Source organism: Stegodyphus dumicola, chromosome 7, assembly GCF_044657685.1.
Source record: "Stegodyphus dumicola isolate Sdum_Otavi_A_Nest chromosome 7, ASM4465768v1".
NCBI lineage: Eukaryota > Metazoa > Arthropoda > Arachnida > Araneae > Eresidae > Stegodyphus > Stegodyphus dumicola.
In genome coordinates, this window is record NC_140774.1 from 94,338,159 (window position 1) to 94,454,109 (window position 115,951).

General features: G+C 33.4%; 3 protein-coding genes across 3 annotated transcripts; 1 reads left to right on the plus strand and 2 right to left on the minus strand.

The window, feature by feature from the left end:
- Window positions 1-10,855: 10,855 nt before the first annotated feature.
- Window positions 10,856-36,167, minus strand: EMC8-9 (ER membrane protein complex subunit 8/9). Its single transcript, XM_035370260.2, has 5 exons — window positions 35,942-36,167; window positions 31,289-31,365; window positions 30,147-30,216; window positions 21,895-21,989; window positions 10,856-11,246 (listed from the first exon to the last, which is right to left on the minus strand). The coding sequence occupies exons 1-5, from the start codon at window positions 36,149-36,151 to the stop codon at window positions 11,087-11,089; spliced, it is 612 nt and encodes a 203-aa protein (XP_035226151.1). The 5' UTR covers window positions 36,152-36,167; the 3' UTR covers window positions 10,856-11,086.
- A 6,964-nt stretch (window positions 36,168-43,131) lies between these two features.
- Window positions 43,132-70,719, plus strand: LOC118198562 (uncharacterized). Its single transcript, XM_035370261.2, has 3 exons — window positions 43,132-43,522; window positions 64,376-64,522; window positions 70,361-70,719. The coding sequence occupies exons 1-3, from the start codon at window positions 43,343-43,345 to the stop codon at window positions 70,508-70,510; spliced, it is 477 nt and encodes a 158-aa protein (XP_035226152.1). The 5' UTR covers window positions 43,132-43,342; the 3' UTR covers window positions 70,511-70,719.
- A 39,122-nt stretch (window positions 70,720-109,841) lies between these two features.
- Window positions 109,842-114,652, minus strand: LOC118188000 (adult-specific rigid cuticular protein 15.7-like). The gene is made up of 3 exons (XM_035358328.2): window positions 114,596-114,652; window positions 111,506-111,607; window positions 109,842-110,381 (listed from the first exon to the last, which is right to left on the minus strand). Exons 1-3 carry the CDS (start codon window positions 114,605-114,607, stop codon window positions 109,947-109,949), a joined length of 549 nt encoding a protein of 182 aa, XP_035214219.2. The 5' UTR covers window positions 114,608-114,652; the 3' UTR covers window positions 109,842-109,946.
- Between the last annotated feature and the right edge of the window lie 1,299 nt (window positions 114,653-115,951).

A 115,951-nucleotide genomic window follows, 5' to 3' on the forward strand; every position in this document is an offset into this window, starting at 1 on the left:
AAGCAGCCTAAAATGAGGATCGACCTTTCCTGGCAAGCTTCCAACAACTCTCGAGTGAACTCAAGATTGTGATTGGGAACAATAACAATCCAGGGGAATGAGGGTTCAAATGTCTGTTCATTTAAGAAATTTTCATGAAGTAACAAACACCACAATGATTCTAAAATTTGAAATGAAGACGAAGCTTTACTGACAGATAAAAAGCAACTATCCACTGTAAAGATGTTATCACATATAGCGACGGTTCCTGCTAGACAGGACTTTTCTGAGAAACAAGATTCTGGTAGCACTGGTTTAAACGGAAAGTTTCCTAGAAAAAAAGAGCACTGCTGGAAGCGAGGTCCCGCCTAGCTATGGAAACGATGTACCGGCTAAGTGGGATTTTTTGACACCTCACCAAAAATGTTTCGGCTGGAGCTCTGTCCTGCATAGAGATCAACCAATCAGATGAAAGTTCTGCTTCTGAAGGGTCACGTGATCACAATCTGAGCGATAATCGATTGCTGTTTGGCGTTCAAGTCTTTGTAGTAAGTGAAAATGGTAACCTAGCTATGTGGGTTTCCTAGAAATATGCGGGTTCTGAGAATTATCCCTTTTGACGTCCAATCCTTCGTAGCGGAAACATAATGTGATTGGGACTTAATTGGCTCACACAGGAAAAATTCAGAAAGGTAACATCGTTAGAGTTAGTATGTGTTCTATGACAGCAGTTCTTCAGGCACTTTACTGCAGCAAAGTCTTTTCACTTAAGTCGAAAAAATTTTAATAAGACTTTGAACAGACTTTTTAGCATACTAAACAACTTTAAAAAGTTAGCCCTTTACTGTATAGAAAATAAATAAAACAGTCATATATCCTGAAGTAAATTTAAACTAGCAATTACTAAATTTCAGATATATACTTATGGGAAAAAAACACAATATTTTTACTGATATAATTTATTCTGGAATTCATGAAATGTAATATACATTATAGGGAAAAGTATCTAAAGGTGCAATCTATTAAAAACAACTTTAACATTATTTTGTAGTGAAAGAAAAAATAAATGTTTCTTATAGATATAAAAGCATATCAACAAGTCAAACATTCTTTTCAAACTTATATAAAATATTCTACTAAAACAACTTCATACAGCATTCATTTAATATAAATAAATTAACTACTGAAAATATTTTCACTTTCTAAATTATGCACAGAACACTTATAAGAAGTATTTGATATACTGAATCAAATGCACTCAATTAGATTACCGATGTTAGAAATACACAAGTACATGAATAAATTATTCAGCTGAAAATTAAATTTTCAAGCACCAAATTTTAAAATAAAACTGATATAGTAGTCAAAACTCTCCAAGATCATTTCACTTTGAAAACCAAAAGAATCATCTGTTAAAAGTAAAATCTGAGCTACTTTAAAACTTCCAATTAACAATTTCACTCTCATTTCAATATACTTTACAAATTAATATTTAATGTATTTAACCAATAACTAAGCAATAAATTTTAATTCTCGTAATTTCCATCTACTGATCACTCTACTGAATTAAAAAAATTTCATGTCATAATTTGGGGGAATTCTTCAACTACATTCTGTGCAAAACAATCTACTTTTCAACTTTAAATGGACATATGATGAGAAATGACACAATATTTTAAATACATTGCATATTTTGTCATCGTTGATATTTTGTAAAAGTTAAATGGCCATTTCATTCTTACCAAGATGATTTATTTTATACACATTTCATATTGCTTTCAAGATGTAAAGAAGAAATTTGTACACATATTTGAATACAGTTATAAAAAGTAAAAGAAACATGGATTTATCAAAAAAAAAAAAAAAAACAGTGAAAATGTATTAACAGTAATATGAGTTTGCAAAAAGTTTGCTTCCATTCCAAAATCATCACTTTTTTTAGCAATTTAAATTATTTTTGTTAAAAATCTTTCATTATTAAAAAAAAAGGTTATGTAAAATATTGGATAATTCATATGTTAAATATCACAACTGTGACCAAAACATAAAATGGATCAAACTTTGCATTTGTAATAAGCATACAAATATTGAAATGTAAGGATATTTAGTATATTAAAACTGCCTCAATAATAATATTTTAAATGAACATACTTGCAAAAGCTTAATCACCAATTTTCTAATTCACACAGTTTAATTTTCCATTCATCATATTTTTTGTCTAAGAGTAACTTCAAGGAATATACTTTATTTTAATGCAATAACAAACAAAATAATAATAACCATCTAATAAAATTTCAAAAATACCCATTTTTCTACAAAACAACAAATAAAATTATCATTTTCTTTTAGATTATTAAAAAAACAGGTATTTGGGGTAAAAAAAAAAGCTTCAAATTCTTAACTTTAATACAAACAAAATATATTCAGCAATTGAGCAAAATTCTAGTTTCTTCGTATATGACTATAGAACAATCAATAAAATGCACTTCAGTTTAACAAAGATTCTCATTTTTTTTGTAGTTTTCATAGAAAATATAGCTTTTTCTGCACACAAACAAAATATATAACTCTAAAATTTATACAAAGAAATATATATCGCATAAGATAAGAGATGTCTCAAATCAGATATGTCTTCAAGACACCCTTATTAGACACTCACACAGAATGTAAAAAATTACGAGGTCTCATTTGGAAATTTTTTCTTATTACACGCATTGTATCTTGCACACAGAGACACACAACATTTAGATTATTTATAAACAGATACTTTATAATAAAAATATATATTGCCTTAGAAACGGGAACTTAGAAAACTATAATCAACTTGCATAGTTTAAAACTGGTTTTGTTGTAAGATGAAATTTACATGAATATATGACAAGTTATGTAAATTTAGTTTCAACATTTTTTTTCCCTTTTAATTAGCAATAAACTTTGAGACAAATACATTAACAGCAACAAGAAAAAATATTAACATAGATAATTATTCAAAGCTACACTTACATTAATTAATTTTTTTATTACCAAGAATATCATTGCCATTTAAATATGCATTATCTTTTCACTTATAACTTAAAAGTTTTAACCTCACAGGTATTGTAGAAACAGTAGAATCAAGTTATCAAATGAGAGAAGCATGAGATTAGGAAACATTCTACATTCTAAATAAGCATAAACAAAAATTACCACGCACAAGAAGTTTCCTAACTCAAGGTATTTTTTAAGCATGCTAACAAATACTATCAGAATCACCTAGCTGATAACAGAACTTGTTAAAAAAAAAGCTTCAATTTTGAATACTATATCTTCAGTTGAAATTCTCCACATCCAATATTCCTTTTATACAGTACTGCCCTTCTCATGTATAACCATTATCTTTTTAACTACCAAGAGAAATAAAAATATCCTTAATACTGAATAGTTCAATTATTTTTTCAATAATTCATTAATGTTTTTCAAAGAGAAGTAACTACATTTCATAATTTTGATGTTTTGAGAACTCTGTCATAATTTGCATGATACAAAGTTATCCCAAAACATCAATTATATCAGACACATGAGATACATATGCATTTTCTTAGAAGCAGCACTTTCAGAAGCTATTTGAAAAATTCAACCTTCAAAGCACATCAAATGTGGAAACAAGAAAATAACTTTCATGCAAGAAGCCTTTTAAATATATGGTGATACCTCATAAAATAAACTATGTCCTCAGTGATGGCATTCATTACATGGAAAAATATTTTCCATGCATTCGGTTTATTTTGTACATACATTAGGTAACTTGAATATGACAAAGGATGTGAGGGCTATCTTCCTAAAGGGAGGGATGTCTTTATGGATTCTTTAAGGAAAACATGAAAAGGAACCATGCAGCCAGCCAATTTCCCTGCGATTGAAACCAAGTTGAACCTCCAGTATTCAGAAGTCTGAATCACTTGGCAACTGGTGATTTTCAACATTAGCTACAAAAAATATCTACACACATAGTCAGTGTAGCTTTTTAATTCAATTTAGTCTGGCTCTTCCTTCTCTTTCACTGGAGATTGAAGCTGGCTTTTACATTTTTACACATCTGCTTTGGGTTTCATAGAATTTCACAATTATCCAGAAATAATGCATGGCACAGTCACTGAATATTCTCTTCATTTCATTTACTGGGATTATTTGGCTGTGACCTGGATCACTTCCCACTCTTAATCAAATAAATTTTAAGAACTGTGAAATGAGAGTAATTTTTACTTTCTTTGACTGCTTCTGATAACTGCAACTGGCACAGACTCTTTGTGTTCTCCTCCTTCCCAGTAGAAGAAATTTCCCTTCAGTCATCCTGATGTTCCTGGTCAAGGATGACTTCCAAGTCTTCAGCAGTACCAATATCCATATCAAGAATATGTTTATTTACTCACACAGTCATTGTTCTTATTTATGCACAGAATATTTTTTGTATCTGCATACCATTAAAACATAAAGTAAACATAATTCAGCATTTAAATTGTGATGAAATCTGCAATTTGTAATGTATAGCACTTTTTAAACTATGTGCACATTTGCTACATAAGATGTTCTTGTGTGAGGCATTCATTATGCAAGGCACCACCATATTCTTATGCAAGAAAATAATAAAAGTACTTTGCATTTACATACATTTGCTGTAATGATATTTTATCTTATAACCAATATCCTTTTTTCAATTATAACAATTTATGTTTCAAACAACCTAAAACACAGTTTATAGACATCTATTAAATTAAATTAAATGTCAAATCAATTTGCTTGACGAAAGATTTTGAATTTCTTCCATAAAATGAAAAACTAAATTCTGCCATTTAAAAATTAAAAACTTTAAAAAACTATTATTTTTTTTAAAGTATTCACTTTCAATAGAAAAATATTTTTCTTCTGAAGAATAAATTGGCACATATGGTTAAAATAAAGTTAAACCCCCATCTAATTCAAACTGACACAGCGGACAAGTCATCATAAAAAGCTTTTAGTTCTATGTTTGTTTATAAATGTGGTTTCTACATATAAGCTTAAAATATTTCAACCCATTTTCAATATTCTTTTAATTCATATTACTCTACTTGCTGCATGAAACAAGAATTCTCAGCGAATTAATACTCCTAAAAAAGCTCCTTTTATTAGGGTGTTTTTCCATCTAAAACATTTTTCATTTTTGCAGCTTAATAATATTAACTCCCTGGCAGTTTATTTCACAATCTTCACGAGCAATGCAAATCTCCCCAAACTGGCTCATGTGGATGTTGCTTCTAACTAGGGTGAGCTCCAAGCTTATGAGACATGGGTAATCACTAAGACACAAACTAAATCGTTCTCACAAATCTGAATGCAGATATATTTTGCTTCGAATTATTAACATGTTTAGTTTATATAGGTGATAACTGCACTTATCACTTTTACATTTTTATGTATGTTCTATAATACACAAATGAATGTGACAGCCTACATCACCAAAATTAATTTAAAAATAATTTGAGTACAATCATATTCATTTTATGGAAAAGACTGCCAAAATTTTTATTTTAAAATGGATTTTTCTCACAGATTCACTTAAAGAACATAAAATCACATAATGTGCATTACATTTCTATGTAACAGTGCATATCAGCTGAATTTGTTTCAATGCTTGAGCATATTCCATAAAAACAACTCACAATCTAAATGCTCGTGAAATGTTAATTTTCTGAATATTAAACTATTACTGATCAAGACAGTTAATTTTAAATCTTTAATCCATAAACAACACAAGGGATTAAATAAATACAAAGGGTGTGTTTAACGAAATTAATACACGTATGAAAAATATTAGCCTTTTCACTTGCCCTATCACATGTTTAGAACAATACAGTTCTTAAATTCAGTCGCAACACCACATAAAAATAAAATTTTCTTTGTTCTTTAATCCCTGCTTGTATATTTCTACAAACATTTTTAAAATACAAACATCAAGGCTGATTAAAACTAATGTAACAGTAATCAAAAGGTGGGTAAGCACATTAAAAGGGATCGTCTGTACACACACACAAAAGGGGGGATGGGGACTTTAAAATTTCCTTGTTCTATTGACTGCCATTTCTTGCTTCCCATGCTTCTTATGCATTGCCAGCTGCTTTTTAACACTTTTTCTTGTGTAGAAAAAATTAATAGAGTTTTCCTAACTAAAAAAAAAAATATTTATAACATTCTGTATGAATGTTTAATATGTTATTAAACGTTGTATATTTTTTGTCAGAAAAGCTTTAGTAATCTTACAAGTATACTCATTCACAACAGTCAAAAGATTGAAGAAAGATATTCCATAATATTTCTTTGCTTAACCACTTACTGCCTGCTCTCATCAATATAAGCTATGGATTTAATTTTTTTTTGAACCATGATAATGATTACTTTTCTCAAGCAATTTATGTTATTACATCATGTTATTGTCACTGAATAAATAAAACTGTATCACCAATTGTATATTTCATAACTAATAATTATTGGACAATAGTAATTGCAATTACATTCTGGTGCTATGTTTGGCTATCAACCTGGAGTCATGGGAAATTATTCTCTATCAGTTTACTTTGCATCAGTTACTTATGCATTCTTACACAGTGCTTCAGACAGGCCGGAAATGCCTACGATTCCACAAGCTTTCAAGACCTTCCTTGTTTTAGAATTCAAGATATAATCATTGAAACAGCTCTGCGAATTCTGTAATTTTTTACAAAGGTACTCCGTACTCTATACGCCTTAATCCTTGGTCCAGACTTCCGTGATAGTCAAAAACTTTTTGAGGTGCATGAAGGCTCCATTCATATTTCTGACTGTCAAAGACTTGATGATTTTATCAGCTTCTTCTTCCCCATATTAAAAAAAAAAAAAAAAAAAAAAAAAAAAACTGATCAGTCTCCAACTTTTTATAAGTTTAAAAGTTTTTTTTCACCATTAGATTTTTTATATTGGAGAATACCATGATTACCAACATACTGAAAGAAACTCTTAGTTCATTTCTATTAAATTAAATGCATTTAAAATAATCAAACTTTATTCAGTTTACAATGCATTTTCTTTATATAAAAATACGGTGAATGATCTGCACGTCATGAAATTGGTAGGGTCAGTTTTCTTATTTATTTATCATTTTAGACATTAAGTACTAAAAATGGAAAACACGTGATACAAGAACTTTATACTTTTCAACATCATTCACCCCCCTGCACTAGTGCAGCAGGGTATTTTAGCACCTAAACACAACTACTTGTAATTATAAGAACAGATAACTGCTCTATCACAGGGTTACCATTGTGATATCTAGAATAATTGCTCTACCAAAATTTAAAAAAAAAACGTGTACATCTGACAAGAAACTTGTTGAATTACAACCCTTTTCATTGAAAAAAGGGAAAAAAAAAAAAAAAAAAAAAAAAAAAAAGTTCTATTTGTTCCTACAGCCAATTTTATTTCATTTATTCATAAAAATGTAAATGAGAATTTTTCTAACATTTCCCCTTTAAATATAAAATATAATTTAATTATGAAAATTAAATCTAAGAAAACTAATTAATCTAATTAAAAATCTAAGAATTTTCTTAATATCAAAACAAACTAATTTCCTTGCAGGTTAATTCAACATATTTATAAAATACTTGATAAATTTTTACTAGAACATTTTTTTAATCGAAAATCGGGTATGGGATTTTAATGACAAAGTTTGAAAAGTGCTAAATTTTGGATGGGCAAAGATCTTTCACAGTCAAGTTACCTATAATCAGGATAAAAGGAGCTTTAAAAAGAACTGCTGTATTTGCCATATATTGAGATAAGAAATAGTCATTTGCAAATCCTAGCTTTAATCACTGCAGAACAAGAAATGTTGGCAATCAATCAGAAATTTTTATGGCAGATGCTGAGAATAATGTAAGTTACAAGTATATACTTACATGATTTAAAAAAATAAACATATCAGAATTTAACAAAACTGTTGAGTCAAATGAATTAAAAGTAATTTTTTAAAAATAAATCTGATCAATTCAATGAATCAGTTGCCAATATACTATTTTGATTTTGAAGAATAACTGTAAAAATAAACTTAATAATTAAATTGCATAAGTATACTTTAGGCAAGGAAATATAATTTTTCTTTCCAAACAAGGACTTTTATTTTTAAATAAGTATACTGCAACTACTAAGTGAGCAAAAATATTTGTTTAAAATAACAATACATAAAAAAGACAAATTGGAATGTATATGTAGTACAGCATTAAATAACAATAATAAGTGATAAACAAACATTGTGCATGGGAAAGCAACTCAACCGTTAGTTTAATCCCATAATTGGTCCTTGATAGGCAGAAGAGAGCAAGAAATTTTTAGAGAAATTATATAATAAATATTTCTAATAGAATTAAATTTGTAATAACAAATGCTTATTCAGAAACTAATTATCTATGTTATTAAAAAATTTCTATCATATTGTCAAAATAAATACATTCTGATAAATTATAAATATGTAAAATAATAATAATAACTATGCTAAGAGTTTTATTTCAAATATCATATTTTCTGAGGAAAAATTAAAAAAAATAATGATAATCTAAATAAAATAGTTCACGCAATGATAAAAAGTTCTCAAATACTCTGAATGAATTAAGAAAATTAGAAACCTTTCAAAAATCAAAGAAAAACACAAATATAAAATAATAGGGCCTTTAACAACTACTAAACCTTTTAATAAAAAATTAAATTACAGTAAACACAACCATTAAGTTTCAAGTTAATTTGTAACATGTAATTTGCTAATAAGCAGTACTGCTAAAATCACTAACATATTTTAAATAAAATTAACAATACTTAAAATAGGTACAACTAAAAAATATATTTTATTTCACTAGCTTATAACAATTAAAAGAAATAACTGAATTATTTTAAATACAACATACTAAATTATAGGACAATATTTAATTAAGTTAAAAAATTTAATGTTAAATAACATCTATCCAATAAACTTGCTTATTCAACAGCTTAAATTCTGCAAAATCTGATTTATCATACAACATGTAAGCATTTTTTATTGAAAATAATCAATCATTCTTTAACTTAAATAAGAGCCATTTAAATGCTTTTTATTATATTAAATTGGGGTAAAATACTGAAATACTAATTTTATATAGTTAAGCTATTTTAAGAGAAAATTTTTAAAACAACACTTGTAAAGTTTATTTTAATTAAGATGTGATTTTCATACTAATTCCCCCTTTTTTTACCTTGCATTTCTTCCTTTGGCCATTACCAAAATGCAAATTAGGTAGAGTCTGCAAGTGGATTTATAGCGTAGAGAAAAAGAGAGCAGTAGCAATCTAACAGAAAAATTTTTTATTCCTGAGATGCTTGCTCATCAGTAGGCTGATCTGCATTTTGGCGAGTTATCTTTGCATTTTGCTAGTGTGCTAGTTGAAGCCAAATCAGCTGGACACTGAAAGGTAATTTCGATGTTTTACATATTTTAATATTTGAATTTTGAGACCTTCCAAGCAACAGTAACTAATTTTTTTATTACATTTCAATTTTACTACAAGATGTTTTAATAAATCTTTTAGTTTAGTCTTTGTTATTGTCTGTGTTCCTGGAGTTTAGATTTTTAATAAGTCCAAAGATAAAAATTTTTCTAGGCAATGCAAGGTATAGTTTTAAATAGCTAAATAGGCTTAACCTTACATACTTATGGAGACTTAAATAAATCTTGCATGTAATGAGAAAAAAAAAAAAATATGCAGAAATCATCATTTTTAGAATGTCTGTGGTCAGGATTATATGTATAATAAATCTGCACTGATAGCATCAAGTCATATGAATAGAAAAAACATTCAGTCAAGTGGCAAATCCTAAAAGTAAACATGTATAACATACACTATACGAAGCTTATGACTTGCATATCTCTGACTCAATATAGTGCAAAAAGCATATTCTGAATTTTTCTTTCTTTTTTTAATGGCAAAAGTGAACATTTAAGAGATACACAACTCAGTAGTATTAGATGTACAATTTGGGAAATAGAAACATTAAATACCAATTTTTATAATTCAGCTCATACAGATAAATATATGATGTTCATAACTAAACATTTTCCTTGTAATAAATATTTCTCAAAATACCTAGTATTTGATCACTTTAGTCCCCATATAAAAACCACAAGATAAAATTTTATATTTCTATATTTATCACATTCCTAATTATTGATGACACGACAACCTGCAGGTTATCAAAATAAATAATCAATACTCAAGAACTTTTGATCAAAATAGGAACATTTATCACACATAAAAAGTAACTTTCCTTAACAGCATACTAAATAAAAATTTTATAAAGGTTTATAAGGCTCAAATTTGACACACATTTGATCCTTATAAATGTAGTAAGTCCCAAGACTGGTTACATCTGTTCATAAAGTTTGTTTTTACTTTATTATTCAGGTCAAAAAAATATTTGTATCAATAATCTAGAAGGCATTCTGATGGTTTGCAGGTTGTGAAAATAATTAGAAACAGAAAGTACTACACATCAAATTAAGAAACAGATGGATAAACAGAATACTCCATAAGAAGTGCTACAGTACACTGCCATTCTGGAGGTTAATACTTTTTCCAACCAACTTTTTGCTTATTCACATGCACTGTTCATAAAACTTGCCTTTACACTTAGTACCATAATACTCAATATTTGATCACATAATACTTAGACTTGATCATTAAGTTAAAACCAAAGATAATTCATTAATATTAAAAACCTGCATTTTTTTACATTTAAACATTCCATGCTGGAAAATTATTTTATGCAATGAAACAATGGTTAAAAAGGAACAAACACGACAGAAGACTTAATATGTTTTTATATATAAATAACAACGAAATGCATTTTCTGCATAGGATAATTTTATATATTGTCTAGGCATATAACATTTTTGTCTTTGCCACATGAAACCCAGACATCGTTTCATTCTTATCTGGAAATATTCCAATATTCACGATCCTGCATACACCTAATGTACAAGACAGCGAATTTAATGTACATAGTCTTTATTACACGAAATTAAAAAAAGATGCTATAAACATCGATCTATTTCTTCATTAATGACTTGATTGTTCCAGTCTAAGGAAATATCATCCAGGTGATTATCAAAGTCAATAAGTTTTCTGTACATCTTGGAGTGTAATAGAGCAGCAGTAGCACTCAATGCTTTATGACCTTGTTCAAAATGGATACTAAAAAGGGAAAAGTGCATAAGAACATAAAAATGGAATACATAAAATAACTGTTCAAACTATATTTTATTCCTATCATTACAGAAGAATATCATCATGGTCCCTATTTATATATAAATAAACAATGAAATATTTTAAATCTGATATAGAATTGGCAAAAATTTTTAAGGCCTTTACAATAATTTGTAGCCCATTTCTGAAACTGAAATACTTGCTACAATTACAATACCACTGCAGCAAAATGATAAAAGCAAGATAATAATTTGTCGCAACAAATAGAATCAAGAACATTTTCTTTTGGCTCAAGAGTGTGAATTATTGACAATAAATGACTAAAAATAAATTGATTTCAGAATTAAGAACTTAACTTTAGTCCCTTATTATTCAATACACAATGCAAAAAAAAATGTGACAAGAGATTAATTCCTTCTTCAGAAAGACAGCTAGGTTCCCATGTACTGTTGGTTTATCTTGTGGTAAACTCATGTTACATACTCTCTCTTTACATCACCATACGACTTTTATTCAGATCCAGCTTGGCACTAGAAACTGAATCTAATACTACGGCTGAATAAGATCTACACAACAACAGTACAGAAGCTGCAACTGTACTTTGGATGTGGATATAAATAATAATTTTTAACATAAAATATTTTTATTATCTAATAATATGGTGTAATAATATGGTTAAGTGATCTAATAATATGGTTTAATTATACCAAAATTTTAACATTTTTGGACAAGTAGAATGCATGCTTCCATTTACAGTGTAAATAGCAATACTGCTGTAAAACATAGACTGCCTGTAGGGTGAGGATTGATTTTTTTTCACTGCTGATCAGGCATTAAATATAATGGCTATGTATTAGTTTCAGTAATTAACTGGCGTTTTGCATTTTATTTTTTCAGATAAGAAAATTTCTGTTTTGTATTTCTACCAACACATTAACTTTTCATTCCTAACCTTATTTCCAAGTTTTTATTTCTGACATATTCTGGGGTAATTATGCATAATGCATTAATTTTCTACAAACTTACAAATGAATGCAATCAACTGTTACATTTTTGTCTTAAATTTTAAATTTACATACATATTGCAGTTAATGAGGTATTTTAGATATAATATCAAACTCTACTTTTGAAAGAGCTGAAAACTAGTTTGCATCACTCTTTAAGATTAAATGCATAGTATAACCTGTATAATTTAACTACACATGTTACTAAGGGCAACGTTAACACATACTCACAGCTCAACAGCTTAATGCATATTCAATGAATCAACTAGCAGTGTTACCTTGTTGTTAAGCTGAAACTTAAAAGAAAAATATGTTCTTCAATGAAGGGCCTTTAGCTGTGGATAAATTATTTTTACTTCTTCCGTTTATAATACAATGAACTAACATTACATTTGAATTTGCTAGAATATTATTTGCTTTATGATGTCAGATTTGGTTCAAGGCTCAGGTAAATGAGGCACCACTCAGGTTAAGAAACTAGCGAGGATACTAAGTCAATCTATAATCTATGTATTGTATCCAAGGAGCATTTACTTTCCTCCTCAGGTCATGAGTATTTAGTCATGTTTATATTAACAGCATTAAGTTACATACTTCATAGTTTTTTGAGGAAAAAATATTAAATATCCATGTAGTTGTTATTAAAATATAATTTAATCAGTTGGACTTAGAAATTTTGCCCTCCCTTCCTTTTCATTAAAAAAAATACAAACACTTTTAATTTTATCTTTTTCACCTACATTCCACTTTGGTTATCATTATTAATCATCGATTGCCATTTTAAGCAGCAACTATTTTTATTATAGATTCACAGTATGCAAATAAACTTTCATGAAATAAACTGAATCCTTCAGAAGATCTAATAATTTATCAGAATACTGAGAACTTTCTGTAGAAAGCAATATTTTTGCTCTAGATTAGTAATATAATAATAATAATTAAATTTTATCTAATGTAGCTATGTTAAAAAAGGGGGGGAAGAAAAAAAGAAAAACGTAAGTAGTATGGGAAATCTAATCTCAAGGTATAAATAAATAATATGCCCATTTGCAGGTACATTGTTGCTGAGACATCCACCTTAACGATCTCTATCAAGAGTGGCAAATATGCAGGTCTTCACCTATTAAAGCAGACATGGCATATTCACTTGCTACAATGCGTCTCTGCACCAGTGAAGAGAATGATGCAAGTTAGCATCAGAAATGACACTTCTGATTTTACAAGAAAGGTTTTCAGACATTAGGGGATCTTCTTTAGCTCAAAGATGAACATCTAGCATTCCTGCCTTTGCATAGTTTGTATGCCTTTGCATAGTTGTGCAGAAAATTAAAAATTAGTTACATATGAAAATGAATGATTCAAATATATGATTAAAATCAAAATGCATATTTTTATTTCTGTATTATCGTTAAAATCCAGCGTGCATTAATAATGAAGCCCTGCTTAAAAAGATGAATAAACTGTATCATCAATAACTGGATAGCTTGACATTCAACTCTAAATACTGTTTTTCAAACAGGAGAAAAGAATGCACTAGTCTTAAAAACCAAGTTACATTTCTAAAGCATAATCATATACATGTAGCCAGTGGTCAGATTCAGGCAATATGCACTAATACCACAGAACCACTTCCTAAAATGTTTTTAGTTTGGTAAACTTGTTACTGAAACTAAACAGAGAAAATTACTTACACAACTTATTAATATTTAGTTCTGCAACTAATTACTGCTAATTTAAGCAGAAGTGGTTGTTAAATTTTTGAATCTCCTTACTATGCAGAACCTAAGTTTATTTCGCAATTTAGATAGTGTTGGTGTATTTAATTATGGCAAAGCACAAGAGGGCTATCTGCCTAAGGGTAGGGATGCCTTCGTGGAGTACTTTCTAAGGGAAATTGGCTCGTATACACATTGCACATGGGGAAAACCATGAAAATGCCCATGCAGCCAGCCCGTTTGTGGGATTCGAACCTCAGATCAAACTACCAGTGTTCAGCGACTTTACCGCTCAGCTGCTGGTGGGCCTTTCACAATTTTAAAAAACTGAATTTTAGGAATAAGTCTACTATGCATACTGCAAAACAAAGAAGAATATAACTTAAGAGCATAATTTTATGCTTAGCACAACATGCTCTTAAGTTATCTGTCAGAAGCAAATTTAATAGTTCTAAAATAATTACAATATATTAATATTTCAAATGTCATAGCAGCCAATCAACCCTGAAATACAATTAAAAAAACAGAAAGTTCTTGCACCACATGGTGAAATGATTTGAAAAAGATTCCCAAGTGACAAAAATACAATCATGTTCAAATTTACCTTTACATATGCAAATATAATAATATTCCATGAAATATATAACAGATGTAATGCATTTTTTGCAGGGAATGTATGAAAGACATACCTAATTAGCATTATCCAATCAAAAGTGATTGAAGGGTTTCTGATATGCAAATCAAGGCATTATGCAAAGTGAATATCCGAGCAAATTTCTGCAATACAACTGTTTTCAGTGTGTAAGGACTTAAAATGGTTTGCTATTGTTTCAAAGTATCATTTAAAGAATCTGTCAAGTGATGAAATTTAACCCTTTAACTGCCATGGCAAACATACAAGATTTACTCCCCAGTGCCACCATTTTTCACACAGGCACGCATAGTTATGTGATGCATTAGGGGGAAAATAAGTGCTAGTTTTTCTGTCTAAAAACTGTTTACATTCACAAAATAAAGAGTAAAAGGAAAAAATGAAAATGCAAAATTTAATGTTTACAGTAAAAGTATAATTAAAAAGATGTAAATATAATAAAAATGATGTTTGTGTAATAAAAAAGATCCCCCCAAAACTGGAGTTTCGATCAATTTATTTTTAGATCAGTAAAGTGAAATATCACGTTTCAATGTTATACCTAGTAAAATCAGTATACCTAGAAAAACATAAATTTCTTCTGAATTGATTGTATGTTACGATTTTGTTCTCGATTTTTTTTTTTTTTGCAAGATGTTGGTTCATATACTGGTCTGCAAAACAGTTAGTTTCAGGCACAATATGAAGCATGAGCACTTCATCAAAAAATTATTATCACTGTTAGACATAATTGTAAAAAAAGCACATACAGCAGTAAGTGAAAATGGAAGACACAAATAAAAAAATATTTTTTGCTCAACCATGCAGTCATTAGTCATCACTATCAGACATATTCATAAAAAAAAAAAAAAAAAAAAAAAAAAAACACCTACTACAAAAAGTAAACGAAAACGGAAGACAAAGAATTTAAAAAAAAAATTGTTCAAACAAGAAACAAGGGCAATAATTGGACAGTCATAACTTTCACAGTTTCAGAAACATTCCCCTCTCCTATTCCCCCTTTCTCTGAAACAGTATCTTCCTTCGCATACTCTGTCAAGGTCAAGGTGTCGCATTCCAAAGCTTTGCAAATAATTTAACTGGCAACGGCGCAAAGCAAATGATAGTATTTCTGAAAGACATATATGTATGCCTACAATGATAGAAGCAGTGAGATGCATGATATTTTTAAGACTGTCTCTACTGGTTTGAACTAGTTTAGGACAGTCTCTACCAGCTATGGAAACAACTCCAGAATTCTCAAAAGGCTGCCTGGATAACATTGTAAACAAATGACAATTGCTTTTCAAAACCGATATCTGGCAGTAATTGCCCATTGTAACAGGAAGGCTAAGCTCACAGCCACTACTGGAAGTATTGTATCATGGTAAACTGTATACAGAAAGCTTAATGAAACACACCTTTATGCCAGAAAGCCAAGGGTACAAATGAATCTAAATGTGTCTGCATCTGAAGGGAGTCATAAACACAAAATATTTCTTTGAATATTATGGAACATGACTGTTTTGGTAATGCAGGTGTGATAGAATGGAGAGGAATAATGATCGATGGACATACATCATTATGTTTTCAACAGTGGATCTGTGACTGGCCACAAATATCAGGATGAGGTCTTAGAGCCTTATCTAAGTTTTTTTAGAGGTACATATGGATCTGATATTTTTATTGACAGACGATAATACTCGTCTACATTGGGCGAAACGTTTTGATGAATTCCTTTAAAATGAAGACTAAGCAATACCAAGACCAAAAAAATCTCCTGATCTTAACCTGATAGAGAACTAAAAGGACTGCTTTGGAAAGGGAGACGTCCTCCTCTTAGAGATGTAAATGCCCTAAAGACTGCATTGCTGGAAGAGTGGAATTTAATTCCCTAGTTATTAAAAATGTTATTGCCAGCATGAAAACACACAAACACACTGTATATGGGTGTATAGGTCAAGGAAGACCATATTCCATATTAATTTTTTTTAACATGTCATTACCACTTTTACTGTTTTATGTTACAGTTTTACATCATACTTAGTACTCTCATTTTCCCCCCTTTGTATTTATGTACCATTCCACACAAATTCATAAAATTATACTTCACAGCTTTTGAGAAATCCGTGATTTCATGCCTGTACAGAGAATTTTGGATATGAGAGTATAACTTTATAAATATTTTAAATATTTCATTTAATTCTCCAATCTTACACCTCTGCTCTAATTTTATTAAATTTTATCATTTCCTTATAGTTTTAGCCTGAAGAAAAATTCAAGTAGGATAGCCCCCCCCCCAAGTCCTGCTATGCTGCCTCAACGTGGCAGAGGGGGGAAGTGTGTGTCACTGGGTGGAACGGGCTAAGCACGCCAGGAGCATAGCTTCTGGTAGGGCCACCCTAGGCATGAAGGCCGTTCCAACATGCCCAGCTAAAGCATAGCAGGTGAAGATCCTTCAGGGGATTACCGTCTTGGTAATCGGGTGTTACAATCCAGGAGCCCAAGTGATCTCTCTGCCCTTCTGCCGCCTCTCTTCATAACTGCAACTTTCCTCGTTTTCCTTCTCCCTTGTGATTTCCTCTTCTGGGATTCGGGCTCGTCATAAGAAGCTGGAACACCCTTGTCCTTAGTTCTTCAAGTGGCAAGAAAACTGCCCACGTGTTTGCTATGCGTTGAGACCCTTGTCACTGGAAAGGAGGGTCCTGGTAGTTGAGGGGCGAGGTACTGTCCCCAACACACTGCTTTGGCCTCTGCTTCAGTTAAACGGGAGGCACCTTGTCGTCCTCACGGGTGTCAATTGGCTGGTCACTAGTCCTTGTGTCAGTGGCTTGGGGACAAGCTCTCGGGAGTACCTGCTTTTGGGAAAGCCGACTGTGGGATTCAGTTTGTGTACAAGTCTCGCTAGCCCTGGTGTAGGAATCTGCGTCCCCTTTTTGGGCTCCATGGTAGGTTAAGCAGTCGGACCTGAATCTTTCTCCATTTAAATATGAATGCTATGATACCTTCCTGCTCCAACAATATTCCTGATACTCCGATTGTGACCAAAAGTCTGAGAAGCGACACAGAAAGCACTGTATCAGATGTATTTTGTCCAGGTTTCTTAATTATAACCAGCTCTGAAGAATTGAAAAAAATGTCACCCTTTCTAATAAACAAACGTCTTTTGTCTTCTGTAGGAGAACTGAAAAATATTAAGAGACTTCGGTCTAGAGACATTTTGATAGAAACTGTGTCTGAAAAGCAGTCTAATAGTCTTTTGAAATTAACTAAATTAGGACAAGCAAACATTGCAGTTAAGCCACATAACACTTTAAATTTGTCCCGAGGAGTAATTTCTGAAATAGACTTACTGTCAGTAACTAAAGAGGAATTTCTTCAAGAGCTGGCAGATCAAAATGTGTGTGGTGCTCATAAGATCAAAATACGGAAAGAAGGTTAACTCATTCCCACTAAGCATGTCATACTTACTTTCAAGTCTCCTAACCTGCCTAAAAGCATCAAGGCTGGATACCTAAACTGTTCAATCAGGTCGTATACACCGAATCCAATGCATTGCTTTCCATGTCAGTGCTTTGGACATGGAAAGACCTCTTGTTGCGGTAGCCTCACGTGCACTCGATGTTCCATCGTAGGCCATGCCAGTGAAGGCTGCTTTGCTGCCCCTTTATGTATAAATAATAAAGGTGAGCACCCAGCTTTTCAAGGTCATGTCCGAAATGGCAGACAGAAAAACAAATTCAAAGCATTAAAGTCACACAAAACATATTTTCAGAAATCAAAAGACTTGTTCTCTCTAATCAGCCAAGACCTAATAAATCTTATGCATCCACTACAAAATCATTCAGATCAATATCAACTCAAACTACAATAACCACACAGAAAAATAGAGCTAGCAATGACAGAAGATCCTAGAAACCAAAAATCAGGGGAAAAACCTGATGCTGAAAGTAGTACGCCGGTGACTGGGTGCAAAGGAAAACAGGATGTCCAACATAACAAACATAAAGACGTAATCAAAGAGAAAAATAAGCAAAAACCCAGGACCCCCAGTCAAAGTTCTATCGCAAGCATGAGTTCAGGAGGCCTAGACGATTCAGACAAAATGGAGGTTGAACAAGGGTTATCCCTTCCGAAAAACTTAAGCCTCGAAAGTCAAAAAAACAACACCGCCAAAATAAGCATCCATTCCTTAATTTCAAGGAACTGCCAGGGTTTCCGTCAAAACCTGGATAATATCAAGGATTTTATCAACCTGCCTGATTTTCACTTCAGGAGACCTTGTTAAAACCAAGCAGACATGCTAGGATATGGAGATATACCACAGTAAGAAAGGACAACCTGTCTGGGGATCGTGCTTGTTGTGGCGTGGGCCTTACTGCCTTCCACAATCACCCATACACTGCTCTCTCTTTGACAACCTCTCTTCAAGCTGCTGAGGTTCAGATTGATTTATGCTTCTCGATCTTAATATGCACTATTTATTTACCCCCACATGAGCATGTAGATCAGAGAGAGTTGGACATAATAACAACAGCTTCCAGAACTTTTCGTACTTTTAGGTGACTTCAATGCACATAATACCTTATGGAAAAGTAGGAACACTAATTCAAGGGGCCAACAGATCAAACAATTAATGAAAGATCATTCTATTTGTCTGCTTAATAATGGAGAATACACCTACTCTCATCAGCCAACTAGAACATTTCATGCAATTGATCTGGCCTTTTGTTCTCCATCTTTACTTTCCTTTTGCTCTTTCAGTGTAGGGGAGAATCTCTATGATAGTGACCATTTCCCAGTGATTGTAAATATTACATGAAAGTTGGTGGACAATCATGCTTACTTTATGATAAAGCTGATTGGGATCTTTTTGCATCTTGTGCTGTGGTGACTGAAGAAATGGTAAACGATGTGGAGATTAATGTAGCAGTAAAAATGATCTCTGATGCCATTGTACAAGCAGCTAATCTCTGTATTCCGAAGTCCTCGAAGTTCCCAAAGCTCCCTAAACCCAGGTGAAACAATGATTGTCATGAAACTTCGAGAGAGCAAAAGAAAGCTTGGCGTATCTTTCACCGATATCCAACACTGGCAAATCTTCTTGTCTTTAAAAAAGACGAAGGCGAATGTAAGAAAGTGAGATGGCAAAGTCAGAGAAAATCATAGGCAGTCTACGTGTCCACTATTACCTCCGCAATGTCTAGCAAACAGGTTTGAAAAAGAGTCCGCAAAGCCTCTGGACTATAAAATGATTATCCTTTCTCTGTTCTAGAAAAAGATGGAAAGGTGATAAGCACTAGAGAAGAAATAGCCAATGCTTTAGGTGATACGTTTGCTGCTGTATCTGGCAGTAGCAATTACTCAGAAGAGTTTCTGTCCACAAAGATGCGCTTGGAAAGGATTCAAATCGACTTTTCCCATCCTAATGCAGATTCTTGTAATAAAGATCTTACCATGTTTGAATTAAGAAGTGTAATTTCTCGTGCTGATAGGACATGCCCTGGTCCTGATGGCATAAGTTATTTGATGATAAAGCATCTGCCCTATGATTCTCTAGTGGTCCTTCTCGCTCTTTATATAATAAGATATGGAAGGAACAAATTTTTCCTACTGCCTGGTGCAGGGCCTTTGTAATACATATAGCAAGTACAGGCAAGGACCCGAAAAATCCTTCAAATTATTGCACCATCGTGCACACTAGCTGCCTTTGCAAGACCATGGAAAAAATGGTAAATCACCATCTCACCTACTATCTGGAGAATAACCACTGCCTATCACCTTACCAAAGTGGTTTTCGTAAGGAAATATCTTCACTCAACAATGCCCTGTTTTTAGAAACCTGCAGTATGCAATGCATTTGTGAAAAGAAATCATGTGGTTTCAATCTTCTTTGACTTGGAAAAGGCGTACGATAGAACTTGACAGCATGGAACTCTACATGACCTTTACAGCACTGGGCTGAAAGGTAATTTACCCATCTTCATTCAAAACTTTCTGAAGGACCGCACTTTCCAAGTTAAGATTGGTTCGTTACTCTCTAAGGTATTTATACAACAAGAAAGTGTACCCCAAGGTTCAGTGTTCAGTGTCACTCTTTTCAGCCTGAAAATTAATTCCATTTTAAGAGAACTTTCTCCTACAAAGCATGGTTACCTGTATGTTGATAATATGATGAACTACTGTCACGGTCAAGATATGAGATACATTGAGAGACAGCTGCAAATTGCTCTAAACAGAATGATAAAGTGGTCCAACAACAATGGCTTTAAATTTTCTAGCCAGAAGACCGTCTGCGTGCATTTCTGTCGCAAAAGAAATCTACATCCTGATCCAGAGCTGCATTTTGACGGCTCTTTGATCCGCGTTGAGCCAAAAGCAAAATTCCTAGGAGTTATTTTTGACAGAAAGCTCACCTTCCTTCCGCATATCTTAAATTTAAAGAAAAAATGTGCTAAAGCTCTCAAATATACTGAAAGTCCTTGCCAATACTTCATGGGGAGCAGAATGCTGTTCTATGCTCCACATTTATAGAGCTTTAATATTTTTTAGCTTTATATTATTTAATATTTTGAAGTTTTTTTTCTTTTCCTTTTATCCTGCTCTACCTGTTGCTAGAGCATTTCTCCATGCCTTCATCAGCATTTCAGGTTCATTTCATCAATTCACTTGATACAGTGCATTTGTGCATCTTGAATTTTATTCACCATTTGTCTGGCGCATAATAACCCTTGAGGTTTTGTGCCATTAAAAATCAACCAACCAAGTAGGATAAAAAGCTTTTGTTTATCAGTGTTTTCAAGCAAAATAACACAAAAAGTAACAGTTAATATGTTATAATTGAGCAGATGCACTTGGTAATCATTAATTAAAAGTTTAAAGCAACAATTAAACACTAAGATTTATTTATTAAATGTTAGTTAAGTCTGCCTAAAATAATTTAGAAAACTCTATAATAGATTAAAATACATCAAATAAAACAAATATTAACCAGAAAAATTATCCTGTAGATCATGCAAGAAAAGAAAAGCAAGGAAAGGGAATTTACACAGTTTTCAGTTTCATTAAGGAATGACAAAGCTTTTTTTAAGAACCTGCCATCGAAATCTACTTCATGTCACATCCTCTTTTTTTTTTCATATTTAGTAACTAATTATTTTTCTAAAAGTATATTTGAAAAAGATGACTGAAATATTGATAAATGCAATGAAAAATAACAAGTCTACTAGTTTTATCAAGAGGGTTGGCATTTCTAAAACATCAATACAATTTAAATGAAAAATTACCTATTTTTATCTTTCAGCTTCCATCTGTTATCATTAAACTGATATAAATGAAATGCTACATCATCACAGTCTAGAGACATTTTCTGGTTATCTACCTTAAATTTTAAAAATGCATATTAAAGATATAGTAAGGATTTTTATGAAACAGTTACACGAAATGGTAATACAGTTTACCTTTAAAAAAGAAATAAAATAAATAATATATTAATCTAACATTTCTTCATCATAAACTGCTACCATTAATCATTATATGAAGCATTAATTCAGTAACATTTTACAATTAATATAAAATAACAGAGGATGAGAAATATTTATATGAAGAAAAAAACTGTAATAAAAAAATTCCAAAAGTATAATAAGCTTTTCAGCTGATTAGATATATTATGCAACTGCGAATTATTTTCAATACCCAATAAAAATTTAAACAATGTAAAACAAAAAGCATGAACAGGAAATGTATTTTTAGCACCTAGAAACATATACCATTTTCACTAAATAAAATTATATGTTTTTACTTTGTGAAACAAAAATTACATTTTATCATAAGAATCTGTTACTATCAGGAAAATATCAGAACAGGGTGATGGTTTACTACCTAGACCTGAAACTGTGTTAAGAAATAGTGGCCGTAGTATTGATTTCTATGGCTCTGTGTAAGCAGATTTACAAGTAATTAGAAATATAACCATCCTTTACATAGAGGAACAAATAAAACACTACTTCTGCATGGAACTTAAAATATTAGATAAATTCATAGAATTACCAAGGACAAAAGTCAGCTCCAAAAAATGGAAAACTATCCACACTGAGATGAAGTATGTGATTTTATGTTGTATCTTAAACAAGCCATTTTTAAAATGCACTCCTGGATACTACATATTAGCACAATCCCCTTAATGCAGTTTGATGATTTTTTACAGAAGAAAAAGAGCATGACTGAGGGGGGGGATATCATACTTATGTGTCAATACGTGCATATTTTAGTTTTAATTTGGTATTTATTCTCAAAATCAATCAACACAACAACTTAAACAAGCATGTTTTCCTGCCCCTTTTCGTTCTGGCATATATTTCAGAGTGATCGCTTTAAAAGAACAGATCTAAAGCAATTGTTTCCTTTAACAGCATGTTTTGGTGCCACATAATAAAGAGTGTAGGCAGTGACCAGATGTCTCCTCTCACTTCATATTACATAATTTTGCAGATGCCTACATTTTTCTACACTTTCTGAAAACATATCAGTTCTGCAATCACCAAAACTGTATGCATAATTAACTGTTTTGTGCTTTAATTCAGCCTCTAGCTTTAGAGTTTTACATCCAAATCTACAGTCAGAATAAACGATACTTCCTTGCTTAACCTTTTCATTTATTTTCTGCATCAATTTAGCTCCCCTTCTATTAGAAGTTGCAGACAAGAAAATTTCTTTTGTTTTCCAGTAGATCATTCCCAAAATCCACTACAGCAGCAAAATATGTCCAGCACTTTGTTTTTATTTTGAAAATAGACTTTCATATATTTCAATGGCTAGTTTTCCATTCTCTGTTTTTTGGCCTTTTTTTTTTTTTTTTTTTTTTTAAATCAAGCATGCAGATCTCTCAAACATAATTGTTCCAGTCTATCACAATCAGCCATTTTAAACTCCTTATAACAAATTTTAATGCTTGTTAATTTTTTGCTCCAACAATACACAAATCTCACAGCTGTAGCCAAGGGCAGATAATTATTATCAAAGCAATTACCTGTTCGAATACCGACTTGTTTATTAAAATTTTTCACATTGAATTTCCAAAAAAATTGTTTTCTAAAATACTTCACCAAATGTGAATTTGAGCTTAAGGTATAAAATATCTTGATTTATTTGTAGAGTTTATAATATAACAAAACAAGCACATATGAAAATAGCGACATTTCTTATTCCATCTTACTGTTATGTGTCTCACTGCCTAAATTTGGAACCTTTTACTAAAGTGATTGTGCTAATATATAAGTATACACTTCAGTTCATTCAATGTTAATTTTAAAAAAATTAAACCTGAAATTAGTAATGAAAATTTCCTGTTTTGGCATTAAAATCAGTATAAAATAAAATGAAAGTTTTTAAGCCCTTTTAAAATATAATTATAATTTCTGAAGTAACCTTTTCTGATCATATGTTTGCTAGAACCTAATGAGATATGTGCATTAAAATAATAAAAGAAAAGCATGGCCAGTTTTATAGTTAACAATTCTTAGTGCAAATTTATGTCCCCATTTAGCATACTAGTTGCTGTGACAGTGGAATGATGTCCCAATGTTACATTTTCATCACATTACATTTGGGATCATGATACAATGTCACTGTGATGTGGATGGAAATGCTGTCTGGATGTCACATACACATCATAGCAAACATTTAATGTGACAACAAGAAAATTCTCAGTCTTCTCCATTCTGACCTTACTCATATAATTCTTCTACAACCGGAGGTATTCCTGAATTCAGATCTTGCCCTCCCCTGATTTACTGTAATATGTTTCAATAAACTTTCCAAAATCAATTATTTTTTATGCTAATAATCTGTGACTTTAGGTATTTCTTTTTTATTAAAACTATTGACAGTTTATAGCATCTTTTTGCTTGATATGACACTTAAATCGTGGAACTATACTCTGTGAAGAAAGCATACACTTCTACCATATTTAATGTTACCAAGAGAGGCTGACTAGACAGTTAAGTGTAGCATTTATTTGTCTAGAGCAGGGGTTCTCAACCAGTGGTATGCAAAGAAGCAACATATTTTTAACTATTAAATTCAAAAATTAAACCCCAACATCCAGATTGAGTTTTTTCTCTAACACTCATAAATTTATGCGATCTGAGCTTTGTTCAAGAGTGGTGGTGGTGGTATGAAAGGTTTTCAATTTTTATTTAGATGGTAAACATTAGTTAAAAGGTTGAGAACCGCTTGTCTAGAGGATTTTCGTGATCATTTCCTTACATTCGCTCCTTTTGTTAGCTGAATATCTTGCCACTGCTAAATTTTCAGGTAAGGACTGTTTATTGTATATTAATATGAACGATATCAGTAATAATTAATATATATTAATAAAAGCATAATTTAAAAGCTATGAACAAAAATAAATAATGAGTTGAAAATCAATTTATCTTTATTTATATTATGAATAGTACGATAGCAAAGGCATCAGCAAAAGTATACTATCACTTTTGCCTCACTGCTTAAAAATTTTAATTTAGGGATTCGGTTTTATTTGGTAGATATAATTCAACTTCTGTTGTTTTAATATAAAAAGATAATGTGAAAAAGAAATTTATTTTATGCATTTTATTGCAGTATTTTGCAACATGCTCTGCTACTTTTTAAAACTAATTTAACAAATTTATTAATTATTTCTATGTATGGTATATTGCATCACATTAAAAATTATGCCTTACTTCCATAATCAGGCTCTAGTTATATATATAATAAGTTTTTTAAATATAACTTTACAAATGGCATATTACTTTTCAACACGGAACTTTTTTACGTTTCCTTTATGTAAAATTTCTAAGATTGTTTCTAAAATTTATTACATTAGTTCTTTTCTTCATGTAAATTATGTCTTTTTACATATATGTTGCGTTGTTCAAGTAACCAAATTTCTTTATAAAGAGATTTAGTTACAAAAAATATCTTTCAGTTTAGGTTAAGTTATTTGAATGTGGAAAAACACACAATGGCCGCTTGCCTAAGAGAAGGTATGCTTTTGTGGAGCAGTTTTAAAGGAAACTGCCTCGTATTCATACAACATATTCAGAAACACGTGAAAGCCAACCATGCAAAAGTATTTCTTACTTGAAAGATTTAGGGGATTATAATAATGATGCTAAATTTTTAAATACATACATTGATTAGTTAAATGATAATATAAAAATAAGGAAATTACATTTCATTCGTTCTTATACGTGAAGGAAATTAAAATCTCACCTATGACAAAAAAGTGTAAATTAATATTCAGGGTTCGCACACATTTCTTTTCATGAAAATTAAGTACTTTTAAGGACATTTAAAACACCATTAATGGGGAAAAAAAAAAAAAAAAAAATAAGGACCTATGAGCAAATGGGAACTGAATAAATTTAATAAAAAATATTATCTAAGTCTGAACTTCACTCTTGTAATACGATCCTAAAAATAAATAGATCTGTAAGTAGGTTACGTATTATTAAACATAACTTAATTAACATAATTATTGATAAGTTTTAGAATAAAATAAACTTCATGATATTTATTAAGTAGCATTAAATATTTTACACTTGTAATACTTGTACATAAGAAATAAGAAAGATAAGTTCAAAGTGACATTTTATTTATGTTTTACTAACAGTTAGCTTTATGTTGACTTTTTTATGTCTCATTTTTGTCACAAACTTGTTCAGTCTACAGGTTTAGTAAACAGCAGGTAGATTTTATGTCAAGAATACAGTTAAAATGAGAAGTAAAACCATAAACATCATGATTCATAACAAAAGACTGGCTGATGTCACCGCTGCTGCTTGCCTAGAGAGAGATATGCCGATTAGAACAAACCTGAAAGGCCAGACGTAGGGAAGTTTTGAAAATTTTGTTGGCATTTGTCAGACACAGTCAGTATTGTAACTTCATGTACAGTTCCAGGAGTCGTTACCCAGTTAATATACAAGGTGATTATAATTAAAGTTTCAAAACGCTGTAAAAAAAGAACCACTCATGAAAATGACGTCAAATTTGAAAGGAATGTTATTGAAGAAGGCGGAAAGCGTATGGCAGAAGAAAAAATTTAGTTTCAAAAGTTAGCAACAGATGGCGCTGCAAGCGGAAGAATATGTAAATTAAACTGTTAGTTAAATTTCAGTGTTATAAAGCCACCAGGTACCAGGCTGTTCCTCATTTCGCGTCTCAGACGTTCGCCATGGGTGTTTCACTGCAGGACCGCTCTCTGCTGGTAAAGCTGTATTACAAGAATGATGATTGTGCAAGAGCAGCTCTGCAAAAATTCAGGACACTGAAGGGTATAAAAGAAGGCGTTGGTCCAATGAGTGTTGTAGGTCTAAAGAAAATGATGCAAAAATTCGAAACGACAGGTTCGTTTGATGTGCAATCTGGTAGAGGGAGACAACGAGTGCATTCGACGGTAGTTGAAGAAGTGGCCACAGCAGGAGGGGTCGGCCGGTGGTGTGCAACCGTGCAATGCATGAGGAATTGCCCGAACATTGGACAGGCCTACGAGCACAGTGCTGAAAATTGTACGAAACATCCTGCAATGCTATCCGTATAAAATTGGCCATGTGCAGGAGTTACTTCCGTCTGACCTGACAGCTAGGGAGACATTTGCGTTAGAATTCCTGGCTCACATGGAAGTGGATAATGAATGGCCATGAAAATTTTGTGGACAGATGAAGCCCATTTCCATCTGACAGGATACGTGAATACCCAGAATTGTTGAATATGGGCAACAGAAAATCCACTGGCAACGCACCCCGTACCACTTCATCCTGAAAAGGTCACGGTATGGTGTGGCTTTACGGCATCATTCATCCTACAACCATATTTTTTCGAGCAGACGGGTGCTTCCGGTCCTGTTACCGCAACCGTCACTGGTCAGAGGTATGCGTCGCTTTTGCACAACCACGTGATTCCAGCTCTGCAACAGTGTGGATGAAATCATTTTTATGCAAGATGGCGCTCCTCCGCACATTGCACATCCCGTGAAGCAGCTGCTGAGGCGCCATTTCGGAAATGCTCGAATTATCAGCCGTCATTTCCCTACAGCCTGGCCGTCCCGATTGCCTGATCTTACTCCGTGTGATTTCTGGTTGTGGGGATATCTGAAGGATGTTGTGTTCCGTGCTCCAATTGCAAATTTAGGGGAATTAAAGGCACGCATTTCGCAACACATTCTGAACATCACCCCGGAGATACTGCGATCCGTTGTGGAACATGCTGCTTGTTGCTTTCAACTTGTTGCACACAATGGTGGACACCATATTGAACATGTTTTGCGCCAGTCTCGCGACAGTTCCAAACTTCTTTGATGAATCGTTCTTATGCGGTATGTCGCCGCAAAACTCTTGAAACCGATTTGTCCCTTTCGATGTGATATGCACAGTCATGCAAATAAAATTATTCAACAATTCTAATTTGCCAATGCGTTTTAATGTGTAGCTTCCACCTTAGCCGTTGTTTTACTAATCATTTCTCGTTGTGATTCTGCCACTTACAGCGCCATCTGTTGCTAACTTTTGAAACTAAATTTTTTCTTCTGCCATACACTTTCCGCCTTCTTCAATAACATTCCTTTCAAATTTCACATCATTTTCATCAGTGGTTCTTTTTTTATACTGTTTTGAAACTTATACTTTAATTATAATCACCCTGTACTTAAAGGCTCTAATAAGCCAGTGAAGCACCATAGGTGATATGCAGAGATGATTTTTTAGGGTACGCAGTTAGTTAAAAATACTTAAATTAGGCAACACCGCACGGGAAAAAAAAAAAAAAAAAAAAAAAAAAAAAAAAAAAACACATTTTTATCTCCAGCATGCAAGATTGTATTGGAAATTCTAAAGATGCGCTCTTTAAAATATTTTGTCCTATTACTGTTGAACTAAATTTTATGGTTTAAGTGGGAAGAATATGATATTTATTAAATAAAGGTAACACACAAAACATGAAATAAATGCCCCTTTGGGCATAATGTAAAATCTGAAAGCTTTTACCTTTTTGTATTTTTTAATTGTTATATTTTGTACTATCTTCAGTACTTACTATATACGTATTTAAAGTTTAATTCTACATGTTCTTTTGGGCTACTATTTTAAGTAAGAAAGAATTGTAAGGCCCTTCATAAGGATTAAATTATACACTATCATTTAAGCTCCGATTTTCCCTTTCTTTTAATACTTATATATATACATGCAGGAAGTATTATTATACATATATGCGAGAAGTATAATTATACAGTCAAAAGTCTTTAATCTGGATTCGTCCGGACTTCGGTGATTCCGGATTATAGATAATCAATTTAAATCTGGTAAGATGGCATGCAGAAATTATAAAATTAAAAATATGAAACAGTAATTTATGAAATAAAGAGCAATTATGATCTAAAGGGTATCAAAATTTGCAAAAAAAAAAAAAAAAAAGTTTATATTTATTTGTTAACTTTATTAAACATTTCTTTCAACGCGCGCATGCATTAAGCATACATTACACATAGTCTCGAAATTAGAAAATTGCAACCAGAAAACTATTTGATGTGTATCCGTGATATTTATAACAACGAGGAATTTGATTTAAATCATATCAAAGACGGAGTACATTGAGATGAAATACTACATTTAGTAAGGAATTATAAGCTGAATAAAATAAAAACATCTGCCTTGGAGATAAGGATAGTGCTGACAGATCAACTTCCAGTTCATTGCACGCTGCGACATCCCCCCCCCCAAAAAGCAGCGTGAAATTGATAAACAGATTTCGGAATAGTTAGAGAAACAAAGGATATGCCTTTATCCATTTTTTGCAGCAATTCCACTTTTTGTTTTCTGAACATCGAAACATGCTTTCGCTAATTTTAGCTTAGCTTATACCGTCCGTTATACATTAAACGAGCATGCGTAAACGTATTATGCGCATACGTAAACACATTATGCATTAACGCATGCATAGAAAGTTTGTAGCTTTGAGGTCCAGATTATGGACGTCTGGATTAAAGACTTTTCACTGTATATGTGAGTATTATCATATATATATGCATGTGTATGCGAGATAATAACATATGCAACAGTACCTAGAGACCAAATTTTTAATAACATAGTCCTCTACCAAATATGGGCATCTGGAAGCCCTAATTTGGAATTTGTTTTATTATTGACTTATTCTTTTGTAACACTTTAAATGAATTTTTGATTAACAAACTCAATGATTTTAAAGTGAGTAATGGCAACACTGTATGAGGAAAGAAAAAAAAAAAATTATCTCTAGTGCACAAGATTGTGTATCAGAGAACCTAAGATATGCTCTTTTTAAATATTTTATGATACTCCTGTTGAACTGAATTTTATGGTTTTAAGTGTGAAGAACATGATATTTAATAAATAAAGGTAACACACAAAATGTTAAAAAAAGTCCTTTTGGCCATAATATCATATAAAACCTGAAGGCCTTTCAGATTTTTATTTTTAAATAATAACAAATTTTAAAATGAAAACAATGAAAGGAAATTAATTACCATTACAAGACAGGCATCAGAAAAGTTCTCGTATATCTTCTCAGCTATGCGATAAGCAATAAAATCTGGGCTATATGAAAAAAAATATATGATTTTATAATTTTATATTCTTATAGCAAAACATATTTCAAATCATAAGAAAGAAATATTCTATTTCTAATCTGTTGGTAAATTTCTGCTTCTGCAGGCATTGTGTGAGGAAGATTATAATTCTGGTATGTGGCTTGTTTGATGTTGTGCAATGTCATTCGTTACATCATATTTTTCATTTATTATCACTTACTGTATACATGGACTGCATAATTTGTCTCCTATATTTTTTGGCAATAAATTAATTACCATTGTTAAGGGCAGACAATGCAATATACACTGTCTGTAAATAACGAGGTTAGAGTAGAAAATATAGATGAAAAGTGACATCGAGATGATGAAATTGGAGTGATTTCAACCAACAGAGACTATGGAAAAAAAGAGCTTAGTTGCAACCTTGATATATTTCAATTTAATAATTACTGTTGAGATTCTGATTGACATCTATTACTGAAGGAATTTTTTTTCTTTTTAAAAACTCCAATATGGATATTGAAAATTTAAAATAGAAGTACAGGTTATATGACAATATTTAGAATGCTATTTCACAGAATATGCTTGAAATCAACAAATTTTCCTTGCCTGCTCCACTTAAAATAGAGGTGCTACTGGGCACACACATGCTCATATGAAAAAAGCTCATTTGTTCCCATGCTTTTATGAAATCAATAAGATAAACTTTTAACAAGAAATATTATAAGCAATGTTTACAAACTATGTAAATTTATATTTTTACATAGTAAAAAGTATTATTTTTAGTGAATTTATGGATTCAACCTGAAGCATCTGCAACAAGTTTTATATGCAATTAATAAGAATTGATTTTACTATTTAAGGTTAAAATATAACTGCTGGTTTCTTTTCCCTCTAGCACTGATTCATACTTAGTACTTATCCCATATTTAAGGATTGCTGCATTTTCACCTGGCAACATTTTAATGACCAAAAAATGCTGCAGAATGTTACCAACAGATCATAAAGGAAAAATTGAGCAAAAGAAGATCCTGAAACAAATTTATGAACAACGAAGTTTAAACAATATATAAATTTACCTGGAATCTTTGACATGTTCATTGGCTTGATAATAACCAGCAATAACTAAGGAATTATCTTTACAATACTGATCAACCTACAAAATAGGAAAATGGTATTAAAAATATTCAATACAATATATGATTTGTGAATGCAGAATAATAACAATATACAGTACAAAGTCCATAATCCGAACATCCATTATCCGGAATGATCTATAAATCGGACCTCAAAGCCAAACTTACGCATGCGCGTAAAGCGTTTACCAAAAGTTAAAAAAGTCACAGAGAGGTTATTGAAAATGGAAAAATTTTGATTGACAAGTTAGTCGGTATTCCCGACACAGCAATTACAGGACTTGAACAGTGGAACTTTGTAACTGAACAAGAAAATATGTCTGTTTATAGAATTAAAGAGAAAGTATTAGCACAAAAACAAAGCAACTAAAACAACTTACATTGAAAGAAATGTTTAATAAAGTAAACAAATAAATATTAAGCTTTTTTTTTTGTAAATTTTGATATCCTTTAGATCATAATTGCTCTTTATTTCATAAATTATGGTTTCATATTTTTAATTGTATAAATGCATGCCATCTTACTGTATTTAAATTGGTGATCTATAAACCGGAAAAACCCCTAATCCGGAATTACTGAAGTCTCGGTGAGTCCGGATTACGAACTTTGTACAGTCAAAAGTATTTAATCAGGACGTCCATAATCCAAACCTCAAAGCTACAAACTTTCTGCACGTGCGTAAACGCATGCGTTTAATACGTTGTGCATGTGCATAATACGTTTACGCATGCACGTTTAATGTATAACAGATGATATAAGCTAAAATTATCTATTTCAGTTAATGTTGCAGATTGCGTTGTTCCTTAATCTTCTAATTGGATCCGGCTTATTACTTTTCCAGACTGTTAGAGCAATTTTATAAAAGTAAGCTTGAACTTTCGATTATGTCAAAAAGAATTTCTGATTCTGGAGCAGCCAAAGAATCTACAAAGCGAAAGCATGTTTCGATGTCCATCAAACAAAAAGTGGAATTGCTGCAAAAAATGTATAATCCTTTGCTTCTCTAACCATTCCGAAATCTGTTTATCAACATCACGCTGCTCTGCGGGGGGTAGGACGACATCGCGGTGCGCAATGAACTGGAAATTGACCTGTCAGCACTATCCTTATCTTCAGGGCAGATGTTTTTATTTTATTCATCTTATAATTCCTTACTAAATGTAGTATTTCATTTGGACGTATTCCGTCTTTGATATGATTTAAATCAAATTCCTCATCATTATAAATATCGCGAATACACATCAAATAGTTTTCTGATTGCAATTTTCTAATTTCGACTATGCGTAATGTATGTTTTACGCATGCGCGCGTTGAAAGAAATGTTTAATAAAGTAAACAAATAGATATTAAGCTTTTTTTTTGTAAATTTTGATACCCTTTAGATCATATTTGCTTTTTATTTCATAAATTACAGTTTCATATTTTTTATTTTATAATTTCTGCATGCCATCTTACCAGATTTAAACTCATGATCTATAATCCAGAATCACCGAAGTCCCGACGAGTCCGGATTAAAGACTTTTGATTGTACTGTATATATATATATATACACACATGAAAAATGAAATGAAATATAGTTATTTAGGCATGACAGTATATTAATCCTTTAAATAGTGCTCTTGTTAACTAATTGTTACTTGTAACTTGTAACCTAAAAGGATTTAAATTCAGAAAAGGCATAAGGAAAAAAACCATCGGCTTATCTTAGGAATATGGTAATAAATAGTTTGGCGACATTTTGGTAAGGCAATAAAGGTTACTATCTAGGACTTTAGCAGTGTACATGGATAATGTCACGAGTGTGCACAATGCCATTTTTGTGCAATTCTGGGACTTTTTTTTTAAATGAAAGTAGGTCGACGTGTACATGGATACCGTGTATGTGCAATTCTTAAAAACATGGCAAGCAGTGGGCGATTCTGCACTTTCTCCCAATTTCGCACCTAATCTTCGTCATGATTAAGCACTTTTGTTCCATAAAAGTTCTAGCATAAGCGTAATTCGGCTAGCAGATTGTTGGAAAAAAATTTTGAGTAAAAAAAAAAAAACCTTTACTTTGTGAAAACAAAATGGCGTCCAAAGAAAGTCTAGCAGGTTGCTGTAGCACGGTTGGTCGCCAAATTTTCGCCAAGTTACCTTAATCCGAAGATTAACCAAACCATCAAATGTCATCATTTAGCTAAAAATACATCCCTAATATTCTTGCACTAATAACATTAAGTTCTCGTATTTTGCAATAAACAAAAACAAGGCATTGGAGCACTTGATAGCATTCATAAAAACCACAAGTTTATAATACAGTTGAGGTTTAAAAAAATAACATTTATGAAAAAAATTCCTAGTTTGATTTCTGAGTCTGAAGGAGAAAATTAAAGAGAGTGGAAGAAATTTATACAGCATGATCAATCCTTACATACTTGATAGAAACAATTAAATAACAACAGGAATGATTTTCAGGTTAACTAATGTCTGAAAATTATAAGAACTGACAGTACTTTTCTGTTATGCACCTACCATGCTTTTTGGGATGTATGTATGGTAAAAAAAATATTTACGGGTGGGTGCCCTTTGACGATAATTGGCAGTACATGGACACTGGGTTTGTGCAGTTCTTTAACTTGTTATTTTGGCTTTGTGTAGCGGCGATTTTTGACCAAAAATCGACTCTAGCTAAATCAGAAAATTTAGCTAGCAAGACATGTCTTGGAATTTAAGATAACATGCAAGTTTTTTTTTTTTTTTAATGATTATCACCTCAATTCCAATTTAAAATAGTATTATATTTAATAAATAAGTAAACATTTCATTAAATTTCAGTGTTTGCATAAAGCCTAGAATGAAAATTTGGTACTCTTCTGTTATCAGGACCCGATTCAGAAATGTATGTGTAAATGCAAGTATTTATAAATGTATATGCATATTCTGTAGGCGGACATTTATGTGTATACACACGCACACAAAGGAACATACATGCATATACATACATAGATTTCTGAATATGGTGCCGATAACAGAAGAGTATCTAAAAATTTCAGTCTTTCACAAGCAGTTAATTTCTACAGAATTAGAGCTGTTCCCACACTTGGTTACAATACACAATTACCAATTATCAGATGAACAAATTTCCACAACTAAGAACCAAAAATATGAATACAACTTAGCTTATGCTGATTACATCAGTTAATTAGATAATAAAGCTAACATATTGGGTGACGAAAAAATATCTTGTAAAAAATCTAGTCAGGTACAGATAGCTGAAATAAATAGACTGTTGGTGTTTGGTGTTGTTGCCTAATTAAACTCAATGCAGCATTCAGCAAATCAGTATAAAATTAGTTCAGATAAACTTGTATGTTATTCTAAACATTTTTTTTTTAAATATGCAATCATGACCCAACAGGTTTAACTGGTAATATGCCAAACAGTACTCTTATGCTGTAATGTGCAAGTGTTTTAAACAATTATTTTTAATTACCAGCTTTGTTTTTTCATACTCAAATCGAGCAGTCTCTCTTAATGTTACATAAACAGTTACTGGGTAATACAACTTACGCAATTTTATTTTACTCACACTAGCATTATAATACACATCAGATTCTCTAATCCAATGAGTATGTGGCAATGACATGTTAAAAAAGTACAGTGCACCATTAGCTGCACATAAAAGTGCTCTGTTATTTTTAATCATCATTTCCTTAGCCATATTCAGCAGTATGCATCTTTACATGAATACGGAGCTTGCCAACAGACATTTCATTCATGGGGCTGAGCACAGAAATCAGACATCTGCTTAAAGAAAGTATTTGGGAATTAATTCTCCATATCTTTCCACAGCTATTCCATTTTATCCACAGCCCCATAGATAAAATTCTAAAATTGCACACTGCTAAATTCCCACAAGAAACAGCAATTTAATCCAGGAAAATGCTTTTATGTACCATTCAATATGCTTTTTCTACACAAACACTCCATTTGAAAACCTGCTTGTTTGTCCTCTCTACCTGTTTTGATATTTTCCAACTTCCTGTATATATGTTAATAAGCACTACAATCAGTACACATCTGCTGATTTCTGAATTCTATAACATGAAACTCTTTTTGCAGCAGCTAATTTTATATATGCTATGTTGAAGAAGTTTCTTGTATAAAAAGTTATGCAGGTACAGGAAAACCAAAATCGGATTTACTCCACATATTTATCATGGATCATTTCAAAAAATTACAAGACGTTTCTTTAGATCCTCTTAGTAATTCTGAAATAATTCACCTCTCCCCGTGAAAATGTATTCGACAATGTTTTTCTGCGTAACAAATTCCTGTACTTCTGGCCCTAAGAAAACATCGGACGTGGCTGGCTTTTTATAAATAAAAAATACTGAGCTACTAATTTAAATTCATCCGCTTTCTCACCTCAGAGAAGTTGCGAAACTTTTCTTAATGATGTAAGTTTCTAATTTACATAAAATAATTTTTTTTCAAACACAGAAGAAATAATTTCTAAAACATTTAATAAATTTTCTTTCTACTTTTAGCATCAAGTTTAAAAACGAAGCAGAATTTTTGCAAAAAACTAAACACGCATAATAAATACTCAACCTGCATCATCGCAACTTCCAACATTGGGGTCAAACTCAAGCTTAAATGAAAGAGAGGAATGCAATCTATTATATTTACAGTCCCACAACCGTGTTCTTTATTTCTTCTTTTCTCAGCTAAAAATATGCCATTTACAGCATGATGAGGATACTTCATGGCGTGCAAAAGCATTTTACAATACGCTCGCACACCTATTACGATGTCCGCCATTTTTAACAAGAAGAGATGAGTCGTTTTCGAATTTCTGCAGAAATTTAAATAAAAATAATAAACTGAATTCTAGGAGTGGTGTGGGTACTTGTATTTGGGTCGAAAGCCTACCTCATGTAGAACAGTTTATCTTTCCTAATTATTACAACAGAGAACTAAAAAGAGAATGTAAAGTACTAAATTTACAGAGATGTAATTATTAGGTGGGGGTGTGTGTATATAGTATATATATACATATAACGTATGTATTCAGAAGATCGAAGCATTATAAAAGCTTTAAAAGAGAGGGGAAAAAAAAAAAAAAAGAAGAAGAAGAAGAAGAAGAAAGGCGAGAAAGTCCTGGTACAACAGATGAATTCAATTTAGTTTCCTTAGAATAAGTTCAAAGGAATCTGTTAGTTCGTTTTCTTAAATTTTATCAGGAGCGAAAATTATTGAAGTTATTTGGTCTAAAGACTTTGCAATGAGAGTGATAAATTTTCTTTAATTTTGAATCTGTAATAGGCATAATAATAGTTTAATTTTACCAGAAATTTTACTGAAATCAAAATCTTTACATTTAGGTTCATCTAGAATGTTCTGACGTTAAAATGTCAGATCACACTGACTGCGAATTGTATTCATATGATAGTAACCTAATCACCTATGAGTGGATAAATTATTATTTTCATCATCAAAGAAAACACCCATTAACTTCAAAACATAAGCACTAAGGGAATATAAATTATGTTTATTTGTAGATTGTGATGGCTCAGCGAGACCCATTATGTTACGAAGAACACAGAAAATATATAAGTCAAATATATTTAAAACAGTTCGTTCAGTTGCGGGCCTGCCTCTACCCGAGGCTGGGTGCATTATGAATAAAGACAAAAAAATTCTTAATAAATCATTCTTTATTTCCATCAAAACAGTATCACTCTTCCGAGCTCAGCTTTCGTTCGTCCACACGTAAAACATTCGAAAAAAAACTCAGCACGCAGGCTGACGTCACAAGCAGCAGCGCCTCGCGCCGGTTATTACTTCAGTTCATTTCACAACATCCTCCCCCCCCCTTGAGACTCAGGTTGAGTCTCAAACTCATAACAAACATTATTTAAAAGATCAAGTCTTTTTGGAACTTTTACAAGTCGTCCAGAGGAGGAATATTGTTGCATCACCATTTTATCAGGTGCAATACTCTTTTTTAACGTACACCCAGCACTAGAATTAGATTCCTCTGCACCCAGTTTCTTATCAGGAATTATGTTTCTATCATTGGACTGTATCTCCAGAGGAAAGATGCGTTGTATTGGTCGTATAACTATTCCATGCCGGGTCTTAAGTTTAACCGTACGAATCTTTCCATCACGTCCAGGGATCAATTCTGTAATTCGGGCTAAAGGCCAAAATAAACGTTTTCTGTTATCATCCCCCATCAGTACTATTTCTCCTACAACAGATTCCCGAGATCGCTTTTCATTATGCTTTTGAACCAGTTGACTAAGGTATTCTTTTCTAAATCGTTGTCTCAGATCATTTAACAATTTAGTTCTATACTTTAATCTCTTATTAAGACTTGACGAATTTAATTCACCAAGATCTTCAACATTGGAATTTCTGTTCTCGATAAGAAACATGGCGGGTGTCAGAGGTACTAATTCTTGCGGATCTTCAGAAACATAAGTTAAGGGTCTAGAATTAATTATAGTTTCACAATCACAAATAATAGTACAAAGTTCTTCAGATGATAACACTGTTTTACCTAAAGTACGTTTTAACAATTCTTTTACTGTACGAACCAACCTCTCCCACCAGCCACCCCACCAAGCTGCAGTAGGTGGAATAAATTTCCAGATTATACTTTCAGTTCCCGTTTCCTTTACTACTTTAGTCCAATTTAGTTTTGATAAATCATTAGACGCACCCCGAAAATTTGTCCCGTTATCACTATAGATTATTCTAGGGCGTCCGCGCCTAGCAACAAATCGTCGAAGCGCCAGGAGAAACGCATCAGTAGAAAGAGAATTTACGAGTTCAAGGTGAATGGCACGGTACACAGCGCAGGTGAACAGCGCGATCCACACCTTTCCTCCATTTTTTAAAAACAGCGGTCCGGCCAAATCAATCCCTATGATTTCAAATGGCGCACAATCCGTAACTCGGTCTGGCGGCAGAGGTGTCGGTTCGCTTGACATGGCCTTAGTTTTAAATCTTTTACAAACGATACAGTTAAAGAGGACATTTTTAATGGCCTTTCTAGCTCTGACTATCCAAAATCTTTCTCGTAATATGCATTGCATCATCTGAAGACCAGCATGACAGTTCTTATTATGCACATTTCTGATTAATAACTTAGTAAAATCACATTTTTCTGGTAACAGTATTGGATACAGAAAAGATTCATAGTCATCTCTATTTAGTATTCTCGTTTTAACTCTTAGAATACCATCATCATCAATGAGCGTTTCAATAAAATTATAAGATTTCTTATCAGTCAGATAATAATTTTGAACCAAACGAATTAAATTTTTCTCAGAATTTTCAATTTCATACTGTGAAAGTTCAATCTTTCCATTCTTTTCAGAACCACCTTTACAATTATTTACAAATCTAAATATCCATGCAAATACTCTAATCATTTTATCATAATTGGATACACTGATTCGATGCCAAGGGGGTGCGTCTTTTGATAGATCAATATTCACTCTTTTTATCTTTTTCCTCTCCAATTCTACTTCTTCATGCAAATAAATAATCTCACCAGTGGGCCAGTTTTCAGGGCTTTCTCGTAACCACAAGGGGCCTTCCCACCATCTAGACCGAAGCATTTGCTTCGCAAAACATCCGCGCGACAACAAGTCGGCAATATTTAGTTTCCCTGGGATATGTCTCCATGAATGACCTCGCGTCAACTCTCGAATCTCTTTAACCCTATTTTCGACGAAAACGGACCAATTTCCTTGCTCTGTTATCCACCAAAGGGCAGTGGTTGAATCAGACCAGAAGGTAACTTTTAAATCGGGCAAACTGAGAGCTTTGATAATAGAATTTGCAAGTCTAGAACCTATACAACAGGCCATTAATTCTAAGCGAGGAATGCTTAAAGATTTCAAAGGCGATACTCTAGACTTCGCCCGTACGAGATTTATTTTTACTTCAGAATTAAATATTGATCGAACAAAGACGCACGCTGCATACGCCCCCTTGCAAGCATCCACAAATACATGTAGTTCAGACGTGTCATTGATAAACAAGTATCGAGGCAAAGTAACATCTTTCAAAACATTAAGTTCTTTAAACCAGTTCAAAAATATATTTACATCATTCGGAGACAATTCATCATCCCATGCAATTTTCACTTTCCACAATTTTTGCAACAACAGTTTTGGAAGCAATGTAGTTGGCGTTATTAAACCAATAGGATCAAAAATTGTCTGCACAATTGCCAAAATTGTCCTCTTTGTGATTTTTGTATCACAGGTCAATGTATCTGTGTCTGTGCAGCACCTCAGCGTATCATTATCCAAATTCCAAATTACCCCCAAAACGGAAGTATCCCCTGAATGTTTGTCAACATTTGTATCAGCCACATTGCTTTCAAAACCGCGCAAGTTAAAACATCCATTTGACATGATTAATTTGGAATGTTCAATAAACATAAACTGTTCATCAATACTAAAAACACTAGATAAACAATTATCCACATAAAATGACGATTTCAATTTTTGAGCAACTTCACTATATTGACGTGGACAGTTTTCTAATAGATGCATTATAGATGCGTTCAACAAGTAGGGGCTCGAAGAAACTCCAAACACAACTCTGCAATGCCTATAAATTAATTTCTCTTCATTGCATGGGAAAAAAAATCTGAGAAAATCTCTATCTTTAGATGCGACGGATAACATTAAAAAAGCCTTTTCAATATCGGCACTAATACCAATCGGATACATTCTAAAACGATCTATAATATCAGGTATTAATTCAATAAGATTTATTCCTTTACACAGACATTCGTTCAAAGAGAGTCTCCCTTTCTCAGATGCAGAAGCGTCAAAAACAGGACGAATTTTCGTGGTTTCACTTCCTAATTTGATTACAGGCCTATGCGGCAAATAATGACATTCATTATTCAATTCGTTTTCTGGTACGCGTTCAATAATATTCAACCTTTCCCATTCTTTGAACACATTTTGATAATCATCGAAAAATTTACTACATCTGAGTTTATAGATCATCTTTTGATACCTTTTCCAGGATAATTCTTTATTATCGGTTAAATGTGTCGTATCACATTTCCACGGAAGTTCTACTTCATATCTTCCATTTGGAAGAATTTTCATTTTGTTCTCAAATTCAGATAAATTAAAACTTTCATTCATTTTAACAGTTTCGTTTGGAGCGCATATTCCTATTTTTTCAAGTTCCCATAACTCATTCAGAGGAATTCTCCTGACATGCATTGAAAATGTTTTCAAAATATTATCCTTTTCACCCGAATTTCGTTTGCCAAATACCGTCCACCCAAGTTTCGTTTCGACAGCCGTTACCCCGGACTGTAATTCAATAGAATTTCCCGTCAATAACTTTCCTATAACATCTGCTCCGATTAAAAGGTTAATTTCAATTTCCTTTCGCAATGGATCCGAAAATTCGATTTCTTTTTCTTTTAATTCATTCAAAATCTCTTTATCCTTAACCTTAGGAATAAAACCGCAAATCTTTTTTTCCGATAATGCCTCAAAACTACATGCGAATGTTCCTTTTAAATTGCTGACCTCGACCGAAAACACTTCATGTTGTTTAGGTTTCGTTTCGTCCCCCCCAAACAGTGCATGTATAACTGTCTCCTCCCGAAGTGGAGATGCTTTAAGCTGACTCATCATATTTTCACTAACGTAGCTACTTTGGCTTCCACTATCAATTATGCAGCGAATAATTTTCTCGCGACCTTGACACCGAATTCGAACGCAAAGCGTTTGCAAAAATACAGTTTCGCTTCTGCTACAGTTAGAAAGAGAACTCTCTTTTGAAACATTTATCTGATCATTATTTTTTAGCTTTTGATTACACATTACATCAAAATGATTACAACTTTTGCAAATAGAACAACTTAACTTACCTTTGAAAGGACAAAATTTACTAATATGACTCGCTCTTTTCAGACAAGAAAAACAAGCACCTTTTTTCAACAACAATTGTTGTTTTTCAGCTAAAGTCATTTTTTTTGCAGAGTAACATTTTTCACTAAAATGTTTCTTTTCACAAAAATTACAGTTCGGAACACTCTTACCTGAATTCTCAAGACTTACTAGAGCTGATGCTGTTACGGGATCATTTTGCTTTACCTGTTCGTGGTTATAATCTTTCTTTCGATGGTTCTGTTGGGAAGCGAAACCAGTTCTTGCGAGGAGAACCCTCTCTTCCCCCTTAACTTCCTGTTTTAAGAAATTCATTAAATATTTCAAAGATCGATTCCCTTTAGTTTCAATGGAGTCGTGATTTCTGCTTCTTTCCCATGCCATCAGTACTTCTTCTGGTAAGCAACTTTCCACTAAGGGGGTCAAAAAATCCCCATATTTTTCTTGGGTTCTTCCCAAACTTTCCAACGCTCGCAATTTTCCTTCTAGTTCATCATACAGGGAGGGTAGATCCGTTTTTGCTCTTCCGGTTACAGCGTTCTTCATCACTAGGCTTAACAAGTCTCTCACATAGATTTGCACAAGTAAATCTTCGCGTCCAAAGCGCTCTTTTAGTTGTTCGATGGCTTTAGGATAATTAGCTGCCGTTGCCGGGAAGCTAAGGACTAGGCGTTCTGCTTTCGATTTGGGTTCCATGGCCTGCAATAAATACTGCATTTTATCTTCATCGGCGATACTTTTGTCATCGTGGATTTTCTGGAACTGACTCCAAAAAGTCAGGTAATCTTTAGCTTCACCACTGAATTTTTTAAGCTCAATTTTAGGCAATTTAAATTTCCTAGATTCGGAATTATTTGAAGGAGAAGAGGCTTGTATTTCCGCATCTATTTGAGCACACTGTTCTAGAAACTTATCTCGATAATTCTCCGCTTCTTGAAAATCATCACTAAATAATTTTTCTCCATCTTCAGTCTGCAGAATTTGCTGCGATATAGCACTCTGGCATACGTCAAGTCTCTGGAATTTATCACAAAGTTGACACTTCAAAATCGAAAGTATTTTCAAATCTCTTACTTCTTTAGTTAATTCACTTTCGGTTTTCCTTGAGGTTTGCGAAAACGCAATTCTAAGTCCTTTTCTTTGAGCCTTTAAAGCGATCAAATCCATCTTCAAAGTATATTCAAAATCGAAATTCAATAACAAAAGTTCAATCGGAAAATTCTAATTCAAAGCACCCGGTCCCACCGAGGGTACCACTATGTTACGAAGAACACAGAAAATATATAAGTCAAATATATTTAAAACAGTTCGTTCAGTTGCGGGCCTGCCTCTACCCGAGGCTGGGTGCATTATGAATAAAGACAAAAAAATTCTTAATAAATCATTCTTTATTTCCATCAAAACAGTATCACTCTTCCGAGCTCAGCTTTCGTTCGTCCACACGTAAAACATTCGAAAAAAAACTCAGCACGCAGGCTGACGTCACAAGCAGCAGCGCCTCGCGCCGGTTATTACTTCAGTTCATTTCACAACACATTATATAATTTAATATGGGAAGTTATAGGTATTTTTCATTGCTTATGTAGATACTATGATCCTCTCTTGAATTGGTGACAAGTATTTATTTATGTTGATTGAAATGATCCAAAACAGTGAAACAAACGTGATCTCTGAGATCATCGGAATGTATCACTTTGTAATCTAATTTTTGAAACATTTTTTAGTACAGCCGTATGAATTTATAAATTTTGTCATTATTAAGATATCATTTATATATTTAACTTATCATATTTATAAAATCAGTGGTGGATACAGTTTTCTGTAAAATTAATGCAGAGAATAATAACTTTCAAACTTAATAAACCTTAGCAACAGCAGTTAATGATCTCAACCTCACTTTGAAAGTTTGTATGTCTGCTAGCCGGTTCTGACAGAGTGATTCTCAAAAATTTTGAATCTTTTCTAATTTGTTTAGCACAATTGTGTGCTCTGAATTTTTGTTTTTACTAAACAATGTAGATTTGAATCATTATTTTACGTAACTAAAATGTTCTGATGCTTTAAGAAGATGAAAGGCGTAACATTTTCATTAATATCTGGTTTCTTAGCTGCTACAGCCTCGTTATGTGGAAAATTTTCTATGGCTGCTGAAGAAACTCTAGTTTTTTGCGAAAGCCTAATGCAAAAGCTTCCTGGAGCAGATGCCAAAAAATCTAATGCGTTTACTTATACACCTGTGTGTGAAAATGTACGTATATTATTTTACTTTTTGTATTTCCATTTGAACTGTTGGCTTTCAGTGAAAAATTGCATATATATTTCATTTAAAAGATGAATATTAAAATGAAATAGTATGCTATATATGTATGTATATAAAAAAATTAATTGTACTTTGCCATTTTTGAAACTTGTGGCATGCTTATTAGTATTCATAAATTGTTGCAGTATAGTTTTGTTAAGGATCTACTTTTACATGCTAGGTAATTGTTATTTAAACCTAAAATATCTGACTGAGGCTTACACTGTGTAGAGCAAACGCAACTTCTGCATTTAGAGTTTCTGTATCACTAAAATTCAGATACATCAAAATTTTTGCTCAAGACGTTTAGGACATTATATAAAAAGGGGGGCAAGTTAAAAAATTATGGAAACCAGAAATAAGCCTGTTGTATGTTACACTTAAATCAGTACTCTTCTGTTATCGAGACAGAATACAGAAATATACGTATCCATGCATGTATGTATGTATGTATATGCATACAAGGCTATGTATGCACACACATACATGTGCACATACATATGTACATGCATGCATGAACACATACATACATACATACATGCCTTTCCAAATTCTGTGCCCAAAACAGAGTACCCTTAGATCTGTTGCATGTTACTGGTTTAAAACTGATTGGATTCTGCTTTGAAAAATAACATATCGAAGTAATCTATGGCCCCTTTCAATGTAAACAATTAAAAAAAAAAGCTTTTTAAAATTAGTTTTATGATATCTTTAGTTTCTCATCAGCAGGGTAAAGATAGCAGGTAAGTAGCTTATATGGTAAAAATATATTTACAGGTGCCCTTTGGCAATAATTGGCGGTACATGGACACCAAGTTTGGTCAATTCTTTGACTTGTTATTTTGGCTTTGTGTAGTGCTGAAAAATTGCCGCTACACAAATCCAAAATAAGAAGTCAAAGAATTGCACAAACTCGGTACACATTGAATTTTTTTGCTTAAAAAAAATCGGAGAATTCTACAAACTAGGCATTGTGCACTGCCTTAACTTTGTCCATGTGCACATTGATCTGTTTTTCACTTAAACAAAATCGGGAAGCTAAAACAAAGTTAAAACTATCATCTTACCCAGAAAAAATTCATGCTGTCTTAACACACAGAGATGAACAAATAATCAAAAATACACAGAGATTAATAAATAACCAAAAATGCGTATTTACTAACATAAAAACATTAAACAACAAATCTTTTAACAAAAATTGACACACACAGACAAATAAATGAAACGTCAATTTTTTGACACCTTTTTTACACGTGCGTATGTTCACGCTTCCCACTACCATCTCCTCCATCCTCCACGTAAGCAATTCAGTTAAATTTTTGGTTGCTTTGGCTCATCTGCTGTTAATCAACATTCATCCTCTTACCCACTTCAGACATACTCAAATGATGGTACGAACAGCAAAATAATAGCGAGCTCAAAATCCATACCTCAAACATCTAAGCAAACACAGCAACTGAAAACCAAACCGGGTCAATACGAAAGGGTTACTATTACAAAAAATAGCCAAAATCTAAATTTATTATGACATGTTTGGTGAAATTCATAGAAATAACCTCTTTTTAGTGACAAAAACTAAAATATATATATATGTAATTTTCCCCAACATGATTAACATTAGGGTTACTGAAAAATCTGTTTCAGGCAGAAAGCCTCCAGATTTCATGAACAACTAATACCACTTGGTGATTTTTTTCAGACAGAAACCAAGGGGTACCTTACAGTAAAGATCAACCGCACTACGCAAAGGAAATACCCACACACCTTATTTACAAATTTCCCCGTTTTCAGTCAAACAAAATTCCTTGCAGCATTCCTAAAATTATCTGAACTAGAATCTGTATACTGGTGTCACCAAATAAATTTAAAAAAAATAAGAGTAAAAAATATCCTCTGTAATGCAGGTATCCTCCGACGTTTGACCATACACATTTCCTTCCTACGAACAGAACATTTATAATGGCAACTAAGTAAACCTTCATTTACACACCAGTCAATTAATGCTTTTTTTCCTTTTATTCGAAATCGTACAGAAACTTCAAATTAATCTTGCAGTGTTCAGCCATTTTACCGTGTAAATTTTGTATCACAAAATGATAATATGCCGCAATCCGTCCCATCATTCGAATTCACCGCAATCATGCAACCAGTTACGTCATAATAGGTTTCCATAGCATTCAATTACTCAGGTTACCGTAAATGAAACAGCAACTTTGATAAATGAAACAACAACTTGGCAATAAATGAAACAACAACTTGGATTATCGACATAATCCAAGGGGCATCCTTCAATCTACTCTAACCACTCATATATATAAATGAGCATTTAAATAATATTGAATAAGCATTTAAAAATATTTTTTCCACTAAACCTAGTACCTATATAGGTCACTTTTAATATGATAATTAATTATAGTGCTTCAGGCATATGCTTAACCCCCTCTTGAATCGGTTGCTGCAAGTTTTTATGGTGCTTTCTAAGTTTACCCAGATTCTTTATATTTTATTCATTGTTGAAATTTTATTCCTAATTTTTTTGATTCACATCTTCTATTAAGGAACTCTTTTCAGAATTCTTAGAATTAATAATTAAATAAGAAATTCTTAGAAAAGAATTATAAAAAATTGTTCTATAATTTCAAAAAGTTATAATGTGCAATACTGTTTATGACTCGATGTGTTTGTATATTTAACCATCAGCCCTTTATTTTAGATTTAAACAGCAATCTAATTATCAAGATTTAATTCCAAAATAAAAATAATTATGAAGAAGTCAAACTTTAACAATAGGCCAAAATACCAAGACAAAGCCAGTTAAACATAATTTTAAGTGATTGAAAAACATATTCAAATTTACAAAGCTAGAAAGACAAATGGTGAACACTTTGTTTCCATTGTTAATGTTTGCTAAAAACAAAATAAAAGATGAAATTATTATGTGAAACATCCTCAATAAAAATATTCAGATTCTGTTACCATATCAATTATTACCACTTAGAACTTAAATTAGAAGGAATCTTGTGATTGAGAGATAGTATTGTCAACTGAAACATAGAGAGAAATGGAAAAAAGAACATTTTAAATATTGCCAATGTTATAACAGAAATTTGCCAGCAGTGTCTCGAAGATTATTAAGTATATATGATTATCTTAAAAATGAAATAAAATCTATACTAACATTGTCAGGAAGGGCACTTAAAAAGCAGGACATTTTATCAAATAAGGGTATTGTCTAAGACAAAATAAGATTCTTAATTAAGAGAAATTATTGAAATCAATTTATTATTAATTTATTTATAACACAAATGTTTAAGTCTAATAATAGTCTTGCATTTGTGAGCAAAATAGAATTAGAATGCATTTTAACATAAGAAATTATCAAAAGTCCTTAAAAAGTACTTTTCCATTAAAGCCATACCCAGTCTATTGAGTACTTTTGGGGAAGTGCAGAATGGTGAAATAAATGCCAAAGATATACTACTTGTCAACATTTAGATTCTTATTTGGTTGAATTTATGTAGCATTGCATTCTTTCTAAAACAGAAATATTCTCTGATATGTTAAGTGTTATTTTTAATTTTATGCCTTCTCTTGAATATGACTTTTTTTTTAAGTGCAATTTTTGTTATTTTTATATTAGTTTTGAAAATTTTAATTAGTCACTAAAAATCAGTAAATATATATCTTTTATCCTTTTTTTTTTTTTTTAATCTGTATTTGTTATTTCATGTTTTTCAGATGTAGGGAAAGAAATAAGCCAAAATGGGGCAATTTGGTTTTAAAATCCATGGTATATTCAATGGAACATTACTCGTTAAAGATACATTTGTGATAAATTTTATCAAAGTTATACAAAGTCTGATTTCCGGACTTGTTGGGACTTCACCCATTCTAGCCATGATATTTTTCCATATCATCAGTTTTCTAAAATTTCCAAGATTCTGCCGTCAAACTCCTCTCTAAATTCTAAATAATAATAAAAATCTAAAAATTTAAAAAAAAAAAAAAACTGCTGCTAAATTTTGCATTCCTGCACCTTCCCTAAATTCTAAAGATTTTGCTATTCCTTAATTTTGTTGCTTCTCTAAATTCTAAAAATTTTGCCTGCCTTAAATTCTGGTGCATAGTGCAGCTTCGCCGATTTCAGCTTTGAGATTTTTCCAGATATTGGATCATCATAATATTAAATGTAGTAAGATAACATGCAGATATTATAAAATTAAAAATATGAAATATTGATTTAGGAAATAATGAAGCATTTGTCAAAATTACCTCACCCCCCAAAAAAGAAAGCTTGGTATTTATTTGTTTGCTTTAAACACTTGCTATTAAACATTTCTTTTGATGTAAGTTGTTTAATGTGCTTTGTTTTCTATGCTAATATTTTCTGTTTAATTCTGTAGGTAGATACAATTTCTTGTTGAGTTCCCAAGTTCCATTCTTCAAGTCCTGCAATGCCCAGGCCGAGAATTTCTACTAAATTGTCAATCAAAATTTTTTCATTCTCTGCAGTCTGTCTATCACTTTCCATAGATTTCTCCAGCCATTAGTAGATTGATGATTGGGACATTTTCATTGCAACGAAAAACTTCTGTTATAGCATCCTCATTTATTACTCTTTCACATTTGCTCAAAAGTTCCATTAAATGGAAAATTTCTCTTTTTATTTGCGATATCTGAAAACCTTCAAATTCGTGGCAGTCAACATAAGGCTCAGCTATACACTATTAAGTGTATAAGTTTTCTGAAATTTCCAAAATTCTGTTGTCAAGCCGCCTCCCTAAATTCTAAAATTTTGCTGCTGCTCAATTTGGCATTCCAGTGCCTTCCCTAAATTCTAAAGATTTAGCAATCCCTAATTTTGTTCCTTCTCTAAATTAAAAAAATTTTGCCTCCTCTAAATTCTGGTGCCCAGTGCATCTGCACCAGCTTTGACCAGGATTCTAGGCTTATCTAAATAACAATAATATATCTAAATAAATCAGTTATTCTCAATTCAAACAGCACTAAATGTAATCTTTTCACCTACATTTACTAAATCTGTATTGTGCATATAGAAAGAAATTTCTGTTAAATTTCTCCTCGTCAGCACACTCAAGACTTAGGAGTAAGCTGTAATCACCGCCAAGTGTAATGTCAACATAAAAAGCTACCATGCTTGCAGTTACTGATATTAAAGAAAAGTATTTAGACACCGTTGCATGAATCATTTCTCAAGCAGCAGTGTGTTCATAGTTGTGTAGTGATGAAATAAAAAAATAACAAATTGTAATTTGCCAGGTTGGGGGTCTCTCTGGGGGGAAAAGTTTAAAGAAAAAAAAAAAAAAAAAAAAAGGGTTGCTGGTAATCCAGAGGTTTCGAACTTTGTACTGTAGTAAATTTTATCCACGAAAAATGTCTTTATTTGTATTTTGCCTCCGAAAGTTTCATAGTTAGGCTTTATGTATTCATTAAGTCACACATAAATTTCCATCATATATGAAAAACATCATAAAAATGATTTTAAACATAAAATCTGACAAGGGAAAAATCCCTCCTTCCCCCCAATTATTAAATGTGATAATACGCATATATGTTAAATATTGTTATGAATTTTGTCCATAGATAGATGATTTTAGTATAATTTTGTGTGAAACTGTTGTACTTTTTGTATAATGTAACAAAAATCTAGAGAGAAAAGCCATGGTGGAAAAGTAAGAATACAGGTGCAAGTCCATTTAACAATGAGTAAATGGGTATTTTTGTTCCAAATCTGGAAAAAATCGCCAAAAGTACATCAAACTTGGTGACATTTTAGTCCAGTCCCTGTATCACCATAATAGGTATTATAATTGAATAAATGTAATTGATCAATATATTAGCTGTAACCACAAATCAGTCCTCATATGCCTTCTAGTAATTTCGAGAACCAGTAAGTACTAGAAATATCTCGGCGGCCGGGTGAAAACTGTGCAAGACCGGACAGAGTTATCTGCTCTCATTTGCTATTGTGAGTTGTTAGTTCCTAGCGACTTCGAAGTATTGAAAGCTTTGCCTTTTAGATGCCCTTTGCATTGCATTATGTTTAACATTCTTAGTAGTTTGAATTGTACCTACTGATTGTACTCTGTGGTACTGTGAACACCTGTATGGTAATTTCTGTGGAAAGTTTCAAAACTGTGAAGTTGTTTCTTTGGATAAAATAAATTTTATCAACCTCATCAAACCAGTGCGTATTCAATCTATTGCAAACCTGTATGCATGCAACAGTTTTGGGTGTGAGCAGTGGGGTTGAATGCCAGTAACAAGAGTGATGAGTGAGCCATTAAGACAGCTGGTGGCAGCCTTTGCTGCATTCAAAGAGATAAAAGCTGGCCAAAAATCTGTTAAAGAAGATATGAGACTGTTCAAGAAAGATGAAAGCTAGTCAAGAATCTGTTAAAAAAGAGATGAAATTCAGGAAAAGACTGAAGCAGGTCAAGAGAAAATGATAAGAGAAACTACCTGCATAATAGAAAACAAATTTGAGAGTATGGAAAGCCAAATAGATACAGTTGAAAATAGAGGTAGAAAAACTGAAGAAAGAGTTTCTTCCCTCAAATCTAAGGAGATCTAAGGGAGAATTTCTGCCGTCGCCAAAGAAGCTGACACCTTAAAGACAAACAAACAGGAGTGTCAGTTACTTTAGACTAAAGATATTCATTAAATCAGATAAATGAGACGGCTCACTTGAAATTGACAGACAAGAAGTTTCTTTAAAGGCAGAAACATTCTATTTCAATTATTTGCAACAAACTGCTTCATTACAAACTCATTTCTTTCAAAAAATTTTAAAACTACTGTTTTAATCACAGTGTCGCGATAAACTGAGGCGTTGCTTGCGATGAAATGGGCCTGATTTTCAAAGAAGATGTCGCTGACGTTTCTTTAATGACAGAACGATGAGAAAGGTAATGTGATTCAGGTAATGACAATTCTTCTCGAGGAACTTCCTCAATCACTCCTTCTTCTATCCATTCTTCAAAAACGTTGCTAGTATTTTCTCTATATTAAGTTTTTTCTAATTTCTTATAAGTCGATTCTAATCTCTTGAGAGACAATTTATAGTTACTCTACAAAAAAGTATGATCCTTTTTCCATGGCAAACTTACTCTGTACCTTCCATTTGAACTTTGTTTAACATTTTCTTGAAAATGAATCATTATGTTGCAAATCTTCTCTAGTATTTTTCTCAACAGGATCTCTCATACCAAGCAGCTCCTAAGTCCCACAAAAGTGAAACAGGTAATTCCTGAGAAAGCATACTAACAACAGTCATATTCACATTAAGATATTCTGAGGGAACTTTCCTGTTACTGTTCAACCCAATTTATTCTTCGAGGTTACTAATCCCGATGTCAATTGTTCAGGCTTACCCGTAAATAGTTTGCCAACAACATCAACCCCCAAGAACACTTCAATAGGTCTTGCATCATTTTGAAAGTCGGTTATAAATATTTTCTTTCATTTTAATTCACTCATCCAAGGTCCATATCTAATGCTAGATATCTCATTACAGATTATAGCCTGATCCAGGGCATCTAAACTACAACTATATTCACCGTCAAGGCCATAAAGATAAACTTTAGAACATTTATGTCATTGTGTATCGGTTTTCTTACCTCCAAATAATGAGTGCAAAGGCTCCTTTTCTCCTTAAAAATCAAGACCTAACTCTTCTACAGTAGACTTTTTAATGTAAGACTTTTGAGAACCCGTATCTAAAATAATCCTTGCTTTATTTTGTGCCTTTTTTCCCATAACAATAATTACAAGAGTATGTAAAAATATTTCTGTATGCACGTGCAAATGTAAAAGTGTCTGAAACCTTTTCTTTATTTTCATTAGCATCTTGTTTTGATACTTCACTCTGTTGATTACATTTGAAATTAGGATACGTAAATTTTAAATGTCTCTTAGAACAGCTATGGCATTTAATATTAGATGGACAGGGTTTGGCTAAATGACCTTTCTTTAAACAAATGTGGCATAAACCTTTTCCTTTTAATAACAGACAGTTTTTCATACAAAGGAATGAAATATGCTTTCTTGCAAAATATGGTCTCGTGATTCTTTGAACAAAACGTACATAAAGTGTCACCATCTGTGTTATGACTGATCAACCTAAGGAGCTCAATGGTCTCAATTGAGTAGATAGTTTATTATATAAAGAACTCAAAGAATCACTTCAAAATTTCTGAAACTTTGTATTTCCAATTCATATAAATTACCGCTTAGGTATCAAATTCAATCATTCAAATATTCAAGTTCTAAATATCAAATCTTCAAAATGGAAAGCAATAAATCTTCTCTTACCTTTCCTAGCTTTTTGTCGCCATTCCAATTAAACCGGCCCACCCAAAGGCACATAGATGTGAGTTACTTTAGACAAAAGATACTCATTAAATCAGATAAATGAGATTGCTTGCTTGAAATTGACAGACAAGAAGTTTCTTTAAAGACATAAGCATTTTATTTCAATTATTTGCTACAAACTCATTTCTTTCAGAAAATTTTAAAACTTCTGTTCTAATCACAGTCTTGTGATAAACCGATTCATTGCTACTCTTTTTCAAATAAAGTATTAACTGAGGTAATTAACTTACCATAAGTGGCGTAACAAGGAGGCAATTCAGATAGTTTTAATGTTTTAATCATACTTTTTCGTCCCTCTTTAAAGCTATCCAGATATGATGGTAAGACCTCCTGGTAAGTGTATAAGACACAATTTTCTATCGTGGCGGATGTGAATGGATGAGATTCCCAAGCTAAGGTCTGTCATTTTGCCACTTCTCTGAGAGGAGACACAGTGAATATCTTTCAAACTCTTCCCAAAAACAAGAGGCTAGACTTCGAAGTTCTATCCTGTGCATTGGAGTTGCACTTTGGGGAGAAGTGTTTAAAAGATCATAGCAGGATTTAATTAAAATATTGTCAACAGATGCCCACGGAAGCTCTCCAGGAACTTGTTACGAATGTTAAAAGGCTGTCCTATTTCTCATTTTTGGAGTGCCCGAGAGAAACAAGGGAAATCCTGTCTTTGCAGTACTTCATCGATGGCATCTGGCATCCTGAAATAGAGAAAGCTCTGCAAATGGGGAATGCTACATATTTAAAAAGCACTGTAGTGTATGCCATTAAATTCGAGGCAGCCCAGCAAGCATCTCGTAGAAACCACCACCCAACCAGAGCTCCTCAAGTCCAGGAGCCAGTGAATGAAATGACTGCTTGTCCAGGCCATTTAACCAAATATATTAGTGTCTTGAGAAGGTAGAAGTGACAAGAAACCGAACTTTAAGTGCTGGAACTGCGGTGCTGAAGGCCACATACGAAGAATCTGCAGACGATCCTAGGGCACAGAAGCTAAGACCCCTCCTAGCCAGAAGGGGAGAAACTAATTAATGGCCGTCTCATGGGCAGAGGTTGCCAGATAATGAGAAGCCCCATTTCAAAGTGCTTCCAATTTCTGCAGTGAGTGGTGACAGTAGTGGACTCTTCATAATGGGACATATCAATGGAGTTTCTTACAGTATGACCATCGATACAGTAACTAATGTCACTATCATCTGAAAAGTTCTGGCTCAACAGTTGGACGGTAAACTCATCTGGATGCCACCCTGCATTACCTTTCAGACTGTGTCTGGGGATAAAATAAGTATCGATGGAAAATTAAACATTAACATCACGTTTGGAAGTGCCGGATACTAGATGGAATATATAGCAAATACCGTATTTATGCGAATCTAATGCGCATTCCCATTTTAAAACTTTAAATAATAAAACAATTTTTTGTCGGCGAATGTAATGCGCATCAATGGTATGAGGAATTTATCGAATCTTATTTTATACAACAACGGATTTGTATATAAACTATCAATCAATGGTATGATAATTTTATTTAAATTTAGATACCATATTTTATACAATAGATTTATACATAAAGTAGCAGAACATAGAATTAACCTATTAGTGGGCTATTGTTATGTGAAACAATCATTGTTAATTACCACTACTGCATATACGCTACATATCGTAAAGTATGAACATGAAATAAATCGTAACATTTCTATCTAGCTAACAGTTTCTACAATCAGTGATTAATAGTAAACGTCTTTATTCACTATTTTGATGATAACTTCCTTAGTCCCCTTCTACGTAATGGTGTAGTTAGGAGGCATATCAAACCAAATTGGCGTCTCGTCAGCATTGCCAATTTGCCCCATTGAAAAATTCTTTTCCTTCCGAAGTGGGATGACATACCGCTAAAATGTTAGTAGTTTTCCCTCAAAATCTGCAGGAAGCTTTTGGCATATTGTTGTACGGTGTCTTAGAGATAAGCCCATCCGCTTCATCAACCGATCCACCCATCCACGGCTAGCTTTAAACTCTGGTGTCGGTATTCCAAGAACTTCAGCCTCCTCTTTTGCTTTATTTCTTATAGTGTCACTAGTCACAGGTTGTCCATTCTTCCTCCTTTCACGTACAAATTCCAAAACTTTTTCTTCAATTTTAGGGTGTCTTCCTTTGCGAGGGCCAGTGAATTTCTTTCTACTAGTTTTAGTTGCAAACAGTGCCAATTTCTGTTGCCGCCACAAGCGAACATTGCTCTCAGCTACGTTTAACTCTCTCCCAGCCTTTCTATTGCCATTTCTTTCAGGATAAAGAATTACTTTACGTTTGAAAGTAGCGTCATATGACATTCTTCTCTGCTTGCCCTCCATTTCGTGACTACGTTCTCTGCAGTTTGTATCCTCTATGCAATAATGTGTCAACCATAAATGTAACGGTAAATGTAGTCGAGAAATACAGTAATCCATTGTTACGATTTAAATTTGGTTGACGTCATCGGCGAACAGCTGACGTCATCGGCGAACTTTGCACTCGAATCTAATGCGCCATCGAATCTAATGCGCACCCCAATTTTGAGTACTACATTTGGCCAAAAACGATGCGCATTAGATTCGCGTAAATACGGTATTACTGACCCTTGCATACTCGGATTAGACTTTTCTATGGAAATATTATTTTCTCTTGGACTTTAAAAACAACAAACTGCATATTGCCTCTGAAGTCATTAGCCTCTTCGGAATTAATGATGAAGGAGTAAAATCTGCTTACCAAATGATAGCTGAAGACTATATCACTGTACCACAAAGAGCAGAAATTTTACTTTCTGGATCTATAGCCAAAAACAGAAAGTTCCAGTTGGGTAAATAAAATATCTCGAGAACTGTAACACTCTGTGAGGAGGACTAGCAGCCTCGGCACTCATCGACCTATCTAGGACCGTTGTTCCGGTGAGAGTAGCCAATGTAATTGATAAGGCAAAAGACCTTAGGAAAGGTGAAGTGGTTGTAGCATATACTCATGACCTGCATTAAATGACCCAACATTCTGCCAATTTCTGGGTCTTCCGAGACCCTAATATTAGAGTTGTTACAGAGTGCATAACTAAGCGATGAAGAGGAGCCTGCTGCTGAATATGTTATTAAAAAATTTCAAGATGTCTTCTGATGTATGTCAAACCAGTTTGACACAGCGTAGAATTGATACCGAAGATCATTCACAAATGAAACACCATCCAAGACGTCTACCAATTGCTAAACAGGAAGAGGTAGGAAAAGTTCTAAAGGATATGCAAGAAAGCAACGTCATTGAGCCTCCAGCAAGTCTATGGGCATCTTCCATCATCCTAGTCAGAAAGGAAGACAGTAAAACTGGATTTTGCATTCAATATCGCCGGTTTGATGAAGTTATGAAAAAAGACATTGTGTTGTATTTTATATGTGTTGGGTACGTGCTCAGTGATGATTACAAGATGTACACAAACATCGTTTATTCTACATTACTCATCTACTATATTACAGTTATGGTTAAAGATAATAATAGATACAGTTACAGTTACATATATAACATCTCCCTTTTTTATAAAAAATAATAATAGTAGTAAAATTAAACATATTTTTTTAAATAATAAGGTTTCTTAACAGTCCTACGATCGAGTGACGTAGTTATGTCCATTTGAAAAATTTGATGATACTATACGGTGACACAACACTTCTGTTAGATTTTGAAGGACTTACAGGCACATCTAAATTTGTAGTGCTCCTACTATTTTCATGTATCTCGGGTTCATCTATAACTTCATTCTCATAGTTGTTTTGTATTGCAAACTCTTTCTGATTAGTTCCTTTAAGAAGGTCTCTTCTGTTCCTTTCTACAAGTCTTCCATCTGTTCTTATAATCCTATATGAACGTGGTCTTTCTGCTTCTTCTATAATTTTCGCTCTTTCATTTAGTTTTCTCCCTTTCTCTTTTATGTAAACATGATCTCCTGTTTTCAGTGGTTTTAATGGTCTTGCATTCCTATCATGATAACTTTTTTGTAAGGTTTGTCTCTTCAGTAAGTGTTGTTTATGGTCTTCATATCGTTTAGCTTGGATGAAATTCTCTTTTATAGGCATCAATCCATTTACTTTTCTTCCAAACATCAATTCTGAAGGTGACTTAATTTCATCTGAAATAGGAGAGTTACGATATTCCAGTAAAACTAAATATGGATCCTTGTTGTCAACTACAGCTTTTTCTAACATTCGCTTGACAGTTTGAATATGTCTTTCAACCATTCCATTAAACTGCGGGTATTTTGGACTTGAAGTTCTGGTTTCAAAATTCCATCTTCTTGCAAAATCTTTATATTCCTGCAATTATATTGTGGACCATTATCCGAATATACTATTTTCGGAATACCATGTCTTGCAAAAATTGATTTCAATTGCTTTATCACTGCTACACTTGACAAATCTTCCAAATGTCCAATTTCAACATATTTGCTAAAATAATCTATAACTATTAGATAATCCCTTCCTTGAAAGTAAAAGAGGTCTGTTCCCAATACTTCCCATGGACCATTAGGTATTTCTTTAGATATCATTGATTCTTTAGTATTAGCTTTTTGTAAACTTAAACATGTTTGACAATTCAGTACCAAATCTTCAATTTCTTAGGACATTCCTGGCCAATATAATATTTCTCTTGCTTTGATCTTGCATTTTACTACTCCTAAATGACCGTAATGAATTCTGCTTAACATATCTTTTCGTAAACTTCTTGGTACAACAACACAGGAATTTTTAAATATTAATCCATTTGCTTCTGATAGTTCTTCTCTGAAGTTAAAATATGGTTTTGCCAGTTCTGGAACCATACATTTTTCATCTGGCCATCCAGTTTTAATTAATTTTCTTAAAACTTGTAGTTCTTCATCTTTTTCTGTTTCCAGTTGAAAAACTTCCATTTTACCATTAGACATTGGTATACATTCTACAACTAATCCAACATGAGCTTCTATTTCTCCTTCAAAGAAATCAGATCCTTTATCAGTGAATGATCTTGATAATGCATCCACTATAAAATGTTCTTTTCCTGGTTTATATTTTACCTCAAACTGATATGGCTGTAATCTTATACGCATTCTTTGTAGTCTTACAGGGCATTTATTTAATGGCTTTTTAAAAATTGATTCCAGTGGTTTATGATCACTTTCCACAGTAATATTTTTTCCAAATATATACTGGTGAAATTTCTCACACGCAAATACAATAGCTAAAGTTTCCTTTTCAATTTGAGCATAATTCTTCTGTGTATCTGTTAATGCCTTAGATGCATATGCCACTGGTAAATTATTCTCAAGTAAGACTGCTCCTAGTCCTTCTTGAGATGCATCTACAGATAAAACTACTGGCATGTTTATATCATTAAAACTGGTTTATTTACCAAGACATCTTTTAGTCTTCTAAATGCTTTTTCATGTGTTGCATTCCAGTTCCAGATAACTTGTTTTTTCAACAAATCTCTTAAACATGATGTCAATTTTGATACATTAGGTATAAATCTAGAAACATATGTAATCATTGCTAGGAAAGTTTCTAATTCTTTCACATTTTTTGGTGGTTTTATATCTAGAATAGTCTTAATTTTGTCTTCATCTGGTTTTAAACCATCTTTAGAAAATATATGTCCCATATATTTCACTTCATTCAGCCCAAATTTACATTTATTTAAATTAAATTTAACATTCTTTTCTCTGGCTCTGTCCAACAACTTCTTTAATCTTGAATCATGTTCTTTTTTATCTTTACCCCAAACTAATAAGTCATCTATATATATTTGAACTCCTTCTAAATCACTAAAAATTTCAGAAAAACTTCTGTGGAAAACTTCTGGTGATGAATTCAGTCCATATGGCAATTTCAAAAAACAATATCTACCAAACGGTGTGTTAAATGTAGTAAATTCACAACTTGAATCTGACAGTTTAATTTGCCAAAATGCTTTGTTTGCATCTAAAATACTAAAGACCTTTGCATTTGTCATTTGAGATGAAATTTCTTCAAAGGTTGGTATGTGATAATGTTCTCTCAGTATATTTTTGTTAAGGTGCTGAGGATCTAAACACACTCTTAAATTTCCATCCTTTTTCCTTACTACCACTAATGAATTCACGAATTCTGTTGGTTGGTTAACTTTCTTTATAATACCATCTTTTTCCGTTCTTGCTAATTCCTTTTTTAATGGATTTAATAAGCTAAGTGGAATTTTCCTACAGGGTTCTATTTTACCAACAGCTCCTGATTTTAATTTAATATGATATGTATATCCAGTTAAATTTCCAGTTCCTTTAAACAAATCTTGATATCCTTTTAAAAGTTCGGGTAACCTTTCATTGGAATCAGGATTTACTGTACAAATCCTTTGTATTAGGTTTAATTTTTGCAATGTAGGTAAACCTAAAATAGCTGGAACAGTTTTATCACATGCTACGACTTGAAATTCTATTTCATCCTTGTCCCCTTTCGATGTTTCACATAATAATTTACATTTTCCAACTACATCAATTGTAGTACCATTGTAATTATTTAAAGTGACTTTTGATTTAGTCAAACATTTCTCTCTTAAATTTAATTGTTTAAATTTAGGCAATGGTAGCACATTACACTGAGCTCCAGTATCCAACTTAACAAATAAATATTTAGATATGTTTACTTTTAGTTTTTCAAACCATTCGGTTTTATTTTTAGAAAATGGATTTATATCTTCTACTGACCCTAAAATATATTCATTACCATTATTATGTAACTCATGCTCTAAATTATTCTGTACAACATTAACATTTTTAAAAGTGCACATTTTAGAAAAGTGATTTTTCTTTTTACAGTATAAGCAAATCTTATTATAAGCAGGACAGTTGTATAACTTATGAAAAGTTCCACATTTTCTACATGGTTTTATATTATTGTACTTATTTCCTTGATAGTTTGAAGAAGATTTAGTACTTTGTTGCTTTTGTTTTACATGAAAGTCTTTCTTACAAGGCTGACTTTTTTCCTCTGAAGGTCGAAATTTATTACGTTTGATAGCTTCTATTTTATTTTCTTCAGTTAAAGTTTTCAGCTGAAGTTCTGCTAATTCAGAAGCTGTACACATTTTAATACATTTCTCCAATGTTAACTGATCTTCCCTTAATAATCTATCTTTGAGATTTTTATTTAGAATTCCATTTACTATTCTATCCCTTATTAAACTATCTTTTAATTCTGCAAATCCACAGTTGCTATTTAATTTCTTTAAATCGGTTAAGAAATCATCAAACAATTCACCTACATGTTGTGTTCGACAGAAAAATATATGTCTATCAACACTTTCGTTTGCTTTCGGTATGCAAAAATTTTCGAAAGCTTCAATTACTTTGTCAACATCCTTCTTATCTTCTTCACTTAAATTAAAAGTATTAAATTTTTCAAGTGCTTCTTCACCAATTATATGCAATAAAATAGCTACTTTAATTTCAGGTGATTTAGTAATACCACCAGACGCTAACATATAAATTTGGAATTTTTGTTTCCATTTCTTCCAATTTTCGCTTAAATTTCCTTCGAAACTTAGATTACTTGGTGGCTTTAATCCATCCATATTTAATTTAGGACTTTAAATAGTTTATATATACGTATTTTTAGCCACTTCCAATAAAAATAAACAACTCATTTACCAGCGATATAAGTTTCGATTTCACAGTAAACAACTTCCCATGATGTTTTTGTTTAGAACATCTTTACCGAGGCTGCATGGTTCTTCAGAAAAGATTTTCTTTTTTAATCAACGACGGCCTGCGCCATGTGTTGTATTTTATATGTGTTGGGTACGTGCTCAGTGATGATTACAAGATGTACACAAACATCGTTTATTCTACATTACTCATCTACTATACTATATTACAGTTATGGTTAAAGATAATAATAGATACAGTTACAGTTACATATATAACAGACATCTGCCGTTTTCCTAAAATTGATGGTATTTTTCACATTCTTTCCAAAAGCAAGTGTGTTTCGAAGTTTGATCTAAACAGTGGATATTGGCACGTAAATATACATCCTGATGAGCGAAAAAAAGATGGCTTTTACTGCAGGACAAAGGCCTTTGGAAGTTCAAGGCGCCATTTGGCTTATGCAATATGTCGGCAACATTTGAATGCCTCATGGAGACCGCGTTGACAGGTCTTTCCTATGAAGCTTATCTGATACATCTGTATGATATAATCATCATCGGGAAGAGTTTTGAAGAACATTCTATGAAATCTTAGAAATGTGCTTCAGAAACTGAAACAAGCCAATTTAAAGTTGAGTACTGGTAAATGTAAATTTTTCAGACAGGAAGTGACTTATCATAGACATGTTATCTTTGCCAAAGGTATGTCTACGTATAAATAAGTGTCAGCATTTAAAAATTTCAGACACCCTGAAAATATCCATCAACTAAGAAGTTTCCTGGGCTATTGCACCTATTATAGAAGATTTGTGAAGGATTTTTCTTCTATCGCAAAACTCCTTCATAAGCTGACAGAGAGCAAGCGAAAATACTCGTGGATCAAAGAATGTGAGGATGCATTTAACAAATTGAAGGAAACTTTTACATTTGCTCTAATACTGACGCATCCTCTGAGTGACAAACCATTAACAAGCACTCAGAGTATCGGTGCTGTTTTGTCCCAAGAAAGAAACTGTCAAGAACATGTCCTGGCCTACTCAAGCAAGAGTCTGTCTAAACTGGAATATAATTACTGTGTTACCAGGAAAGGGTTGCTTGCCATAGTTAAAGCTGTAGAACATTTTAATCACTATATATACGGCGTTTTCCCCATGTGTAACATGTATACAAGCCAGTTTCCCTTAGAAAGTCCTCCATGAAGGCATCTCTCCCCTTAGGCAGATAGCCCTCGAGGCTTTGCCATAATTACACAAACAAACAAACAAACTATATATACGGCAAAAATTCGTGCTCTTTTCAGATCATGCATCATTGACATGGCTATTAAATTTCAAGAATTCCGAAGGCCAAATAGCCTGGTGAGTGAGTGAGTGAGTGACGGAGGACGTGGGCACCATCCCTCTACCGTTACGGTTGATTGGTATGAGCACCACGCCCGCCCTTATCTAGAATGACATAATTAGGTACTTAGGTTATCGCTACCCATTCAGACTTGCATGGTACATATTGCCATACTCTGACTTGCACGCCTATTACACATGCCGTACCATATTCGGACTTGCTTATTCATACTTGCATGGTGCATTTACATTCATATTGCATGGTACATATTTCACACATTTCATATTACACATTACATTTACTGGGAAATTGAATATGACTTATGTTTAAGGTTCTTTGCATCCGTAAGGTTCAATATTTACGTTAATTATACATGATTAGATACTTAGGTTAACTCTATGCATTCATTATTATGTACAGACTTGCATGGTACATATTACACACAGAGAGATTGATTAATACTTATGTTAAAGATACTTTACATCTTAGGTATTTAGGTTAACACATAGTTTAACACTACGCATTCATTATTGTTTACAGGTTTGCATGGTGCATATTATATACATTACATAGTACAGCTTATATTTACTGAGAAGACTTGCATTGTACATAGTTCACGCATTACATAATACAAATTACATTTCTAAGAATTTAATTATTAATTAATAATATTAATTAATACTTGCATGGTACATATCATACATATCATACACATTTCATAGTGCAGTTTACATTTACTGACAGATTGATTAATACTTTTGTTTAGGGTACTTAATATTTATGTTTAAAGTACTTTACACCTGTTTGATTCAACTGAGACTCTAGGAATGTGACATAACTCCCTGTCATCGGAAAGGATCGTCACATGGAAATGCCAATGCCCTATCTAGAAACCTGGCCCTGAAAGATGCCAATATTGTTCCAGCTTCGAAGTGAAATACGAGCTGCTTAATCTGGTCACATAACAAGTTACATCTTCAGCATCGGCTGATCAAGACCAATGGAGTGATGAAGAAATCAGAAAAGACCAGCTGGAAGACGGCAACATTAAACTCATAATTGATTTAATGGAATCTTCTAATTTAAAAGCTACCTGGCAGGACATTTTGATCTATAGTTGTATGAAGAAAAAATATTGCTTTCTTTGGGACTCGCTTCATATTTGAGGTGTCATGTACCGGAAGTCTGAGTTGGATAATGGAAAGATTTTCTGATGGCAGCTGATACTTCCAAGATCCCTTATCCTAGATGATTTCTCTAAAGGACCACATAGCAGCCCTACAAGGGGTCACTTTGGAATAATGAAGGATTTGCATAGAGTTTAAGAATGCTTCTACTGGAGTATTGGAAGGACTGACGTGCAAATATGGTGTCAATCATGTGATGCTTGTTCGAGTTGCAGAGGACCAAAAAAACGGTGCTAAGGGAAGTTACAGTGTAGGAGTGTCATTTGAACGTATCGCCCTTGACATCTTGTGATGTCTGCAACGAACTGCTGAAGATAACAGATACATTCTCGTGATCATTGATTACTTCACCAACTGCCTTGAAACATATCCTTTTCCTGATCAAAAGGCTGTCAGAATAGCAGAGTTAATGATACAACATTGGAATCCAGGTATGGAGTGCCTCTTTAGATACATTCCGATAAAGGAAGAAATTTTATCTCGGCTGTAATTAAAGAACCCTGGAATCTATTCGACATCGAAAAAACTCAAAGGACATCTTTACATTGCCAGTCAGACAGCATGGTAGAGAGGTTTAATCGAACCATCCTTAATAACTTCTTACTAATGGTGCCTGGAATTCAACAGGACTGGGACAAGAAGTTACCACTGTTCATACTGGCTTATCGTAGTGCTGTCCACGAGACTACCAAGTATTCCCAATCGCAGATACTCTTCGGTCATGACCTTTGCCTGCCATGTGATCTCTTATTTCGTATCCCTCGAGATGCGTCTTCAATGCCTAAAGAGTGCATCCAAAATCTCCAGGCGCAGTTAGAAGTAATGCACAATTTTGCATGAGAGCGAGTCAGCGTAACGATGGAGAAAATGAAGACCCGATAGGACATGAGAGCTACAGGACATCCATTCAACGAAGTTGACAAGGTGTGGTTATGGAATCAAGTTTGACTCTCTGCTAAAGTACAGTCATCTTGGAACGGTTCTTACACAATCCTGAACAGAAGAAACAATGTCGTAGTTTGGTTCCGTTAATCATCAAAATTTTAAACCTAAGAGTCATTCATTACGTCTGCCTAACCCCTTACTATGGCCATAGTACGTAGTCTCCGTAGTGCATATAATGTGAATATAATGTAAATAGTATACTTAGACAATGGTTCTAAATTTAAAAATTTATGAACTCATTTGATGACTTAGTTATTTGATTAGTTTTATGTTATTTACCGAAATTATTCTTTAAGTGTTGCATTGATTTGCTTAAGTTGTAGCTATGGCTTCCTGTCTACTGATTGTACTGCCCAGTACTTTACAGGCCTTGCGAGGGGAGAATGTTACAAATTTTGTACATAGATAGATTGTTTTAGTGCAGGTATGTGTGAAAATGTTATATTTTTTTTGTATAATATAACTTGAAAATCTAGAGTTTTGAAGATTGCTGGAAAAATAAGAATACAGGGGCAAGCCTATTTAACATTGAGTAAATGACTATCTCACTAAATTGGCGAGGTATCGCCAAGCAGGCAACGGTTTGGCAACTAATTTTAATCCCCAAATTTGGCAACAAATTGCCGAAAACATTTTGGTCCGGTCTCTGTATCAACGTAACAGCTTCTGTAATTGATCACTGTATTGGCTGAAACCATTATTCGGCCCTTATATGCCTTCCAGTGATTTCGATTAGCAGAAAGTACTTGAAATATCTCGGCGGCCAGATGAAAACATGATAAGAACTGAGAGAGCATTTGCTGTCGGTTGCTGTTGTTGTGAGTTCCAAGCGACTTTAGAGTGTTGAAAGCTTCAACTTTTAGATGTGCTTTGCATTGCATTGTGTTTAACATTCTTAGTAGTTTGAAGTGTACCTACTGATTGTACTGTGGGATACTGTGAACACTTGTAGGATTGTTCCTGTGAAAAGTTCCAGAACTGTGAAGTGTTTCTTTTGATAAATTTTATTAACTTGTCATTAGACCTGTGTCAATTTAATCTATAGCCAACTAAAGATTTATAGTTGTCAGCTTTATATTATTTGGAATTAATAGCTTTGGTATTGATATGTTTTATTTGCAAAACAACTTATTATCTTTTTGTTTACTATAAGAATTTCTAATCTTCTGATTCACAATTTTCTATTCTCAAAATTTTTTGCAATATTAATCTGTGACTGCATTATGCATGTCAGTGAAACATTCTTTATATATTTATTTTTCAGGTGCTCTTTGTTACAAGAGTGGGATTTTTCTTAGCAATGCTACTTTTAAATGCCTTAATGTGGACACTCTTTACAAAAGCGTTAAGGATGTGCTCCACTACTCTGGAAGCCACAGTTACTAACACAGCTGCTAATTTCTTTTTTGCAGTTAAGTATTCTGAAGTTTTTTATGTGCTTTTCTGTTAGCATTTTACTATACCCTAAACGTTTTCCAAATGATTTCTGTTAATGTATCTGTAATATTAAATTTCCATTTCTAAAGGATAATCTGCATTGAAACACCACATATGGACATAGGTAGGAGAGAGAAGTAAATTAATGCAATAAAATTTTATGGCAAGATAAGAGGTACCTATGAGGCTATCAGTTAAAATAAAAAAATCAATACATCAGTTATATACAGTAAAATGTGGTATTTAGGTATTAGCCAGCATCCATTGATGCAGGAGCAACAATTTGATACTTATGGTGATAAAATAGTTTTAAACATCTGTAGATCCATTGAATCAATTAGATAGCTAGAAATTAAATAGATCCATTAAAGTTTCCACCAGCATTATCTGGCAATTGCAATGAAAATTGCTTGAAATAGGTTGTTATTCTCTGTTACTTTTCTCTGCTTTCATATGAACTGTGTAAAAGCACATGATTTTTTTTCCATCAATTGTCAGCTTTTATTTTAACAAGTGACAGTTATTACTTGCAAATAACAGTTTCAGAAAAGCAAAATTGTAAAGAATATTATTGATGGGGTATCAGAAGGTGTCAACTGATATCCAAATAGGCAAACGGATGTGTAATGACTTTAAATACATGAGGCTTTAATGTGTTATAAATATTAGCATTAAATGAGGGCATATGTAATATATTAAATGTTAAAACTAATATTATATAGTTTTTAGGTCGGAATGTTTTTGAATTATGTTTTCAAAATGTCAGTTATATTTTTCCTGAATTTTTTTTGCATATTTTATGTTAGTCTAATGTTTTGTGATACATAGTTACACAAACATCAGGAGATCAGTGATTCTTGTTAATTTCTTTATTACACAATTATTTCTTTTGTTTCAAAGATGTGATTTATCTACTGTATTATCCTGTTTTGTATTTTAAATAATGGCTTTTGTTTATAACATGCTTTCAAAATGCCCTTTGTAATAAATATGAAGAGCTTATATCACGTAGTATGCTAAAAACTTTCTTAGCTTGTATCATAAGCTGTACTTTATGAAATTTTTATTGCTATGTGGAATGTTTGAAAAATGGTGCATTTAGGCTTACTTTCCTTTAATATTGATTTTAGATAAGTAATGCGATAATTTGTTTTGCTAATAAAATGCATTTAGTATTGTAGGCAAAGAGGATGTCAACTATTTTAATCAGCAGGTTTAAAAATTTTTTTTTATTAAAATCAGATATTTTCCCATTTTATTAAATAACTGGAAATGTCTTAAAATCAAAGATCAAGGTAACATGCAATACTTCCAAAGATTTTAATTCCGGAATACAAAAAATAGAAGCTTTCTCTTTTTGTAAATCTTGTAATTTAAATAATTTGTGTTAATACAAAGCTGAAAAATGTGTTACTTCCTTGTCCATCTAATTTCAAGCATGAATCTGAAGATAAGTACCTTAATTCAAAACACAGAGTATGGCATAGAAAATCCCCTATTTAATAAAATTAATGGAGATGCTACATATTAAATGCATGCCTCATATAAATTTTGCTTAAGTGATAAATTATTAACTGATATTGTATATGAAGAATAAATAGAGAAATATAGTAGTGTTTTATTTAATCAGACAGTATGCATGATATTAGACAGTTGATCTAATATCCACAACCAATAAACCTATAAACTGCATATGTGTGTGTACAATAGATGTAACTGAATAGATAAAAAAAAAATAGAAATGCCATTAGCATCACATGCAAGTGAAGATTTATAAATCTCTGCTGTTAAGCTGAAAATAAATGCAAAATTCATAGTTTTGTTATTGATAGTGCAACAAATAGTGAGAGAAGTGAGGCAACAATGAGAAAAGAATCAGAAAACTGTTTCAGCTTTTATCTTATGGTTGCAGCTCATGCATTTAATTTTATTGGCCAAACGTTTAAATATATCAAGTTTTACTAAGCATAATATTCAAAATAATTCTGAAATGACCAGCTTCCTCAATCCAAATTTGATGAATACAGTATATGTTATTATACAACATATTAAGTATATCATTTGAGGTGTGTTGGAATTTGGTATGCAATTCCCATGAAAGCTATGTGTAAAGAACTGGCCAGTTTTCATGCAAATGATGAAAGAGATTCAAGATACAATAGACAGGAATATTTAAATTAAGATTCTTAGTATGGCAATCAAATAAAATGTAGCTCTACTATTTTGTTTGAAGCCAGTTAGTCCCTAAATTTCAGAAGGATAATTGCACCATTGTTGAAGCTGTTTTGCATAGATCTTGAAAACAGTTAAAAAATTCTATAAAGCATTCATAAAATTATTTCTTAAAGATCTTACAACAAATGAAAATGAACAGAAATTGGAATTAGTAGAAGGAAAAAGTGCAGACACTGCTTTATTCAGTATTAGATTGAAATTGTGCAATTAATGATATGCTTTTCTGCAGAACCTTTATTGAAAATTAGGCAGTCAAGTCAGTGGCCATACTTGAGTGGTAGAAATGAATAACTCTTATGAAAGAATGCAAAGAACTGGGTGTCATTGTAATATTAAGCACTACAAGAGCTTCATCAAGAAGGATTGAAAGAATGCTTTCTGTTTTGGGAATTGTACATAAAAGTTAAGAAATCAGTTGGGTTAGAGGCTGAAAGGCAGGAAAATGATTTCGCCCCTTGTTTTTAAAGCATTAGTAGTAAATGTCAGTAATGCAGATTTAATGTATTAAATTGCTGTGAACATGTTATGTAGATTGTAAATACACATGACATTCCTATTATTATATTGACTGAGATTGTTTTTAATTAAAATATGTAACTACAAGAATCATTATTTATTAGTTAGTAAATGTTCTGGTAAATTTAGATTTAAGGGATTTTGCTAGTTATTAATGCGAGAAAGCTGTGAAGGTATTTTTTTCATGCTATTAATTAATAAAATTATATATAATTCATATTATATCTAATTGTAAAGTATTATACAAATTTACATGTTAAAATATGTATTATGCATCTTAGTATCATCTAATTAGAGTTTTAATTACTCTGAAAACCTCTAATGCATGTTAACCATTTAATAAGTTAATGTAGGAAAAATTAAAAAAAAAATTTGATTTAAATGAAAAAAAAAATCATTAACTTTTTTTAAATCGTAATTTTATACATTCTACTGGCAATCCTCAGTAAATATAAAGGTCTCTAAAATTTCAACTAGTAAAATATGCTGTAATAAATTAGATACAGAAGATGTGTTACATCCGCTTAAAAATTTCACGGAGTAATGCTCCAGGTGCTGTTTAATGGGATCATATTTGTTCATGGCTATTTTGATAACATTAATTTAATAGAAAATAAATAGCAACATATAAATAGACACTTTCACAAAATTTTAATGAAGAAAATGCAATTTTTTATGAACTGTTCATAATTGATTTAATGTGAAAGTTAATTTATGAATGGCGCGAACGGGCTGGCTGCATGGGTGTTTTCGTGGTTTTCCCCATGTGTGACGTCTATACGAGCCAGTTTCCCTTAGAAAGTCCTCCACGAAGGCATCTCTCCCCTTAGGCAGATAGCCCTAGTGTGCTTTGCCATAATTAAATACACCAATACACACCATTTATGAATGGTTCATAACGCTTCTAGACACACAGCATGCAAAATTTGAGTTGTGTCATGTTTCTTAACTTCAGTTAATTGATTCTGATTTATTTTTTAGCGTTTTATCTGAAAATGACTTTCTCTCTCTTCTTTTTTTTTCTTTTTTTTTTAATCATGTTAGGCTTTTTTGGAAATCCTAACTTTAAAAATTTATAAAAAGTCGAAAAATTGTGGATATGAGACATAAAAATAAACTAAAAACATTTTTTTCTTAGAATTTTTTTTAGTCCAAAGGAGTGTTAGCTCAGAATGGTATTAATCAATTAAACATAGTGTATTATTAACGTAGTGTATTAACCAATTAACCTAGATGACGTATGCTTAGCGGCAGTACATGGCCTATAGTCCGAGCATGATGGAGTTCCAGCGCATTTCTATATATATGGTTGGTTGGATTGGACTTAGTTTCCATGTCTGTGACAGGCACGATCGGCAGATCTGATACTTCTGAATTTTTTTCCCTATCACGCCATCTGAAGGAATTGGTCTATGAAGACCTAATTACTATAAAAAGAGACTTAGTTGCCTGTCTTCATGCTGGTGCAACACGTAAAGTCAGGCATTCCACGGCGTGTGCATGCATACCTCGATACGCGCAGTGGGCATTTTGAACAACCTATGTAAATGTATGCAAATACCAATGTTCATGTTGCCAACAATATTTTTCTAGCACCATATATGATGTCATACTTTTTTTTCGCATTTATCTTGAAAACTATGGGTTGTACAGGTACACTTCTTTGGGTACTTTTTGTGTATTTCAAGCGAGGAATCTGGCAATACAGAGTTTGCATGGTCTTCATGGGCACCCTGTATATATATATATATATATATATATATATATATATATATATTTGTTCACCTTCGTAACCTTTAAAATTTTTCTATTAAGAAAATTATATTTGTTCGTAACTATCATAATTATTCCAGTTGTGATCAGAGCAGCTTATCAGGTTCAATGTTCCTTCTAACCTTCTTCGGGAACATACAAGGACCTGACTAGGAACAGAGAGCTTACTAAAGCTATGTTCACTAATTGTAGTAAGTAGACAGGATACAGACGAAGGGTATACAAAACCCTTTATTTTTCTCTATATACAATGACTTCCGTACTTCGGAATACAATGACCCTCCACTCGGGGTCTAACGTAAAAAAGTATAAAAATAAAACTAAACTCTAATTTAACTTTAGAATAATACACGTGGAAGATTGGCCTTATAATAACAGGAAGCGTATGTAGCACAGAGACTGTGAACACTACAATACGTTTAATTTATCAAGAGGATTAAAACCTCTGGCCTGGAAGGCGAACAGCAACTGCGTAACTTCTAAGGTAAGCGGCCTGCGTTGACTTACTGCTTCCTCTCTCTCTTGCTTGGCAAAAAGCCACAACTTAAGTACTTGGCGTTCGCCAGACAAACTTTGCATAAAATCCTTAACGCTTATAATTCTGGCCGGAAGTAGAAAATAAGAAGTGATAGTAAAGATTTAAAATAAAATAAACGTTAGTAAAACTTAAGATCCTTACAAGCTTAAATGCATACTTATTTTAATGTAGATGATGATTATGATATTACCATGCTACATTAATTTGTGAATTCCTATTAAACGGCTTTTGTACATATCATTAAATCATTATTATCTGTTAAGCTTTAAGTAACACCATAAAGCTGTGCAGATTATTTTATATCAGGTTTCACATTTTAAATTTAAAAATTCTCAAAAATAGTATAAATTAGCAATGTTTTCCATTAAGTATTACCAGTATATCATTTGGTAAGTATTGATTATATACAGTTTGTAACACTTTGCATTCATGTGAAATATTCTTTTTTCATCAATTTGTATTGACACCTTTTTATATAGATTTTTATCTGAATAATTAAAATAAATAGAAACTCAAGTAGATAATCTTCTTGACTTTTGATTGGAATCCATTACTGAATAGAAAAACATTTTTGCATGATTTAAATGTAATAGTGGGAAGAATTATGTTTTAACAAATTTTTTTTCAGATTGAGTGGCACATTTCTTTTTATTCTTATGCTGTAGCATAATTTTTGTTTTTTAGTGCAAAAAACTGTTTTGTCAGTTTCATTTCTTATATATTGTTGATTTACACTTGTTCTTTTATTAGGCTATTTATGGACAAGTATTTTTTGGAGAATCCTTGTCTTTTCTTTGGTGGATGGGGACTATGTTAATAATTACTGGTCTCATCATTATGCACAGAAGCAATCAAGAAACAGTAGCTTCGCCTCCTGTTATAAGAAAGAAGAAAGTTTAAATTCATAGAAAACAAAAGATATTTCCATTTCTTAGTTTCAGAAAAGGGAAAAGGAATTTGCTGATAAAATATTTGCACATGATCATTTTGTATAAATTATTTTTGATCACTAGAAACATTTGGAATTTTACTATGTAAATAAATAATTTGTGTAAATATTTCTGTATATTAGTTACTTTTGGCATTAAATAATATAATTATGAAAAGTATGTTCTTATACCTCATTTTGAAAATATCAAATAACTGAAGAAATATTTTTCTATGTATATACGTAACCAGTAATGTTTGTTTATTTATCATGAACAGTTGAACTTTTTATGAAAGGTATAACCAACATATTTGGTCTTACGTAACCCTACACTGCATCATGTTGCCAAATGGCTACACAGGTGATTTGTCTTCTTAATGACCAGCAAAATTGAGCCAACACTGTGCATCAAGAGCAAGTTTTGGACATCTTTAATTGAATTTTAACTTTTTTATTCTCAAGAAATGGCTGTTTACCTGTAATGCAACAGTAAATTAGATCATGGGATAGACATTTCAAATAATTTGAATGACCAATTTTAGCAAGTGCTATTTAGAATTACTATATTTGACGGCATATAAGACGCACTGGCATATAAGACGCACCCTTATTTAGAAGGCCACATACATGTAGTTTAGATGTAGAAAAAGTTATGTGTGTCTAGACCTTTATCCGGGCTAAAAATAGCATTCAGTATTGAAAGTTAACATGTGTCCTTCACGTATAAGACGCAGGTAACGTTTTTTGAGACCAAATTTAGGAAAAGAAGTGCGTCTTATATGCCTTCAAATACGGTAAATGTTTTTCTATGAACACTAAAATAATCATATGCATAAAAGTAACATTTATCTTCCATTTAACAGTCTTCTTATGTAAAAGCTAACATTAAAAAAATTAGGCCATAATATATATCTCTAGCCATTTGGCAACATTATGTGGGAAGGATGCAGTGAACAGTTCAACTCAGTACTGTAGTTCAGAAAGCATGCTTTGTTTATATTTCTTCCTCTAGATTTTTTTCTTTCCTTTGTTCATGCAGCTTGTTGTTTGTTCCTTTTTTCTGTTTTAATTATGAGTGTTTTTGATAGGATTGGAAGTAATTTATTTCTTTTTTTAAAATTAAATAAGTTTAAATAATGGAAGCAAATAGGTTTGTTTGTTGATACAGATGGTAAAAAGAAATCATTGACAGAGGAAATATGGAATGCTCTTTCAAGTGGAAGCAATGAAACTTTGGATAATAGTGATGAAGATCCTACATTTATTCCTAATGTTCTCTTTAATAGAAATTAAGAGGATAGTTCTGAGTGGGAAAACTATCTAGAATTTTCTGGAAATGAATAGAATATTCAGTATGAAAGTTCAACTTCAGGTAACGAGACATCAGAGAAAAAAAACTAACAATGCTGAAAAGAAAAAAATTAAACTTGAATGGAGGAAAAAGTCTTTGAAAATAAATCCTGAATTCATAATTTCAGTGGAGATACACAGCTAACACAAAATATTTTGAATTTGGAAAGATTTTTTTTTTTTTTTTCATATTTTCCCCTCCTGAAGTGAGAACTTTTATTACCGAACAAACTATTTTATATAGTCTACAGCAGTCAATTTGAAAAAAACCCATCAACGTAACAGCATCAAAAGAGAGTATTAGAGAATTTGTATTTTAAGTTCAGTGACAAATATCAAAGCCTTATCCAACAACAAGGTTTGTTGTTGAAATATCTCTCATAAAAAATTCTATGGCAGTTAACGAATTAAAAAAATTTAGAAGATAATAAGATTTAAAAACATTTAGAAGATATCATTCCAATGATAATAATGCATTTTCAACTGATTTGCAAGGAGACCAGTATAAATTTAACAAACTGAGACCTTTGATTAATCAACTTCAAAAATTTTTTCTTTCCATTGCTATGGAAGAATCCTTGTATGTCGATGAAAAAATGTGTGCTACTAAACATAGACACCATTTAAAACTGTATATGCCTGATAAGCCCAATAAATATTGTTACAAACTTTTCATTTTTAGTGGAAGATCAGGATTTGCATACAATTTCGAGATTTTTGGTGGCAAAGGACATAGTGTAACTTTTTTTTTCAAGAGTTTTATTTAGGAGCTAATAGTAACATAGTTATTAGATTAACTTGTCCTGTTCAAGAAAATGTTAATCACAAACTTTATTATGATAATTATTACACGTCTGTTCCTTTACAAGCATATTTGAAGAAAAAAAAGGAATTTTATGTTTTGGAACTATTAGAAGAAATAGAATTCCAGCCTGCAAACTCTCAACTGATAAGGAACTGAAGCTGTAGGTTCGTGGATCTGTCGCCGAGTTTGTGGCTGAATATGATGATTGTGAACTGTCAGATGTGTCATGGAAAGATAACAAAAACGTCATAAATGCTGTTCACATTTGCTGGTACTAGTAAGTGAAGCACAGTGCTTTGACAGGAAAGAAAAGTGTCATGTGAAAGTAAACTATCCTCACGTTATAATAATAAGCACGTGGGAGGTGTGGACTTATTTGATACTTGGAAGGTATGAAATAATCATGCTAAGCAAAAAGTAGTATTTTCGGTCGTTCTACCATCTGTTAGTCCTAGCAATTATCAATTCTTGGTTGTATAAGCGAGTGCACAAACAAAAGTTCAGTACTGAAAAGCCTATAAAACTTATTAATTTTAGATTGCAGTTAACACAAACTTTGTTTACATGGAGAAACAAAATCTCTAAAAAAAAGGGAGGCCATCAACCACAGAGGAAGAAATAATTGGAAAACAAGCAAAAAATCTTGCTCATGAGAATCTCCAAAAGATGTTATATGTATTTGACAGAATTTATCATTGGTACTAATATCTGGTTCATCATTCATATCATTGGTACTGTACAAATAAACAATGATGCAAAATGTTGAGTTGCAAAGGATTTACTAGAGTACAGTGCACCAAATGTCAGTTCGTTTATGTTTTTACAAAGAGAGAAACTGTGTTTAGAGACTATCATTTAAAGCAGTTTTTCTCTGTTGAATGTATGGTGCAGACATTTTGAATAGTTTAATTTTTTTTTTACTTATTATGTTTAACTGCACGTTGTTACCATTTGGCAATAAATTAGTATTTAATGAGATACATTCCGCAAGAGAAGAAGAGGAAGAATGACCTTACTTTTTTGCATTACTGTACATAAGTCACGTGATCTCCGAGGTCATCTGCATTGTCACGTGATCTATAAAGTCAGCGGAATGTATCTCATTAAAAAGCAGTGACTATTTAAAGTTAATTTAAAAAAAAATATTTTTTTCATGCTTTCACATTATATTCAAGTATAGACATGTGATTTTTCAAGGAAAAATGAAAAATCATGCAGTGTAGGAGCATTTCTTCTCTTTTAATGGCATCCCAAGTAACACGGCAACGTCATAACGACGTTGCAAACTGGTCGCGAGTCGTGTTGCAAAAAACGTTGCAATATGTTGTCTTTAAGATGCCCAGATGTCCGCGAAACTCCACTGTTTTGCAACCGTTGCAAAGACGCCTTTATTACGTTTTTGAAGATGAAGTCTTTGTCGCATAGACGTCGTTATTGCGTCTTTCGCAGGTGATATTTTGGTTGTGAAAGCATCGTTTCACGACGTCTTAACGACGCCGCAAAATTCCACCTTTTTGCAACAGTTGTGAAAATGTCGTTATTATGTCCTTGTGTTACATATTGATTTATGCAGAAAAATAAGCTTAATAAGTAACATATTTTTCTTCTTTTTTAAAATTTTGTATTCCTTGTATTTTTTTTAAAGTTTAAACATTTTATCATTTTCTGAAAACCAGAAGATAATACAATTTTTTCTCTTTACATTAAATATGCATAATTAATAATAGCTTTAATTATTTTCAGTACTTTAAACTATAGTTTTTAAATTTTTCTTTAGACTAAATATGCATAATTAATAATAACCTTAATTATTTTCAGTACTTTAAAATATATTTTTTAAATAACTTAAATTCGAAGTTACGGTTATTTAAGATTTCATCATTTTTTTTCTTTAAGTGAGAGTAATTATGAAAGGGGTTATTATAAATATATAACAATAATAGAAGGTTTTAAGTAAATAAAACTCAATTAGACATAAATAAAAGTAAAGATATATATGTGGATAAAAAAAAATAAAAATTAAAAAAAAATAATAAATAAATAAATAAATAAAAAAGAGCTTTTCTGATAACAGCATTATCACATTTATTTCTGTTAAATCTGAGACCTTGAAAATTGTCCCTGCCATGATAAATTAGGAAGTGGTTCTTAAGGTAACGCTATCGGTATTTTACCTGAACTCAAGTATAAATTTATTCGCGTTTCACAGTAAAAAATATAACCATTAACTTCTATACCTCTAAGATATGCAAATGAAAGACCGTATAAAGTAGTTAATAAATGTGGTCAAAAAGATTTCATACAAATATACCTAAATCTAATAACTTCTCATATTCATATCTAAAATGAAATAATAACCTAACAAAATACATATATGACAGCACTATTTAAGAAAAGACATGAATTAGTAGTGTTTGAAAATATAAATAGCAGAAGGAAGGTAACAGAACTAAAATTTCCAATTAATAAAAAATTATTTGTGTTTTTTTAAATAGTAAGCAATTATTATGGATTGCAGTATTTACTAGTAATGCTGATGTTTCTTAACACCATTTCTTTCGGTCCCTGTGTTTTGGAGAACTAAAGAAGAGCATTACCAATGATGTCCAATATCAACAAATTTTCCTGGAGCATAGAAGCAGTTATTCTAACTATAAAGCAATTTTTACTGATGGCTCAAAGAATCATGATCATATTGGGGCAGCTTTTGTTTGTGATAAAGAAATCAAATCAAGTGTAGTAAACTTCATAAGGCTGCATATGTCTTTAATGCAGAAACTTTTGCCATTTTGAATTCCTTAATCTTTATCTCTAGGCAGAATAGCAGAAAGTTCATCATCTACTCTGACTCTCTGAATGCTCTTGAATCAATAAATACAAATACCAGCCACCCTTTGGTCTTAGAAATTTTAAAGGCACACTTCCGTCTGAGAAACGCACGTTTTTCTATTGTATACTGCTGGGTGCCTAGACATGCTGGCATCAAAGGCAATGAACTCGCCGATGTCGCAGCAAAATCTGCTGATATTACCTCTGAAAATGATGTTCCTTTTACAGACATACAGAATTACATCAGAACAAAGATCTTGTCCAGGTGACAAGAACTCTGGGAATGCCAGACTCTGAACAAATTAATTAATTGGTAAAACCCAATTTGGAGTATTGGGAGTTGAAAAGAAGGTGTACTACTGACTCGCCTACGAATTGGTTACTGCAGACTACTGACACGTCAGTATCTCTTGAAAGGAGATAATGAGCCTATTTGTGGCACTTGCAACATTCCCATTTCAGTCAATCACATTTTAACCTGCTGTCCTGCTTTTAATCAGAAACGTGAATATTATTTTAACTTTGCGAATGTTAACTTAACAGATCTCACTGGAAGAAACCTCATAAAATCTCTTAACCTCAATAGACATCTCCTTTTACCATATGATTAGAAGTTTTATTCTTTTTCTTTTATCCTGCTCTACTTCTTGCTAGAGCATTTCTCAGTCATTTCTCCATGCCTTCATCAGCATTACAGGTTGATTTCAACAATTCATCTGATGCATAGTGTTTGTGTATTTTGGATTTTCTTCTTCTTCTTCTTCTTGAAGCTTGGCTTCCCTTTGGCGCCTTATGCTCCAACTCAAAATAGCATTATTTACAAGTTATACCACTAGGACGCATTCCCTCCAATTCAGGGGGGAACGTCAGTCCGAAAATCAAACCCGTACACTAAAAGTGCTTAAGAATTCTTTAAGATGTATTTGATGACAAATTTGCCTAAAAAATAATACCTCCAAGGTTTCTTATTACAATGATTTAAAAGATCAGCTAAGAAGTCAATATTGCTGATTTTCATTTTCTTGAGCATAATGTTTCTGGCGCTATCGTACTTTGTGCAGTGAATAATTGCACGTTCAGTACTGTCAATCGTATAACATGAGTCACAAAATGGCGAATTCGCTCTACGATACCTGTGCAACAGTTGAGTCGTGTCCAACATTTGCAATCTTGTTTTACTGATTGCAACTTCCATTTTCCTGTCGATGTTTAAACCCTTACTCCACTCACAGTAGCTGAATCTGCGGCCGGTGTAAGAAGTCCGCCAGCTGTCGACTTGCTCTTTCTTAATAGTATTCTCGATAAACCTACACGCATCCTCTGCTGAAATATCCCCCAAGTTATTAATATTTCTTCTTTTCGCAACTTTATCCGCTCTTTCATTGAACCCTATGCCCTTATGGCCAGGAACCCAGATGACTGTGAGGTAATGAAAAGACTTAATCCGCTCGGAGAGCTTAAGAATGAGAGAGTTGGATCTCCTATGAACACAGCTCAACGCGCTGACGACAGAATTGCTATCTGTAAGGATAGCGATCTTATCTCGAGGATTCAGTATCTCAAGAAGCTTACAAATGGCCCAAGCCTCAGCTGAAAAGATGGAGTTTCTATTGTCAATGCGCTGACTGACAATTGCTGAGGTACGATCTACAGCCGCAATGCCAACCCCTGTATCGGACTTGGAAGCGTCTGTAGCATAGATTTTAAACCCTTGATTCACGTAATCATTAATAATAGAACGGAAAAATTGCTGTATATCCACATCCGAAAGATTTTTATTCTGGAACTCATACTCATTTGTTTTGAAACAGCACTTAACTTCTTCAGAAAAATCTAGTTCATTGTTAAAAGTAATGCAATTACTGAGATCTAGATCGAGATTGCTTAGCTTATCTTTAACGCACTGGCTAATGGGCTTACGTAATTTGCTCCACTTGTACTTGCGGCTTTGCAAGCAATTTTTCAGATTATCCGCAATAGGAGAGGCTGCTGACAGAGTGATATTTTTTATTAGGAACTTCTTTGCGGTGATGCATCTTCTTGTATCTAAAGCAAACACCCCTGCTTCAACATATAACAGCGGGAGAGGAGTGCTGATAGGCGCCCCTATAGCAAGTCTTAAAGCGTGATTATAAACTATTTCGAGCTTTTTCTTATTTTGTTGAGAGGTAGACAAAAGGAGTCAGCTGCCGTATTCTATTCTTCCTCTTATTGTAGCATTTGCAACATTGACGAGATCCACTTTTCTAGCACCCCACCTGGGGCTCGCGATAAATTTAAAAGCATTCAGCATTCTTTCCAGTTTCGGTACTATTTTATTAACATGGACGTTCCAGCTCAATTTATTGTCAAACCACATGCCCAGAATTTTAATATGATCCTCCGTAGGGATGCTAACACCATCAAGCTTCAAAAGATTCTCTTCACTACTCCTTGTCCCGCCGAAAATAATCGATTTACTTTTCTCTGGAGAAATGCACAAGTTCCACTCTTTAGTCCATCTATGCACTTTAAACAGCGCACGCTGCAAATTACTGACTACCTTGGAGGGTGAGACATCTGCACTGTAGAGGAATATGTCGTCCGCATACACGTAGCAGTCAACATTAGCCGGGATAATTTCATAGATATCGTGCATGAAAATTGTGAAAAAAAATGGGAGACAAAATGCAGCCCTGAGGAACACCGCTGATAGTATCATAGCTTCTTGAAAGAACCCCTCTCCACTTTACTCTAATAGTTCTCTGGTTTAAGAAATTGGCAATCCACAGGATACTATTCCCTTTAACTCCGAATTGCATGATTTTATAGAGCAGGCCATCATCCCAAACTGAATCAAATGCAGCTTTGAGATCAAGAGCCACCAGTTGAACAACTTTCCTTTGCTTCCTGTGGTGCAGGATACTACTGAACAATTTGTTAAGCAAGACCAGGCAACTTCTATTTGGAGTAAAGCCGTAATGCATTTTAGAGAGTCTTTTACTTTGCTGGATCCTCGGAAGTAATCTATTGAGAATCATCCTTTCCATGACTTTGGCAAGAATTTGCGTTAGAGAAATAGGTCTGTAGCTAGAAACCAGCGCACTGTCACCCCCAGGTTTCAAAAACTGAATAACAATAGCTTCTTTCCAATTCTTAGGGATAAGACCCAGATTCCATGACTTGTTGTAGGCCTCGAGGAGTGCATACTTGCAATCATCAGCTAAAACTGTAATAGCATATCTTGTAAGGTCATCTTGTCCCGGAGCAGAGTTTTTGAGGCTCCTGATAGCTTTATCGAGCTCAAAACCTGAGAAGGGGTTATTAATACAGCTACTCTCTTCGTCACTGAAATCCAGGGGAATGAAGTTTTGAATAGTGAATCTTCAATAATACTTAGCAAAAACTACACTTTGCTCTTCAGGTGACCAGGCGTGGCCATTCTGGTACTTTAAGATATTGTTAGAGAACTGGACCTGACTTTTGTTATTCTGAGTATTTTTAACTATCCTAAATAAATTGCCGTCCTTTCTGGAATGACTACTAATTTTTTCCCAATGAAGCCTTCTCTTGATATTAATGACCTTCTTAAGGTAAGCATTCCATTTCTTGTAAGAGATCCAGTAGGCTCTTGAAAGATGAGCTTTAGCGAGTCTAAGACATTTCCTTTTCTGGCCAAGAATGAAGTTACATTCTGTGTCCCACCACGGGCTGTTTTTGCGTTGAATCTCAATTTTTTTGAGGTTCTCCTTTTTCGTGGCGCTCAAGATGCGGTTGAAATTTTCCAGGTTCCTTTCTTCAGGGCGCAAAGCCCTGAATCTGTTACTGCTTTCTGTAGCGAATTTCTTCCAGTCATGGCGAACGATTATTCTCTGGTTGCCGGCAGCTGAGGCGTTGTTATCATTTGCAAAATTAATTTTTATGGGGTAGTGGTCACTGCTAAAGGGATCAGGAGAAACTTCCCATTTCAATTGTTCATAAAGCTCGGCAGAGCACAAAGCGATGTCAATGCACGATTCAATTCCTCCAGGGCTTACATGAGTGGGCTTCCCTATATTTAGAATGCAAAGGTTGTTGTTGTTACACCACTCCAAAAGCACTTTACCCCCTGCTGACATCCTACTTGACCCCCAAGCCGGGTTGTGACAGTTGAAGTCTCCTAAGATAATAAACTTGCCGGGCAACGTAGCCAGAACTTTATCCCACTCTTTCACGCTGAACTGGCCATTGGGAAGGTAGACATTGATCACTGAAATATCGTAACTATTTGCACGGAAATCTACTCTCATAATTTCCCCTCCCGCTAAATCATAACTGCTATCTTGTACAAATAAGCTTGCCCACTGTTTCTTGATGGCAATCATTAGACCCCCGCCTTGGTAGGTGCTTAATCTACGAGTATCTTTACGAAAAATAACTTTTTCGGGTAAGCAAAAATCGTCTAAATTAGAAAGCCAGGTCTCCTGAATAATTAACACGTCGCAGAAGAATTCTTTCCTGCTAATAATAAAGTTTCTTTTGTTGGAGATACTTCTTGCATTCCATGAACAAAACGTAGGTCCCATCGAACTAGATGAGAAAAGGAAGCAAAAAGAGAAGCAGGAAGGGAAAAAAATTATTTCATGAGTATAGTCTCGGTTTCTAACCTTGGCCAGACTTTTTTGGTATGCTCATGTCAAACTTGCTTTGAATGCAGGCTTCCCTTGTTATAGGTTCTGATTTAGAATGGGGCTTCTTGCCCTTACTTCTTGCTACTTCTACTTCCGTATTATGCTTATCCAAGTCCAGGTCACTGTCAGACTCAAGAGCTATTTTCCCAATATGCTTATCTCTAGTGCATTCTGATATCTCGCTCAACTTTGTATCGAGCTTGCTGAACATGCTTTCATATTTTTGATCCAATCCTGCTAAGATTTTTTCGAAGTAGTCAGCCTGCTGTTTTAACGCACTTTCAAAATATCCTTGCAGCGTAGCTATTATTGGAGTCATGACTTTCAGGAAATCTTCCTTTGCAGGAGTAGACACGTGAGCTCCTGCTACCTTCGCATAGGAATTTTTGCTTGCTACAGCCTCCCTTGCTTCTACTACCTGAACATGATGGTCAGCACTATATTTGAGAATATTGCCCTCTTCGATGTATTTGGGACAATTCTTCGAGGATGCTTCATGTGAGTTACTGCACAATGCACACTTGATCTGCTCGCTTTGGCACTGTGCCCTGGTGTGATTTTCGCTACATTTGCTGCATCTGACTAATCCTCTGCAGCTTTTAATCCCGTGACCAAACCTCAGACATTGAGGACATTGCCTTGGATTGTCGTAGAACCTTGTGATCCTATGTCTTGTCAACCATATTTTTACATATTCTGGCAAGTGGTGTCCTGCAATCGTAACAAGTACTCTTTCTGAAGGTTTCTTATTACTGTCAGAACTTTTCGCTAAAAATCTTCTTAAATTCAATACTTCAATCTCATTATTATGATTCAACTCGTTAGCTAGCTCAGAGAGCTCAACTTCTACTGGAATGGATGATAGAAAAAATTTACTTGTCAATTCAGACACGGCAAGCATCGAGGAGACCTTAACATTATGCAATTCAAATATGTTTAAAACTTGCCATGCACATTCAGCCACCGAGGTATTTATTAGAAGCCTTCCATCTCTTATAATTTTAATGAAGTCAATATTTTTGACTAAAGCCACTTTGCTAGATATCTCATCTTTCAAAATTTTAGGATTGTTTACGTTAATATTCTTCTCTATACCTTTAAGAAAAACAGTGTAATTCCTTATTCCTTTTTCATGACAAATTTTTAATAAACGCTCTGACGATATGGGCGGTTTGTACTGACAGTCCAGGTCAGAGCTCCATTCCATCCTGCTTCATCACACTTGTGTCAGAGCGCAAAAGGAAAATGAAAAGGAAAATTCTCCTACCTGAAACTTCACTGAAAAAACAAAACCAGGAGAACAAGACACTCTGTTACTAGCTTTATTTAAAGCACAAATTAAACACCACAATACGGGAAGAAAACCCGCACTTTAACACGTTGCACTTCGCCGAAGTAAACAAACGCGAGTCGAAGAATTCACCACGCAGCTTCGCGTTCTCTCAGCGAAAAACATAGTCTTTTGGATTTTATTTATCATTTGTCTGGCGCATAATAACCTTCAAGCTTTTGTGCCATTAAAAGTCAACCAACCAACCAACCATTTCTTTCGATCACATGTTAATGTAGTTACTTATTTTTAAATTCTACATTTTAGAATAGTGGTAGATTACGATGATTATTTCATTCACATTTTATAGTCAATAACTTTCCTTTTGTTACTGAACAGAAATAATTTAAATAATATAGTATACGATAGTAAGCTAAGTATGTTAAAGTAAGCTCTTTGTTAAATAGCACAGGATGAACCTTTTTGTTTCTATTTATTATGAATTTCTTTGTTATCACAAGCACATAAAAAGTAAGCGAAAAAAAAAGAATATACTTAAATTTAATAAAAAATGAAACCTAATTTCCAACAGTCATTAATTAAGATAATCAATAAACATACAAAACGGCAATATTAAAAAAAAAAAAAAAAAAAAAAAAAAACGCGAATTACACAGTGTTTGGAAGAATAGATACCAAACGAAATGTAATAAAACTGCAATTTACAATCAATAAAAAGTATTTAGTGTTTTTTAATATTACACAATTAAATGTCACATAATTATAGATTAAAATATTTCATAGATATGCTATCTCCTTAATACTAGTTTTTTGATCATACATGTCATGCACTGTTTAAAATCATTAACCTTTTCTGCATACTATACATAAGACAACAATATAGAATGTGCATTATTATTAATTTTAATGTATTGCTTCAAATTTATCTTCAGCAGTCATATTAAATACTGATACCAGTCCAATTATTTCTTTGTATTTTGAAAATAATGAACATACCATAACAGCTTGAACTGTTGTTGCTTCTGCATTGATTGCATTTTCAGCAAAACCAGAAAACGTCTTACCTTTGTGTGTTATTTTTGGTTTTATATGAATTAATTCTGAGCACCAACACAATAATCGATTAATATGAATGATATATGATAAAGCACTTAGGACGTTATAACCGAAGCACAAAGCTAATAAGGGTATCCAAATATTACACCATTGAAACCACAGCGATTGGAGAACAACACCATATCACTTTTTAATCACCCGAAACGCATAAAACACCAAAAAACAACACTATTTCACAAACACTACATTCACAATTAGCATTTGTTGTAGAGCAGATATTCACAAGCAAAATAAGCACAATAATTTCTCCTCACTAACGATGATTTCTCCTCAATTCAGAGGCTTTCAAACAGGAGCTCAGAGCAATGGAATTTCACTCGCTGAAGGCAATTGAAGTAACTACATACAGAACAATGAGAAGATTCGCAATGCATTCTTTGATTGACAGTGCATTACATTTACTTTTAATATAAGCAATAATTTTTATATCAGTCATTGCTTGATTCAATTTCAAACATGAAGTCGATCTTTTCAAACACCTTACTGATGGCATCTTTACCAAATTGTTTGAAAGAACTGCTAGAATCTCAATTAATTGCTCAGTTACTTGTTCGAATTTGGCAGTTAGCCAAAGCGCGCAGATCTCGAGATTTTCGTTTATATAAGCATACAGTAAATAATGTACCGTTCTGCTTCTCCTGACTGTCGATGAGTTTTTCGTCATATATATTAGAGTCTACCAGCGGCCGAACGGTAAAGTCGCTGAACACTGGTAAGTTTGGTCCGAGGTTCGAATCCCGCGAACGGGCTGGCTGCATGGGCATTTTCGTAGTTTTCCCCATGTGTAACGTGTATACGAGCCATTTTCCCTTAGAAAGTCCTCCACAAAAGCATCCCTACCCTTAGGCAGATAGCCCTCGAAGCTTTGTCATAAACACACACACACACACACACACACACACATATTGGACAGTCGTTAAATATGAATTGTCTTTTAACATTGGACGTTTTCTCGGAATTCTTAAAATCGCTCCATTTTTATCTGTGAATACATCTTCACGCACAATCATATCTTCGCGAAAACTGTACTTTTTGCTCTGTATAATGTTTCATATAATGCCACCATATTAATTCAAATAAATTCGTCCTTACTTCAAAATTAATAAATAAAGTCATATTTCATTAGTGAAATAATTGCTAACATGTGATTTGCATTGATTTAGGAAATATGATTTTTTTTAAAATATATAAAATGCATAACTTAATAACTTACTTTATAGATTAGTTTCATTTAAAAATATTTTGCTATAATATTTATAAAAAATATTTTAACTATTAATTATTTTAACAAAATGTTAAACAATAATTTAGCACGTATTTTTAGTACTAATTAAATTTAATAAATCAAAAGTATTTATATTAAATTTATATTCCATTAAATGAATCTACCTTCGATTAATATAGTTAGATGAAATAAAGTAATGAAACATTGCTAAGTAAATCTTATGCGGACTTCAGATTCTTGAAAGGGCAGATTTAGTCTCTTTTCATTCTAAAAGTAATTCTGATGAACTATGAAAAAAATGCTGATACGACCACGTCTAAAAGCGGTCATATCATGACGTTTCAGCGACGTCGACAAGTTGTCAAGATGCAACGGCAAATATTTTGTGTCTTCGCAACGTTGTAAAGACGACGTAAAAGTTACCACGACCACTTTGCAACCTCTCGGACCAATTTGCAACGTCGTGTGCTACTTGGGATCAGAACTAAGATTTTGCATCATTTACTTTTCTTCATTTCACTTTGTATAATTCTTCATATGTGCCATCTTTTCCCTGGAACAAACAGTAAATATTAAGCAATGCTGATTTTTCAGCTTAACTGATTAAAACTCATATTCATTTAATCTTCAGTAGAGCCATTTCATGTGTGCATCTAACTAGCGTTTAATGAAAATTTCCCTTACGCAGCTGCGTCTGTTGTAGGCTTTCGTTTTGAGACGAAACACAATTTCTACTTTCGGTTCAGCTAAATTCTCTGTAGAGGCCAATAATATATCGCATTTTCTCTGCATTTAGTTTCTTCCTTTCTTCTTGGAAAATGAATGTGGAATTGTGCCATAAAAATGTATTTGAGAGGCAAAGTACTTGTGAAACGTTTCTTTGGGAGGGGAGAAGGAGACAGTAGAAAGGCGTGTATTTTTTTAATTTTGTTTTTTAGTTCTAATTAATTATCCTAAAGGTTGAGGTAATTTCGTATTTTGGACATTTTACTATATGTTTTAATGTTTGTCCTCAACACTCCGTACTATAATATAGTGTCTAGCTTTTTCTCATTCGAAGACCACTTTTCAAATAACATATACCTTCCGGATCGCATATTTCACAAGTGCACATCTGTGTAGCCACCGTAGGAGTGGCTTCTAGGATGGACCAATGAGTATCCAGTAATATTTCTGTCATGTCACATGACCTTTCGCGTGCTTTAATATGGTTTCCCTCGCAATTTTCTGTACAAAATAATTAAAGTATCGTCGATTTCTTCTGAAAATGTTCATTGCGAAAGTTAGATCAAATATAAGCAGTTGTGAAGATTTCACTACCTGGTTGAAAGAATTTGAAATAAATGTTGGAAACCCCGCAAAAATATCCATGTGAAGTATTACTTAATAAGTGGTAAATAACACGAAGAACTAAATATGTGATAAACATATGCTAAAAATGCTAAAACTATGAATAGAGGAAAAATATTTTCACCAATTATATATTATGTAAATAGAAGTCAGCCCTTTTTATTGCAGTTTGTATAAAATGATGTTCTATAACAACCAATGCAGAATTTTATTCAAAGTAAACTTTACTAATTTGCATTCGTATATATTTAGTATGTTAAATTTCACATTTAATAAGTTCTTACCTTTAAATATACTGTCTACAGAAGCAATGCTCATCAAACAGAATGAATTTATCTGATTCACAATGAATGTATTAAATTTATTCAGATATATTGTTTAACAATGGATATAATCGTGTTATACACCATATGTATTCTGCATCTTATACTTTCAAAATCAAAAGAATGCAAGCACTGAAATAAGAAAACGCTAGATTCATTGTAACACTTCTAATCCTTCTCAGCTGAATTAAAAAAAAAAAAAAAAAACTTCACGCTGTTAGTAAATGCATAATATTCGAGGCTAATTGTAGCTTGAGTCATTTTCTCGATGTAAAGAGCGATAATATGCCATGAACATGAATCCAAATATTAATACGTGAAAAATCCTAAAATGAAAGCACTACGGGATTTTCTACTATTACGCCATACATTTATAACTGCGAAGCAAACACAAATTAAAACATAAATGCTCACATGCACGAAGATTTAGCGTCACAAGAGCAATTGAAGTTCATTGGTCCATTTTCGAAACCCCTCCCTCGGTGTCTATGCTGATGTGCACTTGTGAAATATGCTGACCGGCAAGTCTATATATGCGGCCTAGAATGTCTTTTGTGGTGTCTGAAAGAACGTGTACGAGTGCATCCTGAAATATCTCGAAGAAATTAAGGCAATGTATTTTACAAGTACATAAATCCAGGTATGAAATACTAGGGGCATTTTGCCACTAAAATAATAATAAAAAAATACCTCTTTCTCATGGCAGTTTTCCAGAAATCTGATCTTTCTTTTGGGAAACCCGGGCCGGCCAATGTGTCAAAAATGCAATGCGTCCTAATTAAAATTTTGGGCTGTAGATTATCCCTATTGGGCTGTGCCATGGCCTGTGTTTTAATAGAGTAATTAACAAGTAATAAGGATATGTCGGATTATCAAGGTTTTGTGATTCTTCAAAAGTTTGTTTTTATTATTTTTATTTTTTAATTGGCGGGTACTAGCTATTTTTATGCTGTGGGCATTACTAAGGCCAGGAGCGGGGGTCAATTTACTATGAAGGCACCCAGTAGGCGGCCCCCGTTGCCTCCTATGAAAAGACGCACAAATTGCATCCATGCCATCTCCGGGATTCGAACCTGGACCCTTCGGTACGGCAGTCAGAATCACTAAACACTTTACTGGGCAGCGATTTCTCAAAAGTTACATCTAGTAGTGTGTTCGCGATTTCCAGTTATCTTCAACGCAGTAACTTTCAGCTGTGATTATTAGTGAATAGTTCTATTAAATTTTCTCATCAAACCAATTTATTATTATTTCTATGTAGTTTATTTTAGAATTTGTCAATATAATTTAATTCACGATATTTGCAAAGGAAGTAGCAGTACATGATATTTACAAGATTGCTTTGGCAAGTCCTCCAAGAGCGATTTTTCCAGCTCCCGAACCGAGAAGTCCGTTGCCATAAGCTCGAGGGGGTAGCAGCAGTTCCGTAGCTTACAACACCGGCACAGAGAAGACCATTACCGATTATTCCGTTTCCGTAAGCGACAGAAACAGCTGCGATTCTGTGTCCAGCAAGACCTAGTGGATCAGCAGCAATTCCAACAGAAACGACGTGGTTATGACGGTTTTGGAAGAGGAGACTGAGGGAACGACAACCGATTCAACAAGGGGTGGTGCACCGTTTAATCCGGCTCCGTTAAGACCACTAGCTTGTGTGCAGCGAAGATGATAAGAACCTCTGAATAAAGAAAAGAGTGAAGACTTGCTGTTAACAAATAATAATCTTAGTTGCTTCAAAACTATTATTTAATCCTGTGACTGAATAACATTTCCTAAGTTGGGATATTTTTCGGAGAACAGCCTTGGTTACGAAGCTGAAGAAAAGGATCACCAGATAGCGGAAGCGTAAAATTGTTGAACACTGATTATGCGACACAGCTCAAATCACGGCGAAAGGGATGACTACATGCACCATTTCGTAGTTTCCCTAGGTGTAGCTTGAATATAAGCCAGTTTGCCTTGTACTGAAGGCAAATGGAGTGACTTCCATGAAGGCATTCATCCCCTTGCTCAAATAGTCCTCTTGTCCTTTTTCGTAATCTAAATAATGCATCACAGTCTTTCTGTTAAATGATATACATGTATATGCAAGTTTAATACACTCCTGTCCATAAATTAAGGATAATTCGGAGTCACGCGGAAATCGAACTCTAAAATAAATATATCACCTGTAAAATCACTACACACATCTTCAAGAATCATATGCAAATTTCAGGAAGTAACCAGATGACACTGATGGTACGTCACAATAACGAGAGTGTAAGAGAGCGATATATAAGGAATACCGGCAAAGAAGTAAAATTGTTCGCAGGCGCTTTATAAGCATTTCAGTGCAATAACCGAATAGTTATGACACAAAGGACGCATTTGGATGATTTTTTACGTGGTAGAATTATCGGCCGTCTGGAATGTGGGCGTACTCAATTGGAAGTATCAGACGAACTTGGAATTGCCCAGAGTGTCATCTCCAGGCTTTGGCAACGATTCCAAGATAATGGTAATGTGAGTAGACGTTACAGCACAAGTCGCCCCTGAGTTACAACGCCGAATGAGGACCGGTATTTGGCAATTACTGCCATAAGAAACAGGCGGAGCACAGCCTCAGACCTGTCTCGTCAGCTCTCTTCAGCCACTGGTACGACAATTTCAAGGCAGACCGTGTACAGACGCTTAGGGCAGATTGGTCTATATATTCGTAGACCTGTCAGATGCGTTCCACTTACTGCAACTCACTGTCGCCTGCGGTTAGCCTGGAGTAGAGAGCATGCATTGAGGACACCTCACCTCAACAGTATGCTTGTGTGATGTTTTCCGACGAGTCCAGGTTTAGCTTCCAGTCCGATTCTCGCCGGACTTTCATATGGAGAGCTTCAGGTACCCGTTACCACCAAGAAAACATCATTGAACAACACCGTTACGGTGGTGCAGGAGTGCTCGTTTGGAGTGGAATTATTCTGGGTTCCAGAACTGACCTGCATGTTCAAATTGGAACCATGAGAAGCCAAATCTATTGGGACGTCATTCTGGAACAACATGTACGTTTGTTTCGGGGCGCCGTGGGCGCACAATTTGTGTTTATGGACGACAACGCCCGTCCTCACCATGGAAACATCGTAAGCGAATGCCTTTAATCGGAGGATATCACCCGTATGGACTGGCCAGCATTCTCACCGGACTATAATCCAGGAGAGCACGTGTGGGACATGCTTGGCCGACGAGTTGTAGCCCGTCAACCTCCTCCTACATGTCTATCAGAACTTCGGAGAGCATTGCTTTTTGAGTGGTGTAATATCCCCAAGATCAGATCGATAATTTGATACTCAGCATGCCTACTACGGACATATTACTCAGCATGCCTAGTACGGACATAGCCATGTACGGACTGTATTGCATAGTCTGGGAGACATACAATGTATTAACAATCATACCAACCATGTAATATTGTTTTTTTGTAAATAGGTTTTTTTTGTAATTTGCTCCAGGGAAAAAAAATCGCTAATTTTTTTAATAATATCAAACATATAGCATCTTTTTTTTCTCTTTACCTTTTGTTTAATAAATAAGCTTCACAAATATGTCAAATTTGTTTTGCTTCTAACTCTTCCTTTGCCTGATTTTGCATTATCCTTAATTTATGGACATGAGTGTATTTCACTGAGTTCAGGACTCAGTCCATTATATGTTAATAATCTATTTTTTAGTTAGATTTTAATACAGGAAGAGTGGATGGCATTTATAATTGTTATATTTGTGGATTAGTTTAATATTAATTCAAACGTACTGTTTTTGATTCTAAATCTTACCATATGTTAGATAGATAATCTAAGTAATTTCGGGGTGTTATTGTATGTCTTAAAATGTATATAAAATTATGTATGACATAATTTAATGGGTTAGAACTAAGCATAAATATGTAGTTTTACTTTACCTGAGCCTGCACCCCAATTCTCATCGTTACAGCTATAAAATTGTTCTGAGAAACTCACTTTTTTATCCTATTAATCAGTTATATTTTCATATTACTATTGCTTCCAATTGATCTTTTACACCAACTTTATACTTAGAGTAAACATAGTTTATTAATTTAGAAGTCAAACAACAAAATTCAGCGTTATATTTTCAAATTTTCACAGGACTAGTTTCGGTGGTTTTACCGAACCATTATCCTCAGCCGCAAAAGCGCAAATGAATTCATCAGCTATGAAGTGAATGATTCTGAAACAAGCCGCAGACCTTTTTTATACTAGAGGGTCCGTCTAGAAAATCAGTTGAATCTTACTATTCGAAACTGGAATGACATAATCAGAAGAGCAAATTAAGGCTTATCTGTTCTTTTAGAGCAATTAAACAACTCCATCCAGTGCAGGAGACAAATTTTTCGTGAATTATCCACATTTATTAGTGTGTCATCGAAAAGAACTGGTTTAACGTTACTCACTATACAAAACAACTCATTACACAACAACAACAACGTTATACACTATACAACAACTTCCGATAAGCTAAAATTCTAAAAAAACCAATAATCTATATATATAAAAGGAAGAGTCTGTCTGTGTTTGTGTCATTTGTTCGTACTGCGCGTAATGCTAATAGACCCAGGGCTGTGAAATTTTAGACAAGAGCCAGTTCACCTCAAAGCGATTTTTTTCAAAATTCGAATATAATTTTTTTTTTAATTTTATGTTTTTTGATAAAATCGCATTAAATCGATAAATGGCATGCAGCGATTGTTCACAGGCATCAACTTCATTGAGTCTAAACCTTATCATTCTAACTATTCTATGCTATACTGCCATTCACGGTATTAGAATTTTTGGGCATTATCACGCCGGAAGGCGAAAATAAGAATCTGGGAGATCAGGCAATCAAAACTTATGGTGGCAAGTCAAGATAGCGCACACTAACACTAACTTCGTAAATTTTTTTTCAATTTTTTCATTTGTAGAAATAATTCGGAGTCCCGACTGAAAATCATAAATCTGCCTAGTGAAGATTTCCGAAAGAAAGATTTCTTGCTTTTGAGAATTTCGAAGTTTAGGTTACTGAGAGAATATTATCACGTGATCAGTACTATCCAATGCGGTTGAATCCACAGTGGTGGGCGTGGTGAGTTCTATATTTACACTTTGTACACAAATAACACTAAAAAGTCTTTACCTGTCCACCAGGCGCTAAGTCCATAAGCTTAGTTAATTTTTCACTAACACAATTAATAGTTCTTGACAATTGTGTAAATTCTTGGATTAAATACGAGATTATAAAAAACTATGTACATATTTACAGCTACCACTTTACATTGTGGTGGATTGACCGAGGTCGTTTCATGACTCTTTCTGCCGTAGGATCGTAGTTTGTACGAAGTGGAAGTGTTAATTGGTGAATTCTCCATTTTCTCAAAAAAGTTTCCATTAATATCTGCTCCGAGATGGGTTTAATTTTTAAGTCTTCATAGATAATCGTATTCCTCACGAACCATGGTGCATCTATCATGGCTTTATTTTATTTTTTAGGAAGTTCTCTTTTTCTTTTTTCAGTCTTGAGTGCAGTGGCCCAAGACGGGGTGCATAATCAAAATAAGTCTTATAAGCGCTAAGTACAGAGTTCGTTTAATTTTTAAAACTAAGTTTAGATTTCCTACCTATGAGATTATAGAGGGACATGTAAGCTCTATTTACTTTATTTACTAGATACTCTGACATATCACTGTTCCCATTGTTGCTGATATATCACTGTCTCCATTGTTGTCGATATCAGCACTATTGCCACTCGGAAAAATGAGAGCGATAATTTTGTGCAGTTTTTAAATTTAATGATTCTCTTGAATACTGGACGTTTGTCGAGAGAAGACAACGGAAAGTTGATTAATTTATTTATTAGGATAATTAATATTTTTATTAAGGGATATTGCTTATTTGATTGTAATTTGTTTTATATGTAATACATTTTTATTATTATTATTTTTTTTGATAAAGTTGTTCTGCAGAGTAAAATTCTGTGCAGTTTTTAAATTTAATGTTTGGTGTCCCTTCAAAAATCCCTTAAAAAACAATATGCAATAAACGCATCGAAACGCAATAAACAATAATAAAAATTCTGCAATTTTTTTTCAGATTTTAAAGTACGTCCAAAGGGCCTTTTTTTAACATTTTGTGTGTTACCTTTATTTATTGAATATCATGTTCTTTGCACTTGAACCATAGAATTCAGTTCAATAGCAATGTCGCAAAATAATTTTAAAATGAACATATCTTTAGAATTTCCGATACAGAGTTCGACGCGCTCGAGACAAAAAAGGTCCCCCCCCCGTAGAGTGTTGTCATCGCTCGCTTTTAAATCGTCGAGTTCGTTACTCAAAATTCGTTAAAATTTTACAAAATATGAAATCGATAATAAAACAAATTCCAAATTTCAAATTTGGGATTTCAGAGGCCCATATTTGCAGTATTATTACCTCATTCAAAACTGGATGGCTCTAGATACCGTTGTTGTATCACAATGCGAGAAATATACATACATTTATGCAAATTTTTCTTTAAATATAATGCAGGACTCTAAGATTTCGTGGCAACAGTTTGAAAAGTGAACCGACATTTATAGGAGTCCGACGCAAAATGCCAAAACGAAAGTAATAGTCCTTCGGGACTCAGATCCCTTTGGACTAATAACAAAGGAAAAAAATTAATTAATTCATTTTTTAAATCTAAATTTTACATGTCTACAAGAAATTTTTCTTCTTCACTTTGCAGTTTAAAGATATTGACAGCTAAATGTTAAATTTTCAAGCTGACTTTTATTTCAGATAATTCTAATATATTGAATTAACCACTATAACCAATAATTATTATAAAAATTATGTCATTATTAAATTATTAAAAATTATGTTATGCGCCATAAATTAATGTCAGGGTGACGTCTTATCATCAAACAGAGATCATACTCACGATTCAAAGTATCAGGTTTTTATTCCTGGTTCATAGAAGAAAAGATAAACGGAATGAGTATGTACAAATGGATTAAATATGTTTAGGAGAGTAATCACAACACTGGTTCCAGTATGGAGATGTAAAAGTCACAGCTGACCACCTACGTGCGGTCACTTTAGATAAGTTTCAAGTCCGATCGCCTACGTGCGACCAAGTTGTAGCTCCTTCGCGAGCGTTCTGTTAGACCGCTTCTGTCGGATTTCTCGAACCAAGTGAAGATGTGTTTACCTGGAGAGTTCATACAGAGTAGAGATAGATAGCGACATCTGGTGCTTCGTCGAGGCACGATTCCCACATGCTCGGCCATCGACAGGTGAGGACCTCCGAACACTGGAATACATCTGTAAAACAAAAAATAATAATAATAATAAAAAAAAACATTTGAAAAATAGTTTGCAAAATGATTTCAAGTTGCGATGTCATCAGACCAAAGCTTCATGTGGTCTGCCGAAGTGGAAGTTGCTTCAGGTCCTTCATAAGATCCTACTTTGGCTACATCGTATCGATCATGTGGCTTAATCTTGACGACTTTATAAGGTCCTAGGAATTTAGGTCTTAGCTTGAGACCGCCTTCTAACTGGGTTCTTTTAAGCTAATTCTCCCCTCCGTTGAATTTAGCGAGTGAAATTAGTTTTTCTCCCTATGGTATCTTCGTCACAATATTGGTTGCTAAAATAGTATTTTATCTCCTATTTGGCTACTTTATAATTTGCACACTAACACATATGCTGTATATTACTCGTACCTTAAATCAAGATATGTGCCGAATACAGAAATACATCAGTAAGAGAAACTACGTAAAATACTTTAAATTTCCAGTTTCTTTAAGGAATTGCTTCGATAATGGTGAAAAATTAATCTTGCATTTTTTTATACTTATTTTCTGAGGAAATACTTTTTAATATACAAAGGGAATTTGTGAGAATTTTTTTCTCTCTTCCAATTTTTCGAATACAAATTATTCGCAACTTATTTTAATATTATGTTTATATTTAATTTTCAAATATTATAAGTTTATTCCAGTGCAAAGTGTTAGATTTAAATAATTCTTTAGATTCCATCATAAATTTATTAGTAGTTAGTTATTTATGACACCGTTTTGACGTGTGAGAAATAAATAAAGTATTGTAATCGCGAAACATTTCAGTTTTCATATTTCAAAGGAAGTTTCCATTTTGAATAGTTCCATCATGACGTTTACACGTACGTATGTCGCATAACTTAACATAAAATGTTGAAATTTTATATTTGGGACTTATGACTAATTTTAGCGCGACGTATGTCCGTACGTATGTATGCATGTATATCGCAGAACTCAAAAACGGTTAACTGTAGAATGTTGAAAGTTTCTGTATGGGGCAACTGTATAACATCTAATTGTGCACCTCCCTTTTTTTATTGCAATCGGCAGTGCCGAAGGGGCATTTTGAAATGAAAGATCATATCTCATTTTCAAACGAAATAGGTTTAAATGAAGTTTAGCAAAAATTGCGTTTAATTTATTTGTCGTACAAGGAAGTCATGTGGTGTCCGCATAAGATTTTTTAAGATGTTTCAAAATAAATAAATATATGATTTGAATATCAAGTGATCTCAAAGGTATCAGCTTTATTTGTTTGTAAATATTCTACAAAGAAGATTTAAATTTATTTTATTATCGATTTCAGATTTTGTAACCCTTAACAGGTTCAATGTTCCGTCTAACCTTCTTCGGGAACATGCAAGGACCTGACTCGGAATAGAGAGCTTACTAAAGCTATGTTCAATAATTGTGTGAAGTAGACAGGATACACAAGAAGGGTATACAAAACCCTTTATTTTTCTCTATTTACAATAACTTCCGTACTTCGGAAATACACAGACCCGCTACTTGGGGTCAAAACGTAAAAGTATAAAAATAAAACTAAACTCTAATTTAACTTTAAAATAATAAACGTGAAAGATTGGCCTTATATTAACAGGAAGCCGTATGTAGTACAGAGAACTGTGAACACTACAATACGTTTAAAAATTATCAAGAGGAACGTAAAAGTATAAAAATAAAACTAAACTCTAATTTAACTTTAAAATAATAAACGTGGAAGATTGGCCTTATATTAACAGGAAGCCGTATGTAGTACAGAGAACTGTGAACACTACAATACGTTTAAAAATTATCAAGAGGATTAAGACCTCTAGCCTGGAAGGCAACCAGCAACTGAGTAAACTTCTAAGGTAAACGGCCTGCTTCGACTAACTGCTTCCTCTCTCTGGCTTGGCAAAAAGCCACAACTTAAATACTTGGCGTTCACCAGACAAACTTTGCATAAATACTTTAACGCTTATAATTCTGGCCGGAAGTAGAAAATAAGAAGTGATAGTAAAGATTTAAAATAAAATAAACGTTAGTAAAACTTAAGATCCTTACATACTTCCCGCCAGAGTTAATTAGTTTGAAACTGTGGTCTAAAACGACCTTGTTGAAAACTTTTAGCTCTAGAATCTAACGCGAGGCCAATCTTTTACAAACATTTTTCGCTAGAAACTAGAAATTTAAAAGAAAGAAATTTGTTTTTACAGTAGCAGCTCCCAGGACACACAGTTTTTTTTCATCTGTACTGCATCTAAACAGGAGCTTTTTTTCAAATCTGGTTCCTTCCAGAGATCTGGAAGGAAAACTAGTTTAATGAAATGTTACACAATGAAATGGCAAGTAACATGTATAATTATGTTTCTCTTAACATTCTTATTTCATTCATAACTATTTTAGTTATCTCTCCCCGTGCTCTCTGACATGTGTTGTAAAAGAACACCAAACACGAATGTGTTTATGCCTATGTGTTCAACACTTCCTCCTACAATCAAAACACTAACGTGTTAAAATTCAACATACCAAGACCTCGTAACACACCCTAATTTCAAGTCTAAACCCTGAGGTACTATTCTGAAAGTGGCTAACTCTGAAGCGTAGCGTCAGAGAGCCTAACTACATCATTCAACCTTTAACACATATTCACCATGATTTAGTCTTTTTACAATCACACGAATAAAAAAAAAAAAAAAAAAAAAAAAAAAAAAAATTAACATTACTTTCACTTTTACCATATCACGGTATTTCGTAACATTTAAAATAACAGTTCATATTGTATATAAGAACATATTAACATGCCGTTAATTTTATACATTTGAAAACATACATTAGTAGTACATTGTTAACTTCTATTCTTTTCAAAGCAAGTGCCAATTCTTTCTACATTGAAATAATACATTTCAAAAAGTCTTTCAGACTAAAACTTCTTTCTTGCCAGAATGTTTTAAATAATATTTATACAATAACTTTTTACAATATTTAAGTTTTTACACAACGCTATTATACATCAACTTTAGTTTTACGCGAGAGTAATTGAAAAAACATAATACCAAAATCGGTAGCCCACCAGCGGCCGAGCGGTAAAGCCGCTGAACACTGGTAGTTCGGTCTGAGGTTCGAATCCCGCGAACGGGCTGTCTGCATGGGTGTTTTCGTGGTTTTCCCCATGTGTAACGTGTATACGAGCCAGTTTCCCTTAGAAAGTCCTCCACGAAAGGCATCCCTCCTCTTAGGCAGATAGCCCTAGTGTGCTTTGCCATAATTAAATACACCACACCACCACCACCAAAATCGGTAACCACTCATTTCTCGCCCTTTTGGCGATAAAGGTAGACCTCGCATGAGGTAAAACTTCTTGAAATCTGCCACTTGCAGTAAGAATGAAAGATTAACTTAAGTTTGCAAAGTAACATAAAATTTTACTTATCTTTGTGATATTCGGACATTCTTTTCTGGGCCCAGTCCTTAAAGGTAGTGCAGATAGTTGTTTGATTTATCCTCCTTCTTGTACGGGCTCGCCCTTCAGTGCCTTCCTCTAGATGCTTTCTTTTTTCTCCAGTTCGGTCACCCTTGAATACCTTCTTTTTCGCCTCTGCCTGTGGTCTTGGCCGTTTGATGGCAGCTGGTCTTGGCGGAAACGGGAAACTTCTTTCGTGTTCCTGCTTGGACCTCGTTGCTGGCCGTTCAAATTTTTCTTGTAACTTTTCCTCCGCCGCTGATGGCCCTTCCGCAGTTCGGCGACATTTGCTGCGGAGAGTCCTGTCGGATGAGTAGATCTTCCGTTTTAGAGCCGGGTTATAGTTGCCGTCATTTCTCCTGGTTTTCTTTGCATACGTCGTCCTTCTCCCTTCTTCATTCTGGGGGTGTTCGTTAGCTCTCTTTTCTGGACTGTGGAACGGCTTCTTTTTCTTGCCACCTTCAATTTTTCCGCGGGGAAACTTTCTTTTCACTTGCTCCTGCCTCTTAATGGCTTGCCCTTGTACTTGTCGTTTTTCCACCTCTGGAGCTTGTGCCTGCGGTGTCTGCCGTGCCGGATCCTGCAAAAGAGCTTTGAAAATTTTCATTTTATTACGATCATAGTAGGGTTTGATTTGATCAATGTTTGCGGAGCAGGTTTCACCATTTCTAGCTTTTAACACTACTACAGCGTGAGTTATTTTTTCTATGACATATGGTCCTTCAAATCGTGTAAAAAAATTTGGCAGTTTTTTCTTCTGATGCTGAAGAAAGTGAATGCTTAATTTTTAAAACTTCATCCCCTACTTTATAAGTTACTCCCCGTCGTTTCAAGTCATAACAGAGTTTCTGTTTTCTCTGTGCTACTTCAGTATTCTTCTTTGCTTCCTTAATTAGTTTTTCTATATCACCCATTTTAAATTCTGGGGCTCTTTGTTGCACATAAAATAATTTATCTAACGGCGTTATAATCTTTCTGCCTAAAAATAACTCAGCAGGAGTTTTGCCCGTTGTATCATGTTTTGCGGTCCTAAGGGCGAAAGCAAATTCATTGACATAGTTATCCCAGGTTTTATGAAAATTTTTAACATAACTACGGATAATTTTCACTATATTTCTATTGACCCGTTCCGCTATATTTGATTGCGGCCGATACGGGACCATTTTTAAATGACGTATGCCCAGTTTTTGGCACATGTCTTCAAATATATTACTTACAAATTGAGGACCATTATCCGATATAACATTTAGGGGCGCCCCGTATTTAAAAATATATTTATTTAAAATAGAATCAGTAACTAATTTCGCGGAGGCTCGTTTTAAGGGAACAATTTCGGTCCATTTACTAAAATGATCAACCATAACAAGGAGATAGCGACTTTTATTTAACTGACTTTTTGGGAAAGGGCCCAATAAATCGATGCCAATTATTTCATTTGGAAATTCGGATTTAATACTATTTAGAAACCCGGCCGGGCGGAAATTAATATAATTAACTGCTTGACATGTTGGGCAGGACTGAACATACGCCCTTGTTAACTTTTGCAGTTCAGGAAAATAGACTGCATCGTGTACGCGTTGGATAGTTTTTCGAATACCAGCATGAGAAGCTAAAGGGCCGTCATGGAGCCCTTTAGCTCCTGCAGGATATTTAATCTAAGACTAGCTGGGATAACAGGTCGAAATTCGTTGTTGGAATTCGTAGTTTTTGTATAAAATAATAGACCATCTATTAGTTCGTAATGGGCCGCCCTATTTCTTATCGCCACAATATCTTGGTGGCTAAAATTTTCAGGATCCTTTAAATACTCATAAATGCTTCCAAACTCAGGATCTTTACCCAGTTCGGTTATTACAGTTTCTCGGGAATTTATTGTAGATGCTGTGAGCATTGCCACCTTTACAGTATTACCTTGTTCATCTATTTTAATTCTTGATAGGGCATCTGCTACGATATTTTCCTTTCCGGGGGTATGCTTGATTACCAGATTATATTCTTGTAGCTTGAGTGCCCATCGTATTAACCTTGGGGATAAGTTTTCCCTGAGTACAATCTAGTTACCGCCGCATGATCAGAATACACTGTTATCGGCGCCTTTCCAAAATAGACTCGGAACTTTTGCACTGCTAACAGAACTGCAAGTGCCTCTCTCTCGGTCGCGGAATAGTTTCTTTGTGTTTGATTTAAAGTTCGGCTAAAAAATGCCACGGGCTGCTGATTTTGCGAAAGTACCGCTCCTACCGCATAATCCGAAGCATCCGCTGAAATTTCTAAATTCTCATCCTTTTCAGGAAATTTCAACACAGGGGCTTGCGTTAATGCTTGTTTTAATTTTTCGAAAGCACTATTGGCTTCGGCCGTCCACGAGAATCTTGCCTTTTTCCTTTTTAATTTTAACAATGGCTCAGCGATAGCTGCAAAATCTTTTATAAAGGACCTATAATATGAACAAAGTCCTAGAAAAGAAGAGAGCTTCTTCGCCGTGTTTGGAGTCGGATACTTTTGTACAGCAATTATTTTTGATTCGTCTGTCTCTATTCCTTTCTGAGATATTTTGTAACCTAAATATTTTAATTCAGGGGCTGCAAATTTGCACTTTTCGACATTAACTTTTAGACCGGCCTCATTTAATAAAGGAAACACCTGTCTTAAATCCTGTACATGTTGGTCGAGATTATCACTAGTAATAATGATATCGTCTAAATAGATAAATGTGGACTTTCTAAGAACAGGTCTTAACACAATGTCCATACATCGCTGAAATGTTGCCGGGGCCCCTGAAAGGCCAAACGGCATACGCAAAAATGCATAAGTGCCAGACTTGGTTATAAAAGCAGTCTTAGGCACGTCCTCAGGCCTAACCCCTATTTGAAAATAACCAGTCGTTAAGTCTAAAGTCGTCATATATTTGGTGTATGTTATGTTCCTTAGAATTTCTTCAATTATAGGTAACGGATATACCGGATATTTAGTTATGGAGTTTAATTTACGGTAATCGATTGCGAATCTCCACCTTTTTGGATGTGTCAAAGGATAGTCATTATTTTTCTTACATAAAACTACCGGGCTAGCATAACTACTTTAGATGGGCGTTATGATCTTTTTACGTAGCATATCGGTGATATGCCATTCTATAATTTTTTCCTTATTCTTATCATACCGGTATGCTTTGTGGCGAACTGGCATTGAATCTCCGGTGTCAATACTATGGTTAGTAATTTGAGTAAATCCTGGAATATCAGTAAATAACGAAGCAAATTCATTTACCACTTGTCGGATTCTTCCTTGCTCGTCATTAGGCAGGTGGTCAAGATTTAACATCGGCGGTTCAGTCTTTTCTGCACGAACTGGTTTATTGTCAGCTTAAGGGACGCTTCATTAAAATCCAGTGTTGCTTGTGCCTCTGCAAGAAAATCTATTTCTAAAATTATATGTGCTTGCAGATTCTTTACTATAAAAAACATCACCTTTACTTGTTCGTCCTTGATACGGACATACAGCGGTACTTTACCTATACACTTACATTTTTCTCCTTGCGCCGCTAACACTGTCGTATTATCCGAATTATATATGCGGTATTTCCGAAAATACTTCATAAAAAAATCTTCTGCCACACAGGAACACTGCGCGCCTGTATCCAGGAGTGCGGTGGCTGGGATATTATTCACCAACACTTCAATCTTTGGAACAGTCAAATTTTTCACCATTACTGTATTTAACTTGAAGGAAGAGGGGTTTTCTTGGCCTTCGGATTTCCGCACCCTCCCGTCAGCAGAAATCCGTTTTAGTTTAACTTATTTTTCATTTCCGTGCTTTCCTTCTTTTTCCACTTTCCTTGAGACTTTTTTCCTGGATTGCTATTGAACTGTCGACGTTCGCCGGCTGTTTTTGGATGCTCGGGTTTCCTTGCCCACTGATTCGCTTTGCTTCCGTAGCCGTGTGCTTGAGTTTGCTGTAGTCTTGGCGCACCAAATTGGTTTCGCTGTTGATATTGGCGTCTTCTTTCAACGTCCGCCGTTCTTCTACTTTCAAACTGGATTGCTAGCTCAAATAACTTTTCCAGTGTAGTCGGATTTCTTAATTCAATAAAGTCTTGCACTTGGGGCAGTAACCTCGGCAAAATCACTTGAATTATCTCAGGATCCGGACGGTTTCCATACAAGAGCTTGAAGACGTGAATTTTTCTTAAAATAAAGCTTGAAAGGTTTTCGATTCTTTGTTGATATATACTAAAAAGTTCCGTTTCTAATTTCGCACGATCTCTTACAACAGGGAAGGCTTTTACTAGGGCTGTCTTGAAATTCTCGTAAGTATAGGTGGGACTTCCTGCTTGACCCAAGAGACTTCTGCCTATACATTTGAACCAGTTAAGCGCTTGGCCCCTCAAAGCGCTGGTAGCTAGGGTAACTTTTTGAAATTCGTGCACGGGGTAGAGCATGAAGTGGTCATCCAATTTTTCCAAAAAACTGGTTACCGGTGAATTTCCATTAAATGTTGCTTCTGGTTTCATCGAAGCGCGCATGGTCTGGACGATGTAACCAAATCCTTCCAGGGCGGCAGCTGGCATTTCTGGATTCTGAGCCGCTTCTGCAGGCAGCACAGGTTCTTCTTGAAACTCGGCCATGGTTATTCTTCTTCGTTGGGCGCCACTATCAGGTTCAATGTTCCGTCTAACCTTCTTCGGGAACATGCAAGGACCTGACTCGGAATAGAGAGCTTACTAAAGCTATGTTCAATAATTGTGTGAAGTAGACAGGATACACAAGAAGGGTATACAAAACCCTTTATTTTTCTCTATTTACAATAACTTCCGTACTTCGGAAATACACAGACCCGCTACTTGGGGTCAAAACGTAAAAGTATAAAAGTAAAACTAAACTCTAATTTAACTTTAAAATAATAAACGTGGAAGATTGGCCTTATATTAACAGAAAGCCGTATGTAGTACAGAGAACTGTGAACACTACAATACGTTTAAAAATTATCAAGAGGATTAAAACCTCTAGCCTGGAAGGCAACCAGCAACTGAGTAAACTTCTAATTTAAGCGGCCTGCTTCGACTAACTGCTTCCTCTCTCTCGCTTGGCAAAAAGCCACAACTTAAATACTTGGCGTTCGCCAGACAAACTTTGCATAAATACTTTAACGCTTATAATTCTGGCCGGAAGTAGAAAATAAGAAGTGATAGTAAAGATTTAAAATAAAATAAACGTTAGTAAAACTTAAGATCCTTACACCCTTTAACGAATTTCTTATTAAAAAAACTAAACGATTTCAAAGCGAGCAATAGCAACACTGTACGGGGAAAAAAATTATCTCCAGCGCGAGGCTCTGTATCGGAAATTCTAAAGATATGTAATTTGCGATATTGCTGTTGAACTGAATTTTATAGTTTGAGTACGTACAACATGATATTTAATAAATAAAGGTGAACACAAAACGTTAACAAAGGTAAATAAATAAAAGTAAACACAAAACGTTAAAAAAAGCGCCCTTTTGGACGTAATTTAAAATCTGAAACCTTTCAGATTTTTTTTTCTGCGCATTGATTTCTTTTCATTGTAAATAATATGTAAAAATTTATAAAAATTAAATAAAAATATATTAAAACTGTCATTTATTTTTTATCGATTAAAGGAAGACCCTAAAGAATTATCATTTTGTAATAATCATATATATATTAAACGTTAAGGCTTACGCAGAGGAAATATTTCGAGTGTTATTTCTAATTTCAGCTGCGACAACAAAGTTTAATCATTTTCAAAGTAGCATTGTTTTTGTTTTTGGTTCTTTTTTTCACGTACATGTAGGTTCAGTATTTACCATATTACCAACAATCCCGCACTTTGCTTAATTTTTCTTCATCTGAATCACTTTCAGTTTCAGATGAAGATAAAAACTCGTTTTCTGAGCTAGATAATAAACTTTCTTCTTCAGATTCACTAGCTATATATGCTTCTTTTCAAAACAGCACGAAATAGCAGCAGCAGATAACACAAGGTGGTTAGAACACTGAAGTAGCACAAAGAAAACAGAAGCTGTATTATGACATGAAACGACGGGGAGTAACTTATAAAGTAGGGGATGAAGTGTTAAAAATTAAGCATTCACTTTCTTCAGCACCAGAAGATAAAATTGCAAAGTTCTACGATTTGAAGGACCATATGTAATAGAGAAAGTAACTCAGGCTGTAGTGGTGCTAAAAGCCAAGAATGGTGAAACCTGCACTGCAAACATTGACCAGATAAAAACCATTCTGTAATCGTAATAAAATGCAAATATTTCAAGATCTTTTGCAGGATCCGGCACGGCAGGCACAATCTCCAGAGGTGGCACGGCAGGCACTATCTCCAGAGGTGGCACAACGACAATCACAAGGGCAAGCCATGAGTAGACAGGAGCATATGAAAAGAAAGTTTCCTTATTGGAAAACTGAAGGTAACAAGAAAAAGAAACCGTTCCACCGACCAGAAAAGAGAACTCACGACCACTCCCAGAATGAAGAAGGAAAAAGTTCTACTAAAGGCAAAGAGAGCCAGGAGAAATGGCAGCAACTGTAACACGGCTCCAAAATGAAAGATGTAACCATCGGATAGGAGTCTACGCAGCAAATGTAGACGAATTGACGAAGGAAAATCAGGTGCAGATGCAAGGAAGCAACAAACGGTTGAACAGCCAGCAACGAGATCCAGGCAACAACGGGAGAGAGTTGTCCCGATTCCGCCAAGAACAGCAGCCATCAAACGGCCGGGAGTACAAGCACATGTTAAAAAGAAGTTCTTCAATTGTGACCGAACATTAAAAAAAGAAAGCTTACGGAGGAAGGAACCGAAGAGCGAACCCGCACAAGACGGAGGATAAACCAGACGGTAGTCTTCGCCACTTTCCAGGACTGGGCGGCAAAAAGGATGTCGGAATATCATAAAGATAAGTAAAACTTTATGTTACTTTGAAACTTTAAGTTAATTTTTCGTTCTTATTGCAAGTGGAAGAATTTAAGAAGTTTTATCTCATGTGAGGCCTACCTTTATCGCCAGAAAGGCGAGAAATGAGTTTTACCTATTTTGTTGCTATGTTTTTCAATTACTCGCGAGTAAAACTAAAATTATTGTATAATAGGAATGTGTAAATACTTGAATATTGTAAAAGCATTGGTAATCTTTGAGAAAGGTACCTTAAGAAAATTGTAAAATTATTGTATAAACTTTTATTTAAAAGATTCTGTCAAGAAAAGAAGTTTTAGTCTGAAGGACTTTTGAAATGTAGTACTTAAATGTAGAAGAATTAGCACTTGCTTGGAAAGAAATAGAAGTTAAGAAACATTGTACTACTAATGTATGTTTTAAAATGCGTAAAATTAACGGCACGTTAATATGTCCTTATGTACAATGTGAACTGTTATCTTAAAAGTTAAGAAATACTGTGATATGTTAAAAGTGAAAATGTTATAGTAATGCCAAAATTTTTAACTTATTGGTATGACTGTAAAAAGAGCAAAATAGTGTGAATATGTGCTAAAGGTTGAATGAATGTAGTTAGGCTCTCTGACGCTACACTTCAGAGTTAGCCACTTTTGAGAAGGCCTTATATAGTTTCCACTAGTACTTCAGGGTTCAGAGATGAATATAAGGTGTGTTCTGAGGTCTTGTTATGTTAAATTTTAACACGTTAGTGTTTTGATTGCAGGTGGTAGTGTTGAACATTTGTACATAGACACGCACGTGTTTGGTGTTTCTCTTTACAACACATGTCAGAAAGCACGGGGAGATAATTAAATAATGTCATGAATGAAATAATAGTTCTAAAAGAAAAATATATGTATTCATGTTACTTGCCATTTGATTGTTTAACATTTCATTAAACTAGTTTTCCTTCCAGATGTCTGGAAGGAACCATTTTCAACTAAGAAAAACTCCTGTTTATAGATGCAGTACAGATGAAAAGTAATTGTCCATGGAATTGATCATGTAAAAACGGTTTTTTAATTTCTAGATTACATAGTTTCTAGTGAGGAATGTTTGTAAAAGATTGGCCTCGCGTTAGATTTAGAATCTAGAGCTAAAAGTTATCAACAAAGTCGTTTTAGACCTCAGTTTCAAACTAATTAACTCTGGCGGGAAGTATGTAAGGATCCTAAGTTTTACTAACGTTTATTTTATTTTAAAACTGTACTATCACTTCTTATTTTCTACTTCCGGCCAGAATTAAATGCTTTAACTTGTTTATGCAAATTGTCTTGCTAACGCCAAGTACTGTTGTGGCTGTTTGCCAAGACGGAGAGAGGAAGGAGTTATAGGAAGCAAGCCGCTTGCCGCTGTAGTTTTACGAGTTTTCACTCTGTTGCTGGTTGCCTTTAAGACCAGAGGTTTAGCCCTCTTGTTATTTTGCAAACGTATTGTAGTTTAAGCAGCTCGGCGTACTACATACGTACATTTCTTTAAATAAAGGCCAATCTTAGTGCTAGGCATTATACTAATTCAAAGATAGTTTTTTAGTTAGAGTTTTAGTTAGTAGCTTTTATATTCTTGCGTTCAGACCACAAGTGGTTGGTCTCTGTATTCCGAAGTTTCGGAAATACCTGTAAAAGACAGAAAATAAAGGGTTTCGTATACCCTTCCTGCTTGTGTTGTCTATTTCACACTTTCCTGAACATAGCTTGAGTAAGCTCCCTGGTCCTATTCAGGACGAATGCGAAGCATATCTAAGGAACGAAGTTAACCTGGAGATATCTCAGTACTCCACGCTGAGCTAACAACTAGCAACTATATCTGAGAGCTGATGCTGACTCCGGCCTTATATAGTTTTCACCCGGCCGCCAATAAATTTCTAGTACTTCTCGAGATTACTGAAACTTATATGAAGCCGGTTGCGGTTGCAGTTGCATAAGAAATAAATTACTGTTATTCAATCACATTAACTATTACGATGATACAGGGATAGGACCAAAATGAAAATTAGTCTCCAAATCTGCTGCCAGCTTGGAGATATCTCGCCAAATTAGCGAGATAACCATTTATTAAGTGTTACATAGATTTGCCCTTGCATTTTTACTTTTGCGGAAGAGCATCAATTCTCTCAGCTTTTCATATTATATTATACAGAAAAATATAGCAATTTCACGCTTAATTCGCAAAAATTATCTGTATATATGTGCAAAATTTTAATAATATTTTATTCTTTTCCTTTAAAACTAACATTTACTAACCTTTAAAACTAACATTACATTGAATGTATTGGTGTTGGTATTGTAATAGAGAACTTTATTTTTAAGATGCATTCACATTTTGTATAGTATTCACATCATAAGCGGTAAGAATTACCAATCATGGAAAAAGCCTAAAGCACAAATTAAAACATGCACAGCACTCCTGTCATATCGTTGACACTCATCCTTCACTGTCTGCCCTCTGCAACATCTTTTAAAGCGTTGTTTATACTTGTATATTTTGTCAGTTACTGTTTTTCAAAAAATTATTAGTCCAAAGGGATTTGAATCCCGAAGGATTATTAGTTTCGTTTTGGCATTTTGCGTCGGACGGATAAATGTCGGTTCACTTTTCAAACTGTTGCCATAAAATGTTAGATTCCTGCATTATATTTGAAGAAATTAAATAATGAAAATCTGCGTAAATGTATGTATATTTCTCCCATTGTCATAAAATAACGGTACATAGAGTCATCGAATTTTGAATAACGTAATCCTCCAACGAATATGAGCATGTGGAAGACCAAATTTGAAATTTGAAATTTGTTTTATGATCGATTTCCTATTTTTTAAAACTTTGACGAATTTTTGATTAACAAACTCAAGGATTTCAAAGCGAGCAATGGCAACGTTGTGCAGAAAAAGCATTTTTATCTCCAGCGCGTGTCTCTGTATCGGAAATTCTAGATATGCTCGTTTTAAAACTATTTTGCGATATTGCTGTTGCACTGGATCTTATGGTTTAAGTGCGAGGAACATGATATTTAATAAAGAAAGGTAACACACAAAATGTTAAAAAACGCCCCTTTGGACGTAATTTAAAATCTGAAACATTTCAGATTTTTTTTTTTCTTTTTTTACACTCTTTGTTACTGTCGCCATTTCCCATTTTTTGAATTCCGTCATGCTGTGCCCACGCGTTTGAAAGCCGTTGGATTTTACCACTAACTAACTCACGGAAACTGAAACGAATTTGGCGAACATTTTTGAAACTTTGGAAGTGGGACACAACACGAGAATAAAAATTGACAACACTCTTTCTTTTATTTATTAAATTTGTCTTGAACACATGCGTGTATATGTTCGTAACCTTGGAGAAAAATTACTAGAAACTATCTTCATTACGGTTTGTATGTGCTCATCGGTCAATCGGGTTCTTTTGTCAGGCTTATTAATTTTCAACTGTAGGGTTTATATTTATTTTAACTAACATTTATTTTAAGTTTAAACTATCTTTCCTGTCAATCCTTACTTTTCCCTGGAACTGCCAATGCCAGAATATGTAAATTTGAGTAGAACGCGCAAGCATTCAAATTATCAGCGGAAGTAGTATGATTTAAATAGAAGGAAACGAGTTCGGTGAGAGAGTTATTCTTACTTAGCGAGCGCGGAGGTAGTTATCGAGAATTGAAGAACCCCGCGTTGCGGCCTATGTGCTTGACGGGAAGTAGTTGCAATTGTTCCAGTGAGCTTCAAGTCTGCTGAATTAGCTGCGGTATTTGTAAAACGCGGTGAGTTAGTTATTTTAGAGAGCCTCGTAGTTAGAATCTTGTCTTTACTTTCTTTTTCAGGTTATTATTTTTATTTGACTGCCTAGTTGGCACAGTCTGTAAGCGTCAAGAGGACGCCATTGTAATTTATTACGTTGAATAAAAAGGGACTTAAACCCTTTATAAGACTCTGTGGTTTATAGAAGCTTTCACAGTCACCTCTTGGTTGCGTGCAAGTTAGAGGCGCGCAACGTTATACAACTGCGAAAAGCAACATATTCCAAAAAAAGCAATTAATTTCATCGCAAAAATTCGCAACTGAGGGTTATTTATCTTTGGATAAGTAAGAATAAATATTAATCAAATATGTGTCTTCAAATCTTTGAATAAGATTTCTATCACACTGGTAAATTAATTAGCTTATAAGGTATTTCTCCTGCCTTCTTAGCATGCCTTCGTAGTATGGTGGTCTGCACGCTAAGCGCGTATTCTAGAGGTCTGTGGTTTGATTTCCGGCGAAGGCGTTGCTCATTTTCATCTCACCCGCTTTAAAAAAAAAAAAAAAAAAAAAAAAAAAAAAAAACATTATGTCTCTAAAGTGGCGCCCGAACTAAAAGGGTAGTGGATGATGATTTTCCACACCCACGATTTGGCGATTGGGTCTCCTTAAAACCCCAATTGCTCTTTAAAAGGGAGGAGTATATAAGGTATTTCTCCCGCCTACTTAATATGCCTTCGTGGTGTGATGGTCTGCACCCTGGACGCGTATTTCAGAGGTCCGTGGCTCGATTCCCGGCGAGGGCGTTGCTCATTTTTCATGACTCCTGGCTTCCAAAAAAATACCAAATGTCTCTAGAAGCTCAATTTGTAAAGTTTCTGTTGTGGTATTCACGTTCGTTTTAATAGTAATAAATATAGCTATAAAAGTAAGACTACATGCAAGCTATAAAATTCAATGCATCTTTCTTCAAATTCTAGCTGTAATAATGTTATTTTTCTTGCATATTTTTGAGATTTTTCATTTGAAATAGTAGAATAGGATTAAAGATGTATGAAAGATGTAAGAAGTACGAAGTTAAGCTGTAAGAAATGTAACAAATATTATGATTCAAGTTGCCTTACCGGTAACTTCAGTTTAACTTTAAAAGGTTTAATACAGGCATACATGCCAATAATCAATTTATTATTTCCTTACAGCTCTTCATTGAAAATATATAAATGTCAACAAGAAATGCTAAAACCGATTATGTCAACAAGAAATGTTAAATTTGTTATCGATATATCATTATATAGCTTGTAGATGTTTTATTAATTTTTTATTTTTGTCTCAGTTGTGATTTCGTTTAAGCCAAAAAACTGTTTTTATATAACTCCTCGACGTAACTATATACAAGTAACTTTTTTTTACTTACTTTCAGTGTCTTCAAGTAATGCGACAAAATGATTCAGAGTTCGTCCACGTCCATAACTTACTGTTTAGTTATTGTTTCAATAAATTTATCCATCTCCAAACTTTTCGCAACATATTTACAAAAAATACATAACGAAAATGTAATCGCAGGCCTTGAAAATTGCTTTGAAGGATGGTACTTGTAGACCACTGATTTAAATAAAATATTGTATTAAATATTCATTTAAGGAATTATTATTTTTATATATTAATAATGCATTAAATTCTCTGCATCCTTATTTTACTTATAGAAAAGAAATAGATGAGAGTATACTGAAGCAATGCTTAAAAGTTATCCAATTGGGAAATCGGAACAATTGCGAGCGAGCTATGTAATCGCTTGCAATGAGAATAATAACACAGCTGCAGTTAGAGTAGGAAAATACTTTATTGAAGTAAAACCTTACAATTTCTCAGATTACTTTCATTTTTGAAGAAAACCCATTGCGATTACTTTTAGGCAGGTGAAACGTTTTTAACTGCGTGAGACATTATTTTTGTGGAACTAAGTTGTCATGAAATTTCCTGAATTACTGGAGTATCTTGAACTTAATTGCAAAGAATAGCCTTTTTACTGCAGAAAAGAAATGAATAAAGATTTTGTTTTTGAAAATTTGTTCTTGATAACTACGCGAAGAAGATTACATAACCGCAACACAATAAAATTCTTAAAATTCTGAGTGTTGAATATGGGATAAATTTTTAAAATTTCACGCCTTTAGCCATTTGAATACGATGGACCTGGATCTTGTTGATTGGGTTTGCTTTTAATTCATTACTGTTACCCGAATATGAAACTTTTTTATAGTTACTCCTCCAGCATTCCTGACACTAGGGAGACTTCAGTTAGTAAAGTGTGCAGGTGGGCTAATAGTTATCTTTTTTTTTATTTCTTTCAAAAAGTACTAATTATGTAATTATCTTTATGTATTAATTATGTAAGTATCTAAGTGCTTTAAGAAAATATTACAAAAATTTACTAATTAATTGTATTCAAAATTAGCGAACATTGTTTTTCACATGGAAGATGAGCAAGTTTATATTACATGAAGAAATCAAAGATTTACTAATTGACTGTTTTCAAAATTAGCGAACATGGTTTTCACATGGAAGATCCATGCCCATCTTCCATGTGAAAAACATGTTCGCTAATTTTGAAAACAGTCAATTAGTAAATTTTTGATTTCTTCATGTAATATAAACTTGCTCATCTTCCATGTGAATTTTCACATGGAAGTTCATTTTCACATGTAGAACATTTTTCACATGGAAGATGAGCAGGTTTATATTACATGAAGAAATTTGTTGTGATATTCGTTATCTGAGTTACAATAATCGGCTCCCAAAAGTTTAATAATGTGCTTAAATGTATATCAGTTTTTATTGTAAGGATCATGGTACAATTCTAGGAAATAAATATAGTTCAGTATGCTAGATATAAAATGATTTATTTGTCACAACATAACCATGATTCATGGCAACAATTAAATAAATTACATTCGACATTACAGAATCTGTCATTTTTATTGTGTAATTAATGGATTAGAGCCTTGCCAATGCCAGCTCCATATCCATATCCCAGTCCGTAACCATAGTCTAAAGCAGCTCCGTGTCCGATGACACCTCCATATGCTACAGGAGCAGCAGCAGCTACAACTGGAGCGGCAACAGCATGTCCATAGACTGCAGTGGCAACTGGGGCAATGTGATCGACAGATGGTCCAGCGTAAGGGCTAGCGATGAGGGCTGCAGCAGGGGTGCTGGCAGCTGTTCCTGGCTCGTTGGTCTTCACAGCGGCACGGAATCCGAGTTTATCAGCTACATAGTCTACTCGTCTGGCTCTGCCATCGATATCATGGATGGTGTAGGTTCCCTTCTTGTTGCCATAACCATCACCTACTTCAGATCGGGAGTTGGAAGCTCCAAGTTTGTCAACGATATCGTAACCAAAAGCATAGTTTCCATAAGCCTAGAAAAAAAAAATTACTAAAAAATTGAAAATGTATTAGAAATAATGCTATGAAACCTATTTAAAAATATAGTTGCTGAAAAATGCGTAGTATTAAATACGATAGATGCTATTCTTTTCATAACAGAAATGCCTTTATGCTCTTAAATGATATTTAGTCAAACTTAAATTAAGCGTTTATGTGGATATTGCCAGTTTCACACAGGGAGAAACCAAAGCAAATTACTGGAAAATAAATTAAACCCGATTTACATTTTCATAAGAAAATTTCCTATTGGATTTGAAAAACTAACGCAGATTTAATTATAAATTTATTAAGTAGATTGCCATTACCATCGCCCTAATCAGAAAGCTTTAGGATTAGGAAATATTTAAACACAAATTTATCTAGACTTAAATTTTCTCTCTGAGAATAAATAATGAAGGAACTAGCTAGAAATTTATATTATGCTAAATGTTCTTCTATGACTAAAACTTTCATCGCTAACAGAAGTACAATATTTCGCATTTAAATGATAGTCGTTGAAGCAAAACTAATTCCACAGTGTGTTTATGCTAAAATAGTAATTATTATTAAGAAAAGTCGAAATTTTGAAGAATAGCTATTACAGAACAGGCATTTAGATTTAAACAGAAAACATTTTGCAGTCTGCAGATCTCGGAATTGCGATATGCAAGTTAAACATCTTTATTTAAATAATTATAATACTGGAAGGGGGGAAGACAAGATCTTTAGAATTTGCTTAAACTTACTAGTTACTGACTTCTGTGGCACTCATAAGATAGGCATTTCTCATGGCAAGTTTAATAGAAAGTTCCACACAATGCTTTTGCGATTATTTCTTTCTTCGATGAATGTAAAAATTTATATATAAATGATTACAAGAATTTTAATTATTTATTGCAAAACTTCTGGCGTGATAAGCAAAAACAAAAAATGAAATATTATAACTCAGTCTATCAGTGAAAATCGATTAAAATTACAGATACTGATGAACAGTGAAGCTGATACATCAAGATTTTACTTCACTTTTTCTTTTCAGAATCTTTAAAATTAAATTTTGCATTATTTTAAAAATTTAGACCTTATGTTCTTCACAATAATCTGAACTAAATGGACTTACATCTTGTGTCCTAGAACTGGAACTGACACCAGTGCTGACAAGAGGTGCCTTTAGCAGAACACTGGCACTGGAAACTGCAAGAGCAGCGCATAAGAAAGCAACCTGCAAAAAATGAAATTTGTCAAAGTTTCTGAAGGTAAATAAGATTTAAATATAAGTTCTAAAGAAATTTAAACTTCTATTCAAAGGATTTTTTTAGCACGCGAAAATATTTTCAAAGTAATCAGCATCGATTCAGATTTTTCAATATAATCGAATCGACTGTAGTTTTGACTTCAGGGCGGTAGAGTTACCATTATAAACTAAAATCTTTGATTAATCATATGCAGTTAAATTTACCGTTACGTCTAATAAAGGGCTTGTTATATTAAATCTGTATAGAAAAATTTTGAATTCTGAATAAATTAAATAGTATATTAATTGCTTATAAGAATGAAGTTGTAATATGAAAGGATACTTACGCAAACTCTTAAATGTAAAATATTCCCCCCCCAAAAAAAACAAAGAAGAAATGAAAATGAGAAAAATCATAAGTAATTTCAAGTAAAAATTATACTTTTTTTCTGCATATTTATAAAACGACTGGTTAATTTGGCGAATTATGATGCGTTGTGAAATTAAGCTTATCATTAACAATTTCTTGATGATTTCATGACAGACAGAATATTCGTAATAACGTTTAGAAGAAAATTAATTTAAAAAATGAAGTGTTTAATTGAGCTTAAAAGTGAAGTTACCAAGATTACGTTCAATAATTGATTTCTTTGAAACTACCGAAGAACACATGTAAGAAACGGAAATGAACTCATATATCAAAATATAAATGGATTGCATTTCATTACTGAATTTTATTTTGAACTGAATGAAGGAATTTTTTGCCACTTTAATTGCTATTAATACTAATTACCAATGTACAGCTAAAGAAACTGTAGTTTAGATTACGATTGTAAAGTAACTCATTATTGCAGACATCGAACCCGCAATACAATTATTTTCCTTCAGGGACTAAATTAAAAAAATGGCGTCTAATTTTTTGGTACTTGAAAAGGAGGTAATAACAGCATAGAGACACGACAACAGTAGCATAGAGAAAAAATGTTTTAGTGTCTGTCTCTCTGGATGATTGCTGAACTCCTGAGTTAACAGTATATTTTGTCTTAACTCAGATTTTTCAGTTACCGTAAAAGTGTTTTCCAGTTGCATTTACCGTTAATGTCAATCAGACTGATGCGTTAGAAAATGTTTACATTATTTATCTTGTTCGAAATATGTAAGCTGTTTAAAAAGCAGAGAAAAGTAGATAAAATGTTTTCCACTGTTATTTTATGCATAATTTTCCACAACAATGCACTCTACAACTTCCTTTGCTTTCGAGAAATAAATATAGCTCCCAGACGTCAACTGGTCGGCCTGAATTTTAAAAATTTGCGACAATTTCATCCTATTGATTTATTAGCGCTATGTGTAAAGCGTGTTCTCACAGCTTAACCATATATCCGCTTTTACATCTTAACAGTGCTAATTTGCAGAATTAAACTTTAGAACTTCTTAATGATTAAAAGTAAAATTTATTATATTAAAACTTATTGCTTTCAATTTTCTGAAAATATTTTCCGAATATTACATATAGTTAAACTTGAGTAACATAGAAAACTTAAGTAAATGTGATACACATACATAGCTTTAATAAATTATTTCGTTAGGGAAACTTATATGCGAATCGATCTGCAAAAATTATAATGCAAAACTAGGATATAAAGTTACTTGTAACTAAAAGATTGGCTATTTTTCTTAAAAAACAGGTTTTAAGCTCACTGTTTTATAATTCTAAGACTACGTTTTCAAAACTTAATTTTTTAAAAAGCTGTTTTGTTATAATGATTATGTAAATGAACTCTTTTTGCATCTCACTTCAAGTTCAAAATTTAAATTTCATGAATTTTTTACTTTTCCAATAAAACTCCTTTTTATAAATTTAAAGATTGTTATCTTTGTGTAGTGTTTACAAATCATCAAATATTTAGGCTGTAAATGATTTTATTTCTCGTTTTATTCGTGAAATTCATTTTAATGTAAAATTGCGTTTCGTAAGAGTAATGAATACGGCAGTAACAAATGGCTCGTTTATTATCAGTAGAATAAAAGTATCTCTTCTTTCATGGACGAGTATGGTTTTAGTGATTTCATTATTCATGTTAGAAACCTTTAGAAAGAAAGACTTTTAGAACCTTTAGAAAAGAAATTCAAAATGTTCATGCATTTTGATAAAAATCCTATTAAAACTTTTAATATAATAAAATAAATTAATCACAAATGTTGTAGATACAAAGCAAAATGGTATCATATTAGAAAACAGTTTTGCTTCTATTAAATCCTCCAAGTTGTGGATAATTTGCATGCTAATATTATGGAAGCAAATAAAGATTACGTTTTCCGTCAGTAAAGTTCTCTAGTAAATGTTTTCTTCTCACATGGGTACTGTTAATGCTTTCAAAATTCCTCTTAAGAGAAAACTGCATAAAATGAGAATATTGGAATGATGAAAATGTATTGTTAGTATTTTTCTTTTTATTATGAAAAGAAAAAATTAATTTTATTATGAAAATAAAAACTTCTTTTCTCAAATAACATAGGAAAATCTTTAAATTATAATATAAGGTAAAATAAATTCAAAAATCCTTGCATAAATTTCAAGAAATTCTAAAATCGTCAGAAACTAAGAAAAATCGCATGACAAACAGTGGGACCAAAATGCAAACTAGTCTAGAGAAGAGGACGCTCGTTGTGTCATTATTTGCCTACTTTGCGTAGCTTTTAATAACTATTTTTGTTGTAGTTTATCGAAAGTAATCATTTGCTAGATCCAATAAACCAGAAATCTATAAGCTTGTAAGTGTAATTCTAACTTTTATTTAATGCATAAAAAGATCCACCTACGATTTTGGTACAAGCTATAATTCATTTGAAACAATATTTTAAAGTGAAAATAGAAATCAGAATATATTTTAACGCAAAAATTGCGAATAAAATATCATGTCAATAACAGTTGGTTATATGAGGAAGAAAGAATGAACCTAGAAGTTTTCTTACCTTTGCGATCATTGTGTGTGTGTGGGATTTCGATCTTCGGAATGAGAAGTCCACACTTTGTTTAAGCTTTTATACTCTATGCAAGCAGGTTTTTATTTTTAGACGTACAAAGAAAGGTCGTATTTTTTCCATGAAAAGTTTCTTATTAATTTAAAACTGACAGAACCGGAAAGAAAAAACAGTTTCGGACATTTACGTGGAGTATGGCATTGAGATTGCTATACCCTTGCGGTTACAATATGTTTGTCCGTGATTAATATTGATAATATCAGCTATTCTTTTCTTTATCGAATTATACTGAGCCTCAGGCCAGTGTTCCAATTTTAAAGCTTTTTTTTCTATGTTATTAATTCCCTTTGTACATTCATTAAATTTCTCACTCAGCATTTCGTAAGCATATTTGACAAGAAAAGTATCTTTTATTCTGAAGTATGACGAAAAGCGTAATCTTTTGTTCCAGGCAAAATGCATTAATAAAATCAATATAGAAGGAAACGAAACCTGTGTTGTTAACACTTTGCTAAGTTTTAAATACCCCCACACTCCAAATAGCGGCGAAATGCATATCTATAAAATTGTAAATCTCTCTCTTTTTTTTAAATGCTCAAAACTGAAAACAGTTTCCTTCGATTATAGTAAAAACACATGTAAGTTCATTTTATTATATTGTGCTAAAGATAATACATTCTGGCAGAGCATATGCAATGATATTTGAGAGTTTCATTTTCAGAAAGGGGAAACAAAAAAGATATGTACTGCCAGTTTTTTAAATGATGATTGATGTTCCGTCATGTTGTAAAAAGTTAAATAACTTAAATACGTATTTTAACTTTTACGTTAAATATATATCAAATATGTTTAATAAAAGTCAAAATTTTGTTTACATCAAAACTTTATTATTTAGATTTAAACTGAATTAAGAGACTACCATATATATGGAATACAAAGAGAAGCGAAAGAATTAAAATTTCTCCTCCTGTATGGGCGAAACAAAATTTTTCGCTATCATGACAATGAAACTGAGTAAGTTTACATCATTGTATATTTATCACTGCAAATTCTGATGTTAAAGCGATTCATTTAGGCTGAGTAATTCTCATGCTTCTGATCTGGGTTTTGAATTCCGGATAAGACATGGATGTTTGTAATGGTTTGGTTTATTTGATTACGACAAAGGGCGCAAGCGCTATTTGCCTAGGGAATGCCTTCGTGAAAGAGTTTTATGGGAAACTGTTTCATATCTATTTTATATATGGGAAACACAGCGAAAACGCCCATGCGTCCGACACTTGAAATTGAACTTACGTTGAACTACCAGTGTTTAGCGACTTTACCGCTCAGCCGCTGGTGCGCCAG

What these genes read in the sequence shown, in the direction of transcription:
- LOC118198562 (XM_035370261.2), top strand. Translation starts at nt 43,343, where the DNA reads ATGAAAGGCGTAACATTTTCATTAATATCTGGTTTCTTAGCTGCTACA. An exon ending in ATACACCTGTGTGTGAAAAT is followed by an intron (nt 43,523 to 64,375) that starts GTACGTATATTA and finishes TTTATTTTTCAG; the next exon opens with GTGCTCTTTGTTACAAGAGT. An exon ending in CTGCTAATTTCTTTTTTGCA is followed by an intron (nt 64,523 to 70,360) that starts GTTAAGTATTCT and finishes TTCTTTTATTAG; the next exon opens with GCTATTTATGGACAAGTATT.
- EMC8-9 (XM_035370260.2), bottom strand. Translation starts at nt 36,151, where the DNA reads ATGGCGGACATCGTAATAGGTGTGCGAGCGTATTGTAAAATGCTTTTG. An exon ending in TGGAAGTTGCGATGATGCAG is followed by an intron (nt 31,366 to 35,941) that starts GTTGAGTATTTA and finishes CCTATTTTGTAG; the next exon opens with GTTGATCAGTATTGTAAAGA. An exon ending in GAACATGTCAAAGATTCCAG is followed by an intron (nt 30,217 to 31,288) that starts GTAAATTTATAT and finishes TTTTTCATATAG; the next exon opens with CCCAGATTTTATTGCTTATC.
- LOC118188000 (XM_035358328.2), bottom strand. An exon ending in CCAGTTCTAGGACACAAGAT is followed by an intron (nt 110,382 to 111,505) that starts GTAAGTCCATTT and finishes TTTTTTTTCTAG; the next exon opens with GCTTATGGAAACTATGCTTT.